We start from the raw sequence: 144,179 nt of genomic DNA, 5'->3' as shown, positions 1-144,179 counted from the left end.
CCACCCCACCCTGAGGAGCTGTGGTCGGGAGATGGGTCAGGGCTGGGAGTAGAGCTGTGTTCAGGATCGGGAGTCAGGGGCCCAGGCTAGAGCTGGAGCGGAGCTGGGGGCAGAGCGGGGCTGGATATCCCTCCCTCTCTGCTCTCCATGGGGGTTGGCCTGGGCCCCCCCAAACCTGAATGTTTCTCCATGCCCCCCTAGGGGGGGTGTCCCACAGTTTGGGAACCTCTGCCTTAATACAACCACTCCAGCACAAGTATGGATGAAGGATTGGGGCAAGGGAGAGGGTAAGATAAAAACCTAGGGAAGGGGCTCCCTCCTTCTGTAATCTCAAGTGTTATTGAAAAGAATAATAAGGCCTTAGTTAGTTCTTAATTGAATTGAAGTCAGTCTTATGATTGCTGAAAATGGCCTAAATAAGATATTAGACATAATTTAATATTAATATGGATACAACAGCTTGATCCCCTTCCCAAATTTTAATCCATTTCTGTAGGAACCATACAATCAAACCCCATAAAACTGAACTATATGTTGATCTCCCGTGTGCCCATATCCCTATTTTTCCTGGTCATTTCAGATATACCCCCAAATCCTTGGATACGCCGAGTTTTACTCTATATCTAGCCCATGTAATCTTGCTGGTTAGGACAAGGCATGGGTCTTTAGCATAGCAAATGGATATTCAGCTATTTCTGTGCCTCAAGTGGGTTTCTGTTAGGAGAAAATTAGAGTAATCTTTTAGCAACATCTCTCTCTCTCAAAAAAACCCCAAAAAACAACCACCCCAACTTGCTGTAGTAACACTTGATCATTAAGAATATTCTGGTTTTATAGACAGTGCCTGCTTTTTACCAAAAGATACTGAATGGCAAACAGTGTAGCAATAGAAGAACACAGGGACATTTTGGCAAGTACAGTACCGGTACTTTAGGTCTAATGTATTTAACTATGAAACATGTATCCTCAAATATATTTTCACAGGAGGGATCATACAAAGTGATCATCGGCATTCAGACTACTTGCATTAGAAGCTCCACTTGGCTTAGGAGTCAGAAAGATGGAATGACTAAAATGTTAAAGTGTAGCACCATCAACACTTCTCCTAAAACCAAAATGTGAGGACTGGATGGAAATTAAGACGGAACAGAAACATTGTGCTTACGTCACATTAACTAGAAAACAATGGGTAAGTCATACTTAAGTCTGCACTTCAATAAACTGGCCACATTTACAGTTCTACTGGAAAGAGATTAGGATGGGTCACAGGTTTTCTCCATGGATTTTCCGTGTTTCACTCATCCTGTTTCCTCTTGGGTTTTTTGGGATTCCGAGACCGGCTCTTTGCTTTGCAGAGTGGACATATCGGTGCGTTCCGATGAATTTGCTGGTGACATGATAAACAGGCCTGCAATGCAATGTTACATCTTATTAATTTATTTGTATGGAAATAGTGCCTAGGAGTCCCAGTCATGGACCAGGACCCTGTTAGCAACCTATTTCTCTGTGAGGTAATAAACCCATGAAGTTCTGTTGAGACACACTGCTTATTGAACATGTTACCTGCTCTAATAAGTTAACTGTACCGGAAAAATAAGTAAGCCCCTGCATGCTCAGTGGCGAACTGGAACTAAATTCTGTGGCAAGCTTCCTAGATCCTACAGCAACTTCAGGTCAGTTGAAAACTAAAGGATTTATTGAATTAAATTTTCAAATGAATAAAACTGCCAGTGCACCCCCCCTTTATCATTTATTTAGATATTAAATTTAAATTTTTTTGAGCTTCCCCTCATATTTTCAAGATCTATCTAGATCATCTAGTTTGACCCCTTGTATACAACAGGCCATAGAATTCTACCCACTTATCCCTGTATTGAGCCCAATAACTTGTGCTTGACTAAACCGTATCTTTCAGAATATGTCTGCAGTGGAGCTGGAGATGTAACTTCCAGCTCGGGGAGACATGCCCATGCTAGCTCTGAATGAACTAGTGCCCTAAAAAGAAGCAATGTAGTCATGGCTACATGGGTGGTGGGACAGGCTGGCCACCCAGAATACATACAAAGGATACTTGAGTGGCTAGCCCATCCCAGCATCCATGTAACTGCAACTTCAAGTCTAGTTTTAACCATGCTAGCTCGGTCAAAGCTAGCAAAGATACGCCTCTCCAGGCTGGAAGTTACACCTCCACATCCAGCAGGCATACCCTCGGAAAGGCAACTAATCTGAAGACATCAAGAGATGGAGACTCCACTACATTCCTTAGCACATGTCTACACATATAGCACTGCAGCAGCATAGCTGTACCAATGCAGCTGCACCGCTGCAGCATGTCTGGTGAAGACACTCTATGCTGATGGGAGAGAGCTCTGCCGTTGGCATAATAAAACCACCTCCGCGAATGGCAGAAGCTATGTTGCAGGAGAAGCTCTCCTGCCAATATAGCGCTGTGCACACAAGCGCTTAGTGCCAGTGTAACTTACGTTGCTCAGGAGAGTGGTTTATTCACACCCGAGTGACATAAATTATGCCGACATAAGCTGCAGTGTAGACATAGTCTTAGGAGTTTCTTCTAATGGTTAATCATCTTCTCTGTTAAAAATGTGTGACATATGTCTAATTTGAAATTGGCTTTAACTTCCGGCTGCTAGTTTTTGTCATGCCTTTCTCTGCTGGATTGAAGAACCCATTAGTACCTGATATTTTCACCTTGTAACAATAATGTTTCCCCTGCTCAGGAAGCACAGAGAGTAGAAACTGGCAATATCTGTCCTCTGACTGAAGAGTCCCTACAGAGGGAGTCATACAAGATACAGAGCCTGATTCTGAACTCTAACTGAACTGGCGCAGTTTTATTAACTTCAGTGGAATTGCCCTTGGTTTACCCTAAAGCAGGCAAAATAAGAATTGGACACATCATTATTTTCAGTGCTATTCCTTTGTGAACACGGTATGTTCCAATCACCCAAGAGACAACGCCTGTGTATTTGACACCCGAGAGACAACGCCTCACCTTCATTGGAGGTGGCTGTTGTCTGAAAGTTGCTGTCTGTCTGGTGTCCTGTTTCCTAGCCACTTGTAGCTGTTGGGCAGCAGCTGCAGCTGCAGCCAGAGATTCTGGAATGGGAGGTTCTTGTGGTTCTGTCTGCCATTCAGCTTTTTGCTTTTCAAAGTAACTATACAAAAACAAACCAAAATTATGATCAACTGCTGGCCTGTCATTTATTTATTTAAGAAGCATTGATTTGTAATGACTCTTCTGTGCTAAAACATAATGGGCCAAAATTTTTTGGTTTTCGTCCTCTAGAATCAAATGACTTGCACCAAGGACTCATTTGGATCAATTTTTTTAAAATGGGATAATGACAACAGTTAAAATACTACATGTGGCCAAAAACACAAGCCCACTGACAATCAATAATTAAGGATCATCTTAATATAGATGGAGAAGACTTGTCAAGTAATGAATTCCATCCACTCTCAATATCTAGGTTTTTGCGATTTTTTTTCAAGTTAATGAGCCAGATTCGATCATGTAACTGGTTAGTGGCATAATTACAGTGAAGTTGATATACTATGTTTCAGGTTCTTGTTTTCCAAGTTTTATCTGCAACAACCAGCCCTAAGAAATGTTTTTGTTCTTCATTTTTAATATAAACTGAGATTTTGGAGCACAATTCTGCAGCGAGGGATGAACTGCATAGTTATTCATTTAATATGTTCCGGGGTAAGAGTTGATTTTATATATTTAAGACCACAGGAGGATCAGATTATTCATAGTGGATCAGGAAGAACTCTCCATGTCCCCACCCAATAAGATTGCATGAACCAAAGCAGAGAATTTGTTCCCTTCCCTTGAAGCATGAGGGGTTGGTTGGTCTCTGCTGGATACAAGGCTAGATGGGCCATTCTTGGGAGAAGCATTAACGTCCTCCTTGGTTTTCAAAAAGAAGAGCATATCCTTTACATTTCTTCCATAGATCCAACCATCTGGATTCAGCCTACCAGATTAGATTCTGTGTTTTTTTTTTTAACAGCTGTAGCACAAATTTGAACTCTGACCAAGACTCACTAAAGCCACTCATGTAGTAGTTTTGGATTCCTCTCCTCCCTTGCATCATATCCATACCTGCTACTCAAATGGAAGAAATGGATCCTTTAAAAAAAGTACCATGTAATGTAAAATTAGAGATAGAGTAGAACCAAAACCTTAGATCCAAACACCCTTTAATTTGCAGGTCAGCGCTGGGATTTGCAGCTTTGGCTGATCTACATGTAACTTTGATCTTTGCCCCATATTCAGACAGAACGCTTTTGGAGGCTTGTAAATGGCTGGTTAATTTCTGTCTCACATACATGCTTCCTCCACTTTCAATTAATTTTGTTTTTCATGATTGCCTCTGAGTTCCTACCTTCCAGCTGGGCCCAGAAACAAAAATGACAAAATGCCAACAGAATCATAACTGTATACAAGGCCAAATAATGTTTGATCTGGAGACATACTCAAGAGAGAGTTTCTCTTCCTCCTCACACAGATCTGGCAGCCTCTGCAAGCCCAGAGTCATCCGCAGGGCATCTACGTGCTCCTTCAGGGGCTTGTACTCTTCATGCAGGCGTCGAGTGGACTCCAAGAGCTTGTTGAGGTCATTCTCAGACTGCTTGATGGTGTTCTCCATCTGAAACAGGAGGAGACATTTGCTTAGCAGATTGCTGCATTCACAGCTCTCTGATTCACCAGCCAGAGGTGGCAGAGTGCAAAGATGATGTTGTCCTTTAGAGAGTGGAGCTTTTCACATTCAGATTGGAAGAGAATAGGCAGACAATGAAATGGCCAAATAAGGAGTTAACATTCTGAGGGGTGGAATATGGGCAGGGAAAAAGCAGTCTGGAAGCAATTAGGCCGGGCAATGTTTTTGTGTTAAACACGTGAGAGAGAGTGTCATGAAAGGATTCAGATTGCACCTCCTTCTTCCTCTGCACAGCAGCCCGGGAAGGCGAATGTAATAACCGCTTAGCTGGATCACCAGATGCAGGCACTTTGGAAAGATTCTCAATGAAGGTTATAAAAATAACCTTTAAAAAAAATATCGACTGGGGCAGGGCCAACTCATTTGCATTATTTCAAGCCTTTCCAAATACCCCATAGATTTAAAAGTTTAACTCTGATGTTGTTGAGTTCATGTTCCACTTGGGAAAGAGACGTTTCAGAGTAGCAGCCGTGTTAGTCTGCTCAAATAAATTTGTTAGTCTGTAAGGTGCCACAAGTACTCCTTTTCTTTTTGGGAAAGAGAGTGAGAGAAGCAGCAAAGAGAAAGATAATCTGATGGAAACATCAAGTGCAAGCGGGACAGCATGAAAGAGAAGCAGGGAGTGTAGGGGGTGAGAAAATTCTGATGACAAATGAAGGTGGTGTATGTGCCACATATTCAAGGCACCCACTTGTGCCTACCCACAGTTTGGGAGCTTTTTCCATCCCTAATACAGAGTCCAGGCTTCTCTTTAGCTCAACATTTTAAAAATATTTACTCACCCTTAAGAGAAGGAAAAAGTGTGGGTTTAAAATTGCTGGTGAACGGAGTTGCTAATTCAGAATGGTTTTGCAAACCCAGCAGTTCACAAATCCTCAGCACCCTCCAGGGTACCCCTCTAATAATTAGTCTCCCTATTTTGTATTAATATCCTTCACTCTCCTGCTTGTTTTACTGTTTGTATTGCAGCAGTGCTTAGTTGTCTCAGGGAGAAATCAAGGCTCTCTGATTCCAGGCACTATGCAAACATAACAAACCATCCCACTATCCCTGCTTCCCAAAAAGAAAACAACCCAAATCCCAGACAGCTGCCAAAGCCTCCCAGGTTCTAGGTGTTAAATTAGGCAGCACTAAGAGGGTTATTTGCTAGGAAGAGTCAGAATAACGTTACTATGACTGCTGGTACCATTGCAGCAGCAATGGGCTTGGTTGTTCGTTCCCTTTAACCTAAATCCCTCCCATGTCTATTATTGAAAATCATCTTGCCTGATACAGACAAGCACTAACAGTGACTAAATTTAATTCATTTGATACCATCTGTATAATCCTTTCATGCTGTCAGGAAAGCTCAGGTTGCATATCTCTAATCTGTCAACTGTATAGCCTTAGAACAATCCATATGGGACTATATATAAAGTATATCCTGCCCACAATCCCACTGCTACATACCACATTTATGTCAGCATGGATCAGGCGCAGCTCCTCCACGTGGGCCATCTTTTCCTGCAGCAGAAGGTCCATCTCCTGCTTGTATTCCTTCAGGTGCCTCTCCTCCGATTCCAGGGCTTCAAACTCTGCCTTCAGGCGTGCCTTAATCTTTTCCATCTGCAAAGTCTTATTCCTAAAACCCAATGGAAATTACAAATATAAAGGGACAACAGCCGTAATGTCAATGTAAATTCTGTTTGCTTAAAGACTCACTATACACACACAAGCAAATGTGTTCACATCAATAGCAGGGGACTAGCAAAAGTTGTTGATAAAGTCAGAACTAAAGTATATCTTTGAAAGTCTGTGGTGGTCTGTGCAGAATCCTGTAATCAGGGAACTCCTGGGTTCTAATCCCAGCTCTGTCATTGGTCTTGTCTCCACTACAACTTTTTATTGTATTGGACCATAGAGTTAGATTGCATGGAATTTACCACGATTTAGCAGTTACTGTAGACCAGGACAATTGTGTTCAGCATTGTATCAGTCATGATTAAACCTTAATCACAAAAGAGGAAATTCTAGAGAAATGTTTATACCTGCTGGGCTTTAAAGAGGCTTCTGAGAAATGGAGTATAGGATGCAAATGCCAACTATCTCGACAGTAGACTGAGACACTAAAACACAGACTTTTGCTTTATACAAAGGATGCTCCAAGACAGTAAAAGTTCTGATGGCATTTCAAAGCATCTAAAATTCCACCTGCAGTCTACAGGGTAGTCTCCCATTTTCCTGCTGACCTCCAGTCCCTTTAATGCTATTTGTAACTGCAGCTCCCTTTGTTCTACATTCCAGTTTTTGTTTCTTCTTTTTAAAATGGTACCACCCCACATTTCTACACATAAAAGCTATGGAGTCTGGAGCAATGTCTTTCCCTCCAAAGCTAGGAGAGAGGGACTGGCTGTTTAAGCAGCACAGCAAAGCTATGCTTACTATTAGTTGAATTGGCACTGCTTCATGACCATCTCCATTTTAAAACAATTGCCCAGACAGTCAAAAACCTGTTTTAGTTCCCAATCCAGTTTTGCCAGGCCATGATTCAATTATATTCCAATCTTCACTTTCCAAAGACATGATCTTAGAGATATAGCCCCTGCTTTCATCAGAACAGTGTCCATCAGCTTTGCTATTGTGAAGGCTTTGGAGTTGCTTCTCTTAGCCCTCCTCTTACACCCCTTGTGTCCAATTCCAAGAACAAATACAATACCTACCTAAGCCTCCAGTACTTCTGATCCTTCCCCTCGTGCATTTTTAAAGTAGTCTATAGCTTCAAACAGACTGAAAATGAAAACCAGAGGAACTATAATCATTCTGTTGAGAAATCAAAATCTGACCAAAGAACTTCAAATGGACCAGGATCAAGTCCTTGGGTAACAAATTCTGGCTCCTGTCACGAGTTTTATGGGTGGGACTGAGATAACTGCAGGATATCCAAAAAACAGCACCACAGGTTATTTTGCTAGAGTGTAACATGCCCATAGCAGGAATGTCCAACAGTGATAATATCAATAAAAGGAGATTTTTTTAAAAAAATCCTGAATGAGATTTTATATGCTCCCTTGGAACAAAATACAACAATGTACTTCATCACATGATACATTTTAAAAACAGCTTTAAAAATAAAAAATCTCCCTCTAGACGAATAAACCTGAACCAGTTTGGATTAATGTTGCTTCTGATCAGCACCATTACACTGGGGAGTAGAAAAGCTGGAAGCAGAGGTGTGCATAGTAAAAAGCCAGACATGGAATTGGATCGACTCAGAGGTCACCCAGAGACATTTACAAAGATATTAATCTAGATGAATATTTTACAGTTACAGTAGGGTTGCCACCTTTCTAATTGCTGGTAACCAGACCCCTAAGGCCCCGTGCCCTGCCCCGCCTCTTCCACCAAGACCCCGCTCTACCCCCGCCCCCATCGCTTGCTCCTCTCTCCCCAACCCCCATTGCTCGCTGAATTGTTTCCACCTTACACCCCACCCTACAAGCTGGGCTCCCTGTGCTCCAGAACTGGAATGGGAGCTGCTGCAGCATGACTAGGAGCCTGCCTGCAGGCAGCCCCAGATGAAGAGGGGCTGGCTTGGGTTAATGACCGATGCCTCCCCACACCCTGCAGAGACCAGACTTTTGATGTCCATCAATACATCTGACCAGATACTGCCAGGTCCCCTTTTTGACCAGACTTTCCGGTCAAAAACCGGGCTCCTGGCAACCCTAAATGGCACCCAGACACAGAAGCCAAAAACTGGACTGTCCGGGTAAAATCCAGATGAGTGGCATCCCTAAGCTATAAGCATGTATATTTCATATGGTATATGCCATGTGTTACTAAAGAGAATATTATATGTTGTATATAGATGCAAACATTTTTTTAAAAAGGAAGCCAACTGTCCCAGTTTTGAAGAATCAGAATCAGCCCATCAAACTAAAAACAGCTGAAAAAAACAGTCAGCTATAAAAGCATTACATCGATAAAAGTCATCTCCTAATCAAGCCAGAGACCATTTTGTCAAAACAAACGGCTACCTGAATGCATTGATTTCTGGAGCCAGAGGAAGAGCTTATTTCAACAAGAAAGTAGTTGCTGACTGGACTTCAGTTCCAGTGGCCCAAGTCAAAGAGTATTAGCCTCTGTGAAGAATTAATGGTCACTTAAGAATTTTTAAAATTACCACAGTAAACTCCAGAGAGTTATTCAGCGATAATAATAAAGTTGTCATACTTTTTACTTTCAGGATTAATAGTGCCATTTTCTCTATATGAAGCAAACATTCATAACTGGCAATCTGATGAAATTTAAGAAGAAAAACATATCATACAACTCTATAACTCACAAATTTACAAGAGTTTAGAGAGCAGTCTTTCATCCACTGAGGAGACAGGATGTAATGATGTCTTAACTGTTTTAGAAAATGAATGTATTTTTATATTAAGATTTATTACTTTGGAGTGGGAGGATGAAGAAAATTAGAGCAACTGGTATTAAAATTTGTTATTCTACTGTGTTAGGGCCCAATCTTATAGAGATTTACACAAGTGCTTAACTTTACACATTGTGAGTAATGTGAATTTTTCAGTGCACTATTATTAATTATGTGCTTTCTAGGAGTATCCAAAATATGCTAGGCATTCTCACTCAGACAGAAGACAGTCAATGCCCAGAAGAGTTTACAGTCTGACGCCTCAGTCCTCCATCCAGATCCATTAGCGCTGAACTCTGAATCCATGTGAAGTGCCATTGACCGTAATGGGACTTCACAAAGGAACAGGACTTTGCACCAGTACATTTGGAAGCAAGGGTGGGACAGAGGGAGTCAATCGAAATATATGCACTTTTCAATTTACATTATGTAATTTTAAAAAGTAAATATATTAACTATACTGGCCCTTATACTTGGTCAATTTCTTGTTGCCATCACAAAAGAAGTAGGGCTGTTGATTAATCGCAGTTAACTCAAAAAAAATTAATTATGATTAATCGCACTTTAAACAATAGAATACCAGTTGAAATGTATTAAATATTTTTGGATGTTTTTCTACATCAAATATATTGATTTCTATTACAACACAAAGTACAAAGTGTACAGGGCTCACTTTATATTATTTTGATTACAAATATTTTCACTGTAAAAATGATAAAAGAAATAGTATTTTCCAATTCACCTCATAAAAGTACTGTAGTACAATCTCTTTATTGTGAAAGTGTAACTTACAAATGTAGAATTTTTTTTGTTACATAACTGCACTCAAAAACAAAACAATGTAAAATTTTAGAGCCTACAAGTCCACTCAGTCCTACCTCTTGTTCAGCCAGTCACTAAAACAAACAAGTTTGTTTACATTTATGGGAGATACTGCTGCCTGCTTCTTATTTACGTCACCTGAAAGTGAGAACAGGCATTCGCATGGCACTTTTGTAGCTGGCATTGCAAGGTATTTCTTTGCTGTTACTAGTCAGTTTCATTTTCTAGTTCCAGTGTGCTGCCAGAATGCAACAACATTGTAGTTTCAGGGGACTATTCCAATCCAAACAATTAACTTTTAATATTAAAAAACAAAGTACACATAAAGTATGAAGACATTTCCATTAATATTAGGGCATTTAAAATATGTATTTTTGAAAACAAAAACGTAAATTTGGGACCTAGTCTACACAGTTGATTCTGCTCTCATTTCTATTATTTTCCATTCTAAGTTCCTATATTGCCCTCCTCATCATACGGTCTGAGGGCTTGTCTACACTACAAAATCAAGTTGACTTTATTTAATTCAACCTCGAGCCCCCAAATTAACTAAGTTGATTGTGCGTGACCACACCATGCTCATTGTCTCAATGGAGTGTGTCTTCACTAGCAGCGCCTGGATTGATGCACAAAGCAGTGCATCGTGGGTAGCTATCCCCAAGTGCAACTTGCTGCAGTGTGTTTTGGGAAGTTTGTTCAATGCCTCATGGGACCAAAACATTGTCACAGGGGAGAATGGGAACATTGCGTCGGCATCCCATGATGCACTGTGCTCAACAACAAACAACCCAGTGGTTTTTGCGCCTTAAAACCGCCATAATCACAGAAGCATGTAGCCTGCTCAGTTGTGCACTCTTGCTGTGAGCATCTCAAACACCTCGCAACTTCTCCTGCAGTATTTCCAGAGCAGAAGTAGAGTCTGCCGCACAGAACACAGTGATGTCCTGCAAGAAGCCCTGCTGCAAGCCATTGAAAAAAACAATTCACAGTTGCTGCTGGCAGTCACAGAGCAGCTGCACTCTGTTGAGCGCCATTTCTGATCCCGTGAAACAAGCTCTGATTGGTGGGACCGCATCGTTTTCCAGGTAGGGACGACAAGCAGTGGCTGCAGAACTTTCTAATGCGGAAAGCCATCTTCCCAGAACTTTGTGAAGAGCTTTCCCCTGCACTGCAGTTCAACAACACAAAAATGAGAGCTGCTCTGACAGTGGAGAAGCAAGTGGCAATCGCTATTTGGAAGCTTGCAACACCAGACAGTTACCGGTCAGTGGGGAATCAATTTGGAGTAGGTAACCATGGGAGCTGCTGTGCTCCAAGTGTGCAGGGCCATTAATCGACTTCTGCTATGAAGGGTAGTGAGTCTGGGAAATGTGCAGGACATAGTTTTGCTGCGATGGGGTTTCCTAATTAAGGTGTGGCAATAGATGGCACGCATATCCCCATCTTAGCACCAGATCCCTTGCCAAAGAGTCCATAAACCGAAAGGGATACTTTTCAATGGTGTTGCAAGTGCTGGTGGATCACAGGGGGTGTTTCACCAACAACAATGTAGGAAGGGTGGGAAAGGTTCATGATACGTGCATCTTTAGGAACTCAGGTCTGTTCAAAAAGCTGCAATCCGGGACTTTCTTTCCAGACCACAGAATGAACACTGACAATGTTGAGATGCCTATAGTTATCCTGGGGGACCCAGCCTACCCCTTGCTCCCATGGCTCATGAAGCCATATACCAGCCATCTGGACAGCAGTAAGGAACAGTTCAACTATAGACTCAGCAAGTGCAGAATGGTGGTTGAATGTGCCTTTGGTCATTTGAAAGGGCACTGGAGACATTTACTAACAAGATTGAACCTTAGTGAAGAGAACATCCCCATGGTTATAGCTGCCTGCTGTGTGCTCCATAATATCTGTGAAAAAAGGGGGGAAATTTTCTGCAGGGGTGGGCAGTTGAGACAGATCGCATGATAGCCATTTTTGACCAGCCAGACACCAGGGCAATAAGAAGATCACAGCAAGGGGTGCTGCATATCTGCGAGGCTTTGAAAAGCCGTTTCAATAATGAGTCACAGTAATGTGAGCGGTTTGTCTACATTGTGCTTTCCCAAACCTTCACCTGCCTTGTGTCACTGTCCCTGTAAAGCCAACCCCCCACCACTGTTCCCTCTAAGCTATGCACGTCTGCACACACACACAGATCCTAAACCCCGCGCACAAGGCAAAACACCACACACAAAAATGTGCACAGAAGAAATTTTTTGTGCACACGGCCTGTCAAAAATGTGCACAGAAGAAATTTTTTGTGCACACGGCCTGTCAAAAATGTGCACAGAAGAAATTTTTTGCGCACACGGCCTGTCAAAAATTAGAGGGAACACTGCCCCCCACCCAAGCCACTGCTTCTACTCAATAAAGAACATTTATTTCTCGAATCCATTTACTTTATTTAACAAACGTAAGTAAAGAGGGAGAACAGAAAAAAAAGGGAACGCTGGGGAAAAGGGGTTGTAAAGTTGGAACGGGAGAAACATTTTCAACTGTGTAATGTAACACACCATTCCAGACCATCAAAGATCTGTGAATGGACGCCTTCTGTTCCTTGTACCTCCCCCTGAATTAAGTGAAAGGGATAATGGACTTTTGGCCCATGCCTCATGGAACGCTTGTGGGAGGGTGATTCTGCGCCAGCAGATGCTGGCTGGCTGTCCACCAGGATCTGCAGAGGGACTCTACCCACCTGCTTCTGTTCCTGCAGTTCAACCAGACGCCTCAACATATCTGCTTGGTCCCTCATAATCCAAAGCATCTCGTCCTGTGCCTCACGCTCTTGCTCATTAGAAGTTTTCCTGTTCTCCATGTCCATGTCTAACTTCTCGGACAGTGAAATCCTCCACGCTCTCAGCTCTGTGTCAGCTGTCCTGGAAGCGTTCATTATCTTGGTGAATATGTCCTCCCGCGTTCTCTTTCTCCTCCTAATCACCGAAAGTCTGCTTTCAGGTGTTCATGACACCCCGAAGGACACATTTCCAGCTGTCAGTCATGTGAAAAACTAAAGGAGCCATTGTACATGAATAAAATGTTTCCATAGGAAGGCCGCTTTCATAAAAAACCAAACCCTTATTACACTAGGTGCAAGCCATAACATAATCAGAATCCGTAACCGTTCACTGTGTTGTTTTGCTACTTCAGCCATGGTGAGTAGCCCCCCCCGGTCATGGGTGACCACACTTTTAATAAAGTTTATGGCAGACTCATGTTGGGAGCAGAGTTAGCTAGTCAAACAGTGGCCCTTCGCCATAGCACCATGGGAAGCTGTTTATGAACGAGGTGGGGGGAAACGTTTTTACTCTCAAATTGGGGAATCTCTCATGTGGCTCCCCAGTCCCCTATCAGCCATTTTAAACTACTTGCCAACCCATGCTGAGCACAGTAAAGGCACATTAGCTGCTGCGTGGTTTGGCGATCTGGAATGTGTGTGTGGGGGGGTTGTATCATTCTCCTTGTTGTCCCTAGACTCACACACCAATGATCAACGTTTGTGGGAGTGCTGGTAGGGTCACCCTCGAGAATCGCATGCAGCTTGTTGTAGAACTGGAATGTGTAGGGTCCAGCACCAGAATGACCGTTCGCCTCCCTTGTCTTCTGGTACACTTGGCGAGTTTTTATTTTCACATGGCACTGCTGTGTGTCCCTCGTGTAGTCCTTCTCCCCCATTCCACAAGCAATCTTTGCATAGATGTCAGCGTTTCTTCTGCTGGATCGGAGCTCTGCCTGCACAGACTCTTCTCCCCACAAAGCGATGAGGTCCACCACCTCCTGTGCAGACCAGGCTGGAGCGTGTCTGGGGTGTCAGCTGTGCTCAAGCTGGCATGCTCCCAATGCGGATCAAACAGGAAATGGGAAATCAAAAATTCCCAGTGCTTTAGCAGGGGAGGGGCTGTTTCCTGTGTACCTGGCTGCAGTGCAGTCGAGTTGAGAATGATCTCCAGAGCAGTCACAGATGAGCATTGTGGGACACCACCTGGAGGCCAGTTAGGTCGCATTACACAATGCTGCATCTTCACTACCTCGCAATCGACCCATGAAAATCAAATTAAGTGCTACGCCTCTTGCAGAAGCGGATTACAGAAGTTGACATTAGAGCGACTTAGGTCAGCGTAAAGGACCCGGGAGTGTAGACACATACATTAACAGGTCACCTTAAGGCGGCTTCCTTCGACCCTAAGTGTGGAGTAGGCCTGAATGTCCTCAGGAAGTGACTACCATCTATCATGGGCGATTCATTCTCTCTCTCACTCATCCTCTCCCTAGGAGCAATGCTGGGGCCTGATCCTGCATAGATTTACATACGTGCTTAGTTTGACCACTGTGAGTAGTTCTACTGATGGCAATGGGACTACGCAATGCATAAAGTCAAGCACATGCGTAAATCTTTGCTGGATTGGGGCCTTACATGCGTACTTAAATTTACTGACTGGAGTAATCCCATTGCTTTCCAAATAAGCATGTACTGAAGTGTTTTCAGGATCAGGCCTTGACATCCCCTGAAACCTCAATAAAGTTTCTTTAATAAATATAAACATTTGGCGTAATATAGGAGAGGGTCTCCAAAAGAGACATCAAGTGAGAGAAAACAATAGGGCAAATTTTGCTTTTTTCAGCTAGTGATTTTGTTTATAAAGGCCCTTTTAACTCTGCATGTGGAACAGAGCTGACAGAGTAAAAATTAATATAAACAATAATTAGAGTATGGCGGAGCCTTTTAAGCACATGAAATTTGTTTATTTACTTTAAAATAAAACAGGCATAAAAGTACAAATATCCAGAGCTTGTGATTTCTTATCTGGCCTATTTTGGGCCAAAACCAACATGCCTTATTTACCTGATCTGTCCCGTTCAGTTAAATGTGACTGTCTATTTAGGTCAATATGGTAATCAGGATTTAGCCCTTTGATATAGAAGGATTCTTAGATTTCACTAAAAGAAAAGGAGGACTTGTGGCACCTTAGAGACTAACAAATTTATTTGAGCATAAGCTTTTGTGAGCTACAGCTTACTTCATCAGATGCATTCTGTGGAAAATACAGTGGGGAGAGTTATATACACAGAGAACATGAAACAATGGATGTTACCATTCACACTGTAACCAGAGTGATCACTTAAGGTGAGCTATTACCAGCAGGAGGGCAGGGGCGGGGGGGACGACCTTTAGTAGTGATAATCAAGGTGGGCCATTTCCAGCAGTTGACAAGAACCTCTGAGGAATAGTGGGGGATGGGGGGATAAACATGGGGAAATAGTTTTACTTTGTGTAATGACCCATCCACTCCCAGTCTCTATTCAAGCCTAAATTAATTGTATCCAGTTTGCAAATTAATTCCAATTCAGCAGTCTCTCGTTGGAGTCTGTTTTTGAAGTTTTTTTGTTGAAGTATTGCCACTTTTAGGTCTGTAATCAAGTGACCAGAGAGACTGAAGTGTTCTCCAACTGGTTTTTGAACGTTATAATTCTTGATAACAAGGCCAATAATTACAACAGCAAAGTGTGTCAAATTAAATAATTACAGTTAAATTCACCTTTGAATCAGAAAACTGAATGTACTTGAAGTTCCCAAATACAAAGTATTGTAACAATCAAGCAGAAAATGGATCGGATATTTAAATCCAATTTTACAACAATCAGGTCTCAACAGAACTATAACTGGATAATGATCTGTTTTAAAAGATGACAATTCTGGCAGTTGAGCACAGACGTTTCAGAGCCTCAGTATCAGTCTGGAACATATTCAGTGTCCTGTCTCTCATTATACATATTTTGGTACACTATATATAAAAATAATTTGGGGCCTGGTCTTGCCACCATTATTCATGGGAGCAGTCTTTGCAAGAGGAAGGACTTGGCCCTTGCATGGAAGAATAATTTGCTTCTACATACTCAGTATTCCAACTAGGAGATTTTGTTAAAGGTGTAAGGACTATAAAAACTATAGTAATTGAATTGTTGCTTATTCTGTGATTTGATTTCAGTTTCTTTTCTCAATAGATTAATACAGGTTTAAAACTGAGCATGCTACAGTGACATTTTTTATTCTTTGTTTTATTGATTTCCCCCTCCCCACCCACACTCCATAGATAACCTGTCTCTTACGTTTTCCTGATACAAAAATATAAAAAACACAACTCACCATGCAGATGAGCATGGTATAAATACCTACATATATATCCCAGTCAAGCTGTTTGTTCTTCCTCCCAGCTACTTTCAAAATTATTACACTTTCCTTATTACATGCCTTTGCTATTAAATGCACAAATTCATGCTAAATGCATGCAACTCTGGCAGTAACCAGAACATCATGTTCATAAACGAAAAGGCACAAACTGAGCATTTAAAACCATGGTGCCATGCACTGTTGCTTATGATTGACTCTTCCTGCAACATATCCTGTGATTCACTTTATGAAGGCCACTATATAAAAATTAATGGTATACTGGATTGCACTGAAGAATGGAGAGACCCAGCTTCCTGCCTTGCTGGTAAACCTCTTTAAGGAAAAGCAATAGCAGCCTTAGTGCCATTGTGTCCCTGCTTCATCATCATCATTCCACCCTATGCCCCCAATAACTCCTTCAGAGGAGAGGACCACAATAAACAACAGGAAGGGAACAGGGAACATTCACCAGTCTGACTTCACACAACACCCCTAACCCTAACTCCTTCTCCACATGGGGGTGAGAGAGAGAAGTAAGCTGGCTAAACAGATCTCCCAAGATGCAGTTTTCTTTCCTTTCAATCCCTCCCCACAAGAACCCCCGCTCCCAAATTCCTCTGCAAGCCACAACACTGTTGCAATACCTATCACCCAAAATATTATCTAAGCAGACACTTTTGAAGGATATTATACCTGATTCCAGCCAAATCAATAAATTTTATTTTTTAAAAAAAAAGCACTTCCCAACCCCACCTCCCTGATTTCAAAGCAGCTTCTGTGCTCTGAATGCCTATTTGGCTTACGTACATACATTATATTCTGTAATTTTCTCCCCCACCTCCCTTCAAACATTTCCTAGATGCAGCCAACCAGAAGAATGTTAGGAATGAATGGGTAAAAAAAAAATCCTAACAGTTTACCGGAATAAATAATAATTAAAAAACACAACTGCTTTAAAACAGATCTCCAGTTGTCCATTCATAGCTGCCACCTCCATCCCCTTTTTATTACTTAAGGCTAATTCCCTGGAAATACATGACAATCCCCGCCCTGTAATGCATATTTCACAGCACCCACTCTCAGCAGATGCTTCTTTTCCTACTTTAAAAAATTGTCTCCAGCTTTCATCCCAGGGTTTTTCGTTGTGGTGGGTTTTTTTAAATTTTACTTTATTTTGTAACATAACAGTCGCTTCTTCAAACCGGTGTAACTCATTCACTCCTTCAAGGAGAGGGAAAACAGCTTAGTGTTACTGATGCTGCACAAAAGAAAACATACCTGATCTCTTTGATGCTCTCCAGTTTGCACATGATTTCTTGCTCATCAGCCATGCTTTTCACTCCAATTTAAACCTCCCGTGATGTACAAAATGCCAGCCCCAAAAAACAAAACAAAACAAAAATCAACCCATACAATAGACACAATGTAGCCACCCACTCCGGGCATATGGACTCTGAGCCTGTGCGGTATAATCTAATGGGAACTATGGGAGTTAGAGTCCAGTTCCTTATTGCAGCCCAGGCATGTGCAAGAGGAAAGACTACAACGCCCACAAGGCAGAGCAGAGCTTTCTTACTCCTCTTCCTGCAGCCACACTTTAAATCAATTTGTCACAGCTAATTATGTCAAAGGTTGCTAGTAGTGGAAGGGAGCCGAGTGCCTCCCCCTGAGGGTTGTGGGTTGTTGCTCTTTGAACTGAAACGGTACAATGACATGTAAATGACTCCTGAGAGTCGGTTGGAAAATTTCATGGTTTTGATGAAAAGCTAAATTAAATCACACAGAAAAAATGCTCCAATAATTTTGAGAGACATGTTTGACGTTTTAATTGATGCTCAGTTGTCCAAAGATATGCAGAAGCACTGAGGTTTCTTTGGGATTTGTTTTTGCTCTCCGGGCATGGCTACACTTGCAGATGTAGAGCGCTTTGAGTTAAACCAGCCTTCACAGAGCGCAGTAGGGAAAGCGCTGCAGTCTGTCCACACTGACAGCTTCAAGCGCACGGGTGTGGCCACATTTGCGGCACTTGCAGTGGCATTGGGAGCGGTGCATTATGGGCAGCTATCCCAGCATACAAGTGGCTGCAACGTGCTTTTCAAATGGGGGTCGGGGGGGAAGTGTGACAGGGAGTGTGTTGTGTGTATGTGGGGGGGAGAGAGTGGGTTTTGGGGGGGCTGAGAGCATGTCAGCATGTTGTCTTGTAAGTTCAGCCAGCAGCAGACGCCTTTCCCTCTCTCACACACAGCATTCCACACTAATGGTTGCTTTGTCTCAGAGTAGATAAGCAGCCGGCTGTCAGAAACGGAGCTTTCAAAGGGCATTTCCGCATTCCTACAGCGATTCCAAACAATGAGAAGAGTGAGCACTTGACTTAAGGGGATTATTGGATGTTTCCAGAGGGTGTTCAGAGCACAATAATGCAACACCTCGTTCACACTGGTGCCGTGGCGCTCCAGCGGTGGCGCAGCAAACATTATTCCACTCACCGAGGTGGAGTACCAGCAGCGCTGTAGCCGCAGAGTCAGAGCGCTTTACGTGCCTTGCCAGTGTGGATGAGTAGTGAGCTAGTGCGCCCTAGGCTCCTTTATTGCGCTGTAACTCGCAAGTGTAGCCATGCCCTCAGTCAATACAACTGACAATATAAATGATACAAAAGAAGAAATAAAGCACAAATGCAACCTTTGTTATTAAAAATTAAGATTTAGAGTGATCCTCAGGCACCTTGCATCTGAGGATTTCAAAGAGATGTACATACATTGATGAATTAGTCTCACAGTCCCGTATGAGACCGGTAATTATTTTTGTCTGGCTTCCACAATGTGTTATCTGCTATGTAGACAGTTAGGAAGACAAGGGGTGAAATTTTCCAAACATAAATTACTTAGATTCTTTGGAAAATCTCATCCTTTGTCCTGAAGAATGTATGATCAATAAGCTCTGCACTAGTGGACCCATATGTGAGCATGGAATCTCATTGGCTCTAATGGGGCTCCCCATTGGTTGGTGGGGTGTGGGTGGGGGGGTGTCACTCCACGCAGAGCTCATTAGGTTCAGGGCCCAGATAGGCAATAGAGGGCCTGATCCTGCAAACACCTACTAATGACAATAACTTCACATGCCTGGGTACTATCAGTGAGACTACTCGCAGAAGTAGTGTTAGCAGGAAAAACCCAAAGAATGAGGAAGAAAATTCAAACGACCTTGGTTTAAACATAGCGAAACTGAGTCACAGAGAGGTGAAGGGATTTGTCCAAGGTCCCATAGCAGTCCAGAGGCAGAGGTTAGAACAGAATCAAGATCTTCTTGCTGCCGAGCCATTCCCTGAATGACAAGCCCAGTCTTCCTCTGCTCCTTTGCTGCATGAAGCCTCAGCATTAAAATTGCTTCTCATCACTGACTCCCCATCCAAACAGAATTGAGTAAAAGCAGGTTGTCCACAATGCATCCTGCATAGAATATTGGTTTCTGTGTATGATGTATTACTGAGCAGCTTGAAAATCTGTCCTGGAGGATTTTGTTTACATGTTTTTGTTTGTTTTTATGGGGTGTGTGCGTGGTTAGGCTCACTTAGAGAAAGAGGGGGAAAGAGTTATAACGATTACCCTTGGTTTCTATTGCATTAATAATAATTAGTAATTAAAATAATTTTCTTGGCATCTTCACAAATATTAATTAATTGAGTCTCACAACATCCCATTAGGCTGGTGATGGTAAGTATTTTCTTCATTTTTAGCAATGAAACTGAACTTCATATCCAAATCCCCTTGAATGCTGGAGATGTTCAGACCTGTATCTGAACTTTGCCATCAGGCCCATCTCCACTCATTTTACAGATGAGGAGATGGAGGCACAGTGAAGTTAAGGGACTTACCCAAGTCCATGCTGTGAGTCAATAGCAGGACTGGGAGTAGAGCCTTAAACTTTTGATGTCCAGTCCCCTGATCCAATCACTAATCAAACTACCTTTTGATGAATAATGTATTTGAACATGCTAGAGATATATACTGTAACTCATTTAACTGAATTGCTTTTAGAAATGGAGTCCTATTACTGAATAATTATACTTTGCACTTTTCTTCTGAAGTCCTTACAGTGCTTTGCAAAGATGGGTAAGAAACAGAGCCACAGAGGGTATATCTACATTGCAAAGAAAGACCCATAGCAACATGTCTCTAAGCCCTGGTCAACTGACTGGGGCTTGTGCTACTGGGCTAAAAATAGCAGCATAGACATTTGGACTCAGGCTGGATCTTGGGCTCAGAAATCTGGGGGTGGGGGGGGGGTGGAAGCATCTTGGAGCCAGGGCTCCAGCCTGAGCCCAAACGTCAGCACTTCTGTTTTTAGCTCCATAGGGAAAGCCCTGCAATTCTGAGTCAGTTGATCCAGGCTCTGAGACTCGCTGCTGTGGTTTGTTTGGTTTTGTTTTTTTCAATGTAGACGTACCCAAAGAGATTAAGACATAAAATTTCAAATCTGGTCACCTAAAATTAGATATGAGTGGTCGAATTTTCAAAGGTGATGAGCATCCACATTTCTGACTGGGAGCTTTGAAAATCCAGCCACTAATGTCGATACTTAACTCTGGATTTAAGTGTCTAACTTTTAAGTAACCTGATGTGAAAATTATGTCCATCCAATCTGGAAACCATTGTCTATCTGTAATATCATAATGAGTAGCTCCAGTCACCTGCGAGCATTTGTGCTGCTGCTGTTCTCTTCTGAAGATATTGATCTGCCTTCTCATGGAGTCCCTGATGTTTGTGTGTCAAACAGTGCTAGTTGTGAGGAATATTGCCATTTATAAACTGGCATGATGAGGAATGCTACAAATCTCCTAGGCACTCAGCTCAGTTGGAATTAAACCACAAAAGAACTATCACCTGATGTCTCTGTGCAAATAACACACATGCTCTGAAATAAATGGGCAACAGCCAACAGCAAAGAAATATATTGGAAAATTGGGCACAGGGAGGTTTAAATTACACTTCCTTTCACCAGCAAAGCTATTTGAATGGCAAGGCAGATTCACCCTTATTGAAGAGATGGTGGCATCTATCCCAGCCCTCTTGTGGGTCCCTCGCCAGGAAGAGGGTGGTATGTTTAATTCCCCTGTGGGTTTCTATGAGCTCTGCCAATAGATGAGTCTCCAAAGAGCCTATGAGTATATGCTGATTGCCTTGGACACACACCTTTTCTGCCCAGCACCACCTTATTTTGATGCTGAATAGACCCTTAGAGCCCCTTGGTAATTGGAGTTGAAAATATTTGGACCACCATCAGCTGGAATTTTTTTTACCTTCTACCCAAAATATATGTGGGATGTCAATGTGTGTGATGCAGGACCAATCTGTCAAAACCTGGACCCCAAGTGAGGTGTGAATTTTGAATAGTGAGAATAATTAACCTTTGGAACAATTTACCAAGAGTTGCAGTGGATTCTCCATTGCTGACCATTTTTTAAATCAAGATTGGATATTTTTTCTAAGAGATATGCTCAAGGAATTATTTTGGGGAGCTTCTATGGCCTGTGCCATACAGGAGGTCAAACTAAATAATTACAATGGTCCCTTCAGGCTTTGGAATCTATGAATTCCATGAAAAGTTTGACAAATGGCAAATCTAGTCCCCAAAACTCCAGCTTGTCACCTCCTAAATTCAGCCTGAGCTCCACTGATCCAGGAAGCAAAAGAAACTAGGTCAGTCATAAAATTTCTCAAGCACATAAGGCTGATATCAAATCTCTCCCGCATACACACACACACACACACACGTTATAGCTTTTTGTTAACATCTTTCTAAATGGAAGTAACTTGGAGCTTAATCCTGAATTTTTTGTATACTCTCAAATCCCAATGGATGTTTGGGATGGGCAAGGAATGCAAGAGCAGACCCCCAGATAGTTTTAGCAATGAATTTTTTTAATGGCAAAAACGAATAATCTTTATCATGCACAAATGGGCTGAATGATTTCCCCTCTATTTTGTTTGCTGTCTTCTCCAATCAGCTGTTACCTCTCAATTGTTCTCTGCAGAAAATTGCTCTTTTTCAAGGGTGGTTGACCCATTTCTATTTGCCACTGTTTTTCCAACATGTAGGCTGGCCTTGGCCCTTTGGAGCAGGGATCCCATTTTTATATTTGCCATTGAAATGTCACACACTCCTATAGTGCCATAAAGCAAACACAAATCTTAGAAATTAACCAGTTAGTGATATTTTAATGGTCTAAATAACGGTTGTCAGGTTAAAGAACTTGGAACTGATTTTGAAAACTCTCAACACACAGCAACTCCCACTGACTTCAATGGGAGATTTGTGTAGTGAACAGAAAGGCTTGAAAATCAGGCCCCTTTTATGCCAGTTTTCTACCCAGAGTCCAGTTTGTAGGAAAGTTTTAAACTGAAGCTATGAATGGGAGGAGAATGGGGCTCTCCAGTGGGAGGGAATAAAAAGCCACGGTTCAGAGGTGAAGTGCCCTGATAGGGATCCTGGGTCTGAGGAAGAATGGCCCTGGGGAATAGACTGAACAGCCCTGAGCTAGGAACTCTAAGAGCAGCCACACCTATGGAAAAGGCTTGGATTGAACTTCAAATGGTCTTATTTTTCATTTGTTTGTTAATAAAGTCAAACCCCAGCAAGAGGGCAAGTTTTGAGTCTATATGGGGCACGCAGACTGGCTTAGAACAGCTAGGAAAACTACCTGCTCCCAGGGTATAGTGGTGGAAACATTGATGCACTCATTACATTGAATCTTGGAAGGATTTGATTTAATAATAAAATAATAATAATAATAATTAATAATTAATCATGCCTAGCTCTTATATAGTATTTTTCATCTTTAGATCTCAAAGTGCTTTACAATGGAGATCAGTGTCAGTATCTCCCTTTTATAGCTGGGGAAACTGAGGCACAGAGCAGTGACATGCTCAAAATCAACTAGTAGGAGGAGCAGCAGAGCTGGGAATTGAATTTTTATCAGCAGGATCCTGTTTTTTTTTAGAAATGCTGAGCACTTACTACTGCCACAAAGTAAATAGAAGTGGCAGTACCTCTGAAAATTCAGGCCTAAGTTATTATTTATTATTTGTATTGCATTAGCACCTAACAGCCCCCATTGGACCAGCATCCCATTTTGCTAAGCATTGTACAAACACAGAACAAAAAGATGGCCCTTGCCCCAAAGAGTTCTAAGTTTGAGACAGGTGGATACAGGAGGCAAGAAAGCACAAGGAAACTATGATACAATACTGGTCAGCATGATAGGCAGTCTCAGCGCACCCAGCAGATGCCTAACCAAAAGGCACTTCTCATAAAGACAAAATATGATTATTGTTAATAATCTAATTGTTATTCATTATTGTTAATAATCTACATTTACAGGAAAAGAAAGTTAAAAACCCATGTTGCACTTGTAGATAATGACTGCCCTCTCCTTCTGTCAGTCTAGACTGGCAGTCAATTGAGATATTAATATGGGAAGTTACAATTATTATTAAACATGATTTTATTTCTGAGTCTGCTATGAATCTTCAGGGTAATAATTTTGAGGAGTTATGTAATATGCAAATATAATTTCTGTAAATTCACTCCTTGTGGGCACTGCAGAAGAAGAATTTCTCAAATAAAAAAAAATGAACATATAGCAATTGGGAAAGGTGGAGATGCTTTGGTGATTTTGATCAATATTTAAGGACTTTCCCCTGTGAAGTTGCCATGCCATTTTCTTCCACAGTTAAAAAAAAAGGAGGTGGGCACTACCATATTCTTTATCATTATATGTCTTTTATACTAAGCTGGGATATTCAAGGCCTGATCCTCCTTCTACTGAAGTCAACTGGCAAACTTTCATTGGCTTAAATGGTGCAGAATTGGGCCCTTCGTGAGCTGTGTGTTCAAAAGAGGCATGATTCTTTAATGCGTGATTTAAATGGATGAACTAATTGATTTGAGGGGGTAGGAGGAAAGTTAGCTACAGTGGGCCAGCCAGTCTCTTGTTGCTAAGACACTGAGGGAGCGAGAGCAGTTGGGGTGAGGAAATGACAGGATGAGAAGGGATGATGCCATGTAAAATATGAGACATGAGTGATGAGAACCCCACTCTCCCAGCATGAAGGATAATTATTCAGATTTTTATTTATTTTCAATTATGAGCTACAATTTGCATGTTGAAAAATTAAAACGCTGACCTTGTAGCTTCATAGTTCACCAGTGATTTCCTCAGACATTCTTCTCAACTGCTGAAAATGGCCCACCTTGATCATCATTACAAAAGGTTCCCCCCTTCAGCCCCTCCCCTCCCTCATTCTCCTGCTGGTAATAGCTCACCTTAAGTGATCACTCTGGTTACAGTGAGTATGGTAACACACATAGTTTCATGTTCTCTATGTATATAAATCTCCCTACTGTATTTTTCACTGAATGCATCCGATGAAGTGAGCTGTAGCTCATGAAGGCTTATGCTCAAATAAATTTGTTAGTCTCTAAGGTGCCATAAGTACTCCTTTTCTTTTAGTGTTTTCAAAGAGATTTTAAAAGACATTCACAAATTGTGACAAAATATTCGCAGGTTCTCGGAAGAGCAAGGAGTCTCCTCATTAGCTACAGCAACAGTCTACCTATTTTAAGTGGCGTTCAGGTGCTAATGGACTCTGAATTGACTAGGAGTACTTGTGGCACCTTAGAGACTAACAAATTTATTAGAGCATAAGCTTTCGTGAGCTACAGCTCACTTCATTGAATGCATTCAGTGAAAAATACAGTAGGGAGATTTATATACATAGAGAACATGAAACTATGAAGTGAGCTGTAGCTCATGAAAGCTTATGCTCTAATAAATTTGTTAGTCTCTAAGGTGCCACAAGTACTCCTTTTCTTTTTGCGAATACAGACTAACACGGCTGCTACTCTGAAATCTGAATTGACTGTAATGTTTGCCTTCATTGGTTCTTGCAGACTGTACATATTGACTCTTTGGTGTTGACCGTTAGCTGGACAGCATCAGGTATACTTCTAGTGCTTGATAAATAATAATAAAGGGTTAAGTCCTGTAGCTAATATTCAGGCAAAGCTCCCACTGAACTTATGTCTTTTAAAACCCACTGATGTTAAAATTAATGCATTCCTTTTGTTGTTTTTTGTTTTATTCGGGTTCATATATTGCACCCAACACTGTGGTTTTACAGCTTCTTCCAAAAATGTAGTAAGTGTAATGACTAGCATCTGTTGTATAGTGGTTCTTTTTTTCTCCCTTCCTTTCCCCATGGGGGAAAGCAATGTAAGAATTTAATTTTTTTATTTTAATTTATTTTATTAATATTTTCTTATATATGTGCTGTGCTCTGTGTTTATATTGGCAAAAGCAAAGTCTAAGAAGTGTGGCTTGTGCTTGCAATGGAAAGTGGTGAGGTTTCAGGGTGCTTAGATTCTGCAGGAGTTCATTATCCTGTCCAAGAGCATTCCTGCCATTTTGGACAACCCCCTGAGAAAGCTCTGTCTTCAGCACAGGCAAGCTTTATCTTCAGCTCTGTTAGAGCTCTTGTCCTTATTAGGGAGGAATTTAAAGATAACACTGCTGCTTCTCTGAGGGAGCAATTATTAGAATTGTCAGACATGACAGGGTCAATATAAAGTTTGTCAACACATCATCTGAAATCACCAAAATCCTCAGCTAAAGAAACAGCTGAATTGATTTCACCCACAAAATCATTAAAGTTAGAAATAAAAAGACTGAAGTGGGCTATCCAGTACATCAATTTGCAAATACAGGATTGTTCCTTAATATACATTATCTATTTCTGTATCCAGGCCAGTTGTTGCAAAGTGATCAGTTTCCATCACTCCCCTTGGAAAACTCCTCCCTACATGAGTCGATTTCACTGTTAGACTGCAAATCTGCAGAGTTTATAAAAAAGGGCGTTGTATTTTAAATATTTTAAATGGTGTCCCTAGCCTCTATTTGCAAGAAGATGGGAATGGGTGACAGGGGATGGATCACCTGAGGATTACTTGTTCTGTTCATTCCCTCTGAAGCACCTGGCATTGGCCACTATTGGAAGACAGGATACTGGGCTAGATCTTGTGGCACCGTAGAGACTAACAAATTTATTTGAGCATAAGCTTTTGTGAGCTACAGCTCACTTCATCGGCTGCATTTGGTGGAAAATACAGAGGGGAGATTGATATACACACACAGAGAACATGAAACAATGGGTTTTATCATACACACTGTAAGGAGAGTGCCTTGCATAATGACAGGTTTCAGAGTAGCAGCCGTGTTAGTCTGTATTCGCAAAAACAAAAGGAGTACTTGTGGCACCTTAGAGACTAACAAATTTATTAGAGCATAAGCTTTCCGATGAAGTGAGCTGTAGCTCACGAAAGCTTATGCTCTAATAAATTTGTTAGTCTCTAAGGTGCCACAAGTACTCCTTTTCTTTTTGTAAGGAGAGTGATCACTTAAGATAAGCCATCACCAGCAGCGGGGGGGGGGGGGGAGGAGGAAAACCTTTCATGGTGACAAGCAAGGTAGGCTATTTCCAGCAGTTAACAAGAATATCTGAGGAACAGTGGGGGGTGGGCTGGAGGGGGAAAAATAACATGGGGAAATAGTTTTACTTTGTGTAATGACTCATCCATTCCCAGTCTCTATTCAAGCCTAAGTTAATTGTATCCAGTTTGCAAATTAATTCCAATTCAGCAATCTCTCGTTGGAGTCTGTTTTTGAAGTTTTTTTGTTGAAGGATAGCCACCCTCAGGTCTGTAATCAAGTGACCGGAGAGATTGAAGTGTTCTCCAGCTGGTTTTTGAATGTTTTAATTATAACATTGGAGAACACTTCAATCTCTCCGGTCACTCAATTACAAACCTGAGGGTGGCTATCCTTCAACAAAAAAACTTCAAAAACAGACTCCAACGAGAGACTGCTGAATTGGAATTAATTTGCAAACTGGATACAATTAACTTAGGCTTGAATAGAGACTGGGAATGGATGAGTCATTACACAAAGTAAAACTATTTCCCCATGTTATTTTTCCCCCTCCAGCCCACCCCCCACTGTTCCTCAGATATTCTTGTTAACTGCTGGAAATAGCCTACCTTGCTTGTCACCATGAAAGGTTTTCCTTCTTCTCCCCCTCCCCCCCCCGCTGGTGATGGCTTATTTTAAGTGATCACTCTCCTCACAGTGTGTATGATAAAACCCATTGTTTCATGTTCTCTTTGTGTGTATATCAATCTCCTCTCTGTATTTTCCACCAAATGCATCCGATGAAGTGAGCTGTAGCTCACGAAAGCTTATGCTCAAATAAATTTGTTAGTCTCTACGGTGCCACAAGTACACTTTTTCTTTTTGCGAATACAGACTAACACGGCTGCTACTCTGAAACCTGGGCTAGATATGACCCATTATGGCCATTCTCATGTTCTTAAATATTAAATATATGAAAAGTACAAAATGTAAGTAGTGCTATATAGTGTGGATGTGGGATGGAAGGTTTTTGTTTGTTTGTTACTGGGGATAAATTGTATAGTCAATTGCTTGACCACACTTTGGCTTGTTATGAATAAGGCTACTATTTAGTGACAGAGGTCACGGCAGTCACGGATTCTGTGACTTTACCAGATCTCCGTGACTTCTTCGGCTTAAGCTGTCAAAAGCTGAAGCCAGGGCTGGAGCGGTGACTGCAGCTGCGGCTGGAGCCGGGGCAGTGCTCCCCGGCCCTGCAGCCAGGGCCATGCAGCCCTGCCCCGCGATGGGGGCTGCAACCGCGGCCATGCGCCCCTGCCCTGTGGCTTCTGCCAGGGGCTGCAGCCAAGGCCATGTGTCCCTGCCCCACAGCTTTCAGCGGGGGCTGCAACCAGGGCCGTGTGCCCCTGCCCTGCGGCTTGTCTGGTTATTTTTGGTAAAAAGTTATGGATTGGTCAGGGGCTCTGTTAATATTTGTTTATTGACTGTGACCGGTCCCTGACTTTTACTAAAAATAACTGTGACAAAAGCTTAGCCTTAGTTATAAAATATATTCAAGAGACCAAATAACTAAGGTCTGTCAGGTTTATTAATATGGTACAGGAAACAGGTCCCATACGATACCAGTCTCTGAAGAGCAGTCTTGTGCACCGATGTTACATTCACCTTATGATGTGTGCTCCCCAAGTTACACATTTCAGCTGATATTATTACCTGTGATTTTACAAGAAACACCAAATGCATCTGATGAAGTGAGCTGAAGCTCACGAAAGCTTATGCTCAGATAAATTTGTTAGTCTCTACGGTGCCACAAGTACTCCTTTTCTTTTTGCGAATACAGACTAACACGGCTGCTACTCTGAAACCTGACATTTCTTTACATGTCACTAAAATGCAACCCATCAGTTTGTTCCAGTTCTCTAACTTGTTGTTCAGTTCCTTCCTTATCTTTGTTTTGGTTATAAGCATTACAGGTACTGATCCGTGAAGGTACTTCCCTAGTTTGTATTAAGACACAGAATGAATGTATCTTGATTTTGACAAAAGTTTCCTATCTGCTTATGTCAATGCTTACTTCAGCAAATTCAAGGAGATATGGGATGCTTAACATAAATGAACAGGATGATAGTATAGACCAAATTAGTTTATATCACTGTTACAATATTTGTGCTTAATGTTATTGGTGGTATATAATGCAGGTAATAAAAATGATTAATACTATATATTTATATGCTAGCCAGTAAATATTAATCAACAATAATTTCATCATCATTTGTACAAATATTTTCATAAATAATTACATAGCATAAGTAAGGGAGAAACAGAGTATGCAAAAGTATTAAAAAATATTAGGGCTGATACAAACCACATTGAAGTCAGTGGATAGACACCCGTTGGCTTCAGTAGGTTTTGGATCAGGCTCTAAATCAGTGGTTCTCAACCTATTTACCATTGTGGGCCACATATACAGCTCTCTATGTGTTATGCGTGCTGCATCCACACAATATATATATTACCTGTAGCCCTGCGGAAGTCACATGGGCCACAGCTGTGTGCTGATTGGGCCTCAAGTGGCTCGCAGGTTGAGAACCACTGCTCTAAAAGAATACTAACCCTCTGAAATGTGTACCTAGCTCAGGCCCAGCTTGAGTTCGCCAATCACCATAGGCAATGTCTGTTGTTTTAACCAATTTTCTGCTCATTAGAGTGTAAAGATCTGGAATCAAATTATGGGTAGGAGTTCCATCTCGCTATGTCCTTTACCTTTACTGCCTCAGGGGTACTGTAATCTTCATTGCTGGAATCCTTTGAACTTTCTCCATGTTTGATAGTCCAGAGGCATTTTTTCAAACCATAAAGGAGTCCATTTATTTTTATACGGCTGTTGCTGCTAAACTTCTGAATTAATATTTTTTCCAGCAAACACAGAAACACAAAAACAGGTGGGGAGTAACTAGGTTCTCCAGTGCAATTACATGCAGCTAATTGTGTGGGGAAGGCACAGCTGATCCTGGAGGCTGACATCTCTCAGTATTCCAATGAAGATGAAACGTCTCAAGATTCATGCCAATTTGTATGGAGAAAAACCCCTTTTCAAATCTAAATCTAATGATCAATATAATCATAAGGAAGTGGTGTCTAATGGGTAGAACAGGAGTTTAGTAACACAGGCATATGGGTTTTATTCACATACTGATGCTTATGTTCCAAACCTATTCACGCTGAAGGTGAAGGGTGGCTTTCCATCCTGGCTTAGTGACCTTGGGCAAGTCACTTAACCTCTCTGTGCCTCAGTTTCCTTGCATGTAAAATGGGAATGATACTTACCTATTTCACAGGGGTGATATGAGAGGTGTTTGTAAAGCATTTTGCAATTGTTGGTTGAAAGGTGTCTTTAATGGAATGTTTACACTGCAATGTAAGCCTGGGCTCAGGCTTGAGGCCAAACACAACTTCTTTCTATACGCAATTTTGTCAGACTCGAGCCAGTAAGCCCTTTGGGCCCAGGCCCTAGGTCCTGACGAGGGGGACTCAAGTCCAAACTCCATGGTTTTGCTGTGTGGACGCAGCTCAGGCCCGGGTGCCCCAGACTATGTCCTGAGAGTATACCAGTGTTACCCTGCAATCCCATCAGCCATGGGTGTCCAACCTGAGCCTGAGAAGGAGCCAGAATTTACCAATGTACATTGCCAAAGAGCCACAGTAATATGTCAGCAGCCCCCCATCAGCTCCCACCCCCATTGCCTCCCACCTACCGGCAGCCCTGCCAATCAGCGCCTCACCCTTCCTCCCCGCACCTCCCGATCAACCGTTTCATGGTGTGCAGGAGGCTCTGGGGGGGAGGGAGAGGAGCGAGGGCATGGCAGGCTCAGGGGAGGGTGCGGGAAGGATGGAGTAGGGGCTGGGCCAGTAGCAGAGCCAAGGGTTGAGCAGTGAGCACTCCCTGGCACATTGGAAAGTTGGCGCCTGTAGCTTCAGCCCCGCAGTCGATGTCTATACAAGGAGCCCATATTAACTTCTGAAGAGCTGCATGTGGCTCCGGAGCCACAGGTTGGCCACCCCTGCCATCAGACATTGTTTCCTGCCCCTTCTATCCCAAGACTAACCAATCAGCTCCTAGGAAACGGAAGCAACCACCTTGGTTTAAGTACAAGGTTGCTCAGGCTTTAACCCTGCCAGTTTATTCTGACTGCTAAACTGGAAACAAAGGGACCAGTCTCATGTTTGCAATGGCTATCAACAAGAATTCTTTTGCCATGGGATCACAGCCAGGTTTTAGTAAATCTCTAATGCAAGGCAAGCAAAACATTCAGCTTCAAGAATGACCATGTGTACCAGGAAATAGCAAAGAAGCCTGGCAGCATTGGGGATTCATTGGATGGGTGACCAGTGCACGGAATGGATTTAGCCACTCAAGAGTGATTATCATAAAGTCAGGAATGAGAACCACACCTCTGGCAACTCCCCGTCGTCCTGCCTTTTTTACAAGAAGTTTGACCAGGTGCTGGGTACTGTGCCAAGCATGACCCAACAGCAATTCAAGGTAGCCTGATCAGCTGGGCTGGTGATCTTCTGACCCCAGAAACTAATATGGAACCAGAGGGGAGCTGGCCGGTGTTAAATCAGGCTAATGAAGTGACTCTGGTGCTCACACTGGTCCCCAAGGAGGCTTTGCCACTGGAGCAGCTGCAGCATGTCCTGGGTCCGTACTCAGAGGAGCTGTTTGATGACCTCCAAGAGGAGCAGCCTGCCATGGAGTCAGCAGCAGAAGCAGAAGAGATAGAAATAGCCTTGGAGCTTGGTGAGTTTCTGGCTCTGTATTTATTGTTATTAGCATAAGAATAGAAGGGATTTATGGCTTATGACCCAGTGAAGAATTTAGTACAAGCTACAGGTCACAATGTGTATCCGCTCGTGGCGGAATGTATGCCAGCGCCTTGGTCACCCCACCACCGTCACGTAGAATTCAGAATGGATCCCAGGATGTGCAAACAACAGTTAAATAAGCATTTACATTTAATTTTGTACTTGATACCCATGTGTGCCCGGGCGTTAAAAGTAAGACCCTAATATTGCTTCCTTTTTAGTATGCTGCTCCATATGAATCTGCCGTGCCACAGAGTAACAAGCCACCTATAAACAGTAAACTGTTCCGGGGGGAGGAGAGGAAAATGTAGGCCATGGGTGACAAAATCAATATGTGAAATATGGCTGGGGGGTTGTATGCAGTCCAGAAACATGCAGGGGGAGGGGGAGTGTAGGGAGGACAGCTGTGTAGTTCTCTGAGAATCTGTATTATTGTATGTGTCTACATGTAGTCTATAGGTAGATGTAGTCAGAGCAGTCTATATTGGAAGTCATAGCTAGGATCACCACACTTACGTATAGTGTCTAGTCCAGTTTACACTGTCAGCTACTTCCTGGATCCAACTAATTGCCCATTTTCTGCCCCGAATCTTACCATAGGACACAGGTTGAGCTTTTCAAAGCTGACTAAGGGACTTTGCCACACAATTCTCAGTGGAATTAATGGAAGTTGTGTGGCTAAATCCTTTAGTTGACTCTGAAAAACTCAACTAACTATTATCATATTTAATCCAGTTTTAAACCAAAATTGACAAATTTTTTAAAAGTTTCAGCATTAAGCAGATTGAAGTCAATGACAAACCCCCCATTTCAATGAGCGCAGAATCAGTTCTGTTACAGTTGAGCTAAGAAATGTGTTATTTCCATTTTATTTTATATGATCTGACAAAATTCTATAGTGAAAATTGCTCAATGTAGTAATATTTTAAACATTTGTCATTTGGTATATTTTGTTGCTGTCTTTGTCAGAGCATCTCAAAGAGCCTTACAAACAAATAATCAATGAATTAAGCCTCATAACCTCCATAGATATGGGCAGAGGCGGTACTAAACCATTGGGGCCCTAAGCAGGAATATTTTGGGGTCCCCCTTACCTACTCCCTAAAATACTAATTTCATTATTTCCACAAACCAAAAAAAGTACCAGTACAACACATAATAAGAAGTCCAAGTTAAATAAGATGAATAGTATTTTGGGAGAAATACTAAATCAGGGCTCCCTGGAGCTGCTAGGGGCCCTAACAGTTGCTTAGTCTGCTTATGCCTAGATCAAGCACTGGAGGCAGGCATTATCTCTATTTTACAAATGTGGAAGATGAGGTGAGTGATTTGCCCAACTGACATGGCAAGTTTGTGGTAAAGCCAGGAATAGACCCTGGATCTCCTGACTCACCGTCATCTGCTATACTCACAGAACTTATTGAACTGAGTTAATTCATGGGGTGTAACTCTAATGGGAGAAGGAATCAGATTCATAAGGCTTTGGCCCCACTTTGACATTAAAAATTTGTGTGCAACACATCTTATAAATATATTAAGAAAATTTAGACGTTTTAGTTACATTTTTCACATTTGCCTCAGGTCCACAACGTAGCTGCTTTGCTTTTCTCCTTCAGTGAACCAAGTTGTAAAATAGCTTTAGCAAGGGCAGACCAATACAGGATAGGAGAAATACAATATGACTCACCATAGAATTTCTCTAATAAATTATTGAAGTGTGCTCTATAGCCATGTCAATAAAGTTGAACTCATCTCACTTCACACACGGTCGTAAATAAACTTTAATTTGTGATGCTGTTTTGTACATCCTGATACTTCAATTAAAAAAAAAATTAGAAAAGCCACAGCAATTCCTATTTTCCTATGGATGGAAAAGGGACGCTTGATGCTTAAAATGGGAGGTAGCATGATTCAGTTGATAGGGCACAGGAGTGGGAGTCAGACATGGATTCTGTTTCCAGCTGTGCAGGTGACCTGCCTTATGAGACTTTGGGTAAGTGACTTTACCTCTCTTTGGTGCCATTTCCCCATCAGTAAAACTGGGATAATTATTACCTTCCTTTGTAAACCACGTTGAGATCTGAATTGAATGAGATGAAATAAATAATATCAATATTATCTCATCAGCATGGAGATTACAATAAGTGATGAAATCAAGAAGAAATGTACCCCAGGATTTGGAGCTCTGGAGACCTCTGTCCCATATGAACCCTCCAGAAATTAAAACAAATAAGCATAGTCTTTTGTTTGGATTTCAACCTTCCCCTGCAGTGTTGGAAAGTTTGAAGACTCAGAAACAAAAGCCTTATGCTGGTGCAGGAGAACCTGAAAGTGAAACTGATCAGTCTGGTGGCCCTGTCCAAGCAGAATGAAATGCAAAAAATAAACAAACAAAAACCAAAAATAGCATCAGTGATGACAAATAAAATTTTATTTTTAAAAGAATTGTGTTGAAATGTCTCCAAACTTCTGTCTGGCCTTGGTACGTGGATACTCCTCATGCTTATGTCTTAAGCATTTCTGGGAGCTCTCCTCTTGCTTCTCCCAGAATCCTCTGGAAGTCATAAGTCAGCAGAGGACAGCATGAGTCTACCAAGGAGTGAATTTGCTGCTCTTTCTCTCTGCATTGGTCAGCGGGGGGGTAGGGGGGGAGCATTCTGGGGAGTTGCAAGAAGTTTGGAGCAGAGTGCCAGGAGTTGTAGGGCCTCTGCTATGTCTGGGTGGAAGAACGCTGCAGAAGGGCTCCCAAGGAGACATACTGCAGGACTGAACCCTGGCCAGGGGACTGCAGCAAACGTAAATACCTCAAGCAGATGAATGGATTGCAGTATTGCCACCCGTAAGGTTCAAAAATCATGTCAGGCCACCCACAAAACTCATGAGAGTAAAAAAATAAAATATGGTTATTTTTATATGTCTTTTGGTTTTTGAATCTTTAGAATACACTTGGATCAAATTTTCAAACTTTTCTTCACAGTAAGTCTAAAGACTACTTTTTAAAGAAAAGCTGAGACTCTCATGAAATAACATAACCCTAGGAGCTGGGGCTTTAAAAAGGACACCCAATAGTATGAGACTTGTGATAAAATCACAGGAGCTGTGTCACTGGGGCATCCAGGTACTAGGCCTGAGGAGCCCTAACTATCTTTTGGATATTTAACTGTAACTTATTAATCTTGTGAACCTGGGGTATATGCAACATTTTCTGTGAGCCCTAGTAAATCATCCTTTTGAGTAATCTGTGTGTAGGAATGATTATTGGAACCCACCAGATACTTGACTACAGGGTCTAGCAGCTGACGTGCCTTGAATGCTTGTGCATGTGTCATGGTTCTCTTGGCACACTCTGATGTCCTGTATCAGAAAAAAGCTGATGCACAATGGTGACCCCAAGGTCTCCTGACCTTAGCGTTTCAAGTGCCCTTCACAACGAATTCTGCTATTAAGAGCTGCCTTGCAGTGTCCTGCATAGGTTGTTGACAGTTCCATGGAAACCCATATAGATAACACAGGTGAGAGAGATGTGTATCTGATTTGATAGATCCCAAACTGTTGGCCTAATGCCGGTTAATAGAGATATGAAAAGTGCAGCAGAAAAAACAAGGACAGCATCCAATTCCCATGTGTGCTCCACACTGTATGTATACTTCATGATTCATGCATACTTCGTGCTGTTTAGCACAACCTGATGCATGCATGCTGGAGACAGACTTTAGGGGGCAGATGTAGCATGATCTACCTTTTGCAGCTTCTATCTTTCAAGAGATGCAGTATGTACACCTAATTTTTTTTCCCACCAAATGCATCCGATGAAGTGAGCTGTAGCTCACGAAAGCTTATGCTCTCATAAATTTGTTAGTCTCTAAGGTGCCACAAGTCCTCCTTTTCTTTCTGCTAATTTTGTGAGGTGCTCATCTACCAAGGTGACGAGCACAGCCGAGACGCCTAAACGGCTGCAGCATGCTCCACAAATGTGCGCGCTGCAGACCTCCGGCGCACAGCGGGCACAGTAATGATAAACGGCTGGAGACGGCAGCGACCATCCTGCTACCTCAGAGCGGGCCCACGCGTTCAGTGCCGCGCTCAAGCATGCGGCGTGCGCCCCGGATCCAAGCTGCACTGCCGCTGCACGCCTGCAGCCCTCGAAGCACGAAGCAGGGGGCTCGCGCGCAGGCTCCGGTGAGTGGCGGGAGCGCGCGGGCTTCGCTCGGGGACTCGCGCCGGCAGCAGTGGGCAGAGTGGGCGCGAGCTCAGCGGGGCCGGGCGCCGTTGCTAGGAGACGGCGCTCGGGCAGGCCGGTGGAGGCAAAAGCAGGATGAGGCGAAAGCAGCGGCCCCCGGGCCCCCCCTGGCGCTGAGTCCGCGGGAGGAGCCGATCTCCCGCCGCTCCCAGGTTCCCCCAGCCCCCGATGCGGTGGGAGCTGGTGGAAAGGGCCGCAGCGGGGCCCCTGAAGCGGCGCCGCCCGCCCCCGCCATCCATCCGTCGCCTGTTCGGGGCGCGGCTGTGCCACCGAAGGGAGCCGCGAGCAGCGTCTCGGAGAGCGGGTGAGGCGGCGGCCGGGACCGGAGAGGGCAGGGAGCCGGGCGCGGGAGGGGGGTCTCCGTGCCTGCGACCGGGCAAGGCCCCGCTCAAGCAGCCTCTCTGCCCCCGCCCTCCTCCTCCGGCCTCGGGAGCGGCTGGTGGTCCGCCCCCCGCGGCAGAGCGGCCTCCAGAAGGCCTAGCGGGGGGGGGGGCGCCTGCCCGGTGGCGGTCCTCCCTTCAGCACCGGTGGCCTCGGCCTCCGGGGCCGTTCCCGTCGCCGCCGAGTCCAGGGCACCCCCGCCGCGCACGGGTTGGGCATCACGGCTGTGTTGGGGGCAGCCCTGTGGGGCACGGCGTGGGCGTTGTCAGTCCCCTGGACAGGACGGGCCGGAACCCCTCTTGATGCTGTTCCCGGTCCCCCCCCCCCCCACCGCCCGCTCTCCGTGCGAAGTGTTCTGAGCAAAAGGCTTGTTGGGCGAAAGAGGCTGCTGTGTCGGTCATTGCAGCGGCCAAGTAAAGTGGCTGCAGGACTGGAAGTCAGGTTATTCTCTCCCACTTTCCTTTGTGTGACTGGTGGAGGTTGCATTTGTGTGACTGGTGAAGGTTGCATTTGTGTGACTGGTGGAAAGGGGGTTGCATTTGAATCCTGACTAAGAGCCGTCCTCGGTTTAGAGACCCGACTCCAGGGGCGTGAAAACTGTCACCTTGACAAAAGAAGGTGATTAAATAATAATGTCAGGTTTCAGAGTAGCAGCCGTGTTTAGTCTGTATTCGCAAAAAGAAAAGGAGTACTTGTGGCACCTTAGAGACTAACAAATTTATTAGAGCAGAAGCTTTCGTGAGCAGCTCACGAAAGCTTCTGCTCTAATAAATTTGTTAGTCTCTAAGGTGCCACAAGTACTCCTTTTCTTTTTTAGTAAATAATAATGTGACATTGAAGGGGTACCTGCTGACCACCATTTACGCTTCCATTAGTTCCTCATATAAACTGACTGTGATTAATAAAGAAGTCGCTTATTACAATTAAAACGTGAGAGAAGGTTGGAGGAGCTAATTTTTTATTTTAGTCTTATGGTTTAAAACTAAATTTTCATTTAAAAAGAAGTAATGATGCACATTGTCCCTTTTGCTAATTGTCAGCTAGTTCTGTTGGCTATTGTATTTAACTGCTGTGAGTTTCCTTCATAAGTTAGTCAGTATAAAATAAAGTGCAATGGAAAGGTCATACTGTGTATTGATTTGGTAAATTGTGCAATAATTCTAGAGCCAAGTGAATATTTGCTTGTATCTATCTACTGATGTATTGGTTTGGTTTTAATATCTTGGAATTGTCTTCAGTGACACGTATGTCCTGTTGTTAGGGTGACCAGAAAACAAATGTGAAAAATCGGGATGGGGGTGGGGGGTAATAGGAGCCTATATAAGAAAAAGACCCCAAAATCGGGACTGTCCCTATAAAATCGGGACATTTGGTCACCCTACCTGTTGTAAACAGGAAGTTCTGAGTAGAGGAAAAATATGAAATACAACAGTCTTAAAAATGGGTGCTGTTTATGTCATTGATGCTTTAGATCAGGGACCATGCAATATTCCAGATCCATGTTCTTACAATCAACACATTTAGTCTTTTAAATGAATGTGGCTATAAACTTGTTTTTTATGCAGCAAATATCCTGTATTAAAATGGTATATTGTTCAATTGGAAAGAAATTATGGACAGAATATAGGATACGGTACTGGAAAGATCAGTGCGTAATTTGTAATGAAAGAGGTGCTGGGGCTTCATAAATGATGCAGCAAGCCCAGAGGTGCCAGGGCTACGAACTGCCAAGTCAAGAGGTGCCGGGGCTCAACACTTGCAAGCCCTGGCACAAATTAAGCACTGTGAAAGGTGCTTCTGAAGGTGTGATCAGTGCACCCAACTTTAAAATGAGCCTTGTTTCTGGCTGGAAAATGGGATAGTGGAGAGGTTGGAGTCATTCCCAAATATGGGAAAGGTTAGGTGATCTTTTTGCAGAATACTCTTCCTATAACAGCAAGTGTAGAATGACTCTGAATGACTCCTTTATTTTGCTCATCTGGATCTCTGTTTGCTTTGTATTCTAAAGCGAGTCAATGTTTAGCTACTTTTGGAAAAATCTGTTGGGAAGCTTCCTAAATTAATTTAATTGATTTTTTTTCATGTCCAGCTTGAAGGATTCACTTGCTAATCAAAGGAGATACATCCCTACAAAATCTTTTGTATCGGCGCCAGTGAGATCCAGGTCCAAATGACTAGTAAGAAACTCAGCTCTTACTCCCAACTATTTGGAATGGGGAGAGAGCTTGAGTTCCATTAGGAAGCTATGGCTAGTTGCTTCTCAGGATGTGTCTACCCTTTGAGCTGGGGGTACGATTTCCAGCTCAAGGAGATGTACTTGTGCTAGCTCTGATCAAGCTAGCATGCTAAAAATAGTGTAGTTTCAATAGTGTGAGTGGTGGGAAGGGCTAGCTGTCCAAAGTATGTGCCCATCAGAGGTGCTAGGTACATACTTGAAGTAATAGCCTCTGCCATTGCTCACACTGCTGTGGCTGTGTTCTATTTTTAGTGCACTAGCTCACTGAGAGCTAGCCTGAATGTTTCCTTGAACTGGGAGTTCAAATTGAAGACATCTTCAGAGGCTCAGTATTTTGTATCAGTGAGCCTCTGACTAGTGTGTGACTCATATTTGAAGCTCCCCTTCCATTCTGCTCTGATTGCTGGAAAGGAGAAAAATGTCTATGCTTCAAGGGTGTGTCTGCTACTTTGCCCTTCTCAGCATCCTTTTTTCTTTTTGTTTCCTTGAGAGGTGTCTTTCCTTATCTGTGAATTGCTCCATTGCCTGCGTCTGCTGCTGTTCAGCTTTCCCATCCATCTGCAGAATGAAATTGACATATCTGTCAGTTTTTCTTCTGCTCAAGAGTAAGTAGCAACAAAATTAATTAGTGTTGTGGCTTTTACTCTGCTGCTGCTTAGAAAAGCCCTGAGCAACAGCAGAGGCACTGGTGCTGTCTGGACTCAGAAAGACAGTGCTGTAGAAGTTCATATTTGGAAGCAGGACTAGAAAAATGTACTCACTTGTACCAAGTAGTAATCAAGTGCTGCCAATGTCTACAGAATTTAAGCTTCCATTTTTGGGAAAAAATAAAATCCAACGTTTGTGGTTGTCAAGAAAACCTTCAGAATGTGAACACAATGTAAACTGTTGTAGTATCTTTCTGACCCTGTGATGGATAGTGCCATCACTGTTAATTAGAGCTGGACCATGAAAGCTGTAGGGGGGTCAGTACTTTTGAATATGCAGTTATGGAGGTGCCTAAGTATGTATTTATTTTTAGAAACCCGTTTGTTTTTGTTTTAGAAACTAGCCCTAAATCTAGTAGGGGTGGCATATACTTTTCCAATCCCATTGGAAGATTTTCTTCTTCGGGACATTTACTCCACAGAGCTTGCCTGACTAATAAGTGCAAATGTGACATGGTATTTTGTATTTGTGCCTCTTTTTCCTCTCTAGACCATCCAGACCGCTGTGGTAAACTATGATATATGCTGACTATATATACCTTCAAGCACCTTCAAAAACGGAACCATTCCAGTACCAGATCCTGTAGTTAACAAAGCAAACACAATGCTATTGGGCAAATATATATTTTTACGTAAAAGAGCTTTATATAAAAATGCAAGGCCAGGTAGTACACAGTCTTCTAAAGGTATCACTAGTTTGTTGTGCAGGCAAATGGCATGCTCAACCCTCTATAGTAATACAGACAGGCAACTTCATTAGCTGACAATCTTAGTTAAAATGGAGATTTTAGATAGCAAATATATAACAAATACTTTAGCCAGTATATTAATTCACTGCCTTTCAGCCTTAAAGATAGGCATCATGGTATTTTGTTTTCTTACATAGGCTGCTTTTGACTTGGTTTAATGTGGCAGCAAGTCATATTGAGCTATCATGTGACCATGGATTTTTAGGCTTGAACAGCTTGTTGTGCGTCTGTTCTGGACTCACATTGAGCTCTATGGTGAGGTACAAAACTGAACTATAGTGTGTATACTGGCTCCCTTTACCAAGAATCTTGGATATAAAGGTATTAACTTTTAATAGGAGTAAACCCCACATCAGCAAGAAAATAAATCCCTTTTAAGCAGTTATTTTCCTAATTATGTTCACAATTTATGTTAGAAGTCTAAGATCTCATTTTGGTGTGTGTCACTAAAAAAACAGGCCCCAAATGTGGAATATTAATTTTGAAGTGTTTTTAGCTGTTTCATGTCACTGTGTACAAATTTAGAATGTAATTCCTGTGTAGCTGGATCTCAACTGATCTTGCTGTTTCTTCTTCTCTCCCCCGCCTTTTTTTTGGCTGATACTTTTAAAATAGGCTAAATGATTGAGTTGACCAAAAAGAAAATCATAAAGACATTTGAATATGACTAGTTTTATCAATGGCTGCTTTGGTTCTTTGGTCATGTCTATACTATCTAAACTATAGTGGCATCTGTGACACTGTAGCTGTGCTGACATAACCTTATAGTGGAGGCACATCTTAGAGCGATGGAAGAGGTTTTTCTGTCACTGTGGGAACGCTACCTCCCTGTGCAAAGGTAGTGGGGTTGACGAAAGCATTCTTCAGTGGATCAAGTTGCATCTACACTGGGTGTTAGGTTGGCTTAGATATGGCATTCAGGGGTATAGATTTTTCTCAACCCTGAGCACTGTAACTATGTTGACCTAAGTTTTAATTCCTAGTGTAGCATAATTGAAGTGAATGGAGTTATACTAGATGGGTATTTGGCCTACTGTGAATTTTTATTTTCATAGTATATCATGTTTTAAAGCCAGGGCTTTACAGACTTTTGAAAGCTGGGTCTCCCTTCGAGAAAATGAAATTATTATTAGTTACAATTTGTGTTTTATTGTAGCACCTAGGAGCTTTGGTCATGGACCATTGCGGTAGGCACAATACAAACAGAATAAAAAGATAGTCCCTGCCTCAAAGAGCTTGCAATTGCAGTATAAATCAAGAGACAACAGATGGAATCCAGATAGACAGATTGACTGGGAGTACTAGGCAACAAACAGTGAGACAATATGGTCCTATGAGGAAAGATTGGAAAAAATTGGATTTAGTGTAGAGAAGAGAAGACTGAGGGACATAAGTCTTCAAGTATGTAAAAGGTTGTTATAAAGAGGAGGGTGAAAAATTGTCCTGAGGATAGTATAAGAAATAATGGGCTTAAATTTCAGCAAGGAAAATTTAGGTTAGACATTAGGAAAAACTTCCTAATTGTAAGGGTGATTAAGCACTGGAACAAATTAACGTGGGAGGTTGTGGAATCTCCAACATTGCAGGTTTTTAAGATTAGACAGACACCTGTCGAGGATGGTCTAGATAATACTTAGTCTTACCTCAGTGTAGGGGACTGGACTAGATAACGTATCAAGGTCCCTTCCAGTCAGACATTTCTATGATTTTAAGGTCAGCATGGCAGGTTGTTGTGTCTGACTGAGAGCAGCTAGACTACTTATGTGCAGTCATGCTATCCCTGCAGCCCCACCATATGGTGGTAAAGGTCTTCTGATCTTAAAAACATAAGAATGGCCATACTGGGTCAGACCAATGGTCTTTCTAGTCCAGTATCCTGTCTTCTGACAGTGGTCAATGCCAGGTGCTTCAGAGAGAATGAACAGAACAGGCAATCATCAAGTGATCCATTCCTTGTTGTCCACTCCCAGCTTCTGGCACACAGAGGCAAAGGATGCTCTGAGCATGGTGTGGTATCCCTGACTATCCTGGCTAATAGCCATTGATCGACCTATCCTCCATCAACTTATCTAGTTCTTTTTTTTTTTTAAACCATGCTATGGTTTTGGCTTTAACAATGTCCCCTGGCAATGAGTGTCACAAGTTGACTGTGCATTGTGTGAAGAAGTACTTCCTTTTGTTTGTTTTAAACCTTCTACCTATTAATTTCATTGGGTGACCTCTTGTTTTTGAGTTATGTGAAGGAATAAATAAATTTCCTTCTTCACTTTCTCCACACCAGTCAAGATTTTATAGACCTCTATCATATCCCCTCTTCGTCGTCTCTTTTCCAAGGTGAAAAGTCCCAGTCTTTTTAATCTCTCCTCATATGGAAGCTGTTCCATACCCCTAATAATTTTTGTTGCCCTTCTCTGTACCTTTTCCAATTCTAATATATCTTTTTTGAGATGGGGCAACCAGAACTGCACCCTGTATTCAAGATGTGGGTGTACCATGGATTTATATAGAGGCATTATGATATTTTCTGTCTTACTATTTTCCCCTTTCCTAATGGTTCCTAACATTCTGTTAACTTTTTTACTACTCCTGCACATTGAGCGGATGTTTCCAGAGAACTATCCACAATGACTCCAAGATCTTTTTCGTGAGTGGCAACAACTAATTTAGACCACATCGTTTTGTATGTATAGCTGGGAATATGTTTTCCAATATACATTGAATTTCATCTGCCATTTTGTTGCCCAGTCACCCAGTTTAGTGAGATGCCTTTTTAACTCTTTGCAGTCTGCTTTGGCCTTTATAAAATTATTCAAAATAGTTTTGTCTACAAGTTTTGCTGTCTCATTGTTTGCCCCTTTTTCCAGATCATTTATGAATATGTTGAACAGCACTGGTCCCAGTACAGACCCCGTGGGACACCACTACTTCCCTCTCACCCTTCAGAAAACTGACATTATATCATCCAATCCTTTGTATCCTGTCTTTTAACCCGTTACTGATTCATGAGAGGATTTTCCTCACAATGACACCATACTTTGCTTTAGAGTCTTTGGTGAGGGACCTTGTCAAAGGCTTTCTGAAAGTCTAAATACACTGTATTCACTGGCTCACCTTTGTCCATATGTTTGTTGACCTTAATTTATATATCATCCCTTTGATTGCCCCTTGCTGTCCCCTGGGGGTGAGGAGAGTGAGAGTGGGAGAAGTCATCTCATACTTTGGCAGACACTGCCTAAAATATTCATCTGGGTGGCAGTTTGGAAATGCCAGCACTCAAGGGGAAGAGTTATTGTCTTAGGACAAAATTCACTTTTAATTTTTTGTGGGGCAAAGAGGTAGTCAAAGGGACATGAAAATATATAAATTTAGATCAGAAGGCCTTTAATACCACATGGTGGGGCTGCAGAGATGGCATGATCGATTGAGAGCAGGTAGGCTGCTTGTGTGCAGAGACCATAGCCTGCCATGCTGACCCTAGTGTTATAGAAATGTAGGATTGCAAGGGACCTCAACAGATCATCTACAAAAGACTGACAATTTCTAAATCTGGCTTTTAGGAAATGGAATATTTTTTGGATTACTTTTTGTCCCCTAGTGTTTAACATGACTCTTTAACTGAAGTTGAAAAATATATTTTATATTTTCATGGAATACTCAGGCAGTTTTCCAGTTACATTCTATTAGTAAGAAATGTAAAATTTTCCCTATTAAAAGTTAGGTGTAATCGAACAATTTTGACTTTTAAAATTGTAAAAATGAGCTTTAGATAAGCGACTTCAGCTCTAAACCAAAGTGTTTTTCAAATGTATTAATCACTCAGGGACTTATCTCTCTCTGTAGAAATTACAGCCTGTGCCAGTGGTCCCCAAAGTGTGGAATGTGACCCCCTATGGGAGAATGGAGGAACATTCTCAGCCAGCCCCAACCGACGGTGGGGAGGGAGTGCCACCCAGCCCCGCTGCGCCTCCCATCCCCCACTGCAGATTCACTCTGCCCCCTGCCCACCGAGGCCAGCTCTGGCCCCAGCTGCAGCTCTGCCCTCATTCCCTCTCCACCCCCAGGCCTGCTCTGCCTCTAGCCCCAGCTCCTCCCCCATCTCGAGTTCTCTCCTCAGCTCCACCTTCAGCCCAAGCTCCTGTGCTGAGGAAGCCTTGGCTGTGCAGACAGATTCCGTTACTGGTAAGGGAGGGCGTGACAGGAAAAGGTTGGGCACGATTCCCCTATATTCTTGTGATTGTACCAGTTATTTGTACACACTATATTAATACTAGTGCATAGAATTCACCAATATGTAATAATGCTGCTCCATATGCAGTACAAGCCTTACTCCTATTGCCTGATGAAGCTACACGGATTTTGAACCATCCATTTTTATACCTATCCATGTATAATAATTCCACACCTATATCCACATATATAGTGCCAGCATATAAAATTGCTACAAACTCCCTGAAAAAGCACAAGAACAAATCCGCACTGACACACCCCTGGAACCCTGATCTGAGGTATTCTGTCTGCTACCCAAGATCCATAAACCTGGAAATCCTGGCCGCCCCATCAGCTCAGGCATTGGCACCCTGACAGCAGGATTGTCTGGCTATGTAGACTCCCTCCTCAGGCCCTACGCTACCAGCACTCCCAGCTATTTTCGAGACTTCCTGAGGAAACTACAATCCATCGGTGATCTTCCTAAAAACACCATCCTAGCCACTATGGATGTAGAAGCCCTCTATACTAACATTCCACACAAAGGACTACAAGCCATCAGGAACAGTATCCCCGATAATGTCACGGCTAATCTGGTGGCTGAACTTTGTGACTTTGTCCTCACCCATAACTATTTCACATTTGGGGACAATGTATACCTTCAAATCAGCGGCACTGCGATGGGTACCCGCATGGCCCCACAGTATGCCAACATTTTTATGGCAGACTTAGAACAACGCTTCCTTAGCTCTCGTCCCCTAATGCCCCTACTCTACTTGCACTACATTGATGGTATCTTCATCATCTGGACCCATGGAAAAGAAGCCCTTGAGGAATTCCAGCATGATTTCAACAATTTCCATCCCACCATCAACCTCAGCCTGGACCAGTCCACACAAGAGATCCACTTCCTGGACACTACAGCGCTAATAAGCGATGGTCACATAAACACCACCCTATACCGGAAACCTACTGACCGCTATTCCTACGTACATGCCTCTAGCTTTCATCCAGATCACACCACATGATCCATTGTCTACAGCCAAGCTCTACGATATAACCACATTTGCTCCAACCCCTCAGACAGAGACAAACACCTACAAGATCTCTGTCATGCATTCTTACAACTACAATACCCACCCGCTGAAGTGAAGAAACAGATTGACAGAGCCAGAAGAGTACCCAGAAGTCACCTACTACAGGACAGGCCCAACGAAGAAAATAACAGAACGCCACTAGCCATCACCTTCAGCCCCCAACTAAAACCTCTCCAACGCATCAGCAAGGATCTACAACCTATCCTGAAGGACGACCCATCACTCTCACAGATCTTGGGAGACAGGCCAGTCCTTGCTTACAGACAGCCCCCCAACCTGAAGCAGATACTCACCAGCAACCACACACCATACAACAGAACCACTAACCCAGGAACCTATCCTTGCAACAAAACCCATTGCCAACTCTGTCCACATATCTATTCAGGGGACACCATCATAGGGCCTAATCACATCAGCCGCACTATCAGAGGCTCGTTCACCTGCGCATCTACCAATGTGATATATGCCATCATGTGCCAGCAATGCCCCTCTGCCATGTACATTGGTCAAACTGGACAGTCTCTACGTAAAAGAATAAATGGACACAAATCAGATGTCAAGAATTATAACATTCAAAAACCAGTCGGAGAACACTTCAGTCTCTCTGGTCACACAATTACAGACCTGAGAGTCGCTATCCTTCAACAAAAAAAACTTCAAAAACAGACTCCAACGAGAAACTGCTGAATTGGAATTAATTTGCAAACTGGATACAATTAACTTAGGCTTGAATAGAGACTGGGAGCGGATGAGTCATTACATAAAGTAAAACTATTTCCCCATGTTATTTCTCCCCCCAAGCCACCTCCCACTATTCCTCAGATGTTCTTGTTAACTGCTGGAAATGGCCCACCTTGATTATCACCACAAAAAGTTTTCCTCCTTTTCCCCCCTCCTTCCTCCTGGTAATAGCTCATCTTAAGTGATCACTCTCCTTACAGTGTGTATGATAAAACCCATTGTTTCATGTTCTCTGTGTGTGTATATCAATCTCCCCACTGTATTTTCCACCAAACGCATCTGATGAAGTGAGCTGTAGCTCACGAAAGCTTATGCTCAAATAAATTCCTTAGTCTCTAAGGTGCCACAAGTACTCCTTTTCTTTTTTGCAAATACAGACTAACACGGCTGCTACTCTGAAATCTAATATATAACTACGTACTACTTATGTACAGATGGATATTTGAGAACTTTGCCTCTGGACTCTGTTAACTGTTTGCTTTTAACATCTAGGTAGTTAAGTTTGACCCTCTACTCGGTGCTCCTCCAAGGCCTATGTGAGGACCTCAGTAAACCATCCAATCAGTAATAGTGAAGGGTGATGTGTACAAAGGGCAGGGACTTAATCGGTACAAGCTTATGACCTGCCCTTACTCAGAATTCTTCGTTCATGGGGAATAATGGGTAGGCATAAGGTAGACACGTGCTGAGCCAGTCAGTGTAGCACACTTGCAGCTCCAGACATCTAAGGGTGTCACAGAACTGTTATTGCTCAGTTTTGGGTAGCTGAATGCCACTTTTAAAAATGGCTAAGATATGCAGGAACAATTGTGGATCCCATTCGTTGTGCAGTTTAAAGTCTTAATGTTAGTTATTTTTCATTTTCTTAGTGATATATAAAGGTCTTTTGAATCTAGGTGTGCTGCAAAAATTGAAATCAGTTTAATTAGTGGTTCTCTTTATGCTGGGAAAAATATTCTCTAGAATTATTATGGAATTGAAATCCTCTTTGAAATTAATGGTAGATATTCTTGCCAGATTCACTGTGGAAATTGTCCTAATGCAAATCAGGCTTATTTCTTTTTAAGGGGGAAGAAAAAAGTTAAGCACTAATTTTTACAAAATGTACTTAGAAAATGATACAGTCCTGATTAATTTTACGAACAAGGTTAAGAGATTTCAGAGTAGCAGCCGTGTTAGTCTGTATTCTCAAAAAGAAAAGGAGTACTTGTGGCACCTTAGAGACTAACAAATTTATTAGAGCATAAGCTTTCGTGAGCTACAGCTCACTTGTGAGCTGTAGCTCACGAAAGCTTATGCTCTAATAAATTTGTTAGTCTCTAAGGTGCCACAAGTACTCCTTTTCTTTTTAAGGTTAAGAGAAACTTTGTGATAGGACATATCAGAAATTGTGAATTTTAAGGATAAAATAGTCTCAATATACAAATTTTTCCACAAGCAAAGGGTTATGGCGAAAGGGTGACCTGTTAATGGAAAAAATTGGTCTTGTGCCTTTTTTGCTTCTTCATTATGTATTAGGATGGCCTGAAATTGTGGTGGGTTTTTTTGTTTGTATGTTTTTTTTAAACAACTTCTTAGTGCTTGTTTTTGACATTAGCAAATCGGTATACTGGAAGACTGTATGGCTGTGTCTATACTAGGCTTTGTTGCTTAAAGTTTCCCACTGTTGCTACCAATGGTTCAGCCCTGCCATAGGTGCTGGTGGCTCTGATGTTTTTACCACCATACTGTCTTACTCTGATCAAAGCAGGTATAGATGACAGAGTGATAAAAATACTGGAGGCCTGAGACACTTTGTGAACACTGTACCTCTTTTGTTGCCATCTGTAACAGGGTGGTGTGGATCAACGGGGGAGTGGGGTGGACTGAGCCACGCCACCCCAAGTTATTACATTGTCAGGACCCAATAGAGCAGGAGGACTCAGGTCCCCCTACCCCACCCCTAGTGCCTGGCCCCAGGAAGGGCAGGCCAAGGGTTACCTTCAAAGAAGCCGGTCCAACATGGACCGCATCCAGAGGGCTTGGGACATACTGAACTGAAAGAGTTAGACTGGGGTCAGAGGCCCAAACTGACCAAACCATCCCGCTACATTGCCATGCAGTCAAGCAGCGGACAACAACTTTTTGGGGAGAAAGGTTGAACCTGTCACATGAGGAAATCTATAAAGCAACAATTTGATCTATATCACATATGTTTTGAAAACACTATAAAGTGAACTTAAAGTAGGTGGAGATTGCACTGGAGAATTTCTCTGGGGTAGGGGGTATTTCTGCTGGTCCAAAGTTGGCAGAGGTGACTTTTTTGCCTCATGCATCAGCTCTACCACCTCCTTCTGTAGAACTCCACTGCCTGGTATAAAGGAAGCAAAAGAGGGGAAAGAAGGGGAATGGGTGGTCATGACATAGCTCTAATACACCCAGTTCTCAACTGATTGAAGGTCCTTGATAAACCGAAACTGAGTGGTGGCAATTAACTCTGTCCTTGTGTGGCTCCCTGATTTTCAAAAATTCAGCCCCAGTATAAACTAAGGCTACAGTCATCTCCCTGTCAATCCCCTACCTCCACTGTGCCTGAGATTGAGCCCCCAGATTTTGATAGGAGAGTTCTCCGCAAGTAGTGTTTCTCAGTAATTTTCCAGGCCCACGCTGCTTCCTGCAGCTCCCATTGGCCAGGAACAGCAAACTGCAGCCACTGGGAGCTGTGGGTGGCTGTGCAAATGTAAACAAATGGTCTAGCGGCCTACCAGCTCATTACCCTGATGGACTGCAGGTTGCCCACCACTGCTTTGTAAGCTATTGATTTTGGTTCCATCTTGCAAACCCTACCTAAATGCCAGCTCAGAGTCAGACATCCGATTTGCCTTCAGGTTACCTGGAGTAAAGAGGTACAAATTGCTGGACATGAAGTATCTAAACAAAATTTTGGAATTCCCATTCTCCAGAAAATTTCAAAATTTAATTTTCTGTTCCATTTCAGTTTTTTTCTAATTTTGGAATTTCCCATGAATTCCAGTTTCCCAGCACCTCTAGTAGTTTTCCTGAGTCTTCAGAATCTGAAATGTGAACTGCCTGAGAGCCAAATCCTTGCCCTGGAACGTTGCCTGAACATCTGGGTTCTGCACTGGAGAGTTATTATTAAATTATCATAGTGCCCATATGTGCAGTCAGGATTGGGGTTCCTTTGCATTGGGCACCATACAAACATAGAAAAAAGACAAGACCCTAAAGGGCTTACAGTCAAAAGACTGATGAAAGTAGGGAATGGGGATACAACATACAAGGTAAATGATATGGTAAAGAATTGGCTCAGCTTTTTTGGTTATATATATTGTAGGATTTTTCTTTTTAATAATGATGGGTTGGAGGGGAGTAGGAAAAGGAAAGAGGAATAGTCACAGTTTCTTGCTTGTCTAGCCATGATCAGCATGCTTGGTTTTGTAGGCATCATAGAAGAGGTGAGAGGTGGGAATATTGATGTAATGAAAGTAGTGGTCAAGGTCTTGAGAGGTTACTAGGTTAGTTTGTTAGAGGCTAAATTGTGAAGGACCTTTTAAATGTAAAAACAATTTTGTGTTTGATGTAGAGGTGAAGAGGGGAGCCAATGAATAGACTTAAGGAGTGGGTGGCTGTGATCAGAGTGGTGAGCAAGAATGATTTAGCAACAACATTATGAATAAACCTAAGGAAAGCAAGGTTGCTGTAATCAAGGCTAGAAAAGAGATGGTTGCAACAAGACGTGAAATGCTGAGAGCTTAGATCAGGGATGGCCAACCTGTGACTCCGGAGCCACATGCGGCTCTTCAGACATTAATATGCGGCTCCTTGTATAGGCACCGAGTCTGGGGCTGGAGCTATAGGCACCAACTTTCCAATGTGCCGGGTGGGTGCTCACTGCTCAAACCCTGGCTCTATCCCAGGCCCTGCCCGCACTCCACCCCTTCCCGTTCCCTCCCCTGAGCCTGCCATGCCCTCGCTCCTCCCACTCATGCTCCAAGCCTCCTGCGTGCCACGAAACAGCTGATACGGAGATGTGGGGAGGGAGGCGGCGGTGCTGATCAGTGGGACTGCCAGTGGGTAGGAGGTGCTGGGAGCTGGGGTTGGGGGAGCTCATGGGGGGCTGCTGACGTATTATTGTGGCTCTTTGGCAATGTACATTGGTAAATTCTGGCTCCTTCTCAGGCTCAGGTTGGCCACCCCTGGCTTAAATGATAGTTTTGGCTGTGTTAGAAAGCTGGATTTTAGAGATACTGTGTAAGAAAAAGTGGCAGAATTTAGAAATAGCCTGAATGTGTGGGGTCCAGTGATGACTCCCAAGTTATGGGCCTGACTGGGAGGATGGTGGTGTCCAAGATGATAGAGTTAGAGTTCAGGGGGAAAGATCAAGAGCTCAGTGTTTAGCCAAGTTGTGTTTTAAGACGGGGCAGGCAAACTTTTTGGCCTGAGGGCCTTATCGGATTTCCAAAATTGTATGGAGGGCTGGTTAGGGGAGGCTGTGCCTCCCCAAACAGCCAGGAGTGGCCTGGTCCCCAACACCTATCCAACCCCTCCCCTTGCTTCTCACCCCCTGATGCCCCCCCGGGACTCCTACTCCATCCAACCCCCCCCCCGTTCTGTGTCCCCTGACGGCTCCCCCGGGAGTCCTGGCCCATCCACCGCTCCCTGTCCCCTGACCGCCACTGGACCTCCCTCCCCTGACTGCCCCCCGCTGCCCCAGCCAACTCCTCCTCTCATTCCTGATTGCCCCCCCGGAGCCCCAGTCCCATCCAACCACTTCTTCTCCCTGTCCCCTGACCGCCCCCGGAACCTCTGCCCCTGACTGCCCCCCCGACACTCCATCCAACCCCCCCTCTCCTTCCTGACTGCACCCATTCAACCCCCGTTTCCCACCCTCTGACCACCCCGACCCTATCCATATCACCAGCCCCTGACCATCCCCTTGAAATCCTCTGCCCTCTATCCAACCTCCCCTGCCCCCTTACCGAGTTGTCTGGAGTACCGGTGGTTGGCGGTGCTACAGCCGCACCTCCGCGCAGCACAGAGCACTGGGTCAGGCCGGGCTCTTGCAGCTGCACTGCCCCAGGAGCTTGCAGCCCCGCCACCCAGAGCATTGCACTGGTGGCGCAGTGAGCTGAGGCTGAGGCTGCGGCGGAGGGGGAACAGCAGGGGAGGGACTAGGGGTGAGCCTCCCGGGCCAGGAGGATCCCAGATGCCGGATGTGGCTTGCGGGCCATAGTTTGCCCACCTCTGGTTTACGATGAGAACTGGAAATCCATGAAGAGATGTCAGAAATATAGGCTGATATTAAACTGGATAGGCGAGAGTCAAAGGTGGAGAAGAGACTGCTGGGGTTTTGAGTTTAAGATTTGATAAGGAAGTAGAGCTGTTTGACTAAGAATTCTTGCAGAGTTTGGGGAAAAGAAGGAATCCACCTCACCTCTATACGTTGCTCTGTGGAAAAAAGAGAGCCTCTCTTAAGATGATCTTTTGGTAATCTCTATGCTCTTGCATGCATTTTTGTCTCCATCCTCCCTCTCCCTACCCTCGTGATTTGTGACTACATTGTGACTGATAACTGGCCACCATGCTCTCTAATCACAGCAATCTTCAGTGTTCCATAAAGCTGGAGTGTGCTACAGCAGGGATTGTGCAGGTTCCTCGGTTTCTGCTGTCAGTGCACAGTTGAACTGCTTAATGTCTTTTGACTGCAAGAGTGCCCTGTGCAGGATTTGCTTCTAAAACAGTGGTTCTTAACCTTTACAACAGCCTGCACCCTTTGGGTTCTCAAAATATGTTCTTGCAACCCTTATCAAAAATAGTTGAAGTCGGTCAGTTGTTTAAACCGAGATATATTTTTAGTTTGTATATTACAGTAATTGTTAAAAGATGTATAATGTTAATAAATACATAGGTTTGATGAAACAAAGTAGTTCTTCTTACATGCCTGTGCTTAATTTGTGTTTTCAATGATTTACTTTCTAAAAAAAACAGGCATGTCTTGCACCCCCAGAAAGGGCATCTTGCACTCACAGGTTAAGAACCACTGCTCTAAAAGATGTGTAGTATTTCATTCCATGTCTCTTGTCTGTTAATACTGAAACTCTTCTCTCTCTCTATTTTAATTTTACCCTCAATAATAATAATATGTCAGCCTCCTCTAAATTCTGTGTAAACTTACAGCACTGGTAGTGAGTAGGATAAACCTTTTGACTGGAGATGAATTGGTTGATTTTTCAAGGACTGAAATAGATATTTTTCCCAGTAGTATGTTTCAAGCAATTCCTTCAAGATTGGATTTCTAAAGAAAGTATTTTTTAGCTTGCAGCTTATAAATACCTAACATTTAAACAGTATTTTTAAGTGTTTATGGTTTGTGTTCAATTGGTATGCTTCTGTTTCTGATACAAGCAGTTTAAGGATTCATAATCCTAAAAATAACCCATTTGAGGAAAATTGTTCTCTTAAAATGTTGATATAGTACATTTTCAGTAATTCCTTTAAGAGCAACTGACTCACTGTCACGCTCATTGCCTCTATAAAACAATTGTGCTAAGTCACATTCATATTGTTCTGCTGTGGAGGTGGTTGAGAGAAAAGATGAGGCAGAGACAGAAAAATGGCATTGTTTTTTCTTCTTATTTTTTTTAAATACTACATCAAGTTGATTCCCAAAGGAGAAAGCTTCTTAACTATTACAAACCATAGGCCGTTGTTTAATATGAAACAGTATTCTGAAGAGCAGTGTGGTTAATAAACATTTTGCCCATGGAGAGAGAATTCCAAGTTCCTCATTCCTGTTATTGTTCCATAGTTTACCGTACATTAAACGTAAACATTTTATAATAGGATTCAGACTTATTCCTTTCATTTAAACTAAATGGGTGGAGGTAGAAGCAAGGCACATTAGTAGTACCTTTGCAAGTTGAACTGAGTGCATGCTTCAGGAATACACTTTAGAAAATGAGGAAATTGCAGTTTCTTTAAAGACTGCTATAATCTTCCCCATTTTACACAAATTTTATGACTTTTGTGTCCTGGCAAATTGCCAGAGTGTTTGCCATTTGGACAAAGGTTGGATTTTGACAGCGTTGTAAAGGAGGTATCTGTGATTGACTCTCATGAGAGCTGTAGTGTTCTGCAAAAGGCTTAATCAATATCCAAATTACTTGTGCTGTGATGGTTTTTCTTTAAACAAACACTTTCTGCTAGTATGTTTGTTTTCTTCACTTTTTTTTCTTTAAGAGATACCTGTATAATCTTTGGTACTATCTGCTGGACAGAGGATTAGCTGGTGAAAAGTTACAGGAAAAAGATTATTTTTATATCTGCTAGAAATTTATTTTACAGTGAGCTAGTGTAGTGTTTTTGGGTTTTTTTTATTTTTTTTTATTTCAGCAAAGTGATTCAGTGTAAAAAATGTAGGACACATTTCTTGACATTGTGGTGGTTTTGCTTCATTAAGGACTGAAATAATAGGCCTTTGCTCTGGTTTGTATAAAGATAAAGTTTCTGAATTCATCAAAGTGACAGTGTTGAAACTTCAGGTTAATGTGTTGAGACTGACATCACATTACTGTTTAAAAAAATCCATTAAACTGAATGAAAATGCTGTCATTGTAAGGCTCTAATTATCAAGGGACTAGATTTTTTGATCTGTCTTTTTAACACTTCTGTTCCAAATACCATTTGACTGGGGAATGCTGGTGATATGAGCATGTGTATGGGTGAATGAAGTAGAAATGCACATTTCTGGACTCCTGTTTAGAACATCTACTCCAGGGGAGGCCAACCTGAGCCTGAGAAGGAGCCAGAATTTACCAATATACATTGCGCGCGCACACATAATCATTATATAAGTTGAAAATGTATAATAAATATACATTATCATAATTATAGTTAACAATAATAACAACTTAATCTTTTACTTAGTGAGACTTCTGGCAATCTTTGCTTTCAACAATTGAAGTTTGGTTTGTGTTCAGTTGTGCTCACACTCGGAAGTTATCTTAAGTGGCTGTCTGTCAAAAAAGATCGGTGCTTGGATTTTATGTTTGAGTGTCAAGAAAACAGACTCACAATGATACGTTGAGGCAAACATCGAGATTAATTTTAGGGCTGCACTTCTGATGTTGGGGTATTTATCCTTTAGTACAGATTTCCAGAAGGTAGGGGTCCCCTCTGTCTTCTGAACAGATTTCAGTCTGTCATCTTCCAAAAGTTCTATTATTTCCATCTGGGATGTTGCTTCATCAGTGACTAAAGGGGGCTTCAGACAATCGGCTTCAGCACTAAAAAGGTCAATCAGAAATTTGATTTGAGGTCTTTTCTGCTGCAAATCTTGGAATCTTTCCTTAAAATGGTCCTTAAGATCTCGCATACCTAGTAGTGCTCCGTTTTAGGGGTTCTACTGCATCATCTTTTGATCTGGCTTGAAAAAAAGTTGCATAACATATGATCTTAGTATCTCTTCCACTGTATTCTGCATGTTCTTGAATATCCAAATTTTTAGTTTAAAATATTTTTTTATTTCTTTCTGTTGCGAAGATACTGTCTCCGTTTAAATGGATGTACTTTCCATTTAACCCAGTTACCCAGAAAACTGTCTCCAGCCAGCAACTTTTTAGGTGAGAACTCGCCACTTTCTCGGTGTGTTGTAAATGTCAGTGTTTTATGAGGACAAATCAACTCCTAGAAATTAATTGTAGTTCATATTTTTTGGTTAAAAACAAACTGCCCTCTACCTGCTACGGAAATTAAATATAATCTTCTTTCTACCCACTTCTAAAAAACAAACAAAAGTTAATATTGCATTAAAATAGCACAAAAATCTCAAACATCCAGAAAATGCAAAAGTTAAGGTTCCAACAACAACAACAGTAACTCGGCTGAGTTGCACATATGAAATATTTTATGTTCCTGTATTTGTGATTAAATTAATAGCTTTAATATATTACTGTTTTTTATTATAAATTTATATCTTAAGAGATACAGGTTGTGCTTGGGATAAAGTTGATGATGTTTTTGTTGTTGGAACATTCCCTAACTTGTGCTTTTCTTTTTTAAATGTGCAAAATCAACATTGCATTAACCAAGTGTGGTTTTTTTTGTTGCTGTTTTTTGCATTAACAGTAGACAACTCAATCTTCTATGTGCAGGTGCCACTTACTTAAAAGTATAACTGGGTTCAGAAAAAAAATTAGACAAGTTCATGGTGGATAGATCCCTCAGTAGCTTTTAGCCAAGATGATCAGGGACGCGACCCCATACTCCCGATGTTCCTAAGCCTGTGACTGCCAGAAGCTGGGACTGGATGACAGGGGGAAGGATCACTTAATAATTGCTCTGTTTTGTTCATTCCCTTTGAAGCATCTGGCAACGCTGGCCACTGTCGAAAGACAGGATACTAGGTTATACTGGACCTTTGGTCTGACCAAATATGGCCATTTTTATGTTCTTTACTTGCAGCCAAAAAAGGCTGGCTCCTTTTGGAATCTTTGAATGCTGGGGAGAGAGTCTGCTATATAATAGGAAATCCTCCTTGGTTGTTGATCATGATGCATCTGGAAAAAAGCCTTCTTTGGAACAGGAGGTGATTTGTTAATTTCTTTATGAGCTTTATTATAGAGCCCAGATCTCCTGATTCTTGGTCTACTGACTGAATTAGAAGACCACCTTTTCTGTCCAGAGGGCTGATGAAGATACTGTGGGTAGAAACAGGCTGCTGGAGAAAAAAGATGGGCTTATTTTATTCTCCTATGGGAAATAAATGGACATTACATGGACGTTAATGGGAAAAGGACTGATTCTTGGCAAGGACAATCACTGCTTACACCTTCAAATATATTCAGTTCATATGTTTTTGATAGTGCAATGAAATTTTTTTTTAGGACGTTTATTACGTGATGAGTGAAATGTGATAAGAAAACATTAAAGTACAAACTTTAAAGAAATAATTGGCAAGTATGTCCAGGTTATACATATTTTTTATGTATGCTGTTGCTAGTCAAAATATATATATATATATAATATGAGGTAAATGTTTAATTCACAAGAGACATTTTAAAAATTATAGAAACATCTAATAAATTCCCAGTTTATTGGGGAAATAAAGGAAAGGAAAACCTACGTTTAAAAAAAAAGTTCCATTTTTAATTTTACCTATAGATGCTATTTAAAAATTTTAAAATACAAATTGCATGTATTTATATAAAATGTTATTAACTTTAGTCAGGCTGCCTGTTGTGACATTTAACCCAAATAAAAATTCATTCTCTTATTTTCTCTGTGGTAAAGTCATTTGGATAGATTTTACATAAAGCTTATATATATCCTTTAAATTAAGGTGCGAAAAGGTAAATTTCAAAGACCATGTTCCTGTTTGTGGTTAAAAGGAGTGATATCATAATATGTTACCTGCTAAATAGACAACTGTTTCTACCTAAGGTACAGTGGTAGCTTTCCTTTTTCTCTCTTTTTTTTAAAAAACTGTTTTGGTTTTAGGACAAAAAAGATTTCCTAATTCTGTTCAGATAATTTTTTCTTAAATTTGTCTGTACATAGAGCCAAAGAATTATTTCCCACACATTCTTTCCTGCTGAGGGTCATCAGTACTACTGAGTTTAGTGTCAATTTTTTTTTATAATTAAGATGTTTTAACTTATAACTATTAATGCCTGGCTTTAAACTCCAGTGTGCTTTAATATTGGGGAACATAGACTAACAAAGATATAAGACTTTTGAACATTGAGTTGTCAAAATCTTAATTAAAAATATTATTAGATAAAATAATCTCAATAATGATTAATGTTGTTTATCGTTTATTTTTTATCTCACTGAAATGGAAAATGCCAGCTCCTTGAATTTTTTTGATCCATTTATTTAATTTAACTTTTAGCCTTGGATTAAATGTTTTTATATACTCACCTGAAACTATACAGTATTCTACAAAATATTAAGATAAATGAGTTTCAGTGATTCACAGGAAATGTGATTACTTTGGGTAGGTTGTGTCTTCAGTGCCATAAGCATATTGCTGTTGCAATTGTAGTCCTCTTTTCATTAACATTAATTGTTTTTACAGTTAAGGCCTGATCCAGAGGCTATTGGGGTCATTGGTGTCTTTTCATTAACTTCATTGAGTTTTGCATCAGACCCTCGAAGTGCAGATATATAAAGTTTAGTGTAATGAGACTGAAAACCCAGGTTATATGTGTAATGAAAAAATATTTCAATAAAGTTAACGTGAAAACTGGTGGCAATATATAGGTGTCCTGAACTTAGTCCCACACTCCTCAAGCCAGAGGGAGCTGGAAATGCTGTGGAGAGGATGCAGACTATTCATTATGCTCAAGCAACTGCTTCTGTCTGGCTTACTACTGGTGACAATGGGCTGCAGAAAGCACTGTATCCAGATATTTTTGCCTGTAAGGACAGGTAAAAGCAATAGAGGGTCAGACTGTGGGAGGATTTAAGGGGACAGTTCCCTAAATGAAACTACCAAATATAAAGCTTTGGAATTGTAGCCTGATCTATGAATCGTGTATTAATTATACTGTATTGATTACTTAAGAATTCCCAGTTATTACTCTGAGGTTTGACAGGTTCTTATCTCATGATCAGCCCTGTATTAGTCAAATTACTGTTTAGTTGGGAACCCTGATGTGCACAGTTGCAACACTCACACTTTAGGAACCCTTGTATGTTTACAATAGTTTGTTAATACATTTAGCAAAGTCTCTAACACTAATCCAGCATGGTAGATAGAGATAATACAAAATGTACATCTGAACATCCATATACTCCACACCATGCCTTGCAGAACAATCTAAAATGTTAGTCATTATCTTCCACAATCATCACCATCTTCCTCATTGTCACCGGCCATCATCCTGGGACCTCCCAGAGCTACATCTCTCTCCTGCCCACAGGTTGGGATACAATTTTTATAATATGTTACGCTGATGCCACTATATCTAATGCATATTCAGGAGGTGTTTCTCCCCTTTTCCTTATTTGTATTTCCTCATCCTACTAATGAGGGTGCCATTCTATAGATTATAAGAAGTTGAGATCATTAATATACTATACATCAATTGGTTGTCATGGCACTCTTGTGGTCAGACATCTGCAGATATTCCCATCCTAAAATATCCAAAAGCTGGTGTTAGTTTGTGTTCCTGTGGTTGGCCGGTGTCATAATTGACAAAATTCCTCCTTAAACACTATTCCCAGTTTCCCAAAATTTAGGGGTGACCATTTGGCCATTTATCTTGCCAGAGTTCATAGGCCTCAAGCCTTATGCTAACTGCTAAAGCTAGTGTCTTAGAGGATACAGGCCTATAGGTTCCTTGCATTACTGCTGAATAAAATAAATGGTAAAGCTAACTCTGTGGGCAACCCAATGAAGTCTTCTGCAGGATTATGCTGCTTAAAACTAACTCGATCAGTAATTTAACAAAAATTAAAATATAAGTTAAAACATGGTCCTGAAATCTAAATTTTCCTCTTTATTATAGAGCAGTGATACCCAAACTTGTTCCGCTGCTTGTGCAGGGAAAGACGTTTATAATCAAATTTAAGTTAGATTAAATTTTATAACTGATTTGTCTGTTTGGCTCCCCTATGATTATTACCTAGCAATAAATAAATTTCATGGTTAAGCTGGTTGCTCCTCTCTCTCCCCCGCCTCCCCTTTGGGTGATTTTTGGCTTCCTCATTTGCTCTGCAGCAACACTCTTCTTACCTAAGCTAAAGATCCTTGCAGTGCCCAAAAATCCTGTGGGGTTTGCTTATCAAGTGGTTTACTACCAGAAAAATTGTAATGTGAAAGTGGGGATAGGGACGTGCCGAACCTGGAACATACGAGGGTGGTAGCTTTGAAATGCTGCTCGATCCAGCCTGCTCAGGCATACTCTATTCTGGTGCAGTGCCCATGGCATATGAGGGTGACAGCTTGGAGGTGCTGTTCGACCCAGCCTGCTGAATCCAAAGGCCTATGAGGGTGACAGCTTGGAAGTACTGCTCGACCCAGCTTACTGAGTCCAGGGACATACAGTGGGGGTGGGGTGGGGGGGAGAAATAACATGGGGAAATAGTTTTACTTTGTGTAATGACTCATCCATTCCCAGTCTCTATTCAAGCCTAAGTTAATTGTATCCAGTTTGCAAATTAATTCCAATTCAGCAGTCTCTCGTTGGAGTCTGTTTTTGAAGCTTTTTTTGTTGAAGGATAGCCGCTCTTAGGTCTGTAACCAAGTGACCGGAGAGATCGAAGTGTTCTCCAACTGGTTTTTGAATGTTATAATTCTTGACCAAGCTCTACGATATAACCGCATTTGTTCCAACCCCTCAGACAGAGACAAACACCTACAAGATCTCTGTCATGCATTCTTACAACTACAATACCCACCCGCTGAAGTGAAGAAACAGATTGACAGAGCCAGAAGAGTACCCAGAAGTCACCTACTACAGGACAGGCCCAACGAAGAAAATAACAGAACGCCACTAGCCATCACCTTCAGCCCCCAACTAAAACCTCTCCAACGCATCATCAAGGATCTACAACCTAGCCTGAAGGACGACCCATCACTCTCACAGATCTTGGGAGACAGGCCAGTCCTTGCTTACAGACTTTCATATTTCTTGGTAAATGCTGGGTTTCTTCTAATTATTTTGATGGTATCAGTTTTAAAAAAGCAAAACTTGTGATACGACTTTTACCTGGTATTTGATAATCTATGCAGTACTTAGAACATAAAGACTCCATTCACACAGGCAGGAGTTACACTATTTGAAAGGTTTCAGAGTAGCAGCCGTGTTAGTCTGTATTCGCAAAAAGAAAAGGAGTACTTGTGGCACCTTAGAGACTAACAAATTTATTAGAGCATAAGCTTTCGTGAGCTACAGCTCATTTCATCGGATGCATCCGATGAAGTGAGCTGTAGCTCACGAAAGCTTATGCTCTAATAAATTTGTTAGTCTCTAAGGTGCCACAAGTACTCCTTTTCTTTTTACACTATTTGAAAGTTTCCTAGCTAGTAAGCTTTAGTGCATAATGAAAATCTGCCACTGAGAGTAGTTTATATGAAGGCTTGCATAGAATGCTGAATTGTCTTTCTAACTATTAATGTATGTGCTTGGTGTCTGAAATATAAAAGACTTGTGTGTCTCAAGTCATAATCAAGATTTTTTGAAGAAGTGTCTTCATTCTAGTCAATGCAGGTTAGACAAAGATGATTCAGGTGATCAAGAATTTTGAATATGTACATCAGTTATTTAAATATTTATATTTCAGACTATATGCTGTGGCATGCCAACTCATTTAACCCAATATTCCTAAAAATATGGTAGGATGTCTTTTATCTGGTGATGAACAATCCCTGCCATACCATCTTATGGTTCATTTTCCATCCAATCTAAAGAAAAGAAAAGAAAAGAAAAGAAAAATGAAAGTATACTATCAAACAAAGGGAAAACATCCATCCATCGCACAGCTTGCTAGTTTGTATGGTCTCGTATTGATACAAATGAGAGGCCTGATCCAGAGAGCCCGTTGAAGTCAATGAAAAGACTCTTTCATTGACTTAATGGACTTTGTGTCAGAAGATTTGCAAGGTACTAATTAACAGAAGAATCAAGGAAAAGTCGTACTTCTCATATGTTTTTATACTGCACTGTTATACTGTTGCGTTTGGTGTGCAGGTGGCTGGGTGCTGTTGGTGGCCTGTAATACACAGGAAATAAGACAGCCCTTAAATTCTATGATTCTATTATTATCCTTGGAGCTGCCTCTAACTTTTCAGCATTTTTCCTCTCCTCCTTCAATTCTCTCTTTAAAACCCACTTGTCTCACAAAGATTTCCAGCATTGATCAAGCTATGTTTTGCATCTTCTCAAGTCTGAACTGCTGTCCAGTGTATTAAACTTGTCTAAATTGAATTTTAAGCTCTTTGTCTTTTCAATCATCCTGTAGAATATTGTGAATGGTGCATTACACTATTACAGGCAAGGCTGGTATTATTACCTACTATTAAAATTGACGGACATACCCCATTATAAGAGCTATGCCAAACTTCAATACTTTTGGCTGAAATTTTCCACGGCAGGTGTCTCAGTGCTTTCCTCCTTCCCCCTTTGCCCCCCAGACACAGGCAGTATGGAGGATGAAGCTGCCCAATTTGGATGTGAAAGCAACAAGAAATAGACCTGTTTGGGCATGGGAAGTAGAAAACTGGTACAAAGTGCTGGGAGGGCAACTGGAATTGGGAGTGTAGGCTGGTGGGGTTTGATAGGGAAACTGGGACTAGTAGTTGGGATGGGGAGCAGAGTCTGGGACTGAGAACTAGCATTCTGGGTGGAAGGGAGACAAGGGACTGTGTAGGAACTAGGACTGGCTGGACAAGGAGCTGGGACTGGAGGGGAGGGGGAAGAGGGAACAGCATTAAGATTGGATGGGGAGCCTGGGGAAGGGGTTGGAACTGGAGCCAGTGGGTGTGGGGAACATGGGCGGGGTAGAGTTGGAGTGACTGGAGACCAAGGTGGGGGAAAGGAGACATACTGGATGGAGGGGGACTGGGAATGGCTGGGCAAGGATAGGAGACTGGGAATGTGTGTGTAGAGTGGGGAGACTGGGACAGAGTCTGGAGGGGTGAGACTAGGATTTGCTGTGCAAAGAGATTGGGACTGAGGTGAGAACCTGGAGGTGTTAAGATTAGGATTGGGACATGGAGCTGGGGTGGGGAAGGACTGAAATGAGGACAGGGGAGAAGGGGCCACACTTGAGAATGGACAGAAAAGTGTGTTCCTACTAGAGCCCACTTCCATCCAGAGCCTGGAAGGGAATACAACTCTCATCATTCTGCTGTCAGTGTATATCTGTAAAACCCACTGGCGAAGTGTTAACATCCCCCGCTTTCGGTTGGCCATATAGAGGATGACAACTTTCTGCTGCTATCGCTTAGTCTTGTTAGCTCAAATGGCAGAGGTCTGTGTGGTGGATCTAAAGATACTGACCCTGCTTATGATCTGTGTGTGTATCAGTGTGATGCCACGTGATTGAATTTCTGTTACTTCAGAATCTAGGAAATTATACACACAGACTACATTAAAAGAATATTATTAAAGTAGCAAAGTCAAACACTCAAAGATAGGAAGTATCAAAATTAAGTTTGTGCAGTCTTTAATTACATGGTCATATACTATTTTTTTCCATGTGATCCTTGCTTTATTCATTGCAGAGGATGCTCTTGCTCTGGAGATGAATCAAAATTGTGTAGTTAAGGAATCTGTTATCTGTAGGAGCCATGCATCATTTGTTGGAGAAGTTGGAAGATGTGTAATAAATGAAGCAGGGGTCAGCAAAAAAGTGAAAGAGTAAGCTGTCATGGGATAAGAGGGAAGGTCCTCTCTTGGATTAGTAACTAGTTAAAAGATAGGAAATGGTAGGAATAAATGGTCAGTTTTCAGAGTGGAGAAAGGTAAATAGTGTGTCCCCCAGTTGTCTGTACTGGGACCCATCCTATTCAACATATTCATAAATGATCTGGAAAAGGGGGTAAACTGTGAGGCTGCAGAATTTGCAGATTATGCAAAATTACTCAAGATAGTTAAGTCCCAGGCAGACTGCAAAGAGCTACAAAAGGATCTCACAAAACTGGGTTGACTGGGCAACAAAATGGCAGATGAAATTGAATGTTGATAAATGCAAAGCAGTGCACATTGGGAAACCATAATCCCAACTATACATATAAAACGATGTGATCTAAATTAACTGTTACCACTCAAGAAAGAGATCTTGGAGTTATTGTTGACAATTGTCTGAAAACATCCACTCAGTGTGCAGCCGCATCAAAAAAGTGAGCAGAATGTTGGGAATCATTAAGAAAGAGATAGATAAGACAGAAAATATCATATTGCCTCTATATAAATCCATGGTATGCCCACATCTTGAATACTGCATGCAGATGTGGTCACCCCGTTTCAAAAAAGATATATTGGAATTGGAAAAGGTTCAGAGAAGGGCAACAAAAATGATTGGGGTCTGGAACGGTTTTCATATGAGGAGAGATTAATAAGACTGGGACTTTTCAGCTTGGAAAAGGGATGACTATGAGGGGATATGATAGAAGTCTGTAAAATCATGACTGGAGTGGAGAAAGTAAATAAGGAAGTGTTATTTTATTCCTTCTCATAACACATGAACTAGGGATCACCAAATGAAATTAATAGACAACAGGTTTAAAACAAACAAAAGGAAGTATTTCTTCATACAACTCACAGCAACCTGTGGAACTCCTTGCCAGAGGATGTTGTGAAGGCCCACACTATAACGGGGTTCAAAAAAGAACTAGATAAATTCATGGAGGATAGATCCATCAATGGCTATTAGCCAGGATGGGCAGGGATGGTGTCCCTAGCCTCTTTTTGGCAGAAGCTGGGAATGGGTGACAAGGGATAGATCACTTGATGATTACCTCTTCTGTTCATTCCCTCTGGAGCACCTGGCATTGGCCACTGTCAGAGGACAGGATACTGGGCTAGGTGGACATTTGGTCTGATCCACTATGGCAGTTCTTATGTTCTTAGCAGCACCATGTCCACCACTTTTTTCACTATTTCAACTGAATTTTTTTGACTCATTATTTCATGATTTTGTATTGTAGAGTTGTGTCACTTGTCTCAAAACGGCAATTAACAAGTTAAAAGGGTATTTTAGTCATTTAAAAAAGTACTCCTGCAAACATATGTGTAATTATCATCAGTAACCACTAGTCTGTGCTTATAGTACATGGTCATTTTGAAGTGAGGATTATATGTTTTTGTGCCTTATAACGTTGAAAGATTATAACAACACCAGTAACAAAATGCTGTTTCGTCTTTCTCTCCTGCTATTGTTTCCATGTTTTTAAAATCTTATTTTACAATAATCCATGAGCATGCTACCATATACTACTGGCAAGAACTCAGCAGTTCCATTAATTCATGGTTATCCTTTTTGATTCTAGTTATTGTATATTGGGAGGCATAATGGCCAGAGACTGTTGGTGCTTCAGATAGCCTTATTCCCCAGAAAGATTTTTAAAAAACCTCTGTGCAGGAAAGTATGTAGAGAGGATGACCTATGTTAATAGGAAATCAGATAGATAAAGAATGAAAAGGGAAAGTAAAGGTAAACTGTGAAATTCACATTGAAGCCTGAAGACTTGTAATAATTTTTTGTTAATGACACACAAACGCCAACTCATTTAATCCTAGTGAAGGAACTAATTTCACATAGTTTAAGAAATATATAAAAATTAAAAATATACAGGATTTATTGTCTTCTTGACACACATAGTAACTTGCAATGCTATTACTGTTTTATGTTGTCAATATTAAGTTAGATTTTTCTTCAGTTAAATGATCATTGCAATTATTTTTACCAAATATACCTCAAAAATATATTGGTAAAATTTAAGGAACCTAAAATGTAATAATATTCAATGAACTGTCTCTTGGCTCATAATCCAGATGGGGCAAAATCCTGAGAAAATTCCTGTGGTAATTTTCAGTCCTGTGTTTCAAAATCCTCAATGATGGAAAAGTAGGAACAGTTAATTAATTAGGCGAACTCCCAGCATGGATAAAGATGACAAAACAGGAACTTTTTTCAGTTAAACTACTGCTGTTCATGGTAGGTTTCTGTTCCTTGTAATCTCCTTTTTGCTTGCATGTTAGGGGCCTGATCCAAAGCCCATTAAAGTCAGTGGAAAGATTTCTGTTGACTTCAGTGGGCTTTGAATAGGCCCTAAGTCAAGAATCATTTTTAAAAAGTAAAAAAAAATTAATCGCCATAATAAATTCTGTCTTGATTATACTGATTTTTTTTTTCCTTTTTGAATATATTGTCTGGCAGCACTTAGGACAACAATATTATATATACAGAATATTTGCCATTCTGCTGTGTTACTTTTCAAAACTAACTGGCAACATCCATTTCAAACTACATTGTTTTTATTAAATGTTAACCTAACTACAGTATTTTATTACTGGATGGATATTTTCTCTCTGTTTTATCACTAGGTAAATTATATTGACACTTACAGCTCAGTACTGTATGAACAAAATACAGATACTTTCGAAACACTTGTTCTCTGAATCATGTTATCAGCTCTACCAGTTAGTCGTGACTTTGGTGAAAAGAAGTGCTTAGGTAAAGAGGCCTGGTTGCTAAGCAGTAGGCATCAGAGGCTGAGTCTCTTAAAGCTACACTACATAGTTTCTTTCCATGAGTAATAATTGTGCTTTCATATTAGAAATTCACAAAGGTCATATAGCTCTGCTTTTTTTCTTAAATTGGTGCTCATATCTGGATATTGCAGGGGAAAAAAGTGTCCTTGTTTAGGCTCCACAATATGAGATCTTGTTTCTGATCATTCTGCAGTGTACATCAATTCCTCCACCTCCCCAACTTTTTATTTATACAAGTAAATATTGAACCTTTTTCATATATTTAATGATTTTTCATAATTTCTCCTCCTTTGCATAAATGGAATCAAAATTTTAAATTTAAAGTTTGTGTGCCTATCAATAATCCTGTGGTGCAGTTGCACTGACTTTAAATGTACAGTAGAAGCATCAACAACAAATTGAAGTGGGAAAAGTAATCTGAAAGTAGCACTGCATAGTCTACAAAAAAGAATTTTCCATTAAAACCACTTGTGCAGAAAAAAAGTGGAGTGAATATAAGCTCAGTAAGGTTGGGGTTAGTTGGAGCCAGTGGGGAATGAATGTGAATTCCCAAGTTGAAGGCTCCCTATTGAATGTCTCACTACCTCCCTATATTCAGATCTTAAGATCTGTAAACATCATTCTGGATGAAATAAGTTATAGAATATCTATTTATGTGCTCTCTCTCGTTGCCAAGCTCACAAGGAAGAATCCATGGTTGTGAGGGGAGCTGGCCCTCTAATGGGGAGCATGTGCTTCACCTTTTCACCCTTTGCCTCCAGAGGCAATTACAATTTCTTCACTGCCCCCTGCCAAAGACTGTGGCTTAAAGTTACAATTTATCTCTAAAGAAAAAATCAGAATGGTTTGTAGTAGAATGTATGCCATTCGTCTGCAGTTTTCTCAATATCCTGCTCAGAGGTTAATGTTCCTATACCAGGAAAGGTAGCTCTTTTTACTACTATAGATTAACTTCATACAAGATTTATTCTACGTCTTCAGTTATTCCCATCATTGATGAAGGATTCCACAAAGTTTCACCCTCGGCCATGTCCTTCTGCACCCAATTCCTGGGTAGTGTTATCCATTTACAGGGCTTCAACTTTCATGTCTTTGATGATGAGTCATAAATCTACCCCCTTCATTCTGGACCTATCTCATTCTGTTCAAACCTGCATCTCAGCCTGTCTTTCTGACATCATCTCCTAAAGTTCAGTCATCAATTTAAATTCAATTGTACTTGTATCTTCCCTCTCCATATACATGGGCTTGTAATCTGAGAGTTCTCTTTGACTTGATTGTCTCCCTAGACCAGAGTTGGGCAAACTACGGCCCACAGGACTGTCCTGCCCGGCCCTTGAGCTCCTGGCCGGGGAAGCTAGCCCCCAGCCCTCCCCCGCTGTCCCCTCTCCCCCGCAGCCTCAGCTCGCTGTGCTGCCTGCATTCTGGCCCACTGCTCCTGCTGGGCAGCGTGGTGCTGTGGCCGGGCAGCGGGGCTGTGAGCTCCTGCTGCTCTGAGCAGCATGGTAAGGGGGCGGAGAGCGGGGGGGCAGTTGGATAGATGTGGGAGTCCCAAGGGGCCTGTCGGGGGGCCTGTCAGGGGGCATGGGTGTGGATAGGGGTCGGGGCAGTCAGGGGACAGGGAGCAGGGGGGGTTGGAGAGGGGGTGGGGTCCCGGGAGGCAGTTAGGGGTGGGGGGTCCTGGGAGGAGGCGGTCAGGGGACAATAAGCAGGGGGAGTTGGATGGATTGAGGGTTCTGGGGGGGGCAGTCAGTGGATGGGGTACGGGGGCTTTGGACAGGTGTGGGAGTCCCAGGGGGTGGATAGGGGTTGGGGAAGTCGGGGGACAAGGAGCTGGGGTGTTGGATAGGGGTTGGAATCCCAGGGGCCTGTTAGGTGCAGGGGACCCCGGGAGGGAGCGGTCAGGGGACAAGGAGCAGGGGGGGTTGGATGGGCCAGGAGTTCTGAGGGGGACAGTCAGGGGGCCGGAAGTGGGAGGGGGCGGATGGGGGCGGGGGCCAGGTTGTTCGGGGAGGCACAGCCTTCCCTACCCGGCCCTCCATACAGTTTCACAACCCTGATGTGGCCCTTGGGCCAAAAAGTTTGCCCACCCCTGCCCTAGACCCATATATTCAGGCCATGTCTGGATCTTGCCACTTCTTCCTGCGTAGTATTTTTATGATCCAGCCTCTTGTGGGAAGTTCATGTCGCTGAAATTCTTATCTGGACCTTTATCTTGTGTTGTTTAGTGCAACCTCCTTTTCTCTTGAAATTGAAACCTTGCTGAGTCTATTCAAAACACTTGTCACTAGCATCCTTTTCCAGGCTCATCATTCTGACCACTCCTCTCCCCTTCCTCCCTTATATCTTTCCATTAACTCTGCCTTCTCCATTGTATCAATCAATCAAACATAAGCTTTTTGACCTTATTTTTAAGGGACTTAATTGTTTGGCCCTACCCTACCAGTCAAACCAGTTATCCTATTGCACAATTGACTATCCTGTTTTCTCTGTCAATGATGCTAGCCTTGACTGCCTCTTTGTCCAATTCTCCTATAAGCACCTCTGTGATTTCTCCTTTGCAGTTCATTACTTGTGGGAAGCAAAACTTCAAAATCCATCCTTAAGACTTACCTCAGGGATACCTACATAACATAAAAATGGCTATATTGAGTCATTCCCGTGATCTGTCTACCCCAGCATCCTGTCTTCTGACAATGGCCATTGCTAGATGCTTGAGAGGAAATAAACAGAACATGTGGTTGCATCCCTGACCATCTTGACTAACTAATAGCCATTGATGGACCTGTCCTCCATGAACTTATCTAATTCCTTTTTGGCTTTTACAACATTCCCTGGCAGTGAGTTCCACAGGTTGACTGTGCATTGTGTGAAGTACTTCCTTAAGTTTGTTTTAAACCTGCTGCCTGTTAAACACTCCCATCTAACCTTGCCTCCACAGATGGTAAGCTGAGACTACTGCTTATAATGCAAAAATGTAGTTTTTCCGTAAGCATGTCCTCCGCCTACTGCTGTCCTGATTTCTGTTTCATCCACTCCTGGTCTCTTGTGATAAATCTAAAATGCATGGTCTTTTGGGCAGGGGATGACTATTTTAACTACCTATCTGTACAGCACATAGCAGAATGTGACATTGATTGAGGTCCCTAGGTCAGTGGTTCTCAAACAAATTTTTGCTGTGGTCACACATGCAGGCATAGCAAATTCATGGTGGCTGTAGTTTTCACAGTTAAAATATTATACTAGTGATAGTCAAGTCACGTGGTTATTTGGAAGTATCATGTAAATAAAATAATAAATATTTTCAATGTAAAGAATGAGATCTACTATTAATAATACCACACAAAAGTTACACTGTCCTGCATCTGCACACCCTGGTTGACACTGTCAGCCCCGGAGCTGCTTTTGAGACTAGGCTCTCCAGCAGCAGCAGCACCAGTTACATCATACAGATTGTCCCAGTCGGTGTAGTCCTGCTTCTGCCTGGCTCCTCCCACTGCAAGCTGATTATCCCAGAACTGGCCAGGTGGTCCCATGGTGAGTTACACGTCCCTCCTCCAATAAGATGTCTGGCCTGTCAGCACCCTATCGGTGTCCTCTTGTCAGTCAAGACAAAGTAGGTGGTGTGAGGGGTCTGGTTCCCTCCCACAGCCAGAGGTGGCAGTCCTACGACGCAAAAAGAAAAGGAGTACTTGTGGCACCTTAGAGACTAACCAATTTATTTGAGCATAAGCTTTCGTGAGCTACAGCTCACTTCATGCATCCGATGAAGTGAGCTGTAGCTCACGAAAGCTTATGCTCAAATAAATTGGTTAGTCTCTAAGGTGCCACGAGTACTCCTTTTCTTTTTGCGAATACAGACTAACACGGCTGCTACTCTGAAACCAGTCCTACTACGGTACATTCTAATGAAGCACCACTGGTGCTCGCCTTTGGCTTGGGCTGCTGCTGCAGGGAGCAGAGCCAGTGGTGACAGCAGGGAGCTTGGGGAAGGGGCTCCAGGACCCTAATAGTCACTGTGGCCTCACAGGAAGCTCCTAGTGGCGTCATGCAAGCCTGTGTGCTACTGTACTTCAGACAGTAGATAATAAATAATTTATTTTCAGTCTGCTTTAAATGATCAGTGCCATGCTACAAACATGAATGTTGTTTTTTTCTGAATTTATGAGAAGTGCAGTATAGAAAAACTTAGTGCAGTTTTTGTTACTATAAATGCAGATAAGTTAATTGCATGTCTGTGCTGCTACTAAGTGGAAGTTGCTATCAAAAGTATTACATTGTATTATCGATGAGTTTTGTCATTTGAAGTGGAAAGGACTTTTCTAAGAAATTGGTTGACTACGTTTCTGAGAGGCTGGGGGAAATTTTAAATACTAAACCATCCCATATTTCAAAATTTATTTTACATTTTAATATTATTTGTATAATAAGCTTTTCAGTTACATATAGGACAGTACTGTTGTCATTTGTAATCTGTACCTGTAGTGCAGGGGTGGGCAAACTTTTTGACCCGAGGGCCACATTGGGGTTGCAAAACTATATGGGGGGCTGAGTAGGGAAAGCTGTGCCTCCCCAAACAGCCTGGCCCCCGCCCCCTATTCGTCCCCTCCCACTTCCCGCCTCCTGATTAACCCCCCTGATCCCTGTCCCCTGACTGCCCCGACCCCTATCCACAGCCCACCCCGCCAGGCCCCCTGGGACTCCCACGCCTATCCAACCGCTTCCTGTCCCCTGACTGCCCCGACCCATCCAACCTCCCCTGCTTCCTGTCCCCTGACTGCCCTGACCCCTATCCACACCTCTGCCTCCTGACAAGACACCCGGGACTCCCATGCCTATCTAGCCCCCCCCCCGAACCTCCACCCCATTCAACCGCCCCCTGCTCCCAGTGCCCTGACTGCCCCCCGGAACTCCCTGCTCCCTGCCCCCTTACCATGCTGGAGCTAGCCACGCCGCCGCGCTGCCCGGCAGGAGCGGCGGGCCAGAGTGCTGGTGGTACAGCAAGCTGAGGCTGCAGGGGAGGATGAATGATGCATCTAAACTTACAGAAATAGTAAGTAATAGCAAGGAAATGTGTTAAAGTATCGTTTGTTGTAGCTTGTGAATTTTCCCTGTGCTAAGAGGGAGGTTTATTCCTGTTTTTTGTAACTTTGAAGTTTTGCCTAGAGGGGAATCCTCTATGTATTAAATCTTATTACCTTGTAAAATTACCGTCCATCCTGATTTTACAGAGGTGTTTCTTTTACTTTTTTCCCCTTTATTATAAAGTTCTATTTTTTAAGAATCTGATTTGTTTTTAGTGTCCTAAAAACCCAAGGGGCTGGTCTGTGCTCACCTGTTTACCTATTTGGTTGGTAGGTTATTCTCAAGCCTCCCCAGGAAAGGGGGTGAAGGGTCTTGGGGGGATATTTTAGGGAAACAGGAACTCCAACTGGTCCTTTTCCTGAATCTTTGTCTAACTCACTTGGTGGTGGCAGCAGTACCCATCCAAGGACAAGGAAGGATTTGTGCCTTGGAGAAGTTTTTAACCTAAGCTGGTAGAAATAAGCTTAGGGGGTCTTTCATGTGGGTCCCCACATCTGTACCCCAGAGTTCAGAGTGGGGCGGGAACCCTGACAACATCTTTCAAACCAAATGTTGTTACTAGAAATCAACATTTAATAGATTGCATTTATATCTAATACACAGTCAACTCAGGAGCTAAATATCAGGGGGTAGCTGTGTTAGTCTGTATCCACAAAAACAACAAGGAGTCCAGTGGCACCTTAAAGACTAACAGATTTACTTGGGCATAAGCTTTTGTGGGTAAAAAACCGCTTCACTCAGGAGCTGGCCGTTTCCTTTGTTTAAAAAAACAAACAAACCCTGAAAGAGAAAACAGAAAAGAGTAACATAGTAGATGTATGGTTTCAAAGTAGCAGCTGTGTTAGTCTGTATTCGCAAAAAGAAAAGGAGTACTTGTGGCACCTGAGAGACTAACAGATTTATTTGAGCATAAGCTTTCATGAGCTACAGCTCACTTCATCGGATGGATGCTGATGAAGTGAGCTGTAGCTCACGAAAGCTTATGCTCAAATAAATTTGTTAGTCTCTAAAGTGTCACAAGTACTCCTTTTCTTTTTATAGTAGATGTATGTTTGCATACCTTTGTCCAATTATTGGAAACAATGTGTTAATTTAAATATCTTGATTGTTACATTTTATTTTTGATTTTTGTACTTTTCTTGAAAAAACACTTTTAATGGAAAACTTCTCAAATGGCAAGATTGAAAATGTGTGCAAGTATAGCTTGATTTTCAGTCATTGTCAAGCTTGAAAGAGATGTTGCACATATACATGAGTGATTTAAAAAAAATTATATAGTACTTAGTCATTTTCCTTAAAATTATATTGTGTAAAAACTTTGCTTTTAGTACTAGAAATGGTTTAAATGGAAAAAGAGGCTAAATTAAAATAGGCTGGTGACCTTTCTATAAAGCTGGAACAGTGTCTTGTCTTCATTATCACATTTCATTAATTTATATTACAAATAATCCACCATAAATTGTGCATGTAAGTAAATTATTTCCAAATTTTAAGTAGCAAATATCAGTATATATATCCTGCTTCTTTTTCTCTGTTCAACTGAGAAGCCACAATTATTTTAAAGTTGGTCTGAAGACATAAAGCAGGCCTTGCTGCAGTATGTGGTATCTGTTTCCAAGTAGTCTTCATTTTAAGTGATAAATAGTATGGGAAATAGAAAACAATATTTACAGAGCTATAAATAATAATAAAAAAGCTTTATTAGACTAGACTTTTAACAAGAACCAGTACCAACGTAATGTAACAAGGGCCTTGCCTTGGTTGAGGAGATGGTGGAAGGGAAGCAAGATAAGTTTTTTTTTTAAGCAGAACTAAAAGAAAATCTATAGTAGAGCAGCATTCATCATTGGAAGGCCAAGAGTGCTGGGGAAAAAATAGCATTAGAGAACTCAGACTTGACCCAAAGCTGGAGGCTGAACTCCATTACCCATATCTTCGTTTCATGAACTGAAATTAACCATTTAATATTATTCAGTCCAACCCACACATACACAGAGGAAGACTCATTGTAATATTAAATTGAAAATATAAAAGTGGAAAGGCATAATTAATATGGCATGATTTTCCTCGTACAGACTTGTACAGCTGAAAATTATTACCAGTAGAAAAATGTGCTGAAGGTTATGCATTTCAGAAGAACCATAAGTCAGCAGTTATGGCAGTTGGACATTTTTTATTTTATTTTTTTTTATGGTAAGTAGAAGGGAAGAAATATTAAAATAAGATTCACTCTGAACTTTGTTCTTACTCTGATTTATATAAACTAGTGATGTCCTATTTAACAAGCCGGACTGGATTTGTGATTATACTACAACACACACATGTTCCAGTCTGTCAAGTTACTCTCCAAAAAAAAATTCCGATCAACCCCGCCCCGCCCCAACAAAAAACAAAACAAAACCAAACAAACCCCCAAACCCCATATATATTATAATAGTATGGTAAACGATACATGTTAATGATTGTGTGCTGTCTAAACCATACAAAAATACATTTGTCATATATTATACACAAAATATAAAAAGAAAAGGAGTACTTGTGGCACCTTAGAGACTAACAAATTTATTAGAGCATAAGCTTTCGTGAGCTACAGCTCACTTCATCGGATGCATTTGGTGGAAAAAACAGCTGATTAACATCCTCTACAGCAAACAGGGAAAGATTAAGAATGAGCTCTCAAAACTGGATACTCTCATAAAGAACCAACCTTCCACACAAACTTCCTCGTGGCTGGACTTTACAAAAACTAGACAAGCCATTTACAAAACACACTTTGATTCTCTACAAAAGAAAAAGGACACTAAGCTATCTAGCTGTTTTTTCCACCAAATGCATCCGATGAAGTGAGCTGTAGCTCACGAAAGCTTATGCTCTAATAAATTTGTTAGTCTCTAAGGTGCCACAAGTACTCCTTTTCTTTTTGCGAATACAGACTAACACGGCTGCTACTCTGAAACCTGTCATTATACAAAATATAAAGTGATGGTATTAACCATGAGATAAAATACTCCTTTTTTTATGAATTCCAGCACCTATTTATGGTGTAGACTCCTTAGGCAAATCACTACCACAGGATTTGCCCTCATAGCTATCTCTAAAAGGTGCAACTTTGAGCATTTTTCCCAGGTTCATATGTGTGATTGGCTCCAGGGCTCCAAGCGGGGGCCTCAGGGCTTCTGATCTGCAGGAGCACCAGGGCTCAGGGCTTTAGACCTGGAGGAGAGAGCTGGGGCTCGGGGGTTCAGCCCCACAGCTCCATTCCTGGCTTCAGCCCTGTGGGGAGAGATGGGGCTCGGGCTCCCCATAGCTCTGCTCCCAGTTTCAGTGGGGCAGGGGCACAGGGCTCAGGGCTTTAGCTACGGGGTTGGGGAAGCACTGGGGTGAAAGTGGCATTTCCCCCCACGTAGCTAAAGCCCTGAGCTCCAGCGCCCCCGACGGGGCTGACTCCAGGAATGGAGCCATGGGGCTGAAGCCCCAGTGACCCCTGAGGGGCTGAAACCAGGAATGGAGCCACAGGCCTGAAGCCCCAGCACCACCCAGGGGCCTGAATCCGGGAACGAAGCCACGGAGCTGAAGTACTGAGTCCCAGCACTCCCCCCGGGTCTAAAGCCCTGAGCCCCGGTGTTCCCGAGGGTCAGAAGCCCTGAGCCCCCGCCGACACTGGAGCCCTGGTACCCTCCCCCGCAGCTGCAGCCCCCAACCTCCCTGTGGCTGAAATCTGGAGCCCCCTCCCCCTGCGTGGCTGAAGCCCCAAGTCCAAAAGAGCTAAAGCCCTGAGGCCCCTCTGCTGGGGCCTGGTGTTTTTATAGTATGTTGGAGTGGGGGGGGCCTTAAAAGAAGAAAGTTGCAGTTCAGTATTTGCTGGGTTTTTTTGTCTCCAGTGCAGTATGATTGATTACTTTCAGTTCTACATGGTGTCCGGTTGACTGGTCAGTCTGTAACTCTGATGTTCGTATCTTTGAGGTTCAACTGTAATGGATGTTTTTAGAAAAGGCAATGTGAGATATGGGAAGGTATGCTAATTTTTATATGAGTAAACATTAAATCTTCTACTCTTTTATGTTTGTTGTATCCATGTTTTTAATATTTATCTGTGCAATGGTCTTAAACTTTGAATTGGCCCAGATGGGGCAGACTATTCATTTGATCAATATGAATTGGTGTCTCAAGTCAAAAGAAAAGGAGTACTTGTGGCACCTTAGAGACTAACACATTTATTTGAGCATAAGCTTTCGTGAGCTACCGCTCACTTCATCGGATGCATGTATCCGATGAAGTGAGCTGTAGCTCACGAAAGCTTATGCTCTAATAAAGTTGTTAGTCTCTAAGGTGCCACAAGTACTCCTTTTCTTTTTGATATTTCACCATTGTCTCTTGTGGAGGTAAATATATTTAACTTGCATTTCCATTTGTTTTTGAATAGTGGAAATATACAAGAAGTAGTCTAAGCAGCATTGTGTACAATTTTGATATTAGTTAAGCAGGGGGTGCAAGTTTTAATACTGAAAGAGCACAAGGAGATGGTTCAGGTGCTTTAGTGAAGCAAGAATGTAGATAACCTGAATTTGTATGAAACCTTGTTGATTGCTTCTGAAGTTAAAATAATTTTGCAAGGGTGTAAAGCTAGATAGCAAACATTTCAGCTATAAATCACCAAAAGAATCCCTGTAAATTCTCATACATCCCAATTTTATTATTTCAGTAATAAAATCAAAACACAATTGCAGTAAATAGTTACCTGTCTGACAATGGTTAAACTTTCAAAATTTACTTTTTGAAAAGTAAACATTCTTTGCAAGTGCTATCAGATTGTGTGCATTTGGCCATTAACACCCTGATTACCGGAGAGCTGTATTTAGTTTTATATGTGTATCTGATAGCATTGCCTAGAGCAGGGGTGGCGAACCTGTGGCTCCAGAGCCACATGCGGCTCTTCAGAAGTTAATATGTGGCTTCTTGTATAGGCACTGATTCCGGGGCTGGAGCTACAGACGCCAGCTTTCCAATGTGCTGGGGGGTGCTCACTGCTCTGCCACATGCCTGGCCCCCACTCCACCCCAACCCTTCCTGTCCCCTCCCCTGAGCCTGCTGTGCCCTCACTTCTCCCCTTTCTGCCCCCCCCCCCGGGCCTCCTGCACACCACGAAACAGCTGATCAGGAGGGGGAGGCGCTGATGGTGGGGCTGCTGGTGGGTGGGATGGGGGAAGCTCATGTGGGATTGCTGATATATTACTGTGGCTCTTTGGTAAATTCTGGCTCCTTTTCAGACTCAGGTTGGCCACCCCTGGCCTAGAGTTAAGATTGCCTGACATTGTCCATTTTATTTTCTTGTTTTCAGTGGCTTATAACCTTTTCCCTAATAGCCCAAATGCTAAATACATTATTTTGCCAATTTAAAAAAAAAAAGAAAAAAAAAGCACAACCATTTAATTGAGAAGCTGTGATGTTTCCATCCTTTGGAAAAGGGACTTGAAATTTGGCAGGAAGCAACTGGAGTGAGGGATGTGCCTTTGGTTGTTCCTGTGAAAATCAACCTAAATCTTGCCCAGTTGTGAGCCCCTTTTTCACATGTGCTCAGCAGAAACTTATTAGAGTTTGGCAGCTTAAATTCTATGAAGATATTGTCTGTACTTAGCATGTTCCAGTGCAAGGCTGCAGGGGCTGAACAGGACTTCACCTTTAATTGTTCATTCCAGCTTTTGGGGACTGCTGTAGCACCAGGCACAGCAATGAGTGCAGGGAGACTTTCTCTCTTGTGCTCTCAGCTCTCTTAGAGGCACCAGGGTGCATAATATAAGAAATACCACACAAGGCTAAGTTAAGAGTGAATGGGCAACCTTAATTCTGGCACTTCCTAACTGTTGAGTGCTTGGCTTTGTCACCTGAGCATACTTTTACTATAATGTTTTTTTTTAAATTAAACTGTATATCTACATTAAAAAACTATGTAGAAGCTTTGATAGGGAGCTGGGCCCTCTTGGACTATACAAACATGGAGATAGTCATAGTTAGGGCTCTGTGTCTGTCGCGGAGGTCACAGATTCTTTAATTTCTGCAACCTCCGTGACTTCTGCAACAGCCAGTGTGGCTGATCCCAGGGTCACCCAAGCAGCTGGCCCCAGGGACAGCCACACCAGCCACTAATGGAGCGGCTCCGCAGCCAGCTGCTCAGGTAGCCCCGCAGCCAGTTGCACTGGTCACTGCTAGAGTTTCCCCTGGGCCAGCTGCACCAGCTGCTGCTCAGGCGGTCCCAGGCAACTGGTCTTGGGGACCACCTGAGCAGGGGTCCCTGGGGTGGTGGGAGCAGCCGCGGCTTGACAGACCCCAGCAGCAGCCCCGGGGTGGCCAGAGCAGCGAGGGGGCCCAGTGGCAGCTGGAGCAGCAGCCCTGGCGACAGCCAGAACACCCACTGTTCAGCAGCCCCCATCAGCTGGTACCACTGGCCCCTCCCCCAGAACAGTAGCCTGCCCCCCATCCAGAGCAGTGGCTTGGCCTCGCCCCCCAGGAGCATCTCCCCCCAGCTAGAGTCCCCCAAAGCAGTGGCTCCCACTGGGGGCCCCCAGAGCAGCAAGCTACCAGCTAAGATTTAATCAGGGGTATTTTTAGTAGAAGTCATGGACAGATCACGGGAGAGGGAGATGATAAAAGATAAACATATATACACTTACATTTTTGTTTTGTTTTGTAGTTATGTAAATCTCAACTTTCATAACTGCCCTTTAGTCCAGCCATAAATCATTGGTTGACTTCTTGTAGGTATTGTGGCACAAGAGGGCCTTGACTATTGTCAGAATTACTGTTATAGTTATTTGAAATACAATAGCACCTAGATTTTGCAATCAAAGAGCAGGGCTCTATTGTGCTATGTACATTACAACAAATACATTTTAAAAATCCCTAATCCAGAGAGTTCACAGACTGGGCTAGTGATGAGATGCAACAGGTAGAAGAAACAGAAAAGGGGTGGGTAAAAGATCGGAGGACATTATAAAAAGTAAAATGAATACACTGTTCTTAATAAACAGTACGCAGCTCACTGCTTGCCTAGTCATTTCCAGATGGCAGTGTTCTGTAATCCTCACAGCAGAGTTAAGTTTTAAGCAGAGATTTGAAGGAAGACAAGATGGTGGCTTTTTGGATTTGATGGGGAGTTCTCAAGCATAAAGTGCTTGAGGGAGAAGCAGAAATAGAGGTGATCAACAGCTGACATCATGGATTGGGGCATATATAATGGTGGTTGCTAGGATAAAATACTGATAGCTTGGAATGAAATAATTAAGGGACTTAAAGGTGAAGACAAAAGAGTTGTTTTTGATGCAGTGGGACAGAGGAAGCCAATGGAGGGATGCAAAGTGTTGGAGGTGATAAGGTTAGAGTGATGAGCCAGTACCATGATCAGTGTGGGGGACTTTGGTACTGGGAATGTCCTCAATTCAGAACTGCAATTGTTACCATGGTGCCTTTCACCACCCTGGACATTGGTACCATCAGACATTCTGGTACCGCTGCTGACTTCTGGATTGACACTGCTTCTGGCACTGGCATGCTCAGTACCGATGGTATCACTTCCGTCAGCAGCACTGCTTCCTGCCTCATTCTGGGAGACAGATGAATCAGACTGCTGCAGGCCCAGGCTCTGGTGGTCCTTCTTCTTGTGAAGTCTCTAGAGTCGTCCCGTCTCAGTCCATCAGCCCTGGAACAGGATCCACCTTTGGCCCAGTTAAGGGCCTTGTCTTTGCAAGTAGACTTTTTGCAAAAGAACACCCACAAATTACTGACTATCCTTCAGCCATCAGCCCCTGGAAGATTCACGCTCCCTGTCAATGATGCTCTTCTTGAACCGGCTAATGCCAGCTTCAGTACTGCCTTCAGTTAAGTGGGTGGAAAAGTGTTGTTTTATTCCCATTCAGGGATTTGAGGGGTTTTACTCCCATCAAGCCCCAAATTCCCTAGTTGTAACTGCGGTGAACAACAGAGCTCAGCTGGACAGGTTTAAGTCAACTCCCAAGGATAGGGACTCTAAACAAATGGACTTCATGGTCAGGAAGATTTACACCTCTTCTTCCTTACAGATGCTAATTACTAACCAGCAAGCCTTGCTGTTCAAGTACAATTTTGTTAACTGGACAGCAACATCAAAGTTTGCAGACCAGCTGCCTGAGGCCTTGGGAGAGCAAATTTCAGGCATTTGTCATTTAAGGATGCTTGGTGGCTAAGAGGTCCTTGCACTCCACACTAGACATTGCGGACACCTTCGCCAGGGAGATGGCCTCCACAGTCACCATGAGAAGGGTTTCACAGCTGCAGAATTTGGGCATTGCCCCCAATATCCAGCAAGCCATTGAAGATTTATCCTTCGATGGCCAAATGCTGTTCTTAGACAAAACTTATGAGATGCTGCACTTCTTCGTACTCCAGGGCTACCATGTGGTCCTTGGGCTGTGCATAGGTGCCACTATGGGGTGCAGCAGCAGCAGTATTGTCCATAGTGCATATTTGGTCAGCCATTTCCTTCTCCGAGACAACAGACTACCGCATAAAGGGGCATAAATCCCACAGGAGGAAGCAGTCGGGGTTGGGGTTGGGGTTCAGTCAGTCCACACTCCTTCTCCTGACATTCCCCAAGTGCCCATTTTGACTCCTTCCTCATTTCCCCCCTTCGAGGACAGACTGTCCTTCTTTCGCAGTGTTTGGGGCTTGATCACCGACAGCTGGGTCCTAAGCACCGGGAGATTGGGTTCTGCCATCCAGTTCCTTTCCATACCTCCCCCTCATTTTTTAGGGACCCCTCTGACAGGATACTGCTCCTCAAGCAGGTCCGCTCTCTACTGGCTTTGGGAGCAGTGGAGGAGGTTACTCCAGAATACAAGGATCATGGCTTCCTCTCCCAGTACTTTCTGGTACCCTACTCCAAGGGAGGAGTAGGACTCAACCTCAACCTTCGTGACCTCAACAAATGAATCAAGTACATTAAGTTCCAAATGGTCACTCTGTTGACCATTTTCCCTGTGTTGTCTCAGAATGACTGGTTTTCTGCTCTGGACCTTCAGGATGCCTGTTTTCATGTGGTGATTTTGCCAAGCCACAGAAAGTTCCTTTGATTTGTTGTGGCAGAATGCTTCCATTTGGCTTCTCTTCTGCCTCCCAGGTTTTTACCAAATGCATGGTGGTTGTTACCGCGTATCTCCGGAATAAGGGAATTCACTTCTTCCTGTATCTGGATGACTAGTTACTTGAGAAAAAGAAAAGGAGTACTTGTGGCACCTTAGAGACTAACAAATTTATTAGAGCATAAGCTTTCGTGAGCTACAGAAGTGAAGTGAGCTGTAGCTCACGAAAGCTTATGCTCTAATAAATTTGTTAGTCTCTAGGGTGCCACAAGTACTCCTTTTCTTTTTGTGAATACAGACTAACACGGCTGCTACTCTGAAACCTGTAGTTACTTGAGAGTCACTTACATGAAATACACGGCCTCATCTACTTGAAGTGGTTACTTATTGTAACTGTGGTTCTTAGACATGTGATTCAGATGTGATTCCATGACCCACCCACCCTCCCTCTGCATTGGAGTCTCGTTTCCTGGCATTCAGTGTGAAGAAACTGAGGGAGGGTCAAGGTGGTGCTCCCTCATGTAGCCAGGGAAGGGGCTGCGGCCATGAGGTGCCTCCTATGGATACTGCTAGGCAAATTTCTCTGGCTCTGGTGCACTGGGCATGCATGAGTGACCTGAAGCTAAGTGGAACACATGTCTTCATCACGTCTCCAAGAACCACAGGTACAGTGTTATCATTTCTTCTCAATCCAGTACCATCTCCACTGGACCGTACAGTCTCCCATTTCAGTCCAGTGGGAGTTCTTGAGTGCTCAGTGCTTCTGAAATGCAGGTCACTTACCTAGGTGACTATATGTGAATTTTATGTGGTGAACATTGGGTAACCAAGTTTGAAAAGATTTAGTTTCTGTGTATACAAAATTGAGCTAGAAAGCTCATAAGCATATGCTTTTTATTGGTATTTTTGAAAGATTTTTTTTTGGTGCCTACTTCTGTATTAGTCAGAAGTACTGCAAGAATAGCACTTCTCAGTTATTCTGGTATTTACACAGGGCCGTCCCTAGCCATTTTTGTGCCCTACGCAGCCCCCCAGGCCTCCATGGGGGGGGTCAGCTGGCCCCAGGCCTCTGCGAGGTGTGGTGGCTGGCCACTTCATCCTGCTCCCCTGGCTCCCAGGCTTGGTGGGCAGGGGGTAACCAGCCCCTAGAACTCTCCGGCGGTGCAGCTGGGAGCCAGGGGAGCGGAGCAGGCTGGGGCCAGGTCACTCTACTTACCACTGCTGGTGAGTGCAGGGAGCCTGACCCCTGCTGCAGTCCTCAGGGGAAGGGCTGGCTGGAGTGCAGGCAGGGCTGGGGTGGAGAAGGGGCAGGAAGAGGAGGTGCGGGGGCTTTGGGGAAGGGGTGGAGTGGGGCAGGGCTGGGGCAGAACTGGGGTGGGAAGAGGCGGGGCTGGGGCAGGCCAGGGACCATGGGGAAGAGGCAGAGCAGGGGCTGGAGCAGCATGCCACTGTGTGAGGCACCAGGAAATTTGGATCCACTTCCATGTGCATTTGTGGTGGAGCCTCTTGAAGTTAGAATCCAAACTTAATATACAGCCAGTTTAATGTTTCCCTTGTGTAATTTGCTATACATAGCCACAATCAGTATCAGTGTCAAAAATTAGGGAGATTAGAGAAATGCATAAATATTCACAAACATATCTGAAGGAAGAAATGTATTCATTTTACTCTCCACAGAGTTATTCAGTTCCATATTTTCAAAACACTTGAGTGATATCAGTATATAAAGTTGGAAAACAAGCACTTGAGAAAGAGAAATTGCCCAGCAATTAAGCATAATCATACTTCTCTCTGCCTTTTTTTCCTTTTCTGCTTCCCACTTTTCCACAGAATATTTAAATAGAAACCTAATTTTACATTTGGTTTATATCCTTTCTGGCTGTTTTCCAATTTGAAACATTGAATTTGTTTAGCTGGACAGCAACAATAAAAAGACCAGTATGGCTGACTAAATCCTTCATTATTTGTTTGTTTAACTTTCTTTGAAGAGATACAGGGGATGTTTTGTAACTATAAGTTCAGACTCTTACTAACAGTCCTCAGTTACAGCCTCTGTCTATGCTCTGTGTGGCTTTTACACAAATAATAATGTAGCAGCCCAAAACAGATCTCTCCTCCACAAACATTAGCCTTTGTCAAGACCCTCTCTCCCAAAGCATAAGTAAATGGATAGGCCTTCTAGAGTGCCCTGAAGGTGCCCATACTATTTCAGATGCAGCAAGGGGAGTGGGGTATAGGTTCTAAAGCTGATAAAATCTCATGGAGAGCAGTCTAGTGCCACTCCCCTCTTTTGGGGTTGGATTAAGGCAATCTGGTGCCCTAAACACACAATGACATTGTGGGTCCCATCCATGATTTGAACAAGGACCTTAATGTAGCCTTGATTTGAGGTGGCAGTAAATGACTACAGCTGTGGCTGTATAGTACACAGAGAGAAGTGGTGAGTCAATACTTGGTCTCAAACATTGGTTTTGAACCCAGGCCCAGTGGGCTCTTGGGAAGCAGCTTTGGGCATCATGACTCCTCCAATTATCAAGAAATTTACAGATGTGAGTGGGCCAGCTTCTAAGGTTCTGCAGCCTCCTACCTAATTGGTCACATGATATTGACCCTGATTGATTGGTGACCATATACAGTATAAACTTCCTGCTTCCTTTCTGGTCTTGTCTGAGCAACAAACAATTGCCCACTACTTTTTACTTGGACCCTGCTTGACTCTACCCCGCCTGACCCTGTCAGTTATCTTGCTGTACATTTCCCTTAGATTAGATCACCTGCTTATTGGACTGCTTGTGTGAACTCTGACCGCTGATCTGGACTGCCCTTTGACTCACCTGACCCTTGAACATTATATGGTGTCTCATGTAGAAGGGCCTAAGCCATTTAAGACTTTACAAGTCAAAACCATACATTTAAATTCTTCCTAGAAACCAGTAGGTATCCAGTGTAGTGCACTGGTGTCACATGCTTCTGCTAGGATACACTACTTAAGGCAGTGTTCCCCAAATTTTTCAGGATGCCCCCCCTTGAGCCAGGGCTGGGCGTGGGCAGCGGCGGGATGGACGCAGACAGGGGTAACGGGACCGAGGCTGGGGATGCAGCTGGCAGTGGGTCTGGGGCTGGGGCTGGGAATGAAGCCATAGCCAGGGGCCAAGGCTGGGGCGGGGACAGGAGTGGAGCCACAGCCAGGGCCAAGAGTGAGGCCAGGGCCAGGTGTGGGGCTGGTGGCTGTGACTCGGGGCTGGGCCAGAGCAGAGCTTAGGGTGGGGTGGGGCTGGGTGGCACTCCCCAACCCATGGGGGTTGGCCTGGGCCCCTCTGTGCCTCCCTAGTGGGGCGTGCCCCATAGTTTGGGGACCTCTGACTTAGGGTAGGTCTACAGTTGGAGCTGGAGGAGTTAGTCCCATCTTGAGGAAACATGCTCAAGCTAGCTTGCCAACAATAGAGGGTAGTTGTGGCAGTGCAAGGGGCAGGATGGGCTAGCCGCACCGAGTATGTGCCCATGATCTTGGATGGGTATGTATTTGGCGTGGCTAGCCCTTCCTTCTGCCTATGTTGCCAAGACATTCATGTTTTTAGAGCACTAGATCAAGCAGAGCTAGCCAGAATATGTTTCCTTGAGCTGAGAATTATACCTCCAGCTCCAAGTGTAGGCATACCTTTAAAAAAAAAATGCTGCCACCTTCACCATCTTAAGTTTCTAGGTTGATTTAAAACTTATACTCACATAGAGTTTTGCAGTAGTTAAGTCTTTAGCTGACAGAGGGATGGATTGTGGTAGCAAGGTCAGCAACTGGTTGTTATCTACTAGCCAAACGTGGCAGAAAGCATTCTTTGACATTGCTGCTATATGACCTTTTTGGTAGCTGATGGTTCAACAATTCCCCTGAGATTGTGAACTCTAGTTAAAGGTATGTTGCATTATTTGGCATTTGAGAATGCTGAAGAAATGGCTCATTTCTGGATTTGAAATTTATAGCTTGAGAATACATTCAACAAAGTAAACATTGATTCAGGCTTCCTTGGCTTTGCCATAACTTAAATAACCTTCTGTTTCATACTGGACTGATGATGAACGATGTATCAAGATGTATTGCTTGATTATGTGAAAATCAAGGCAGTTTGGAAGGATTTGCCTGAATCTGTACTGTCACTTATTCAAAATAAATTAATCCAAATTGTATTCCCATTTCTGCTGATGGAAACTAGACCAAGTGCATATTCCCACATCAAAAATCATAAACTCAGAAAATTAGTTTGAATTTCAAATTCTCAACATTGTCGTGGGTTACTACTCCCTGTATGGATAATCTCTGTTGGAAGCATTTTGGACTCTGGTGACCATGCATGCGTGCAGTTTTTGAGGTGAAAGAGAAATATCCAGGATATTAGTCTGGCATATTTTACTGCTGGGTGAAATCTCATTAGAACATGTATTTATTTATGTTTAGTATCTAACAAATAGAAATAGTTACTAGTTGCTGTTTGATCAAATAGCAAAAAAATGGATTTGTGACATCCCTGATTCGTAGTAGTATTTTTCTTGGTATTAAGCCACCACTAGAGCTGGTCAAATAGTTTAATGAATTTTGCTCATGCTTCTGAAAAAAAAATTGTAATTATTTTTCCATTCTTTGCCTATCTTTATCCCTGCACTGGCCTCTGTGTTTCCCCGTTCTCTGTCCTTTTTATTTATTTATTTATTTAAAATGACACATTTAAAAAAAAAAAAAGAGGGAGACACCAAATTCCAGATGAATTTGACTTGACAACATAATTTTTAGATGCTATCATGAGGGACTTCAAAACTATAAAAATCAACTTTTACAAATGATACATTGGAGAGAAACTGTGCCACATTCTTGGAATAAAATCCTATTGCTGTACAAATGCTATATACTTTTTTTTTAAAATATCATTTACGACTGTAATTTGTGTGCAGATGTGATACATTTTGTATTTGTGTATAACACTTACAGGCATTTATTACAAATGCTGTCGTAATTGGTATAGGGACTGTGGTCTTCACCTGAACAAGCAGATTTGTTTGGGTTATGTGCTTGTTAATTACACAGCTTCTATTTGACTTCTTTTGATTTGGGCCAGTATATTGTACTGCAAATGAATTTTGGTAATTCTAGCAGAAATAATTTTAAATTCCTTTTAAATAAACTATAATGATATTGATACACTTTTTTCAGAGGTATTGACACAGAAAATCGCTAATAATTCTAATAATCTCTGCAGAGGAAGAGGAGTGAAACTTCATGGAAATTCTGGCAGCGATCTCTCTCAAGTGAGTCCTGTCGACTTAACTGGTAAGCAGCCAATATGAGAAATGCAGGTCAATTAAGGTTTCGAACTTTGATCATCAGTTGAAGTTCATTATGTATATCAGTTATCTGTTTAATGTTCTTCTTTTAACACTTGTGTGTGTGTGTGTGTGTGTGTGTGTATAAATATAATAATCTAATCCTGTTGTGCATTTGATCAGTCTTTTGGTCAGGAGGCTCTTTGGGGCTGCATGTGCACCTGGGGTATTCTTGTGCTCCTGTATTGAGGGCATAAAGATGGAACTGCCCAACCACTTTTCTTCCTTTCCATCACCCATAGCTGAGAGACTGAAGCCAGGTCTACATATATGTCAAGGCTGAATCCCCACTCTGCCACTTCAAGTGCAGAAGATAAGGGCCTGCAAGGATTCTAAAAATTAATACGTGCCACTCCAGGCTTTTATTAAACTCCCAAGGTTACTCCCAAGGTTTCTCTGACCTTGGCTTGGAAAATACTGCCACCACCCAAATGCAAAAAAAAAAAAAAAAACCCCTTTGAACCCAGGAAGGAGCACTTGGGAATTCCTCCCTGTGGGGTACCCTTAAGCCCTTCCCTCCCCCAGAAGAGCTGAGAAAGAAAACAAAGGAAATTAGTTATGGCTATCAATTAATCAAATAACATGCACAAACCTTTTAGGACACCAAAAATCCAATCCTGTTCTGAAAAAAGGTAAATTTTATTAGAAACAAAAAGAAAGAAAATATATCTGGAACTTAGGCTGTTTGTTCCATCTTAAAAGAAACAATTACAAAAATTAAGCACCCAAAATAGCTTTCTTGGGGGTTCAGCTTAAAGGTTACAAGCTGACAGAAGCATCTGGGGTTAGCACAGAGGAGATCCACAAACCTTAAAAATAAACAGAATTAATCCTGATCACATCTAGCTAAACATTCTGATCTACTTACACATTTGGAGTTCAAATAAGTAGTTCTAGGTATGATCTGATGATTTATGATCAGACCTAGCTTAAAGCTGCTTATAGCATGGCTGCTCTATCCCTCCAGCCCAGAGAACAACAAAGGGAAAGTTTATTTCCCCCATTTTAAAAAGTTTTAGCCTTCCCATTGGCTCTTTTGATCAGGTGCCCACTTTTTTTTTCTTTACCTGTTTTTTTTTTAACTCTTTACAGGTAGAGCAAGTAAAGAACAGCTACCGAGAGGGATTTTACAGCTAACTGATTGGCTGGATGTCCATCAAAGGGAGCTATCCCCCCACTTCATTTATCACAGTATAACTGCATTGCTCCAGGGGTGTGAAAAATCCACACCTCTGAGTGATGTTGTTATGCTGACCTAACACCCCATGTGAACAGTGCTATGTCGACAGGAGGGCTTCTCTTGTTGACACAGCTACTGCCTCTTGGGGAGGTAGATTAACTATGCCAATTGAAGAAGCATCTTCACTAAAGTGCTACAGTGGTGCAGCTGCACCACTGTAGCGTTGTATATGAAGACAAACCCTGAGCTTTCTAGTGTCTGCATCTGAATGCTGATTATACTATATTTTGTACGTTAATGTTAGGGTGAGTTGCCTGTTGGCAGATTTTTGATAAACTTTAATTGTTTGGGAAGTTTTAATCTTCTTTCCCACGCTGGAATATTGTGTCTCTTGCGAGGCAGCAGTATTGGGAAGTCTCATATCCCCAGAAAATGTTCAATCTGTAAATCCTTTTCTAAAAGGCCTTTAAAAGATGTGGATGCTCATTTACAGATGTCTTTGTTAGACTGCTCTTTGTTACCAGCTTCAGATCCAGGTACAGCTGACTCCCCTGGACAAATCCCACTTCCGTTCCGGGGCACTCTTGTGACTTTAGGATTCATTAGCTTTACTATTTACAGAACTTAATGTTCCTTTGATGGTAGTAATACCCACAGTCACGTCAGCACTGGGTGTCTCCCCAAGACCACCACCTCCCCTTACAATTGAACATTCTGGTTTTGGCAGCCCCTCCCTCAGACTTGGAATGATCATTCTTTTTGTCTGAGTTGCAATATAATGGACAGGGATCCCCTACTTACTTCCTTATGGCCCTTCCTAGGAATTTTATGGGTTGAAAGCGGAATCAAGAACTTGTTTCGGTCCAGATCTTATAGGAAACATGAGGGTAGACATATGTCCTGGTATCCAGGGGCAGCGAGTTATATCTTCACGTGGTGCCTTAGCACCAGCAATATTCAGAGCCCAGGGGTCCAGCTCCACCAATATTTGGGGTCGGGTGTCCCAAAGGCCCACCTGCCGCCGCCCCCCCCGTGTGCAGCAGAGTGTCCCTGGCTGCCTCTTCTGAGCAGCTCCATACTGCCCCCCTGCAGCAACTACTGTCGCAGGGTCCTAGCGCCCCACATCTACACTGCCAGGGCAGACGGACTCTGAGCCTGCCCTTCCACCTCAGACCCTTCCCTTGTCCGGCGGGACCATCCACCAGCACAGGGGGCCCCGCCCACCCACCCACCCGCAGTCACCGCTCCTGCCCCATTCTGGGCAAGGAGGCAGCCCCATCCCTCACCCACAGTGAGGCTACATTGAGGGGCAGCAGGAGGGGAGGAGGCGCACGCAGCACCCCCTGGCACCCACTACAGGGGAGGCGAGGGAGATTCCTGGACCTGAGAGAGGCCCTAGGAGCTTGTGCAGTGGCAGTGGTGGGGATGAATGTGCTGCTTGGAGGGTGGGAAAGGGGGGCTCCTCCCACAGAGCTCTCTGCTGCTGGCAGGGAAAGGGCTGGGGGGAGTCTTCCTCCCTGGCCCCTGTCCCGAAGCAGCTGCCTGCACCCCAAACTCATCCTCAGCCCTGCCCCAGCCAGAGCTTTCACCCCGCCACACACACCCTCAATCCTTTACCCTAGTCTTGAGCTCCTCCAACACCCCATACACCTTTTCCCCAGTCCCAGCCAGAGCCCTCATCCCCCCGCACCCTAACCCTCCGTCTGAGCCCCTCCAGCACCCCAAGCCCCTTATCCCCAGTCCCAGTCAGAGCCTTCATCTCTCCTGAGCTCTCTCCAACACCACACACCCCTCATCTCCAGCCCCAAACAGCTCTCATCCCCATCCACTCCAACCCTCTGCCCCAGTCCTGAGCTTCTCTTAACACCCAAATCCCCCAGCCCCAGACAGAGCCCTCACCCCCCACACTCCTACTCTCACCCTGAGCCCCTCCCTCACCCCACAGCCCTCACCCCTGCACCCCCTCCCTTTGCACCCCTCCCATCCCCAAATTCCCTCCCAGAGCCTGCACCCCAATCCCATGCCCCAGCATAGGGCCTGCACCCCAGACCTCCTCCCCCACCCAAACTCCCTCCCATAGCCTTGGGCAGGTGGGGGGGGCGGAGTTTGGGCAAGGGCGGGTTCTGGGCACCACCAAAAAGTATACAAACCTGCCACCCCTGCTGGTATCCTGTCCTGGGCCCTCAGGCCCCTTACCTCTATAACATCCGAAGGTGGCCTAGTTGGAATCTCTCAGTCCCTGTCACCTGAGTCATCACACGTGTACACCACCACGTAGGATGAAATTCTTCTCTCCTATTCATCAGGAACCTGCAGTTTCTCAACTGCCAGCATGTGAAACCGAACAGTCAGAGGAAATTTCTGAGGAGGAACTGTCTCGGACTGGAGAATTAGTTGTGCCTTTCAGGGCTTCTGCAAAGTAATTAGTAGGATTTTTCTGAAAGAATAAGGGGTTAGCTGATATCAGCTCAAAACCTGTCAAAATGGGTTTCTGATTGCATCAAGGCTTGTAACGACAGAGCTAGTTTAAATTTGCCAGCTCAGACTAGGGTTCATTCTGCTAGTGCATAAGTACCTTCTCTGATTTCTTTGTGAAACATATCCATTTTAGACATCAGCAAAGTAGCCACATGGGGTTCAGTCCATGGTTGGCGGATAACAAAGGCTAGGGGAGGCTGAGCCTCCCGAAACTGCACTGTGTGGCCCCGCCCATGCTCCGCCCCCTCCTGCTTCCCGATGCTCTGCAGCTCTTCCTCCGTGGCCGGAGCGCCGGGCTGGGGCTAGGGCTAGTGAGGGCCACCCTGTGGCCAGGGACTCAGGGGGGTAGAGTCAGTGCTTGTGCACCCCATGCTGCCTGCCTGCCTGCATGGTGCTCTGAGGCTGGGGCCGCGTCCCCTGCCTGCCCACCCGGCGCTCTGGGGCTGGGGGCCGCACCTGGCACTGGGAGCCATGCCACCCGCCTGCCCGGTGCTCTGGGGCTGGAGGCCACGTCTCCCACCTGCCATTCCAGGGCTGGGGGCTGAGCCTCCAAGAGTGGAATGTATATATATTAATTGCTTGAAGAAGAAAGGAAAAGTTACTTATCTTGCAGTAACTGGAATTCTTAAGAATGTGTTGTCCAAACATATATTCCCTGCTAGTAGAGTACTATAAAATCTGGACTCTGTGTTGGCAAAGAATCTGAGTGGTGGTTGAGCCACTCCACACTTTATGCCCTTGATATGGGAGCATGAGAAGACTCAGAGCTAATGTGTGGCCCCAACAGACATTACTGTCCAAAAGATCTGATCGCAAGCACATGGGACACACATGCACTGAGAGAGGAATTAAATACATATGGACAACACATCTCAAAGAGCTTTTGTTTCTGCTCTCTTATTCTTTGCTCCAGGTGAGGTTACAGTAGTTTGAGGGCTGCACTAACTTCTGACAGTTGGGAACAGTCCTGTAGGGATTATGTGCTAGCTGGGGATAGGCAGAAAACATTTTCCATTCCTGCCCACAGCATTTTCCTTTCCACCAGAAGCTTCGGGGAGGGAGGCAAAGAAGCCGGTTATGTGGCCCTGCATGATGGGAATCTCAGCAAAGAATTTGCGGATGTTTTTTGCTTCCTGTGCAACACCTGAATGTCACAAAGGAAGGTGAACAAAGCAGAGAATCTGCCACAAAGCTATTTATTGTGGCCTCTTGACCTTTCTGAAATATTTTCCCCTCAAGTTGAAAACACTAAAAGTACACTTCTGATGTAAAACAATTAAGATTTTTCAACAGAAATAAAACAGGATCTTGGTAAAATGTTCAAGACCTGTGGAAGTTTCTTACTGTTAAACTTAAGATTCCATTTTACAGGTCACATGGGGAAGCAGGAAATGCATAACTAAACCAGCAAGGTTTTGTTCTTTCCATTCACAAGTGTTTTCACTCTAGTTAACGGAAGGGGAATTCTGTCATTTAGCAAAAACAACGAGGAGTCCTTGTAGCACCTTAGAGGCTAGCAAATTTATTTGGGCATAAGCTTTCATGGGCCAGAACCCACTTCATCAGATGCATGGAGTGGAAAATACAGTAGCAGCTATATACACAGTACATAAAAAGATGGGAGTAGTCTTACCAAGTTGGGGGGTCAGTCTAATGAGACAATTCAATTAATAGTAGCATACCAAGGGAGAAAATACCATTTTTGTAGTGGTAATGAGGGTGGCCCATTTCAAACAGTTGACAAGAAGGTGTGAGTAACAGTAAGGGGAAAATTAGTATGGGGAAATTAGTTTTTGTAATGACCCATCCACTCCAGTCTTTATTTAGGCCTAATTTGATGGTGTCCAGTTTGCAAATTAATTCCAGTTCTGCAGTTCCTTGTTGGAGTCTGTTTTTGAAGTTTTTTTGTTGAAGAATAGCCACTTTTAAGTCTGTTATTGAGTGTCCGGAGAGATTGAAGTGGTCTCCTACTGGTTTTTGAATGTTATAATTCCTGATGTCAGATTTGTGTCCATTTATTCTTTTGCGTAGAGACTGTCTGGTTTGGCCAATGTCTATGGCAGAGGGGCATTGCTGGCACATGATGGCATATATCACATTGGTAGATGTGCAGGTGAACGAGCCCCTGATGGTGTAGCTGAGGTGGTTCGGTCCTATGATGGTGTTCCTTGAATAGATATACGGGCAGAGTTGACAGTGGGGTTTGTTGCAGGGTTTGGTTCCTGGGTTAGTGTTTTTGTTGTGTGTTAGTGTTGTTTGTTTGGTGTGTAGTTGCTGGTGAGTATTTCCTTCAGGTTGGGGGGCTGTCTATAAGTGAGGACTGGCCTGTCTCCCAAGGTGTGTGAGAGTAAGGGCTCTTCCTTCAGGATAGGTTGTAGATCCTTGATGATGCGCTGGAGAGGTTTTAGTTGGGGGCCATAGATGACAGCTAGTATTGTATTGTAAGAAAAGGACAAGTATTGTGTATGGAAATAGAGTATTGAGGATAACCTATCCATATTTTTAGAAACAGCCTTTCCAAAACCATTTTAAATTGATGAAAGATGGCCACAGAGAAAGATATACACTATATAACACTTGCCTCAAATAAAACGCAAAGGATTTCCCCCCTTTCATTTTTAATTATTTTATTAGATTTTGTTCTTCCTTTAAAGTGAATTTAGTATTTGTAAAAAATACTGGAGAGCTGCAGCATGGGCGGTAGCAGTGCAAGCTTCTCTCTGACCATTCTGTCAATGTATCCTAGCCCTGACTTTGTGTTGAGAAAGGAAATATATTCTTGAGATAAGAGGGTACATCAGTTTCCTTGGCCCTTTCATTCCTTGGAGAATCTGAACAGATTGCCAACAAGGAAGCCAGTTGTGATGATATCTTTTGTGATGTGATGTAGTCACTAGGAACTGGATAAGTACCATAAACTCACCTCTTGCAGGCAATTGAACAGGCATGGCAAACTAAGTAATGGTTTGTATTAAAAAAAAATCTAAAAGTGAAAGGCTCCCTATTGCACTTTCAGTCCCCTGAACCCATCATTTTTTTATTTTATTTATTTATTGACTACAGCCTATGAGAATTAGGAATAAAGAGTAGGGATTTAAAAAGTGCCTATGTGACTTAAAAGCACAAGTCCCAGTGAAAGTCAGTGTGACTTTCCCACCCAAAACAAGTACAGTACTGTAGGAGAAAACAACATTTCATGTCTACATTTCAAGTTACTAAACTGGAGTCAGTATGTAGTGAAGTTATTTATGTGCTTGAGTATTTTGAGAATTAAGCCCTTAGATTGTAAGGTCTTTGGGACAGGGAGTGTATCTTCCTGTTTTTTCTAACAGCACTTTGCACATTGTGAGAGGTACCGGAATACATATAATAGTGCCCCCTTCAAGCTGCATAGAGTGGGGAAGAGGGAAAGAAAGTGAGAGAGGGATTGATTTGTAGAGATTCTCTAAAGGAAGTATATGCATTTTTCTGCCTGGCTATTCTGTTTAGGTTCTTTTACTGTGCTAATCACCATAGAATCTGTGCACCTTCCAGTAGTGCATTAAGCAGTGTGACTAGGCATCTGTCATGTGTGTGTTCTTTAATCCTCTCCCCGGGGAGAAGTGTGTGCCGTGGGGTGTTTTGTTTTGTTATATCTATTTAAAAAAAAACCCAACTACTACCTGTTGCTTTGTGTTAGAAAAGGCAAGGTTAAAGAAATGGACCTTGCACTTGGAGCAGAAAGTGGTAAGGTTTGTGACAGCCCTTAATTCTTGGAAGAGTTCATTCAACAGTCTCAGACTGTCCCCAAAAAAAGTTCGCTCCCACACAGACAAGCTTTATTCTTCATATTGAGAGTTCCATTGTGCCAGAGGAATGTAGTTGTTGACTATGGTCTTTGTCCTAGAGCTTTAGATGGTCTTTTAGATATCCTGGGCCCAGCCCATGCAGCACTTTGAAGATAAGGACCAAGACTTTGAACTTGATTCTAAATTCTATGGGAAACCAGAATAGAGAGCAGAGGACAGGTTTGACATACTCGCAGTATCCTGTGTTGCTGAGAAGATGCGATGCAGCGTTCTAGCTCAGTACTTTGTAGGACTGATTGAAAAAGACTTGGCAGAAAGTATTCAGAACTGTTCTTGAAATAAAAAAGATTCAAACAGAGCTCATAAATACTAAGTATTCTTTTAGATAAAGTCTCACTTAAACTATTAAACATGATTTGGCAATAATTAAACATCTTAATGTTAACAGTAAATACTGGTAAACAACATAAGGAAATAAAAGCCTTTTGTGTAACAGATATCTTGGGTCACCAAGCATTCCATTTATTTATTATAGAGTTCCAGTCTCTTCCAGTGAGAAGATGCTGTTTTCATATAGTCTGTAATAGTAGTGTTGCTTTTCCTTTCTGAGATGTTCTTGCTCCCTTTTTGCTGAAACAGAGTGCTGGATAAGATTTCTGGAAGCATTTTTTTTCTAGATTAGGATCTCTGAATCTGGCATGTTAAAAACTTCCAAGATTTGTAAATAATGCTGGATGAAAAAGTGAGTTCTTACTTAATGTAATTCTCTGTTTCCATTAGTTTTGGAATATACTATTTTTTTCGTCGCAGAAATCAATGTGTTTGGACTGTTAATGTTTTTAATCAGATGTCAGCATTTTTGCTGATGGGACTCTTTCTGAGTATTGCTTTGGCTATACTGTAGTCTGTTCTCTCAAATTTTCAAATGATGAATTAATACTGAGCAACAAAGTGAAAATGTGTCAAACAAAGCTTATAAAATGCTGAAAATCAGTCAGAAATGTTGGGAAAACAAAGTATTTACACAATCACTTTCCTTTCCTGACTATTAGGGCAGAAAATATGCTGAACCAAATGTGGATGACTAGCCGGCTACTACAGAGACATATTACGTTTCCCCCAAATTTGTGAGCTCTGTGCATGTAGATGTGGGGCTGGATTTGTTCCTACACCTCTGGAGGTTCTCATGACAGTGGAGTAGGTGCAGTTCTGCTGTACAAATGGGTACGTAGGATGGGTTGTGGAGGCCACTGCAGCGAGAGATCTCTCTCTGCACAGACTGAGTCTAGCTCCATAGGGGATCCCTGTGTGCAGATATAGCAGAGGAAAAACTAGGGGATCTGCTGCCACAAAGATCTTTTGTTTTTCTCTTGGCAGTAATGGGAATTTGTGGCATAGAGAGTTGTCTTGAGCCATTAGGCTGAAGTAGTCACTGTGAAAAGGTTCTGCAACTGTTTGTGGGCTAAGGAAGTGGAAGAATTCCTTTGTACACACCCTTGTGGAGATGCCCAGTGCTTGGCACACTACTTGGTAATAAATCAGTTTGTCAGGATTAATTGTGTCTTTATCCCAAGAGAGATGGATGATATGTGATGGGTCCTACTGGTGCTGGTTATGGCTTGGTAGAAACTGAGGAAGAGGGCTAGTGGGGGACAGACAAAACCTCTTCCACTGCAGTGTTTTCTCTATCACTAAGTCCCTGATTTATCAAAGAGGGAGAATTCTGTAACATGATTTAGTTTTAAATTAGTTGGAAGTTAACTGGAGCTATTTTAAAACAAATTTATAATTACTACTTCATAATTATTCATTCAAAGATAATAGTGATCATTAGGTCACACACAGTGCATTTTCTGTTGCCATGCAAGAGGAATGACACAGTTGAATTCCCCTAGTTAACAGTTTTCCACCAAGAGTTGACATATAAAAGAAAATAAAGACACAAAACTCCTGGGTGAGTCACGGAAGTGGGCGTGTTTTAGTAGAAGGAGCTTTCATAACACATCCACCAGTGGCCAAAGACTAGAAAGCCTTGACAGACTTAGTCTGGCAGAAAGCAAACCTTGTGAATATACAATACAGCTTGCCAATATGGATTACAACTGAGCTGCTTTCATTAGAGACACAACAGAAGTGAGTATGCTAGCAGCAGTGACAATGTTTGTTTTTAAAGTGGCCTGTCTAGTTGATATATTTTTAAATTAGTTTTGAATTCAGGCTAACCTGGCTTTCGTTTTCAGTATATTGTTTTAATTAGTTAAAACAATATCTAGTCTCTAGAGAAACCTGTGAGATTTATTTGTGGTAGGTTAGGTATGTTGGTGTTTAAAAAGCATAACATTAAGAATATTGTGGAATCAGAAAAGTATGAATGAATTAAAGATATTAAAGCACGTTTTGTGCATGTGCGTGGGTGTGTGTGAGAGAGAGAGAGAGAGAGCAAGAGAGCGCGCAATGACATTCTCATATGGGTAGTACTTTATTTTTTAGTAAAAAATATCTTTTGAGAGCAAACTTGACCTGTGCAGTTAAGTTGGTATTTTTTTTTTAAGTCTAAATGTGGAAGTAAGGAGTAGTAGCTTAATAATTCTCATGGGTATTTCATTACTATTTTAAACCTGGTTCTAAATTTTGAGTAAATCCAGTTGCTTCCAGTTCTAGTTATGCTGTGTAAAACGTCATCCTTACAGTGACTCCTATGTTTTGGTAAGCCTAGAATTTGTGAAGAGAGACAGAAACTCTCACTTTAAAAGATAGTAATAGCAGAGAGAAAGATAATAAGCAAGGAAGGTGCTCCTTTTTTATTCAGGGATCATATTTTTACAGAGTATAGCTCTACATTTTATATTACTGTTTTTTTGTTATATTGTTTTTAAGTAGAAGCCACTGCAGCTGGGAGGGTGCTTCTCAGCACAGGTAGACAGACGCACACTAGCACAGCTATTTTTACCGCACTAAAAATAACAGTGTGGCCTCAGTGGCACAGGTGACAGTTAAAGCTAGCTGCCAGAGTACAATCCTTACCACCCCCTTGGGTATGCACTTAGGTGGGTATCCTGAGCTGCCACTGTGGCCAACCTACTATTTTTAGTGGTCTCACTTGAGCAGAGTTTGTGCACGTCTTTGTGCCCACATTGGGAAGCACACTCCCAGCTATAGTATAGACATACCCTGTATGGGGATTAAGGAAAAGGATGCAGTTTCTAGTGGTTTAAAATATTGCATATATGTTTCTTATAGAATTTAATTAGGTTAAGCCTCTGATACTTGGTTTAAACAAATTACTTAAAATATACCAGAGGAAATTAACTTTGCTGAACCTAAGGAGTTTCCATAATGAAATAAGAGCGTACACAAAAGATTGGAGATATGCCTTGGGTGTATGATGTTAATAAACAACAAGTGTGTGTTTCTAAAAACCTAATTAACAAAACATTGAAATACTCCTGTTTGGAATGGAAATTTGTGTGTGATATATGTATTAATTAGGGTAAGTTTCTCCAGTAACTTATAGTACTTAAAGGATAAATAAGAATCACATCCTAACAATTCAAACCAAACCCTCATTTCTAGATTGATTGGCTCAAAATTTAGCCTCCTTTTATTTTTTCTTCTCTAAGTTTGCAAAGTTCAAGTAACTCTGTAAATGTGTAACTATTCTGTCAAGACATCTTTTAAAGCTCTTTTAAAATGCCAGAATCCTGTTGTTCATGTGGACCCTACAAGAGCACATCCCTATGTGCACATGGTGGAGGGAGGAAAGTGTTTTATAAGGAAAGATTGTAATTTAAATTTTCCAAGGAATAAGGAAACTAAAGGTTATGAATAATATTTTGATACTTGGTGTGACTGATTTGGAGGTGCTTTGTAATAATTTTTGAGTACAATATGTTCGTCTGTTGTAAGGGGTTTACTGTGAATATATTGGTTTAATTTAATAGCAAGCTGTTGGAAAAACAAGCAGAAATGTAAAAATAACGATCCAAGATATGACCTCCCTCAACAAACAGTTGGGGGTTATTACGAGACAATGGGGGAGGGCATTTGCCTGGAGGAGATTGACTTGGACTCCTGTGGAACCCACTAAACTGGTTTTGGACTAACTGGGCTAAAAATAGCACAGGAAGAGAGAATAAATAACTGACAGAATAAAAAGGGAACTAACTCTCTCTCTGTCTCTGGGGTAGTTACTTTTGGGGAACAGACTGAAACCCAGGCCCCCAGGGGTTTCCGATGTGAGGGAATATAGGCCTGCCTAGGAACAAAGTAAGGTAGATGTGTGGAGACCTTTTTGTTCTTTTACAAATTCTTTTCTCTTATTATCATGGTTACAGGGCACACCATACCTTAGGCCCCTTTTTGTCCCTATTTGTCATATTACAGGCTTGGGTTCCTGCACCTTACTTTGGGTGGAACCATGTATTCCAGCCACTTTAGACAGGATCTCTGGGCTGTGGCCCCCGTTTCCTAGCCATGTTAACACAACAGGCCCAACTAGGTTTAGCACCTGTAAGTTTTTTTTCCTTTCAGGAACCTGTGACAGTCTACGTTTGCAGTAACACAGAAACAGCACTACTCAAAGAGTCTTACATGCTTATTTACCCTTATCTATACCTTAATCTTTCCTTGCAGGTATTTGTAAGTTCCCCTTAGACAAGGTAACCCCTCATCTCTTGCTGGGAGAAGCAGACTGTCCTGCTTACAAGACAGATGTTGTCTCTATGTGTTCCTTTGCATCAGTGGGCAGCCGACCTTCCTGAGCCCAGCATATTAAGATTTAGGGTTCCCTTTGAACATAGGTATAGGGCTAGTCTACACTTGAAATGATATAGTGGCATAGCTGCAGTGCTGCACTGTAGCGTTTCAGTGTAGACAATCACTACAGCAAGAGGAGGGGCTCTCCTGTCACTGTAGTTGTCTGTCTCCCAGAGAGGAAGTAGCTAGATCAAAGGCATAATTCTTCTATCAGCCTAGCACTGGCTATAGTGGGGGGCTAGGTTGGCTTAATTACATCATTCAAGGGTGCACAACCCTGAGCAATATAGCTGAATTGACTTAACTTTTCAGTTTAGACCTGGTCTCAGACTTGAGAAGAGTAAACTATTCTAAACATGGATGGAGCCAGATAGGCATTATTCCCCAGTAAACAGCTTCCCTATTGTTTCTTCAAGACTCTTATCTGTGTCATTGTTTTGCCTTCCCTGCTTGGTTCCTTTAACCCCTTTGATTATTCAAACAGAAGAATATTTTACAGGTAGCCCAAAAGAGATTATATCTATAAATAATACTACAGATAACTGCCTCATTCTCCGCACCTATGTTATTTGTTCTTTTGTTCCTACTGTTAAGATAAAAACATAGACTGTTTGAAGAAGGCTGTTTTTGGGTCACTGTAATTCACTGGTCATAAGCTCCCAAATGGAAAAACTGGTTGGGCCTGCTGGGGAAGCATGGTGCTTTAGACCTGGACCCTGTCTAAGATCTGGAGAATCGTGTGATTGCACCTTAGGAAGATAAAGGCATGAGGCCTAAGACCAAGTGGTTGTTCTCTAACCCTAACAATTCTTCTAATGTTTTCCCTTCTCGGTGTTTTTAGGACACTTATTGGTGTTGGTGTATAGCCATGCAGTTCTGAATTATGGAATTAATTTTTCCTTGAGAGTTCCTTAAAAATCTAAAAAGAAAAGGAGTACTTGTGGCACCTTAGAGACTAACAAATTTATTAGAGCATAAGCTTTCGTGAGCTACAGCTCACTTCATCGGATGCATTTGGTGGAAAAAACAGAGGAGAGATTTATATACACACACACAGAGAACATGAAACAATGGGTTTATCATACACACTGTAAGGAGAGTGATCACTTAAGATAAGCCATCACCAGCAGCGGAGGGGGGGGGAGGAGGAAAAGCTTTCATGGTAACAAGCAAGGTAGGCTAATTCCAGCAGTTAACAAGAATATCAGAGGAACAGTGGGGGGGTGGGGTGGGAGGGAGAAATACCATGGGGAAATAGTTTTACTTTGTGTAATGACTCATCCATTCCCAGTCTCTATTCAAGCCTAAGTTAATTGTATCCAGTTTGCAAATTAATTCCAATTCAGCAGTCTCTCGTTGGAGTTTGTTTTTGAAGCTTTTTTGTTGAAGTATAGCCACTCTTAGGTCTGTGATCGAGTGACCAGAGAGATTGAAGTGTTCTCCAACTGGTTTTTGAATGTTATAATTCTTGACGTCTGATTTGTGTCCATTCATTCTTTTACGTAGAGACTGTCCAGTTTGGCCAACGTACATGGCAGAGGGGCATTGCTGGCACATGATGGCATATATCACATTGGTAGATGCGCAGGTGAACGAGCCTCTGATAGTGTGGCTGATGTGATTAGGCCCTATGATGGTATCCCCTGAATAGATATGTGGACAGAGTTGGCAACGGGCTTTGTTGCAAGGATAGGTTCCTGGGTTAGTGGTTCTGTTGTGTGGTGTGTGGTTGCTGGTGAGTATTGCTTCAGATTGGGGGGCTGTCTGTAAGCAAGGACTGGTCTGTCTCCCAAGATCTGTGAGAGTGATGGGTCATCCTTCAGGATAGGTTGTAGATCCTTGATGATGCGTTGGAGAGGTTTTAGTTGGGGGTTGAAGGTGATTGCTAGTGGCGTTCTGTTGTTTTCTTTGTTGGGCCTGTCCTGTAGTAGGTGACTTCTGGGTTCTCTTCTGGCTCTGCCAATCTGTTTCTTCACTTCAGCAGGTGGGTATTGTAGTTGTAGGAATGCATGATAGAGATCTTGTAGGTGTTTGTCTCTGTCTGAGGGGTTGGAGCAAATGCGGTTATATCGTAGCGCTTGGCTGTAGACAATGGATCGAGTGGTATGATCTGGATGAAAGCTAGAGGCATGTAGGTAGGAATAGCGGTCAGTAGGTTTCCGATATAGGGTGGTGTTTATGTGACCATCGCTTATTAGCACCGTAGTGTCCAGGAAGTGGATCTCTTGTGTGGACTGGTCCAGGCTGAGGTTGATGGTGGGATGGAAATTGTTGAAATCATGGTGGAATTCCTCAAGAGCTTCTTTTCCATGGGTCCAGATGATGAAGATGTCATCAATGTAGCGCAGGTAGAGTAGGGGTATTTGGGGACGAGAGCTGAGGTAGCGTTGTTCTAAGTCTGGTGATGGCTTATCTTAAGTGATCACTCTCCTTACAGTGTGTATGATAAACCCATTGTTTCATGTTCTCTGTGTGTGTGTATATAAATCTCTCCTCTGTTTTTCCACCAAATGCATCCGATGAAGTGAGCTGTAGCTCACGAAAGCTTATGCTCTAATAAATTTGTTAGTCTCTAAGGTGCCACAAGTACTCCTTTTCTTTTTGCGAATACAGACTAACACGGCTGCTACTCTGAAACCTTAAAAATCTAAGATCATTAAAGTTTACTCCTGGGGGAATTCTGCGTCAGTGACTTCTGACGGGGAAGCCGCAAGAGCGGTCATGTGCCCACTCCCTGGCAGTGCAGACAGGTCGGTTTGGGCAGCCAGTAGAGACATAAATCATTGCCTGAGTGGGGGCGGGGGACCCTGGGTAGTCGTGTGTGTGTGAGAGAGAGAGAGAGAGAGAGAGAGAGAGAGAGAGACACTCTGTCCCACTTGCTATTGCAGCATGCTCAAGGGGCAGGGCTTTGGGGTATTTCTGAAGAGGTAGGTATGAGGCAGGCTCTGTTCCCTCAGGCAGAGGAGAATGTAGCAGCCTGCCTGTTTAGTGAATTGTTCCCGTTGTTCTTAGTGAATTCCCCCAGGAGTATAGAACAGGTGTAAAAATTTTAAGGCTCCTTTACATTGCCAAAGTGGTGTAAAGGAAACTTATTGTAAAGGACAGTATGACCTTATAAATGCTTATGGTACTTTAGTGATTAGAACTGAATTTTTGGATTGAAAAAATTTCCTATCAAAATGTGCTCCATGAACTCTTTTCTACTGACCTTTTGGAGATGGTCAGTAGCCAGTATAAACGGTGAGTTCGAGATCCTAGCCCTCACTTGCTCTTCAGTTGCCTATGATGCAGCACTGAATGTTGTTTGTTGACTAATAATTAGAAGTAAAGGGTCAATACTAGCTACGTTACTATTAGACAAAGGGGGTTTGGTGATTTCCTCCAATGCTCCCCACTCCCATTCTCCATCCATAGTATTGTAGTTTAAATAAATTAACAAAATAATTGAAACTAGCTGGATTATATTGCATTATGTTGACAAAAAATGCAGAATTTTTAAATATTGTGTGCAGAATTTTATTTTTTTTTTGGTGCAGAATTACCCCAGGAGTAAAAGTTGCACTAATCTTTTGTATGTATGCCCATTCCATGGTGTGCATGCACCTTGTATGGTAAGGATGGGAGTCTTTTCAGCCATCAGTACCCACTAGGTACACATGTCCTCATGCTTCTCTGTGAGGGCACATAAAGGTGAGGTGCACCTGCCACTATTCGGTTCCTCTCACCGACTCACAGCTTAGAGACAGAGCCCAACAGTTGAAGAGACTGCCAGCCTTCTTGATAGCCTTACTAAATAGTTCTACAGTTAGAGTATAGTAATAGTTTTTAGTAGCTTTAGTAGTTAGTAGTTCAGTTGCCTGTTGCAACCTTTAGATCTTATTTGCTGTAGCATTATTTGATTCACCTAGGTTTAAACACTGCCCCTCATGCAAGGGAGTTCTCCCAGCTTTGGATGGATACTCAAAATGCCTCTACTGTCTGGGATAATTGCATATTCCCAGTAAATGTGTAATTTGTAAGTCCTTCAGTTCCTGAGCTAGGAAGGATAGGGAAGCTCACCTTCAGGTCTTCTTAATGACCAAGACAGTGAGACCTGCTTCTGAACCGAGCTCTCCAGACCCCCTGTAGAGGGACCTTTTGAGCCAGAGTGGACATGGACTCTTTATCTTCAAGAGTTCCAACTCAAATCACAACCATGATGGCAGTCAGACTGCAGGGAGCTAGAAGCCTGAGAAGTAGGTTGCCCATGAGGGGTTTCTCGAACAGCAAAACCTCCCCAAGATGCTGATCGTTGTCTGACACTTTGTGGCCGAGAATGGTTCCTGTAAATTATTCTGCACTTCTTTTCCTAAAATTATTCTGCACTTCTTTTCCTAAAGTTGTTTTGCGTTTCTGCTGCTGGGAAGCCTGTCCTGGATTCTCCCACAAAGCTAGTTGCAGTTTAGTGGAGAGGGTAGTGATAGATGTAAATGAAGTGACATGTGGTCTTATATCTCTGATTGAAAGGTCTTACATAAATGTACAGTTTAATAGTAGTAGCGGTATTCAGATACTATGGTGATGGGCACTCTCCAACTGCCCCATACTAAAAAATAAAAATAATTCCTTGTTCAGATAAATCTTTGTCAGCTTCATTTTTAAAGTGGTTTCTTATTTTGATTATTAATTTTATTACTCTTAAAATTATTAATAAAATTAAAATAAATTGATAATCTGTACTTTACCAAATATGGTGGATGCCATTTCAATCCTGTTAAATACAACTTTCTATGATTAGCCTCATTTTCCAGAGAACTGATCCTGTTCCGTTGACCTTAATGTTAATGGGATACGGATATTAGCAACTGTTATGCAGCTTGTTGACAACTTTTTGACAACCTGGGACTGCCACTCTCCATGGAAAGCCCTGGCCAAAGGCAGGTTTGTGGGATGGCAACCAGGGAAGAAAGCACTGGAATGTGCCAAGCCTGAGTCTGCAGTGCCAGAGCAGGGTTTCAGTGAATAAGGGGAAGACCAATTTTCCATTTTAAAAATAAGTTTTTTTATTATATTAAATAATATTGTAGGTTTATTTTACATCATTATAATTAATGCTAGTCAGCAATTCCATTATTGGCCTTCTAATTTTAGTGGCTGTTACATTTTTTTCTGTGGAAAAATTATTTTATCATATTTTTAGGATGAAAAGCTAGTTCGGGTACTTTTTAGCTTCAAAATAAAAAGGAAATTAACAGTGTCAGACACTATTTTGATTCTAATTATGTTGTATGTGCAATAATTATTTTTTTCAAGAAAGATTCTGATTCTTATTTTTAGCTAACAGACTTAGAGTCAATCACTGTACATCAGGGGAGTAATTCTCATATTGCTCTCTGATGTGTTAGACCATAAAAGCTACATAAGAGCCACTTTGATCTCTTGGGGGGCAGGAATCTGCTTTAAAAAAAAGTTTCTGAATGTAAATGTATATGATAGATGCTCTTCTGGATAAATAATTCACTTAGTTGGTTGAGTTCTTATATGTTCCCTTGATAATTTTTTCTTTCTTTTAATCCCTGCTCTCCTTCTAAAGGGATGGAAGATGCAAAAAAGGGAGAGAAGAAAGGAACATGAAAGAGATGTAAATTTCCTCTGAGTGGTGTTACTGTTCCTGACAAAAAACCCAGTCAACTCTAGTCTCTTCTTTGGTCTTTCAGCTTTTCCTCTAAGTCCAGGTCTGCAAAACACTACATCATTTGGGGTGTGAAAAATCCACACCTCTGAGCGACATAATTACACCAACCTGATACCCTGTCTAGATAGCGCTATGTTGAAGGGTGAGCTTGAGCTTCTCTTGTTGACATAGCCACTGCTTCTCGGGAGGTGGATTAACTACACTAACAGGAGAAGCTCTCCCATTGGCGTAGTAGCATCTTAACTATGGGTATGTCTTCACTATGAAATTAGGTCGAATTTATAGAAGTCGGTTTTGTAGAAAGCGTTTTTATATAGTCGAGTGTGTGTGTCCCCACACAAATGCTCTAAGTGCATGTAGTTGGCGGACTGTGTCCACAGTACCGAGGCAACAGTCGACTTCCGGAGCTTTGCACTGTGGGTAGCTATCCCACAGTTCCCGCAGTCTCCACCACCCATTTGAATTCTGGGTAGAAATCCCAGTGCCTGATGGGGCTAAAACATTGTCGCGGATGGTTCTGGGTACATATCGTCAGGCCCCCGTTCCCTCCCTCCCTCCGTAAAAGCAAGGGCAGACAGTCGTTTTGCGCTTTTTTTTCTTGAGTTACCTGTGCAGATGCCATACCACGACAAGCATGGAGCCCGCTTAGCTAACCGTCACCGTATGTCTCCTGGGTGCTGGTGGACATGGTACTGCATTGCTACACAGCAGCAGTTTATTGCCTTTTGGCAGCAGACAGTGCAGTATGACTGGTAGCCGTCCTCAACGTAGTCCTGGGTGCTCTTTTAACCGGGCGCCTGGGCAAACATGGGAGTGACTCAGCCAGGTCATTTCCCTTGTTTCGTCTCATGGCGATTGAGTCCTACCAGAAGTGCACTGTCTTTTAATCTGCAGCTAGCAGAAGATGATGGCCAGTAGTCATACTGCACCGTCTTCTGCTGAGCACCCAGGAGGTGACGATGGCTCGTGGTCGCACTGCACAGTCTGCTGCCAGCATGATGTATAAAGATAGATGAAGTGGTTCAAAACAAGAAATAGACCAGATTTGTTTTCTGTTCATTTTCTCCTCCTTCCCTCCCTCCCTCTGTGAAATCAACCGCCTGCTAAACCCAGTTTTGAGTTCTATCCTTGAGGCGGACATTCAGTTTATCGCAAAGCCGCCCCCTTTGTTGATTTGAATTCCCTGTAAGCCATGTCGTCAGTTGCCCCTCCCTCCGTCAGGGCAACAGCAGACAATCATTCCGCGCCTTTTTTCTGTGCAGACACCGTACCACGGCAAGCATGGAGCCCGCTCAGATCACTTTGGCAATTAGGAGCACATTAAACACCACACGCATTATCCAGCAGTATATGCAGCACCAGAACCTGGCAAAGCGAAATTGGGCGAGTAGTCGACGTGAGTGCGGTGACTAGAGCGATGAGTGCATGGACACAGACTTCTCTCAAAGCATGGGCCCTGGCAATGTGGGCATCATGGTGCTAATGGGGCAGGTTCATGCGGTGGAATGCCGATTCTGGGCCCGGGAAACAAGCACAGACTGGTGGGACCGCATACCGTTGCAGGTCTGGGATGATTCCCAGTGGCTGCGAAACTTTGCATGCCTAAGGGCACTTTCATGGAACTTTGTGACTTGCTTTCCCCTGCCCTGAGGCGCAAGAATACCAAGATGAGAGCAGCCCTCACAGTTGAGAAGCGAGTGGCAATAGCCCTGTGGAAGCTTTCAACGCCAGATAGCTACCGGTCAGTCGGGAATCAATATGGAGTGGGCAAATCTACTGTGGGGGCTGCTGTGATGCAAGTAGCCAATGCAATCAAAGATCTGCTGATATCAAGGGTAGTGACTCTGGGAAATGTGCAGGTCATAGTGGATGGCTTTGCTGCAATCGGATTCCCTAACTGTGGTGGGGCCACAGACGGAACCCATATCCCTATCTTGGCACCGGAGCACCAAGCCAGCGAGTACATAAACGGCAAGAGGTACTTTTCAGTAGTGCTGCAAGCACTGGTGGATCACAAGGGACGTTTCACCACCATCAATCAACGTGGGATGGCCAGGAAAGGTACATGACGCTCGTATCTTCAGGAACTCTGGTCTGTTTCAAAAGCTGCAGGAAGGGACTTTCTTCCCAGACCAGAAAATAATCGTTGGGGATGTTGAAATGCCTATAGTTATCCTTGGGGACCCAGCCTACCCCTTAATGCCATGGCTCATGAAGCCATACATAGGCAGCCTGGAGAGTAGTCAGGAGCTGTTCAACTACAGGCTGAGCAAGTGCAGAATGGTGGTAGAATGTGCATTTGGACGTTTAAAAGCGCGCTGGCGCAGTTTACTGACTCGGTTAGACCTCAGCGAAACCAATATTCCCACTGTTATTACTGCTTGCTGTGCGCTACACAATATCTGTGAGAATAAGGGGGAGACGTTTATGGCGGGGTGGGAGGTTGAGGCAAATCACCTGGCTGCTGGTTACGCACAGCCAGACACCAGGGCGGTTAGAAGAGCACAGGAGGGTGCGGTGCGCATCAGAGAAGCTTTGAAAACCAGTTTCATGACTGGCCAGGCTACAGTGTGAAAGTTCTGTTTGTTTCTCCTTGATGAAATGGGCCCCTTGGTACACTCTACTTCCCTGTAAGCTAACCACCCTCTCCACCTCCCTTCGATCACCGCTTGCAGAGGCAATAAAGTCATTGTTGTTTCACATTCATGCATTCTTTATTAATTCATCACACAAATAGGGGGATAATTACCAAGGTAGCCCAGGAGGGGTGGTGGAGGAGGGAAGGACAAGGCCACACAGCACTTTGAAAGTTTAAAACTTGTTGAATGCCAGCCTTCTGTTGCTTGGGCAATCCTCTGGGGTGGAGTGGCTGGGTGGCCGGAGGCCCCCGCACCGCGTTCTTGGGCGTCTGGGTGAGGAGGCTATGGAACTTGGGGAGGAGGGTGGTTGATTACACAGGGGCTATAGTGCTGGTCTGTGCTCCTGCTGCCTTTCCTGCAGCTCAACCATACGCTGGAGCATATTAGTTTGATCCTCCAGCAGCCTCAGCATTGCATCCTGCCTCCTCTCATCACGCTGCTGCCACCTTTCAGCTTCAGCCCTCTCTTCAGCCTGCCACCTCTCCTCCCGGTCATTTTGTGCTTTCCTGCACTCTGACATTGTCTGCCTCCATGCATTCATCTGTGCTATGTCAGTGTGGGAGGATAGCATGAGTTCAGAGACCATTTCAACACGAGTGCGTTTTTTTCGCTTTCTAATCTTTGATAGCCTCTGGAAAGGAGAAGATCCTGTGATCCTTGAAACACATGCAGCTGATGGAGAAAAAAAAAGGGACAGTGGTATTTGAAAAGGCACATTTTATAGAACAATGGGTACACTCTTTCACGGTAAACCTTGCTGTTAACATTACATACATAGCACATGTGCTTTCGTTACAAGGTCGCATTTTGCCTCCCCTCACCGCATGGCTAACAGTGGGGAACATTTCTGTTCAGCTATAGGCAAACAGCCCAGCAGGAACGGGCACCTCTGAATGTCCCCTTAAAAAAAGTACCCTGTTTCAACCAGGTGACCATGAATGATATCACTCTCCTGAGGATAATACAGAGAGATAAAGAATGGATGTTGTTTGAACGCCAGCAAACATACACTGCAATGCTTTGTTCTACAATGATTCCCGAGTACGTGCTACTGGCCTGGAGTGGTAAAGCGTCCTACCATGGTGGACGGAATAAGGCTGCCCTCCCCAGAAACCTTTTGCAAAGGCTTTGGGAATATATCCAGGAGAGCCACGAATGCCAGGGCAAATTAATCATTAAACATGCTGGCTTTTAAACCTTGTATAGTATTTTAAAAGGTATACTCACCAGAGGTCCCTTCTCCACCTGGTGGGTCCGAGAGGCAGCCTTGGGTGGGCTCGGGGGGTACTGGCTCCAGGTCCAGAGTGAGAAACAGTTCCTGGCTGTCGGGAAAACCGGTTTCTCAGCTTGTTTGCTGTGAGCTATCTACAACCTCCTCCTCCTCATCTTCCTCATCCCCAAAACCTGCTTCCGTGTTGCCTCCATCTTCATTGAAGGAGTCAAACAACACGGCTGGGGTAGTGGTGGCTGAACCCCCTAAAATGGCATGCAGCTCATCATAGAAGCGGCGTGTTTGGGGCTCTGACCCGGAGCGGCCGTTGGCCTCTCTGGTTTTCTGGTAGGCTTGCCTCAGCTCCTTAAGTTTCACGCGGCACTGTTTCGGGTCCCTGTTATGACCTCTGTCCTTCATGCCCTGGAAAATTTTCACAAATGTTTTGGCATTTTGAAAACTGGAACGGAGTTCTGATAACATGGATTCCTCTCCCCATACAGTGATCAGATGCCGTACCTCCCGTTCAGTCCATGCTGGAGCTCTTTTGCGATTCTGGAACTCCATCATGGTCACCTCTGCTGATGAGCTCTGCGTGGTCACCTGCAGCTTGCCACACTGGCCAAACAGGAAATTGAAATTCAAAAGTTCGCGGGCCTTTTCCTATCTACCTGGTCAGTGCATCTGAGTTGAGAGTGTTTTCCAGAGCGGTCACAATGTAGCACTTTGGGATAGCTCCCAGAGGCCAATACCATCTAATTGCATCCACAGTACCCCAAATTTGACCCAGCAAAACCGATTTCAGCGCTAATCCCCTTGTTGGGGGTGGAGTAAGGAAATCGATTTTAAGAGCCCTTTAAGTCAAAAAAAAGGGCTTCCTCATGTGGACTGGTGCAGGGTTACATCGATTTAATGCTGCTAAATTCGACCTCAATGCCTAGTGTAGACCAGGGCTAAAGCACTACTGTAGTGCTGTACATGACAACAAGCCCTTATATACACTCCTCTCCCCTCCCCCCCAGTCTGATGGCAATACAGCTCACTGGGAGAGGACACCTTTTGTCTGTGATTCTCAATTGAGACTGTGAAGAGAGAATAGGTTCCGGAAACTCTTTGCCTTTCAGCCCTTCTCCTTAGTGGTTACCGGATTCTCTGTTCTTTGGAGACATCTCCATAAAATTATTTGTGCAACAGTAATCTTAACAAAAAGAAGATTTATTAAAAACAGAAAATGAAATTAAAAGAAAAGAAATGGTTTGTGTAACATCTAGATAAACTAATATCTCATAAACTAAACTATAGAAGGCATTTTCAGTTTAGTTGTAGAGAAAAAAGAGAAAAATAAATAGCTCAGATTTCTTGAAAGCAATCCTCTCTGTTCAGCCAGTCAGTTTCTCTTGTTGATCAGATAGCATCAATCCTCTTTGTGGCCAGAGAATTCTCTTATTGAGCCCCCTGATCCAGAGCTACTTCCACCACTTTCCAAATAACTTTTGTCCAGTTAGCTACAAATACATTAGAATTTGGACTCATCATTTTTTCTAGGACATGGATTTTTGAAGATACAGAATTCCTTTTTTGATAATTAATAGCCATCTTTCAAATGCTTAGCCTAGTTCAGATATCACTTTTCACAAGCCACCTTGTCTAATTGTTTCTAGTTACAGTGAAGTTTCTTGTTAAAACTCCCTAAGCAATTTTTTTTTGCCAAGAAACACTAACTGTGGGTATGGTCCCCAGGCCCTCTGTCAAAGTATTGCCGTGTACTTTCTCATTTCAAGAATTTTTAATGAGTTATGAGCACAAAACAACAAGCCCAAGACAGTTCTCTCACAGGGCCCTTGTGCATCTCTGTAGTGACCCCTGCCTATTTGCTAGCCTACCATATAGTGATTTTTAACAGGTTCCAGCTTGTCTACTTGATTGGTTCCTGTGGTATATTGAAGCATGTAGGGAAGGATGTGATCTGGGTCTTCAGTACTCAGTCTACAAAAGAGCCAATGTTGAGCAAGGTGGGTTGCAGCCTGCTGTGCCTCCCTCTGTGCTTGGTTGTTGTGTGTTAGATTTCTGTATTCTGAGAAATAAAGTGGTGTTACATTGCAATCTTTCGGGAATAATATTGTTTGTTTCTGGATTTGGATCACTTGAAAATTATCTTGTTCTGTTCATTCCCTTTGGGCCACTGTTGAAAGACAGGATACTGGGCTAGATGGGCCTTTGGTCTGACCCAGTATGACCGTTCTTATGTTCTAATTCTTTGTGTATGCTATAAATATAACAGTTTTATATGATGGCAAAGCCTTGCAGAAAGGGACTGAAGGGGACTCAGGAAATGTCTATGTGGTAGGGTAATACACACAATGGGGGGTGTGATTTCTAAAGTGCCCTAACATATTGTGCATATGCCATTCCATTACTGGTGTGTATGTGCCTCATATAGTAAAGATAGGAGTCTTTTCAGCCATCAGGACCCAATCCTTAGAGCTCCAGCATGGTCCAGCCAATTCTGGTTCACAAATCTATTGAGTCTCTCAGTATCTTAGTTCAGGACCTTACCTCTGCTTCCAGACCTACTGTGTAAGAACCAGGAACAGATTCTACACCTGAACCTAGCATCCCTGCACCTCACTGCATGCAGGCTGGATGGATGTCATTGGTAGAGCAGGCCTGCTCTTCTTCAGTTATGGAAGTTATGATAAGCAGTAGAAAGGATAATACAAACTTACCTGTCAAAATGGACAAGGTTCTCTCATTGGTGCCAGTGGAAAGAATTGATTCCACAGTACCCTTCAATCATGCAGACTCTCGATTTACTCAAACTCAAGATGAAGAATCTGTCTCTTAGCTTAATTATGGCACACCTAGTGGTGATCTCAGTTTGCCACCTACTGATTGAGGATCATATGACCATAGTAAGGTTCTTGAGAGTCCTAAGTAAAGTATTCCCACCTGTCAAAGAACCAATTCGGGACTTGAAATCTAGAGCTCACAGCACTCATGTGACTCATCTTCAAGCCCCTGGTTGCCTCTTCTCTATTACACCTGTCAGTGAAAATGAAATTTTTGATAGTGATAAGTTTGGCCAAAAGAGTAGGAAAGATTCAAGTGTTTATGACTGACCCCTCTGTATACAGTATTCTACCCAGATAAAGTATTAATGAAGACATATCGTAAATTCCTTCCTAAAGTAGTCACAGGTTTCCATCTTAATCAACCAATATACCTACCAGGATTCTTTCAAAAATCTCATGCATCCAAATCTGAGGCAATCTTGCATACATTAGATGTGAGGAGAGCCTACTACCTGAATAGAATGAAAGTTGTATAAAACATTGCTAAACTTGTTTGTCTTCACTGAGGCAAGGATGAAGGGCTCTGCAGTTCCAGTCCAGAGACAGTGTAATGGGATTTCTGATTGTATTAAAACGTGATGAGGTGGCCAAGGTAGAGACACCAGCTACGATCAGGGCCCCTCCACCAACAATGCAAATTGTGTCAGCAGCATCACTGTGAAACTTAATATCTGACATTTGTAAAATTGCTGCTTGTGTGTGAATCCACATGTTCACTTGATATTATACCCCAATAGAAGCCCCTAAATCCAACACTACATTTTAATAGTTATTTTGTTAACTACTTCAAGCTTCTGCCTCCTAAATATAACTGCTTGGGAGTCACCATCAGTGGAATGGGCATATAGACAATCACTCAAAGGAGAAAGGAAAGTTATCCATGTACAGTAACTGGAGTTTGAGATCTATTATCTATATGTACATTCCACAACCTGCCCTTTCATCCCCTGTACCTCAGAGACCTCTTGTAAGGGATTCTGCATTGAGAAGGAACCAAATGGTGGAGAAGCATGAGAACTGAAGAGCACATGTATGCCCTACAAGTACTGCTGGCCAAAAAGAGTTCCATCTCTACTACGAGGACGCGTGCACATCATCAATGGAATGCACAAATGCACAACACCGCTTGAAGAACTCCAGTTACTTTATATGGTAAGTAGTTTCCCTTCCCTAATGTGCTTTAATGGAGTGCTGTTTGTAAAACAGTGCTGTGTTAAAGTGAACCAGGAAACTTCTAGTGTTCAATACATTAGTGCACTTTGGAAATCACACTCCCATAATTGCACATTACCCCACTGCGTAGACAAACCCTAAGTTACAATTTATGTTCTCCAGAACCCTGCCTAATTATATCTGAGCTAGCCATGGTGCAGGCATGTAAAGAGCTTATTAGTAAAAATTATGGATAGTCAATTTATGTGCTTCTGTATGCTCAGTGCTGTTGACATACCATGTTCCTCATTCCGAAAAGCTCCTGTGAAGTTTTTTCCTTCAACTGTGAATTTATTGTGTTGCAAGTGTTGCCATTAAATTTTATTTATATATATATGTGTGTGTGTATATGTATATGTGTATGTGTGTATATATATATATATATATATATATATATATATATATATATATATATATATATATTACACACAATTAAATGGGAATCTGAATGGTTGGGAACCTCTGTTGCTTTTTAAACAAAAGTATGGTAGTCAAACCTTTTTGAAGAATTTGACAAAAGCTGATTGTGCGTGTTTGTGTGGTTTTGTTTATTTAGGATCATATATTGGCTTTGTAAACACTATCACATATCAAGCAAGACAGATGAACTCCAGCCTTGTGTGCACTTTCAGTTAGCCTACAAGATGCAATTTAGTATGAATCCCAGGCAGCTTTGGAAGTGAAAGAGAAGTTTGAGATCTCTGGCAGGAAGCTGAACGTGATGACGGCCTGGTCTATGGTGGAGAAGTTGAAAATGGAGAAGAGGCATTCCAAAGAAGAGAGGAATGTAGAACAGGATTCTGGGGACTGCAGTGCTGAATCTGAGGAATGGACAAGCTCAGAAAGTGAGCCTGACCAACCATGCTTCAAGAACAGCTGTAGCAATATTCAGTGGAGGAAAAAAGACATTTCTACTAAACCACATAGGCAACTCTGTCGCTCTCCTTGCCTGGATCGTCCAAGTTTCTCACAGAGCAGTATCCTTCAGGACTTGAAACTGGAAGAGTGTAAAATAAACTTGGACAAGGAATACCAGGCTAAAATGGATTTTGCTTTAAAGCTTGGGTATGCTGGAGATCAGATCCAGGCAGTGCTGAACAAGTTGGGAGCGGATGCTCTAATCAATGATATTTTGGCAGAACTCGTGAGACTTGGCAACAAGGGTGAATCAGAGGGACAAGGCAGTGTCGGCAGTAGTAGTGGTACTCTGGTGCCCAGGGGTCCTTGCCCAAAGGAAATGGCCAGCCCTGAACTGTCACTTGAAGATGAAGTAGTGGATAACACTGACAACTTAAGACCAATTGTCATTGATGGAAGTAACGTGGCTATGAGGTAGGCCTCAGTGTTAGCATTTTTTTAAATAATACACCATTATGTTTATATACAAATATTCAGTTTGAATGACAAAATCATGTTATGTTGACTATATGCTCCTGTTTAACATCTGGTTTCTTTCATGCACTGTTGATGCTCCTTTTGCAATCCCTACCCCATAAATCAACTCCCTCTATATCATTATTTTTTGCAGTCCTCTGGTCCATTAAATCTATTAACCAATAAATAAGAGTTTAGTTATACTGCAGCAAAGGTTTTGTTTTTTAGTTTTTGAAAGACTTTATCAGTCTTGTTCTAAAATATCTAATGGCAGCTTGGACATCCGAGTGGGTGGAAGAGTTATTTTAAAAGAAGCTTGATAGCCAAGACGGGTGGTCTCAGCTAAGAGTGCCTTTTCAATATATAGTGCTTACCATTGGGAAAGGATCTTGCATGGAAGGGCGGGGGGACAGTACAGCCATGCCAGAGGAGCTACTGGTGTGGGGCTGCCCTCCTTTTGCCTGAAATCAGTATCCGGCACAGTGGGAGGACAGAGGCCCCCCCAAGTAATGTGGTACGGGGAGTGGATGGGAAGAGCGCGGGGTCCTGCGCTGGGGGCACAGAGAAGTCACGTTGGGAGCTCATGTGCCCCTCCTTTAGCTGATGACCCCCTTTATGTCCCTCCCATGAGTCACCCACCTTCCCCACCCCTCAATCCTTCACAGGAAGGTGCCCCCCCCCCGGTTGTCAGCCCCCTGGTGGCAGCAGCAGCACAAAACTAAGCCTAGGAATAGGGCATTAAGTCTGCTGTGAAAATTGATATTTGTCAATGTCACTTTTAACATTGCCATCCTTACTTCTACGCTGCAGCTGGTGCAGTGCTGCCTTCAGAGCTGTGTGCCTGTCCAGCAGCCCCTGCTCTCTGTTCTGCCTTCAGAGCTGGGCAGTTGTATATGTAACTTTTTGGAGGAGAGGGGGTGTAAATGACTACAGACATAAAGAAGGAGGGCCTGATCAAATAAGTTTGAGAACTACCGGTATAGACCAGTTCAGATAGAAATATTATTTTCAAATTGATGGTATTCCTTTAACCAACATATGGTAAGAAGTAAAATAGTAAATATTTTTCATGTTTGTTTCTTGGACAACGTAGCTAAACTGCTAAATAAGTTACATATTTAGGGCCATATTCTGTCCTGGTAAAAACAGCACCATCTCCCCAGTTTAAATACTTTGATAAACAGAGCTGAACTTGGTGCTTAGACTCCCTTTGCTGGTCCCTATGCAGCAAGCTCTTTAAGAGTAGATTTTCATTTTGAGGTGAACGCATGGGATTAACGTTCAAATGTTTAGCTTTGGTCTGGTATTTTCCCCAAACTATCAAAGATATCCAGTCAAATATAGAGAACTTGCCCAGAAATAGGACCACATGATTTTCAGTCACTGACTTTGCTTTCGACACTCTCCTCCAGTGGCTTTTTATCAAAGAGAGGTATGTGCATTTGTTCTAGTATTTCACTTGATATTTTTTCACAGAGCTTCATATTGTGTGTTTTTGGACTATGTTGATCAGCTATCGTTTTAATTATGATATTAGTATTAGCGAAACAGACCATTTGCAAACATCTGTTTCTCTATACAGTAGAACCTCAGAGTTAAGAATACCAGAGTTACGAACTGACCGGTCAACCACACACCTCATTTGGAACCGGAAGTACACAATCAAGCAGCAGCAGAGACCAAAAAAAAAAAAAGCTAATACAATACAGTACTGTGTTAAACATAAACTACTTAAAAATAAGGGGGAAAGTTTTTTTTAAAAAAAAAAAATTTGACAAGGTCAGGAAACTTTCTGTGCTTGTTTCATTTAAATTAAGATGGTTAAAGGCAGCATTTTTCTTCTGCATAGTAAAGTTTCAAAGCTGTATTAAATCATTGTTCAGCTGTAAACTTTTGAAAATACAATCATAACATTTTGTTCAGAGTAATGAACAACCTCCATTCCCAAGGTGCTCATAATTATGAGGTTCTACTCTTACATTTGACATGAAAGAGGATGTCTTGATGCGCTTTTTATATTTCATGGCACTGCCTTTGTCTTTCCCTAAAACTGTAGTTTTAACAAAGGTTAAGATTCATAAAGATAGCTCATAAACAGTTTCCTTTATTCCTTCCCCCAAAAACAGTTTCATAAAACTTTTTAATACTAATTCTACAGTATATTCTATAAAGCCTGTGAGATATTTGACAACACACCTATGCATAAGGGCAACCCCCCCCCCCTCCCCAAACTACACAAAATGACAAATCTGCAGGGAACATTTTGTTTTCAAGACATTGACTGAAGTATGTTTCCAGGTGTGGTGCACATGTGCTCTAAGGAAGTGGCAAGGTGTGTATTTCAGTGCATGCTGTCTTATTAGTTTGCAGAAGACAGAACATGATTAACAGATTTCTTTAGTTAGTACCAATTTGCCCTGGCTTTAACTCAGTGTTTCCAGAACTTCTGAAAGCTAAGTGACCACTGCTCTCCTTCTCCTTCAGGAAAATGAAATCAATTGCACCCCCTGCAATTTCTCCCCTGCAACTCCAGATTGTAGTGTTAAAAGTGTACACATCTTAATTTATCTATCTTTCATTCTCTCCCTCTCCCAATAGTCTTAAATGCCCCCTTGCTCCCTCCTCCACACTTTGGGAAATGGACTTTTCATAATGTGATACCTCTCATCACCTATGCTTTGATGAGCACTAAAATAGTTAATGATGTTGATGTTGAGGGTGAGATTCTGTGTTCCTGTGAGATTCATGTTTGTGTATACAGAGACTAGGCAAAGGCCCAAATGTAAATTTTGACCCACTATGTAATATTTTTGTTGAACAATACACCACAAGTGTTTTGTAAATCAATACACTATGAAGTAATAATTGGAATGTGGAAAATAAAAGCTGTGCCATTAATAGCAAGTTTTATCTTTGCAACTGTGCAGCTCTATAATGAAATACTAATTTTCTAATGTAAATGTGCACTGCCCAACCCAGCTATGTAATGTTAATTGTCAGTATTGGCTAATTAGAGAATCAAAGCAGTATTCCTAAAATTCAGTTGCCAGAATATCAGGAACTGGCAAAATTAGTAGCAGTTCATGATTGCTTGATTGCTGCTTGATAACCCAACTAAATTTCTAAAAACTGCATTAATTTCAATGGACTGTTTATCTTTTGGAGTTTGTGGCTACTTGTATGTGGCCTAAACAATCACTGGGTTGTCAGTTTGGAAGGTGCAGGCTTAATGGGAAAACCCTAAATGAGGAATGTTTTGGCTTACAGCTCTGATTTGTAAAAAGCCTGATGTTTGAAAGTATATGGCAATTGGTGAATCACCATCCAAGTTATTTTATCAAATATATTCAAGTGATGTTTTTAATTTTGCTCAGAATTTTGTAGTACCCTTGTATAGTAGTTTAGCACCAAAGACTGATTTTAAGCAGTCATTAGCAAGTAAAGTACTTGCAGACTTTTACAGTTTATGCTCTTCTACTGAGTGGGTATAGTAGTGGTGTGGGTGTCCAGGCACTACTATTTATCATCTTTTTTACAAGCATATATCACTTTTTTCACTCTAACCAAGTAGCTTATAAGAAATCTGGAGTTGTACATCTGTGAATTGCACATACACAGTGGGTAAAAAAAAAAGTGAATCATCATACCCCTAACTGAAATACCTCAAAATACCTTTTTAAATGCAAATATAAAACAGACAGTACATTGAAATAAATTTACTTTTCCAAAATGCAGGATCTGGTCTGGGTTCTCACATACAACCAAAATACCAGTGAGTGAGATGTAATAGATTTCCGAAGTTCTCTTATTTTTCTACCCCATCTGGCCTCTCTTCTCCATAAAACACATTTAAAAAGTGTGCAGTTAAGATGTTTTCTACAATAAAATAATCAGAATTGTTACATATGAAATCCAGATAAATTTCCAATATTCCTATATATACACACACACTGTAAAATTAGGTCACTGGTGAGAAATTAATCTACTGATCAAAGAAAATACTAAGGCCCTGATTCAGGATAGCACAAAGCATAATTTAAAGTTAATTCTCACTGACTTCCATAGGATTTTATTTGCAGTGCTGACTAGGGGGCTCTTCTGAATTGGGCATGAAAGGCCTATAACATCACTTAAAGATTTAGGACCTGTTCCTGCAATTCACTGCCTATTGTGTAATGTAGCGGTACATCCGTGAACACAGTGAGTTGCACAATCAGGACCTTAAATGATTTTCAGAAAACTGTTCAAAAATCCATATTTCTCTAAAACTAACATGTTGCCATTTTCAAAAGTGAATCAAGTTAGTAGAAAGAGAAGGAATACTTAGGGCACCTTAGAAACTAACAAATTTATTTGAGCATAAGCTTTCGTGAGCTATAGCTCACTTCATCGGATGATGAAAGCTTATGCTCAAATAAATTTGCTAGTCTCTAAGGTGCCACAAGTACTCCTTTTCTTATTGCGGATACAGACTAACATGACTGCTACTCTGAAACCTGTTAAGTTTGTAGAGTGATTTAAAGATGCTTCATCTGAATTGTATGCTATTGAAATACGACTTGATTCACTAACAGAGTATACTATAATCTTTGAAAAATACTTGACGTTTCATTCCCTTTTTAAAAAAAAATCATTTCCAAAAAGAGTAATTTTTATCAAACTCTTTTGCTATTGGTAAAATCTCCTATTTGTTCTTTTTGTGTATAGGTATTATAAAATGCCTATACCATGGCGGTAAGCATCATTAGCTAGTTCTTTGTTGTCATTTGCTAACTCTTTCTGATCCTAGTTTAAATGAATACTTTGCCATATTTTTAAGCCATGGGAATAAAGAAGAATTTTCCTGTCGGGGGATTCAGCTCGCTGTTGAATGGTTTCTGGAGAAAGGACACAAAGATATCACTGTATTTGTACCTGCGTGGAGAAAAGAGCAGTCTCGACCTGATGCACCAATTACAGGTAGCATTTCAAAAAGATTTATTTTCATCCTGTGGTAAAATAATTGTATTATTACAAGATTGTAGCAAAAAAAATTGTTTCTTGGTTTAAAAGGATTATTTTAAGCATGGAGCAAATACTTTGAGGCAATGTTAATTCAGTAAAATGATATTTTGTCTTTCATCCCAAAAGATACAACAGCTTCATAAACTTACATGTATGTCACTACTGAAATAGTCAATTTTTGGGTGGAGGATGGCGACCTGAAGGCTCAGCACTCAAATTGAAACTGCTAGTTAAAGTCTATTATAAGTACCTGCAAGTAGGAATAATACAGGTTTTTCTAATACTGATAAAATACATTTCTGTACTGTGGAGAGAAATATTATTTCCTCCCAATGACAAGGATTTTAGAAATATAAGAATATTGGCCTGACTCCACCTGCTTTATAGTGGCCAAGTAGCCCAGGATTCCTCTGACAGAGGTGGAATCCTTGGATGGTGATGTAGAGCAAGCATAGACTTTGGCCCACAGTATTTACATATGTTTATTGAGCCAGGAGAAGCAGGTTGATTGTACAGTGCTGGTGGAATGGGAGTGGGTGAGAAGCCTGAATATTTGTGAAGTGCTTTGAAATCCCTGGAGGAAAAGTGCCATATAAGCGTAGGTACTTACATTTCCCCCCATGATCATATTGAGTGCAAAGTATTATTGTTAGTCAGGAACTATTGAACTCCCTTTCCAATATAAAGTTAAAAAACAACAACCAAAAAACCGTTTTTAGTGAAAACTTGGAGTGGCTTGTTTCTTAATGCAGTTATTTAAACTATCTAAACTTATCTTGCAGATCAAGAAATTTTACGTAAATTGGAGAAAGAAAAAATTCTTGTCTTCACCCCATCTCGGCGAGTTCAGGGAAGAAGGGTGGTCTGCTATGATGACCGGTTCATAGTAAAACTGGCTTTTGACTCAGATGGCATCATTGTGTCAAATGACAATTATCGGGATCTTCAGAATGAAAAGCCAGAGTGGAAGAAATTCATAGAGGAACGCCTGCTAATGTATTCTTTTGTGAATGACAAGTATGTTCTTTCTTCATATTGTGGAATTTACAGTTAAAGTTCACAGTGGAAAGTGAAATTCATATTTCATCGGGGTTTTTTGTTGTTCCCCCCCGCCAGATTTATGCCTCCTGATGATCCTTTAGGACGTCATGGTCCAAGCCTTGAAAATTTCCTAAGAAAAAGGCCTGTTATTCCTGAACATAAAAAACAACCATGCCCTTACGGTAGGTTCACAACAGTCAGATTGAGTTCTGTGTACAAGGGGAGACTTAGTAAAAAGTTAATATCATGTAATTAGACTTCCCTTAAGTTTTTAAAACCAGAAACTGGCTTATTTTACTTGTTAGCATCCAGATTGGACGCTAGCTTCTATCTACGCGTTTTCTGGTTGTTGTTGTTAAAGAAACATATATAGCAGAGCACTTGGGATAGGAAAATAGTTCAAAAATTTAAGACACTTAGGTTTTCAACTGTGAAGCCCTGGGTCCAAGTTCATAGTGGATATTTATCCACATTAAAAAGCTATTTTGTATAGGTTTTACTCAAAGGAGAAGTCCTGTACTGTATAAATTCTGGGATAGAGATATTCTTTTGTCTTGTACAGCAATGAGCAGATTATCAGTGCTTAACAATTATAATATGAGGGAGAGCACCACAGTTCATAGTTGAGCTGTGAGCAGGAGACATGCTCAGCAGCTGCCCTCATAGATACAAAACTCCAGATTACTCTATCATAGGCGCCGACTCCATGGGTGCTCCGGTGTTGGAGCATGCACAGGAAAAAAATAGTGTGTGTTTAGCATACACCAGCGGCCCCCTCCCCCAGTGCCTGCTGCCAATCAGCTGTAAAGTGGTGGGCGGGAGGAGCCTGGGGGTTGGGGGGAGGAAGCGGAGAGGAGGTGGGAAGAGGTGGAGCGAGGGTGGGGTCTTGGGGAAAGTGGTGGTTTGGGGGCGGGGCCTCAGCAGAGCAGGGGTGGAGTACCTCCAGAAAAATGAAAGTCGGTGCCTGTGCTCTTCTCAGTTCTTTATTTTCATAAGCATCTACTTTCACACTACAACTCAAAAAGTAGTTAAAATAATACAGTAGTGAACACTGAATCTTTTTGTTTAGCTCATTAGAGAGACACGTTGGGGTGAGGCAATAACTTTTATTGGACTAACTTCTGTTGAAGAAAGAAAAAAGCTTTTGAGATGCACGGAGCTCTTCTTCAGGTCTGGGAAGGTACTCCCAGCCTCACAGCAAAATGCAAGTGGAACAGATTGTTTAGCATAAGTAGTTAGCACATATTGTAAGGGACTGTTCAAGGCAGAGTGGCCCATTAACACCTCTACAGGCGTGAGACAAAAAGAAGGGGTTAGTGGGTTATAGATTGTTTAGCTTACTGTAATATAGCTTTCTGTGGGATTGATTGTTTTTGACATGTTTAATTTGGAGACTTCTTTTGCAGGCAAAAAATGCACTTACGGACACAAATGTAAATATTACCATCCAGAACGCGCAAATCAGCCTCAGAGGTCAGTAGCAGATGAGCTTCGAATAAGTGCCAAATTGTCTGCTGTGAAAACTATGAGTGAGGGAGCTTTGGCCAAATGTGGCACAGGATCTTCCATTTCCAAAGGAGATATCAATTCTGAAGTGAAACGCATTGCCCCCAAACGCCAGTCAGACCCAAGCATTAGATCAGTTGCTGTGGAACCTGAGGAAAGGCTATCAGTAGCTCGGAAGTCAGAAGCCAACTCTGTCCCTTCTCTTGTTTCTGCATTAAGTGTACCAACAATCCCTCCTTCAAAGAGCCATGCTGTTGGTGCATTAAATACTCGTTCTGCAAGCAGCCCTGTACCAGGTTCATCGCAATTTACTCATCAAAAATCCTCACTAGAACACATGGCCAGTGTGCAGTATCCTCCCATACTGGTCACCAATAGCCATGGCACTTCTGTTAGCTATACAGATCAGTATCCCAAATATGAATCTTTAGGAGACCATGGCTACTATTCCATGCTCAGTGATTTCTCCAATTTGAGCATAAGCAGTATGCGTAACACAGATTATTATGGAGCTGATGCAGACCAAGGGATGTACTCTAGAAATTCAAGCCCCTGTCCTGACAATCGCTTAAGCCATACAAGTAATGATTCTTATTCCTCTTACAATGATTTGTATCTGGGTGTAGCAGATACCAGAGCAGAAGACAATGTGAAGGTCCACAGACTTTCATCCCAAAATCGTCTTCAGCCTTTTTCCCATAGTTACCATGAAGCCTTAACTAGAGTTCAGAGTTATGGAACTGAAGAGCCTAAACAACTCCCTCGCAAACAGTCTGTTTCACATTTAGCACTGCATGTCCAGCATCCAGTTGTTGGAGCACGGTCCAGTTGTCCAGGAGACTACCCAGTGCCTCAGAGTGTTCATCCATCAGCCACTGCACAGCCAAGTCGTGCCTTGGTGATGACAAGAATGGACAGTATTTCTGACTCGCGGCTTTATGAAAGTAACCCTATGCGGCAGAGAAGGCCACCCCTCTGTCGAGAGCAGCATGCTAGTTGGGATCCATTACCATGTGCTGCTGATACTTACGCTTACCATTCCTATCCACTGAGCAACAATCTCATGCAACCATGTTATGAACCTGTAATGGTAAGAAGCATGCCTGAAAAGATGGAGCAACTGTGGAGGAATCCCTGGATTGGGGTATGTGGAGAGCCACGGGAACAGCATATTATTCCAGAACATCAGTATCAGACATACAAGAATCTCTGCAATATTTTCCCTGCCGGTATTGTCCTCTCGGTAATGGAGAAAAATCCCCATATGACAGACGCACAACAGCTGGCAGCTATGATTGTTGCCAAATTGAGAACAGGGCGTTAAAATGTTAGAGCCTTTTTTTGAGCTCTTAAGGACAAATAGTATTGAGTGTATAGTGGGCAGGATTTGGAGGAAAAATTAAAAATAAGGGAAGTGGGCAAATCTATTGTAAATATTTTCTAATTCTGTGGTATAAAATTCTGTACCCTATAGCAATCATTAAATATATGTGTGAGACACTATATAAAAGCAGATTGTATTGTAAATATAATGAATATTTTAGGATTTCAAAAATAGGGCATTTTAAAGGTATTTTACAGGAAGTGCATACATTTTTGCATGAATATATAATTTAACTAAGAACTACAAGGTTACACTTTCAGAGTCTAAAGCTGTTCATTCAAAACTATTGTTAGCAATTATATTGCATGTATCAATGTATAGTTTCAATTTGATTATAAATATATAATTGGCTTTTCAAAATATGTTCTATACATTCTGGGATCATAAGACTTTGGCTTTGACACTGCATTCCTCTGGGTCAAATATTTTTTTAAATGGGATGACTTGCCAACAATTAAAATAATCCTCCGTTTGTAAAACAAACCTGATCTATTCCCTTTTTCACTTTTAAATGTCAACATAATTGGTATCTCTTAGCTTTGAAATCTATCCACCCAGGGCTTGATCCTGTAAGGTGCTGAGCACTTTGGCCCCAATTCACCATTGGCTCCAATCCAGCAAAGCATTTAGGCAAAAGTGCTCAGAATCTTTCAGGATTGAGTCCCAATTCAATGTTAAAAGTAGGATAAACTGTAGCCTTCCTCTTCAGAAGTACTGATGAGTACGAAATGTACAATAGTACATTTTAAGGGTCACCTGTAGACTGTCACTTTACTTATGCACTGTTCATTACTCACCCTCAAATGGAGGGGAAGGTAGTGGATGTTAATGTGTGAATATCCAGTTTAGTAGAAACTGCAACCCTTCTTTTGTGGCTAGGGATAGTATTTGAAGGGTTAGACTTACACTCCAACAGATGAATAGACAATGTTTAAAAGGGGAGAGGGGCTGGTTCTGAAAAGGGATGCTACATCTTTGGCTTGCTGCAACCTGGCCTACTTTGCACTTCAGGTTGACCCAAAGGTGTGCATTTTCCTCCTGAAGGATTTTAAAGTTTTTATTTTGACAGGCAAGAAAAAAAATTGTGTGTGGCATTGTTTGCGCAACTAGTATTTTGCTCAGGGGTGGGAACCTTTGTAGCTAAATGCCTCCATAAGAGGCGTTTATTTTTTTTTTAAGCTGCACTGAATGGACGCCCTTTTTAAATCGATGTATATTTCAACATTTTGAACCATTACTAACTCGATATGTCTCGAGCTAGGACTTGTTGACTTCTACTGTAGTTTTTTTCATGAAAGTTGAGAAGGCCTGGTTTATGGCCTTTTGTTTCTTCATGAGAAGGTGTGACACTGCCTAAATGTTTCTTACTGTGAAACACACAGAACGTGAGGCTGCAGTCAGGGTTGTTTCTGGTGTTTTGATAATGGCTTGCATGCTGCTTTCTGTTTCTGTTTGTCTGAGGACCAAAGACTACTACATCACTACTTCCACTTGCTACTGTAAAACCTGCATTGATTCTAAGTGTATCTTGTGGGCTATTTATCATGTGCAAAATGTGAAAAAGTTACAGATGCAATTAAAGTAAATATATTAGTATGTTGGATGTTCACACCATTTCACACATGATAAATATTCTAGTGTCCACACAGGTATCTCTCAGGCTACTTACATATTTTGTCATGGCCATATCACTGTGTGTTTAAATTGCATTAACTTGAAGATTGTTTTCTTCATACCTGGAGTATTAAAAATAATTGTTTTAATTAGTTGCAGATCATTGCTATAAATAAAAATAAACTAATCTTCAAAAAGTTAGCATATAACTATAGAAAAATATTTTACTCTTGACCAATTTTCAAAGCATATCTTAACTAGCATTTTATATTTTTAATTTCCAATTACTTCATATTCTCTTCTCTTTTATGGTAAAAGCAGCTGAGAGTAATGCCTCAAATAACCAGAAATGACCTTTTGTTTGTTGATACAAATTGTATCTCTCTTTTTCTTGATTGTATAAAAAAACTGTACAAAAACCATCTCTAGATTAACTTCAGTATTGCATTTTCACCATGTTTGTGACACTGTGTGTCACAGGGAAGTAGCCCATGGGTAATTATGAATCTTTTTATTTAAAATGGGCACTTGTAGTTTTTAGACAAACAAGGACAACTTTTCAAATCCACTTTATTACAGTGTGCACAGATATTGTGTGTACACTTAAAAGCATTATATTACATAAGTTATCTTTAGTCTATTTATTAAACAAATACATTCTTGCAATGGAATTTTATGTAAAAATTGTCAGTGTTAATGAATCATCTGCACATGTTTATAAATAGAACTGTAACAATATAATTGCTGTAGACCTTGCTTAACAGGTTAATTATATATGTATGATTTAGTTTTAAAATGAGGTTTTGTGTACTCACGCTTTCCATCTTGCATGGAATTAAATGTGTTATGTAGAAAAATGTTTTCCTTCTCCCCAACTATACAAACTCTTGCAAGACGGTTTGGTAGAGATGCCTCTCAGCATACTTTATTTGTAATACAGAGCAGAGGTTACTGCATACGGTTTTGGATGGTTTATGGAGATAATGTATCTTGTAGGAATTGTCTAGTCATTTTAACTCTTTCGCTGACTTTAACCTGATAGTAAATTCAGTCTTCTTCAGGGCCTTGTATTTATTAGGAAGGAGTGAGAGTAGAATCCTAGTATAAATCCAGCAAACCCTTTCTCTAAGGCACTTCTTTGAAGGCATTTTTTCTAAAATGAGCCAAGAATGTTTACCTTGTGTAGAAATATGGGAAAAAATGATGAAGTCTTGTAGAAATGGTCTGCAGAATTTTTGCTTAAGTTATTACTCCTCTGAAAAGTAATAATTTATAAACATGGTTTAGTGTCTCTTGATCAGCTAATTTAACTTAGAACATTCAACGATCCACATGTTTTAAGATATCTTCAAATGCCAATTCAAAACACTGATGTTCGTTAACCTTCAGCACTTAAGCTTAGATTTCTTCAAACACAGAAGAGTTGATCCCAAGAAACACACAATCATTATTGTAAATATGAGTTTGTATAAATGCTCTTTTTGAGAGCACAATGTTTAAATACACTTTTAAATTTGTGTAATAGAACAATTCCAGAGTATATATTTAAAAAGGAAAAAAAACTCTAAAGACTAACATAGTCCTAGATAAAGAACAGCAAAAAATAAAACTGGGTGAAATCCTGACCTATTGAAGTCAATATGGCCAAGTTTTCATCCCAGGGCTCCCTAGCTTGCTGGTCTTCATGTTCCTCAGCCATCTTACTTTTATGTAGTTTGTCACTGAAGATATAATTACCTTCAGTTTATTAGGGAACTGAGTAATGATTTGGAATAAACTAAATGTATTTCTGGAATGTTACCTGAAGCTACTTAATGTTTTTTTAAATATCACATTGTATTTAGTATTGTATTAGCTTGTGTATATAGATTATTTGACTACTATTAGTCCTGTTGGCGTACTATTGAGCTACAGTAGTTTGCTTTATCCATTTGTAGAATTAAACGTTACTGTTTAATTGTTGTAAAATTTTATAAAAACTCTTTGGGTTTTTTGGTTGACCCAAATATAATGTAAGTCTCAATGACAAAAAGAGTGAAAATGGACATTAAACCAGTACATGGTCTTCGTAAATCACTGTACTAAGTGTGCAATGCTCTACCTGATGCTGCATGTAATGCATTCACTAGCATGGCTGTATTTTTAGCTTTTTGTAAAGTTTTGAATAATTTAACTGTTTTTAAAATGCAAAGAATGTGTATGGTTGATAAGAACAAACTGTAAAGCAGACTGACTAAATAACTTATCACCAACATATATTTTTTATTATTTTTTTTAAAGCCAGTTTGCCTCTGAAAATGTGAATTTTTGCCTTTTGGAGTGATTTTTAATGACTAAAAAAATTAGAATGATCAAGGTGTGAATGAAGAAATTTCCCCATATTACTCACTTTTAAAATTTTTATTATATCAAAACATTTGGAAGATGGCATGTATATGGTTCTGTTTCCTTACCACCACCTAAGAAAACTCCATCAGAGGGCATACTGTGAGCCCAGTTTTACTCCACAGCAGCGTGTGAGAACAGCAATTTCAGAGTGATGCTGTTCTGAGGAATTAAGTATTAACCTGTTTTGAACCATCAATTGATTACTTGAACGGGGAGTGGTGCAGTAAGTTCACAGTTCAGACCATTAGATGTTTCACTGTTATACACTTTTCAGAGTAGCAGCCGTGTTAGTCTGTATTCGCAAAAAGAAAAGGAGTACTTGTGGCACCTTAGAGACTAACACATTTATTAGAGCAGAAGCTTTCATGAGCTACAGCTCACTGTAGCTCACGAAAGCTTCTGCTCTAATAAATGTGTTAGTCTCTAAGGTGCCACAAGTACTCCTTTTCTTTTTGTTATACACTTGAAACTTTCAACAGTAAATGTTGAGTTGACAGGTTTTGGTTTTTTTTTTTAAATGACAGAGCATTTCTCTTGCCTAAGGCTTCTTGTTGCTGAAAGATTGCTGCGTGTGAGACAGTCTGAATGTGTATTATATGTAAAAATCCCACCACAATATTTCAAGCTAAAGAATGTAAGTGCACTATCACATAGAAATCACAGTATACTTTCCATGTTACACTGTTTGGTTAGCCTCTGAGAAGAAGCTCAATCTGTCACTTTGGCCTGTTTTATTTAGCACATCACATGCATTAGTGATGTAATGTGCAAAATCCCCATAAAACTTGTCTGAACGTATTTAAAGGTTTGTTAGTGGTATTATGAGGCAAACATGGAAGACTTTTTAGGTTGATAGTAAAATATTACTTGTTCTCTCCCCCCCAGTAATGTGTAACGGATTTGCACAGCTATTAAATATGATCAGAACACTTACTGTTATGGATTATACACGGATTTACTTATTCAATAAACTTATGAAAGTCCCTGCACTACCTGTTTCTAGTTCATTGCTTTATAAATTCCTTTAGGTAACGGAGTATGAAAAGCACTATGATGTGTCCAAATTTCAGTCTACGTTTGTTTAGGATTAAGAGATTAAACCTGAACCTTTTTACTTACTGACTTTTGCCAAGATCCTGCAAGCACAGAAGCACCTGAGTAACAAGTCTTCCCATTTAGCTAAAAGGACTATTCACATGTGTAAAAGTTACTCAAATGCTTAAGTGCACTACGGATCAGGGCCAAAATGAAGGGGTTTGCATTTCAAGGTAAAAACACGTTTTCTAGGAAGCTGAAAAATGTTGATTGTTAAAGAGAAACTGAACTCAGAGCATGATGAATGGTAAATAAAGGAGGGAATTTTTTTAAAAAAACTAATACTTTCTATGCATGATTTGGGTTCTTAGAGTGTAATTATCTTTTTAAAAGAAATTTTAGTTTATTTTTAAGAAAAATCAACTATCCAACTGTATCCAAATATACGAGTGACCCAAATAGTTTTATGTAGCTTTTTAAATAATCCCTTCAGATGAAATGTAAGCTATAGAAACATCTAATTTTTTTTTAAGATGCCCATTCTTTTTAATTAAAAAAAGAAACCATGTTACTGATGACATGAACCAGAGTTCTTGTGGGTAGAGGCTTACCTGATGCTAGAACATTAAAAAAAACAAACAAACAAAAAAAAAAAACAGTCAAGAAATGGAAATGCACACATTGCGTAAGAAACCTATGCTAAACTTGGAAAAAAAAGTTTTATACAATGCTGATTCTGCAAAGAAACTGATTTGTAGACTTATTTATTTTCTATGGACATTTCAATAGTACATCAGTACCTAACACCTACCCTTTTAAAAATTCTTAGGTGTTTTTTTTAAATTGCTTTTCCAGGTCAATCTGTAAATGGAAACCTAAATTAACATGCCCCAATAATATAGGCAATTTGAAATCTGTTTTGCTGCCTCCCTAAGATGTGCTTCCATAAAATGTCCTCATGTCACATTAATCTGTTTAGAATGGTATAATGACACATCAGGGCATGTTAATAAATGTAGGTACCACAATAATCAAGTCAGTACACAAAACATTCTTCCTAGTACAATGTGTCATGCTGATCTGTATTCAAAGCCAAAAAGTTATCTTAGCAGCTTTACTAATTAGTTCCATTAATTAATATACTAATATTAGTTGCTGGATTCAAATTCTGACATTGGGAGCCAAGGACAATTCACTCAGATGTACTGTCCCTGGCTCCCCAACCTCTGTTTGGAGGGGAGCCTCAGGCCTTTAATCCCTCTTATGCAGGTGGAGGAATGCGGAAGCTATCAGAAAGTGGGTTGGCCAAAGACAAAGGGAGTAACAGTTCAATGGCATGCTTCCTCCCCCAAGAATCCACAATTCATACTGCATGCCTGGACCCAATATTTATCCCTGTGACAATTTATCAGGTACCTCCCCTCACTTATTCATGGCTGTCTATAACTTCGCTTTGGTCATGGTCTTTCAGATAAGATTTCCTGTGCCTTGAAAGCTATGTGGGATGGAAAAACATTCAAATGCTTTAGGAAAACATATCTACCATGTTCCCTTTACCCAGTCCAGTTGTACTTCTAGTAAAGAAAGCAACCAGTTTTGCTTGGCAAGATTTAAATTCTCAATACTTGATGCACATGTTTCTAATAAAATAACAGAACATCCAGAAGATAAAGGAATCGGAAGTTAGATGTATGAGATAGTATTTGCCAAGATCACACTTCCTTCCTTTCTAAACTGCTACATTTGCTTTGATAAAACCCCCGGAAACTATCAAATACAATAATTGCTGGCTTACTCCCTTGTTATCTGTCTTCCGAGCTGGCTGGTTTGTACATGTTCAAAAATTTTAAGTACTCTCTTAATTGCTTTCAGTCATTTTCTACAAGGTCTTCCAAATTTATCAAAGTTAAGAAGTTTGGACAAGTTACCACTAACGTACCCTTCTGTATTACTGGACTGACTTCGGCACATAATTTTAATGGTATTTAGGTGTTAGACCTTGCAATGCTGAATGGATCAATACCTAAATACCTTTAAAAATATGGGCCTTGCTGTTTACCTGTACTTTCTCATTTGTAAGAGCCCTTGTTACCTTTATCCCAGGCTGGCCAAGAATTTCAGAAGTGATTATTCTGAGTGCTCAACTGAAGATGCCATAATGGTATCCAGAAAGTCTGAGCACTTACCTTTGAAAGGCAGGTCTGTCCAGATGGGTAATCACAGTCACTTTTTAAAAAATTGGTATCTCTGTCCCTTACTTTTTTTTTTACAACCCACTCCTGACTTTGCTTTGTGTGTGGCTTCATTCCCTGTTCATAGAATCATAGAATATCAGGGTTGGAAGGGATCTCAGGAGGTCATCTAGTCCAGCCCCCTCAAAGCAGGACCAATTCCCAACTAAATCATCCCAGCCAGGGCTTTGTCAAGCCTGACCTTAAAAACCTCTAAGGAAGGAGATTCCACCACCTCCCTAGGTAACGCATTCCAGTGCTTCACCACCCTCTTAATGAAAACGTTTTTCCTAATATCCAACCTAAACCTCTCCCACTGCAACTTGAGACCATTACTTCTTGTTCTGTCATCTGCCACCACTGAGAACAGTCTAGATCCATCCTCTTTGGAACCCCCTTTCAGGTAGTTGAAAGCAGCTATCAAATCCCCCTTCATTCTTCTCTTCTGAAGACTAAACAATCCCAGTTCCCTCAGCCTCTCCTCGTAAGTCACGTGTTCCAGTCCCCTAAATCATTTTTGTTGCTCTCTGCTGGACGCTTTCCAATTTTTCCACATCCTCCTTGTAATGTGGGGCCCAAAACTGGATACAGTTCTCCAGATGAAGCCTCACCAATGTCAAATAGAGGGAAACGATCACGTCCCTCGATCTACTGGCAATGCCCCTACATATACAGCCCAAAATGCCGTTAACCTTCTTGGCAACAAGGGCACACTGTTGACTCATATCCAGCTTCTCATCCACTGTAACCCCTAGGTCCTTTTCTGCAGAACTGCTGCCTAGCCATTCGGTCCCTAGTCTGTAGCGGTGCATGGGATTCTTCCTTCCTAAGTGCAGGACTCTGCACTTGTCCTTGTTGAACCGCATCCGATATCTTCTTGCCCAATCCTGTAATTTGTCTAGGTCCCTCTGTATCCTATCCTGTCCCTCCAGCGTATCTACCACTCCTTCCAGTTTAGTGTCATCTGCAAACTTGCTGAGGGTACAGTCCACTCCATCCTCCAGATCATTAAAGAAGATATTAAACAACACCGGCCCCAAGACCTACCCTTGTGGCACTCCGCTTGATACCAGCTCCCAACTAGATATGGAGCTATTGATCACTACCAGTTGAGCCTGACAATCTAGCCAGCTTTCTGTCCACCTTATAGTCTGTTCATCCAGCCCATACTTCTTTAACTTGCTGGCAAGAACACTTTGCGAGACCATATCAAAAGCTTTGCTAAAGGCAAGGAATAACACGTCCACTGCTTTCCCTTCATCCATAGAGCCAGTTATCTCGTCATAGAAGGCAATTAGATTAGTCATGATTAGATTAGGCATGACTTGTCCTTGGTGAATCCATGCTGACTGTTCCTGATCACTTTCCTCTCCTCTAAGTGCTTCAGAATGGATTCCTTGAGGATCTGCTCCATGATTTTTCCAGGGACTGAAGTGAGGCCACTGGCCTGTAGTTCCCCGAATCCTCCTCCTTCCCTTTTTTAAAGATGGGCACTACAATAGCCTTTTTCCAGTCATCCAGGACCTCCCCTGATCACCATAAGTTTTCAAAGATAATGGCTAATGACTCTGCAATCCCATCCACCAACTCCTTTAGCATTCTCGGCTGCAGCGCATCCAGTCCCATGGACTTTTGCTCGTCCAGCTTTTCTAAATAGTCCCGAACCACTTCTTTCTCCACAGAGGGCTGGTCACCTCCTCCCCATGCTGTCCTGCCCAGTGGGAGCTCACCTTGTTCGTGAAGACAGAGGCAAAAAAGGCATTGAGTACATTAGCTTTTCCCACATTCTCTGTCATTAGGTTGCCTCCCTCATTCAGTAAGGGGCCCACACTTTACTTGACTTTCTTCTTGTTGCTAACATACTTGAAGAAACCCTTCTTGTTACTCTTAACATCTCTTGCTAGCTGCAACTCCAAGTGTGAATTGGCCTTCCTGATTTCACTCCTGAATGCCTGAGCAAGATTTTTATACTGCTTCCTGGTCATTTGTCCACTTCCTGTAAGCTTCTTTTTGTATTTAAAATCAGCAAGGATTTTACTGTTTTTTCATTTGCAGTAGTTTGTTTAACACTCGGGAAGCCCTGTTAGCTGCTGCTTGTGCCTTTTATTCTTTTCCTGAAAAATTTCTAGTCTGTTGCACCTTGACTATGGTGTGCTCTAAAATTTCCCACCATTTTAACACACTGATGGATTTTAATATTTCCCTTTACATACTAGGACCTCAATCCTGGAATTGGATCTGTGAATCCTTGCAGCATCAGGGCCTTTATTACTTAATTTGCTAAATGTTCTGATGTGTAAGGAGCAGAAACCTTAATTAAAGTCAGGTCATTGATCAAAGCCCTGAACCCAGCCTGGAGATAGCTGGTTCTCTTGGAACTGTTCCAGAATCTTGTGCCAAGACATTAACCGTGAGGCCAAAGGATAGTTCTGGGATTTTTATGCAAACTGACTTTCCTTGTAAGCACAGTAGTGTGCAAGTTTACCATATAGGCAACATCTGATCGAACAGGGACAATTGTTTCAGGGTTATCCTTTTACATCTAACCACTTTTAAAAATTAAGATGCTATCTTTCCTGACAAGAGAAATCCAGCCATGTACATGATTAAATCATGAGAGGAACCAGAACATGCGCTTCACTGAAAAAAGAAATAACTCAATAGTGATCTATTGGAAATCAAGTATCTTTTTCAAGAACAACAGAACACAAAAGAGAAGCCAAGATCCAGGAAGAGGGTTCACTTTTAACTGGAGAATATTTTATTAAATACAAAAAGTTTAAGAAACAGTGAAGGATTCCAATGTATGTTAACCCTAAAACTATATTTCACATAGCTCAGTTAAAAAGAGATAGGAATTAACTTGTTGTTAAATAGACTACAGTTACTAGACAAATGACCTCAAGCAAAAATTAAGTTATAAAATAGTCATATACACTTATATTTCCCCCAGGAATTTTTTGCATGATAGACTATTGTAATATCACCATGATAGCTCTTTGTGCTACTTATCTTGTCTAAAACTGGCTGCTTAGAAGAGCTGAAGGCCACTTTTTATTCTATGGAGGTCATTCTGGGTCCACAATAATCCTTCCATCACAGCTCCATTCAATTCAGGAGAGCTGCAGAAAGGAAGAACAAGAGCAATTTAAAAGCCCCAATGATTTGTGTAAGAGCTAAAGTGAAGAAAAATCACTTTGAAAAGCATTTTTAACTTTGCCAATGAGAGCAGGCGAAAAAGGGCTTGTGATGCGTGCCCTTTGGCACCATACTCTTGGCTCGTTTTTAACTCAAGCTGCAGTGTCAATGTCTCCAGCCAATATTCAGGATCAACTATGAAGCTGCCTTCCCCTCTATAGGTAAATATAACATCTGCTAATGTGAAAGATGCAAATGGTGCAGAATTACCTGTGCAACAATATTTCAGCTGAACTGCTCTTTGGAATCGGGAACACGGATATATCAGGCAACATGCTATTTCAGCAAGCCGTCAACTTGAGACTTGCCTATGCTAGGAGATACCTGGTATGCACAATACAAGTAGGCACAAGTCTCACAGCTTTGCTGTATCAGCCATTTTCTATTACTGAGGTCCTTGTTGAGGTTGTGACCACCTTGCTCTCGGCAAGAAGGGGCACAGATCATGAATAACATCAGGATCTCCCACCTGTCAGCAGGATGCTAAACCAGTATAATGAGAAGGGTGATTCTGAAATAAAGATGCAGCCCTGGGAGTCAGGAGATGTAGATGTCACTCCTGGCTCAGCCAATGACTCCCCATTGCTTAGATCATAGGAGAGTCTCTTGTGCCTAGCCCAGTGCAGTCCTTATCCATAAGTGGGGCTCCTACCACCATTCAAATAACTTCTAGAAACCAGAGTGTACTTAGAGTTTTGTTTAAGGAATTTATTGTTTGGGCAATGCCCACAGTATTCTAGGCCATTTCCAAACATAGATGGTGGCTCGCTCCCTCACAATCAGTATAAATAATCCTTTCCACTGCACAAATTACCCTCTATGGGGACGTTTTAACACTGTTTCCTAATCCCAGGAAGAACAACTGGGGAACACAGGTAAACCACACTATGCCCATCAACACTGCAAGACACACATGTGGTTGAAACTAGTCAAGACACTACCAGGTTGTTAGAAGACCTTCAAAACAGAAAGTTTTACAGCTTTTATTCATTTTCCTGGAGTTGAGAAGACGTGAACCACGGTTAAATTTAACAGTTAAGTGTCTAAGGGATTCACCTGAAACCTGCACTCTGGAGAGCAGAGGGCAGTCCGTGCTGTTAATTTCAAGTTTTTCTGTTTTTGTTCTCTTCATGCTCAAGGATAGATCAAATTTCAGCTACAACCCAGCATCCTCCACAGTAAGTGTATGGTCTCTACTGACACTATTTGATGAAACCCCTGGGTTTAGATACAGACTGCAGTGTCTTTCCTGCTGACTCATCACTCAAGGGCACTGAAATCCAGTGATTAAGCAAGACTATTAAAAATGAATCTTACTTCTGAAATGTCAAAACTACCTTTTGACATAATCTGCAAGGCTGTGCCACGCTAGCAGCTATGCCCAGCCACCCACAGACAGATCCCTTCTGTCTATCTTATTGCCAGCACAGCTATTGCTCTCAGGCAATGGAGAAAACAGTGATAAGAGTAACAGAGAGGTGGGAGAACCAAAGGCTCTGCCTGCCTATGTGCAAAGAGTAGTCCCTACCTGAGGAAATGGGAAGGGATTCAAGACTCAGCAGCACCGTTCCTAAACCACCAGTAGCCATCCACCGAATTGGAAGGCAGGTAAAACTCTTCTTTTAGGAAGTAATTCTTAATTTATCCCCTCGTCGCAGCTTTGAGCTGGGACACACCATCTGGTAATCTGCCCTCCACTGCCTGAGATCGTTGAGTTAGTGGCCAGTATATTTGTAGGTAAAAAACAAAAGGTGGCTACAAATCACAATATAGAGAAATGATTTGTCACACACTTTTTACAAAGACATGGAGATGGGTGCACAAGGAGGACTCCCACGAAAGACTTCAGACTCAGTGCTCACCTCATCTTCCCCTATCCCATACCTTCATCAACAACGCCAGTTCTGACGCACTGTTTGTCGTCTTTTCCCACTCCTGTCTGTGCCAAACATACAATATGAAGAAATATCCTCCCACCTACCTGTTCACATAGCCACCATCTTCTCATTTAAATCCTGCATAAAGACTGACTCTCTTCTTTTGCAGTGCCTACCAGGAGTTCATATAAAAATTCCAACTTCATAGATTCATAGATACTAAGGTCAGAAGGGACCATTCTGATCATCTAGTCCGACTTCCTGCACAGCGCAGGCCACAGAATCTCACCCACCCACTCCTACAAAAAACCTCACCTATGTCTGAGCTATTGAAGTCCTTAAATCATGGTTTAAAGACTTCAAGGAACAGAGAAGCCTCCCTCAAGTCACCCATGCCCCATGCTACAGAGGAAGGTGAAAAACCTCCAGGGCCTCTCCAATCTGCCCTGGAGGAAAATTCCTTCTCGACCCCAAATATGGCGATCAGCTAAACCCTGAGCATATAGGCAAGATTCACCAGCCAGATACCCAGGAAAGAATTTTCTATAGTAACTCGGATCCCATCCATCTAATATCCCATCTCAGGGGATTAGTCCTATTTACCCTGAATATTTAAAGATCAATTACTTACCAAAATCCCATTATCCCATCATACCATCTCCTCCATAAACTTATCGAGTAGAATCTTAAAACCAGATAGATCTTTTGCCCCCACTGCTTCCCTTGGAAGGCTATTCCAAAACTTCACTCCTCTGATGGTTAGAAACCTTCGTCTAATTTCAAGTCTAAACTTCCTGGTGGCCAGTTTATACCCATTTGTTCTTGTGTCCACATTGGTGCTGAGCTGAAATAATTCCTCTCCCTCTCCTGTATTTATCCCTCTGATATATTTATAGAGAGCAATCATATCTCCCCTCAACCTTCTTTTAGTTAGGCTAAACAAGCCAAGCTCCTTAAGTCTCCTTTCATAAGACAAGTTTTCCATTCCTCGGATCATCCTAGTAGCCCTTCTCTGTACCTGCTCCTTCATCCATCCTCCACCCAGAGGTCCAGACTTCTTTGTCTATCCTTTAAACTGTAAGCTGTTTCAGGCTGGTATTGTCTTGTGTATCTTATACAATGCATACCATATAAATAGCATTTAAAGACCCTATCAACCCACAAAACTATTTAACTCTTTGGCTCTTTTATACTGCCCTAAAATTGCCTACAAATATACAGAATATAAAAACTAAGGAGGTATAATTATGAATAATGGTATGATACTAAGAAAAAACTAAGGCTTTCTGGAAGCATCTCCCAATAGCAACGTCAATTAGGCTATAGCAGAGTCTCACAAGGTCAGACACCTCTTCAATACGGCCATTTTAAAACGTGACACCAAAGAATTCTCATTCAAGAATGTCTCCCAGCAACTCACAATTTCTACAGCTACTTGTGGTAATTTCAACATCAAGTATTGTTCCACTACTAATTGTTTTCATGATATTTTTAATAAAACATCCAATAAAATAAATTGCAAAAGACTCTGGAGACAAATACTGCAAAGAACAAGCTGCACTGAATGGAAGGTGGACTTCATGTGGTCAGGTAGGCCTTTTCAATCTTTGATTTTTAGGATACGAATGTGTGTTGCTGTGCACTGTTAAACTGCTGCCAAGTTCACCCCAGAGATGGCTGCACTTCAGCAGTGGCAAGATCATTTCCGTAGATACACAGTTTACAAATTGCTTTGGGTACCACTGTGATAAGAGGTGCTCAAGAAGCATAAGGAACAGATTCATAGATTACAAAGCTGGAAAGAACCATTGTGATCATCTAGCCTGACTTCAGGTTACACAAAGCAGGCACTGCAAGCTGCATGTCTTTTGCAGTGCAGTGCTATGTGTGGGCTAGTTTCTGCTGTGTTGTAATTGCAAAAAGCTGCAGCTGAAGTCAGCTGTTAGGTGATTTCTTCAGGAAGACAGCTGCATCCTATACATCACTTGCCCTCTTCCTCTTTCACTTCCAAGAGATGCTGGGGAGAGCAGAAAGCTGAAGATAAAAGTGGTAAATAACTCTCATTCCCAGCCACAAGACATTAAAAAAAAAAAAAGCCTGAGTCACAGAGAAACGACATTTCCAAAGGTACCATTAGTTGTGTGTAGTTTGGTTTTCCTTATGGCTGCTTCTGTAAACCCCACCAGTCAAGGCCTCTCCCCCAAGTACTACCACAAAAAGTTTCCCCCAGCCTACTGGGAACTTATCTCAAGAAGCAGTTTCTGCTCTCTTCAGGGTTGTCTGTAGCCTTTCAGATCATAAAAATGACTGACCGGCATCCTTCCTCTCCACTCCACTTTGAACAAAATACCCACTCACACCAACAATTCTGTCACAAATTCACACTTACTACTGAACTGAGGCCTGTATTCTGCTATCACCTATTGCATTCACTTCTGCAACACCCCTGCAACACCAAATTACTGAGTACTGACAAATTATACATCAAGAGACAAAAACAAACAAACACAAACATCCCTCCCTTAGAATCTTACAAAACAAGAAAGAGAGAGAGGAGAAACCCCCACACACAAGCTCTCTGGATAGATGCAGATGTAGATAAACTAGACGCCATTTGTCATTAGTTATTCTATTGCTGGAAGGAGAATCATTATGGGGATTTCAAGGGGAATGATGCATGCACCCAAAGAACATTTTGCTGCAGGGAGGAAGTTAGCAGAGAGTTTGAAAGTACAGTGAAAACCGCTAAAAGGGTCAGATCTCCACACTGTCATTTGTGGGACACTGGAAGATTCTGGGGGCTTTCACCCTAGCATTATTAACCCTCTGCATGACTCTCTGTGGTGGAAGTGAAGGCACTACATGAATACATCTGCCAGCACAGTATAGATCCCTGTAAAGCCCGTTTAAGTTTCATCCTCCTGGATCAAGCAAAATGTGCACATCCACTTTTCTTGTAAATTTTCCCACCAAAAATAGATCACCACTCTGGTTATCAGTCATTTATTCTCCAGTCAAGGTAAGAGCTGTGGATGAGAGAGTGCAGTTAGGGTGGAAAAAGTTAGAATATGAGCTTAAGAACTCAGGAGAAATTTTAAGGCTTCTCCCAAGTTAAGCATCTTTACCAATGTTTCCTGTCTGTTGTTCCATAGCTATGTTATACAGCAGGGGTCTCAAACTCAATTAACCTTAGGGCCAGTGCCAGTCCTCAAATCCTCCCAGCGGGCCAATAATGTCACTCATCTGCCCAGAACCCGCCCCCCAAAATTCCACCACCCCTGCACTCTGCCCCCCCGCCTCAGATTTTGGGAGGGAGTTTGGGTTGGGGAGAGGGTCTGGGCTGCGTTTTCTGGGATGGAGTTTGGGTGCTGAGTGCAGGCTCTGGGACGGAGTTTGGGGGTGGGAGGATGTGTGTGGGGGAGGGGGTGCAGGCTCTGGGATGGAGTTTGGGGGCAGGGGGGTGCAGACTCTCAGAGGGGGTTGGGGGGGTTTGGCACTTACCTGGGTTTCCAAGGCGGGGAAGGCCAGGGGGCCTCCACGTGCTGCTGCCCCCAGGCACCGCCCCCGCAGCTTCCCATAGGCCGCAGGGGTGCTCAGGGTGGGGGCAGTGCAGGGAGGCGCAGCCCCACCCTGCCCCGGGGCCGGCAGCCACGTGGAGTGAGCGTGCAGGAAGCTGCTCAGCTCCACTGCACTGCTGGTGGTGCGTGGGCCCCGGGCCATTTTAAATCGCCCAGGGAGGGAGTGCCTGGGGGCGGCAGGAGGGGCCAAGAGAAAGACCCAGCTCCAAAATTGCTGGAGCCCTGCAGGCCACATTGGGGAGGTTCTCGGCCGCAGATAGCCCGCGGGCTGGGACTTTGAGACCCCCATTATACAGTAAACATTCCAGTTATCCGCTTGAAGGAAAAAGTTCATCTGGGTCCTTAGTTTTACTAACAATCTCTTGCAAGTAAGTCTCCAACAAACTAATTTCTATTCTGTTCTTCTGTTCTACAGCAATGTCAGCTGCTCACGGCTCGACATGCTGATGAGTCAATCTATCATTTTACCCATGGACATCCCTACCCGACAGGAATCACTTTTTTAAAATCTCTGTCCTGTTTTATGTGTCGAGCAAAGTTTACCCCTCATTTCAGTCTATGGAAACCATGGCACATTGTCAGAGGTCATCTGTGGAGAGACAGAAAAAAGTATTTCTTTGAATTTGTTATTTGGGGTGAAGTCCTAAGTAGGGAAGCACAGCGAATGACTTCTGAAGGCCTTGATGTTCAGAAATAAAGACAAATACGTTCTGCTAGGGGTCACTGCTGTGATAGACAATTGAACGCCACATTGCAAAGGACACTTTATAAAGAAAGAAAGTTTGCCTAGGAGGTTGTAAATCCATTTCTGTACCAAATTACCTACATAAACCCCTTTTCTTTACTGTTTTAAAAGTACAATGACTCTAAAGACGCAGGTGGCTTTTTACCCATCTACTTGCCCTCTCCAGGCTGGAAGGGTCAGTTGGGACCAACTACAAGCCTGACTTTTTAAATATTCTCTTAACAGCAGTACATCTTGACATGTACCATTGTATAAAAATTATACAGTCTGGGGGAAAGTCTCCCAAAGGGTTTGCCAAGGATTTCTTCATGTTGCGACTACTTTTCAGAGTCCCAGCTTTTACTTGCTCGTCATTTTCGTTTAAGAAACATTTTTGAAGGTCCTTAGTTTTGGCTTTAAAATAAATAATAATTTTTTTGCAATTATTTGGCGTCTTTCAACCAAATATACTTTACAAAATACTTTACACATAGTAAGCCTGGCCACACAAGTGCACTATCCATTTAAGAATACAATGGTGTGTTGCATTTAAAAGTTGTATCAACAAATAGAAGAGGGGGGAAAAAAATCACTCTAGAAGTTCTCTAGTTTTGGAAAGGTAACTATGGCAGGTTTTACACTGAAAATGTCTATAGCCCCTGCTGATAAGTTATTATATGCCCCAAAATCCATTTAATCAACATGGCCCAGTCCAACTCTGATGTACCAAAGGTGATGTTCCATCAACTTCCGTGGGAAAGGAACAGTTGCTAGCAGTAGTATCATAGTATTCACCTGCTACTTCCTTTTGTTGTGCAATTACAATAGCTTCAACTACCTCACAGTATTTAATACAGCAAATGAATTTCACATAAGCAGCTAAAGAAATGAGGAAGAGTGATCAGGTGCAGCAATGCTAAGAGAATACAATACTCAAAACAGCAGGTGAGCAAGAACCATGTGTTCCCCGGTGTCATATACAGTGTCTAAAGCCATTTCTGCTTTCTACTTGCAAGGAACTGTTCACAGGCTCTAAATGCAAAGAGTTTTTTCCTTCTTGTCAATCTATGTGATGGTGTATATACCCCATATAGTGGTGAAAGGTTTAATGTGGGCTTGAAAGACCAATTAATCCAGCTGGCCATACCTGGAAGGTGGGCCAGCCCTAATTAAAGATGATGTCCAGCTGGGTAATGGCTATAAAGAGAAGAAATGCACCATAGAAAGGTGCTCCAGGGAGAGAGGCAAGAAATCTGTAGTCACTATTTTGTTAGTGGAGAGACCTATGGTGAACAGGAAGGCTCCTGCAGGGCACAGAGGAAGGTTGAGGAGGGAAGATAGCTGAAGACACATGACTGAAGCAAGCTCTTGTGGTTGACCCTGACACCAGGATGAGAAACCAGACCTGTGGGGAGAAGCCCTGGATGGTGTTTCTTATTACAAAGAGTCCAGAAGGAGCTGTGACAAAGGTTATGGTAGGAAGGGAGGCAGGAGTGTGTTTGGCAGAACTTGGCTGCTCATCCAGGGGTCACTGTGTAGAGGATGGGTCTAGGTTCCCCTACCAGCCACTAAGAAGGTGGTGTCAAGCCCCTGATGATGCACATAATGAAAATTCAGAGCCTTGGAGGTGGTGTGATGACTGCTAGGTCCAGAGCCAAAGATCAGAGACCTGACGCAAGGTTTTGGAATTTCTTGTTGTACTTTGTTACACTGGAAGGGATGGGACTAAACGTGACCTGGCTGCAGGACCAAGTCTTGAGAGGGGATGGACCACTGCAGGGCCGGAATGACTATCTGCAGAGCCGCGAGAGCTGAGAGCTGCCCAGCCATGAGAGGACACACCAATGGTGAGTCTATAAGGAGCAACAGAAGCTCCCTAAAAGTGGGGGGAGGCCCTGCACAGCTCCTTCTCCTGAGGCCATGCCCCTGTGCCACCCTAAGCTCACTCCTCTCCACACACACCCCCAGCACTCCATCACTCACCCCTATGGCCAGTAAAAAGTGTCTAAAAGCGATGGGGCCCTGGCCTCCCCTGTTCTGGTGCCCCGGGAATCTATCCTTCCACAATCACACAAATTGGAAACACTGCCTGTAGGATTCCTACAGCTCAGACACTACAGCCAATGTTAGATAACTGTGTAAAATTCTAGTACAAGGATAAGCAACGCTTGAAAACTGCAGCGGATGTTGGCAAGTTGGACACATTCTGTGAGGAGTGAGTAAAAGCTGGCAGGAGTGGAGTGAAAGTGACCAGAATGTGGTTAACACCATTGCTGATAAGAAAGCAGCTGTGACAATAACCAGATGCCTGTCAGCTGCAAGAGTGGCTCCCACAGCAGTACTAAAAGCATGGACTTGGTGTCTGAGGCAGGCACTTTGTGGTGATGAGTGTTTGTTCTTCCCCTTCTCCCCCCTTTCAAACAATGGAGGAGAGAATTGCTGCCTCTTGTTCCTTCCAGCAACTCAGCAAAAAGCAAATCTCTGTTCGCTTTCACTGTCCCTTAACGTTATGAGGTGTAGGAGTGACTGGGGAATGGGGGAGGATGAAGAAGAGAGCATGAAGGGTGGGGAGAGATCCCCTCTTGTTTCCAGCAGCTCTCAAAGGAAGGGTGGAAAGCTGTAGAGACCTTCAATGCCCATTCCTCCCTCCCACAAGGAGGGGAGCAGAGACTTCCCCCTAGGGTGACCAGACAGTAAGTATGAAAAATCAGGACGGGGGTGGGGGGAATAGGCACCTATACAAGAAAAAGCGCCAAATATCGGGACTGTCCCTATAAAATCAGGGCATCTGGTCACCCTATTCCCCCCTGCCTTTTGCAGTAGCTGAGTGTGGTCAGGAACAGAGAAAAAAGAAACTCCCGGTTCATCTAGCAGACAGGAGGAACTCTAAACATATCAGACAACAAGAAGCAAAGGGCAACAAGAAAGACAGAGAACCCCATAGCAATGGCTCATGTCTGTTCTCCCTCACGCCCTCCCCAGGCATCAGGATATACTGGGCTCCTCCACTCTTCTGCAAGTCTTTTATATCGGCCTCCAGCTAGTAGATTTAGTCCATTAGTTAGCAAGTGTTTGGTAACTGTTTCAAACCCTATCTACAAAGATGTACTAAATCACCTGGAATGCGGTTAAGATGTAGGGAAAGGAATGATCATAGGGCGCCCTGGTCACCTTGATCGATCGGTCTATTAGCCCTGACAGAGAGAGCGCCAATCATGTCTTTCGCGTTGTCCTAGCCATTCCTTCAGCCACCCACTGGTCAGGCTGTCAGTGGCACCGGATGCCCAATCCGCATAGCTCACTGCAGCCCAGAACCCCTGAGCGCAAGCTATTCACCAGCCTCAGCCTCCCAAATACCTGGGATTACAGGCACACACCACAGCACCTGGTTATAGGGGTCCTTGATAACTTGACAAAAATTTCTTATCAAATAAGATACTCTCTGCACTAAGAGATCAAAGTTCTAAGGAATCAGCTTTCCATATTAGGCCCCCTACTATTCCCACTGAGTTCGCTGGCAAGGCACTCTGAACTCGGATACATCATGATCAAGCCCATAAAAATCGTCAACATTATTGAATTTTGCAAACAAAGGAAAACACTGTATGCAACAGAGGCAGGGATTGTACATTTACAGCTAGCGACAAGCAAACTTTAATTCAATCCATGTTCCAGACATTTTAATCAATGGACTGATGAGTTTCTATCCATGGGAATTCCTTCACATGTAGGCCACAAATGGCAGTGTCCCAAACAGTGGGATTGTAGGGTAACTTTTATTCCCTACACATCAGAAAAGCTGTATCACCACCAATTCTGGGAAATAGGTTTGGACTACAATATGTCTATTATGCCTACCCGGGTTGAATCAAAGGCATATTCTGCAGCTGGCATCTAGAGTAACAAGTTGCAGTCAAACCTGAGTAATGAATCACACCATTCTTTCATGCGTTTTATTGCAGCCTCCATAAGCAGAAGTCTATACTGTATAGCAAAACCAAGAGTTTGTCTACATGACCCTGCAGTTTCGACTGGAGCGGGAGGGAGATGAATCTCAGCGTGCCCCATAGTGTTATGCTGTAACTCCCCCCTGTGGATGCCGCAGGCATGAACTAAAAACTATGTAGTTCATGTTAATATAAATGATCTTCAAACAGAACTATGTTAATGTGAACCATGCACCTTTTAGCTCATGCCTGCAACCGCTACACAGGGGAGCTAAAATGCAGTGCTTTGGCACACACTGCAATTCATACCCCTGTAGTCTGAATGTGGGGCCGTGTAGACAAGTCTTAAATCTACTGATGGGAAACGAAAAGGAGTACTTGTGGCATCTTAGACTAACAAATTTATTTGAGCATAAGCTTTCGTGAGCTACAGCTCACTTCATCGGATGCATTCGGTGGAAAATACAGTGGGGAGATTTATATACACACGCAGAGAACATGAAACAATGGGTTTTATCATACACACTAAGGAGAAAGAAAAGGAATATTTGTGGCACCTTAGAGACTAACAAATTTATTTGAGCATAAGCTTTCGTGAGCTACAGCTACAGATGCATCCGATGAAGTGAGCTGTAGCTCATGAAAGCTTATGCTCAGATAAATTTGTTAGTCTCTAAGGTGCCACAAGTACTCCTTTTCTTTTTGCAAATACAGACTAACACGGCTGCAACTCTGAAAACTGTAAGAAGAGCGATCACTTAAGATGAGCTATTACCAGCAGGAGATGGGGGGGGGCAGGGAAGGAGGAAAACCTTTTGTGGTGATAATCAAGGTGGGCCATTTCCAGCAGTTAAAAAGAACATCTGAGGAACAGTGGGGCGGGGGGGAGAAATAACATGGGGAAATAGTTTCTCTGTCTGAGGGGTTGGAGCAAATGCGGTTATATCGTAGAGCTTGGCTGTAGACAATGGATCGTGTGGTGTGATCTGGATGAAAGCTAGAGGCATGTAGGTAGGAATAGCGGTCAGTAGGTTTCCGATATAGGGTGGTGTTTATGTGACCATCGCTTATTAGCACCGTAGTGTCCAGGAAGTGGATCTCTTGTGTGGACTGGTCCAGGCTGAGGTTGATGGTGGGATGGAAATTGTTGAAATCATGGTGGAATTCCTCAAGGGCTTCTTTTCCATGGATCCAGATGATGAAGATGTCATCAATGTAGCGCAAGTAGAGTAGGGGCATTAGGGGAGGAGAGCTGAGGAAGCGTTGTTCTAAGTCAGCCATAAAAATGTTGGCATACTGTGGGGCCATGCAGGTACCCATCGCAGTGCCGCTGATTTGAAGGTATACATTGTCCCCAAATGTGAAATAGTTATGGGTGAGGACAAAGTCACAAAGTTCAGCCACCAGGTTAGCCATGACATTATCGGGGATACTGTTCCTGACGGCTTGTAGTCCATCTTTGTGTGGAATGTTGGTGTAGAGGGCTTCTACACCCATAGTGGCTAGGATGGTGTTTTTAGGAAGATCACTGATGGATTGTAGTTTCCTCAGGAAGTCAGTGGTGTCTCAAAGATAGCTGGGAGTGCTGGTAACCGCATTTGCTCCAACCCCTCAGACAGAGACAAACACTTACAAGATCTCTATCATGCATTCTTACAACTACAATACCCACCTGCTGAAGTGAAGAAACAGATTGACAGAGCCAGAAGAGTACCCAGAAGTCACCTACTACAGGACAAGCCCAACAAAGAAAATTAATAGAACGCCACTAGCTACCACCTTCAGCCCCCAGCTAAAACCTCTCCAATGCATCATCAAGGATCTACAACCTATCCTGAAAGATGACCCATCATGTATATAAATCTTCCCACTATATTTTCCACCGAATGCATCCGATGAAGTGAGCTATAGCTCACGAAAGCTTATGCTCAAATAAATTTGTTAGTCTCTAAGGAGCCACAAGTACTCCTTTTCTTTTTGCGAATACAGACTAACACGGCGGCTACTCTGAAACCTGTGATGATGGGAAATGAGTGACCATTAAAGAACAAGCAACCAGTCTCCTATCAAAGCATTTGCTGTCAATGTGACAAAACTAAAGTTCTACCACAGCTCCCCATTCTGATGTCTTTTCTCATTGATCTAAATACTAGTTATATAGCTGGATGTTATATTCTTCAAGGTAAAGGCTCCATACCCAGCAGTATCAATTTTGGGATAGAGATTTAATTAAAAATAGATCTCTAAATTCCAAGATTTACCCTACATGAAACATGTTCTGATAGTTAAGAGTTCATGGCTTGGGTAACTTGGAAAACAAGCAGCAGGCTACAGGTCTGAGGGGTTGGAGATCTCACTTTAAATGGAAGCAATCTCACTTTAATTACCAAACACACCAATGTCTAATTTTACCCTGACCAATCAAGCAGGAACACAGTCTTTGGGGCTGACTAAGAGAAAAGTGTACTATTGTGGCTCCGTTCAGTTGACCATCTGTGCTTACTGTCACAGAGACAAGAGGGGAGAAGTAATATCGTTTATTGGACCAACTTCTGTTGGTGAGAGAAAAGCTTACACAGAACTCTTCGAGTTTCTATGACTTAGGCAGACTGATCTAATAATGGATAAATTGAGGAGTTCCAATTGGAAAATGGGGCTGTCACTCTCCAAGGGTTAACCTGATGCAACTTGCAGCAAAATCCAAAGCCAGCTCAGAAAAGTCACCTAACATTACAGAAATATCTAATGAGCATGAATTATTCCATAGCAACTGTAATTGCCATAGCTGCTTCTGTTACAGTAACCAAGTGAACAAAATGCCTGGAATTGCA

General features: G+C 42.3%; 3 protein-coding genes and 1 long non-coding RNA gene across 15 annotated transcripts in view; 1 reads left to right on the top strand and 3 right to left on the bottom strand.

Annotated features, from left to right (window-relative positions):
* Window positions 1-814: 814 nt before the first annotated feature.
* Window positions 815-17,755, bottom strand: ZC4H2 (zinc finger C4H2-type containing). 2 transcript variants are annotated; one of them, XM_038416428.2, is made up of 5 exons: window positions 17,465-17,755; window positions 6,198-6,369; window positions 4,504-4,676; window positions 3,014-3,176; window positions 815-1,408 (listed from the first exon to the last, which is right to left on the bottom strand). In XM_038416428.2, exons 1-5 carry the CDS (start codon window positions 17,515-17,517, stop codon window positions 1,295-1,297), a joined length of 675 nt encoding a protein of 224 aa, XP_038272356.1. In that variant the 5' UTR covers window positions 17,518-17,755; the 3' UTR covers window positions 815-1,294. The 2 variants fall into 2 exon arrangements, with proteins under 2 accessions (XP_038272356.1, XP_038272358.1); XM_038416430.2 differs by lacking the exon at window positions 3,014-3,176 and having other exon boundaries at window positions 17,465-17,744.
* Window positions 17,756-35,584: 17,829 nt separating this feature from the next.
* On the top strand, window positions 35,585-123,923 carry ZC3H12B (zinc finger CCCH-type containing 12B). 9 transcript variants are annotated; one of them, XM_043491711.1, is made up of 8 exons: window positions 94,108-94,238; window positions 102,433-102,574; window positions 110,194-110,387; window positions 111,004-111,779; window positions 116,641-116,780; window positions 117,608-117,842; window positions 117,942-118,048; window positions 119,273-123,923. In XM_043491711.1, the coding sequence occupies exons 4-8, from the start codon at window positions 111,169-111,171 to the stop codon at window positions 120,694-120,696; spliced, it is 2,517 nt and encodes an 838-aa protein (XP_043347646.1). In that variant the 5' UTR covers window positions 94,108-94,238; window positions 102,433-102,574; window positions 110,194-110,387; window positions 111,004-111,168; the 3' UTR covers window positions 120,697-123,923. The 9 variants fall into 9 exon arrangements, with proteins under 9 accessions (XP_038273089.1, XP_038273086.1, XP_043347647.1 ...); XM_038417158.2 differs by lacking the exons at window positions 94,108-94,238; window positions 102,433-102,574; window positions 110,194-110,387 and adding exons at window positions 35,747-36,058; window positions 84,536-84,606; XM_043491712.1 differs by lacking the exons at window positions 94,108-94,238; window positions 102,433-102,574; window positions 110,194-110,387 and adding exons at window positions 35,747-36,058; window positions 84,536-84,632.
* LOC122455653 lies at window positions 90,613-122,560 on the bottom strand. 2 transcript variants are annotated; one of them, XR_006274015.1, is made up of 4 exons: window positions 122,426-122,560; window positions 116,975-117,075; window positions 116,736-116,809; window positions 90,613-92,437 (listed from the first exon to the last, which is right to left on the bottom strand). It is a non-coding gene; the product is annotated as an uncharacterized LOC122455653 (long non-coding RNA). The 2 variants fall into 2 exon arrangements; XR_006274014.1 differs by lacking the exon at window positions 90,613-92,437 and having other exon boundaries at window positions 116,671-116,809.
* Window positions 123,924-130,762: 6,839 nt separating the features above from the next.
* LAS1L (LAS1 like ribosome biogenesis factor) overlaps window positions 130,763-144,179 on the bottom strand; it is an 84,125-nt gene continuing 70,708 nt past the window's right edge. For both annotated transcript variants that reach the window (XM_043491709.1, XM_038417167.2), the window contains exon 13: window positions 130,763-131,146. In XM_043491709.1, coding sequence (XP_043347644.1) covers window positions 131,056-131,146 — 91 coding nt within the window. In that variant the 3' untranslated portion in view covers window positions 130,763-131,055. The remainder of the gene's footprint in view (window positions 131,147-144,179) is intronic.

The sequence above is a fragment of the Dermochelys coriacea genome, chromosome 9 (assembly GCF_009764565.3).
Source record: "Dermochelys coriacea isolate rDerCor1 chromosome 9, rDerCor1.pri.v4, whole genome shotgun sequence".
NCBI lineage: Eukaryota > Metazoa > Chordata > Testudines > Dermochelyidae > Dermochelys > Dermochelys coriacea.
The sequence above is the reverse complement of the archived record's forward strand: the minus strand, read 5'-3'. Positions and strand labels throughout refer to the sequence as shown.

What these genes read in the sequence shown, in the direction of transcription:
- ZC4H2 (XM_038416428.2), bottom strand. Translation starts at nt 17,517, where the DNA reads ATGGCTGATGAGCAAGAAATCATGTGCAAACTGGAGAGCATCAAAGAG. An exon ending in GAAGAGAAACTCTCTCTTGA is followed by an intron (nt 3,177 to 4,503) that starts GTATGTCTCCAG and finishes GTTTTTGTATAG; the next exon opens with TTACTTTGAAAAGCAAAAAG. An exon ending in AACAGCCACCTCCAATGAAG is followed by an intron (nt 1,409 to 3,013) that starts GTGAGGCGTTGT and finishes ATTGCATTGCAG; the next exon opens with GCCTGTTTATCATGTCACCA.
- ZC3H12B (XM_038417161.2), top strand. Translation starts at nt 111,169, where the DNA reads ATGACGGCCTGGTCTATGGTGGAGAAGTTGAAAATGGAGAAGAGGCAT. An exon ending in ACCTGATGCACCAATTACAG is followed by an intron (nt 116,781 to 117,607) that starts GTAGCATTTCAA and finishes CTTATCTTGCAG; the next exon opens with ATCAAGAAATTTTACGTAAA. An exon ending in TATTCTTTTGTGAATGACAA is followed by an intron (nt 117,843 to 117,941) that starts GTATGTTCTTTC and finishes CCCCCCCGCCAG; the next exon opens with ATTTATGCCTCCTGATGATC.